The following is a 144,179-nucleotide window of genomic DNA, read 5'->3' as shown; positions in this document are numbered from 1 at the left end:
ATCAGTAGTAACAGGGGGTCCACGATTGCGGGTGAATACACACTTGTCTGCGTTAGTGTTAACTTTTACAAACTACATAAGTGACGCTTCATTATTATGAAGTCTTATGTAAATGCTAAGGATTGAAAAGGGATAATGGATACAGACTTGGAATTAAGGGACTGATTACATTTTGCTGTTTATTTCAACAGCGCCAGTTTTTTTTTTAACACATTCACACAATTATTTTTTTACCAATATCTTTTTTCATACAAATGGAAACCATTTTTCGTTAAGTCATTCTCATTTCATTGTTGACTCTTAAAACCTACCGTTAAATAATTGCCAAGTTTGTGGTTAATTTAGATCTAAAATATTTCTTTACACACACACACAAAGAAAAGTATACATATATTAAATTCTTACCTTTCGAGGAGAATCTTTCGATTGATGTCTGGCACTCGCTAAAAAGTCAGAAATACAGCGATGTGGTGGCCGTCACAGCTCGGAATGAAACTCTCACAAGCGGGCTGCACTAGATTATGTTTAGATTTCACAAGAGCAGAATTTGGTCCCAAGAATTTGGCCGAGAAAGTTGAGATGAAATCACCTTGATTATCACGCTCCGCCAAGACAGGTAAATAAGAAGTTGATTAGGTATGGGTCGGTATTGTACAGCAGATGCCAGGATGTTGCGATGTAAGTCAAAAGTGGCTAAGGAAGAGAGAATGGTCAAAGCGACGCTAGATCACATCTACCTTAGGCTGCATGTGGTAGGAACCGCGCACACGCCAACACTGACGTATGAGAGTAACCAATGAAAACAAGACGCCAACCTAAGCATGCGCTCCAAATTCAATTATAGCCCACACGGTAATACCTAGCCTGCGCATCGGAAGTCTATGAAAAGGTCCTTATATGTGACTGTGGAGTTCAAATAAGTTTGTCTCTGGTAAATTAATGGCAATTTCTTTCCTCCCCCTTGGTGATGGGGCTCCGTGACGAGCACTCGTCCAAGAAACGATGACTTTTGTCTTGCTGAATAATTGAACTTCTTGATGCTACGTGATAAATGAGCAATATGCGGAGTAAGCGGGAGTCGAGAAGGCTCAGTGAGTCCTTGAACGGATCGGTTGTAAGTGGGAGGAATGACTACCGGTCATGCGTGACCTATCCATCAGGATAATGATGCAAGCATTGTTCCGCGAAGGACTGGAATTAAGCCCAAATTTATATCTTGAAAATAATTGCGCGAAAACCAAAAAAAATACGTAAGGTCATTTTATCTACACGTTTGTCTATGCATATGGAAGGAAAATAAAAGGTATTGGTGAAGAGAGGAGTGAGGATAAGGAAAAGCGATGATCGGTATGGGTCGGTTCAGACAAACATGGAATCTATAGAATTGTGAGGAAAAAGTGAAGCAGAAACAGATTGGTGGTTTGATCGTAAACATAGGGGTCAGCACAGAACGGAAGAAATTAAAAGGTCCGTGAAATATACATGTATATACAGGGAGAAGAGATCATTTAGTCAACTATGGTACCGTGAAAAAAGTGCTCTCGATTTCGTGAAAAAAAGTACTACTGATGCAGGGAAATATCTCATTTTGTTTATATCATGGATGTTTGCTGGAGTGTACGATTTGTCCAGATGTTTAGCAGCGCTTACTTTTGTTTGTTTTGTTTGATACATTTCTGGAGTTCGAATAAGGGATCCTGAAACGGAGAGAATCAAGAGTTACGGTGCCTCGTTTTTTTTCGCGGGAAACGGTCAGATTTTGGCGTAGTAGGCCAATTCTTCTTCTTCTTCAAGACCCTATTCCATCAATTCTGATGGAATAGGGTCTCGTGTGGCGTATGCTAAGTACCATACCAGTGCGCGTTGGCAATGTCTGCCGAGTAGCCTATATGGCGCCATCTACAGTCCAGTTCCTTCCATCTACAGTTCCTTAGATAGGGTGCGTTCGTTTAGCTCACCCGGGTCGACTCGGGTAAAGGCAGACGGGTTAGCCACGACAGTCCGGCTATAATCGAACGCTAAACCGCCGGCCATCACGATCCTCACGTGACGCCCGTAGCAACGGCCATCATGGCCGTAGCCACAGACAAAAACGCCCGTTTCGGATTGGGCCTTAGTTTGAGAGTTACTGCTTTTTCAGTCGGCTGGAATTATAGCCTCAAAAGTCGCAATGAACTCAATAAACTGATTACGTTTAGACTTGAAATAAAGCTATTTTGTTAAGTCCACTTGACATTTCCGCCGTCTGGCCGCCATATTTATTTTGTCCGTGTCATGGAATGAACAACGCATGCGTGTGACGTATTTCCACCACTCTGCTCCGACCAGGGTCTGTGGTGGCTGACCCGAGTGTGCCACGAGAATGACGTCAGAGCTTATCGAACGGCACGGAGCTGACCCATGTCGACCCGGGTGAGCTAAACGAACGCACCCAGTTATGACGTTAGTACTTTTAGTTTTGGTTAAATGCAATTTTTGAGTTTCATGCCGAAAAAGTTGATTCCTTTTCTAAATTGATATTTTTTTGAATGAGTACTTAACAAATTCGAAATATTGGCTGTTTGATAATAATTCTGTGTTCACAGGGAGAGGTCTTTTGGTGGAATCAAAGACAAACGTTTAAAATGTTTAGTAGGGCAAACAAAATCGATTTTGTTGAGCACGGGGATGAACGTAACTGTAACTGATTTTCATTTTGATTTTCACAGCACGCCTCTCGTATAAGACATTCCTCCTCATATGCATAAACTTAAAACAATCATGTAGCAAGAATGAGAGAGGATTAAGTCTGTAAAAGATTCCAAGTAAACCAGTTCAGACCAATGCCATTTTATTGTGCACAACTTTTACAACCATTAGTTGTTTCATTCAATTCAATTTACTAAATGTTTATTTCAATACTTGTAACTTGTGGTCAACAAAATTATATAGCAATATTGCATTATACGTTACGTAATGCAAAGAGACCAAAAACCTTGCTAGGGAAAGCCTGAACAATTATTGTATACAGTACATTCACAATATTTGTAACAGAAAAGTATTAAAAATATAACATACAAATATTTTATCATTTTCAAGTGCACCCCCGAAGGACACGACAGACAGCCATATAACCGCCCAAACGGCAGACATCTGATAAATAAGATCTACTTGGCATATGATCGTTTCTGGTACATATCTTTGTCATTTTTGTTCATAAATTCAAACTACCCCACCTCCATCTATTGTCGATTTTATGTTCGTCACTCCCAAAGGGCGTGGGTTTTGATATCATGCATTGTATAGTGGAAAAGCAATATCGAAGTTGACTGCTTTTGTCGATGAGGGCGCTACGTATAGGCCTATTCAAGAACCAGCCCAATTAGCGCGCTCCCACAGGATATTTTTATATCATCGCGCTGTCAATGTAAATTTGTTGATGAAAATGGCTTGTCCATTAAAAAAATCCTTAACAGTTGTCAAGGTGATGTTGACGTCACTGCATCATGAGTTCATCACTGCCGTGCCTGTTGTCGTTTCAGTGCAATTCGAGGCACCGAATTCGACTCGTGATTCCAGCGTTTCTGACCAATCAACTAGCCTTTGATCTGAGACCGATTGACTTCATTTTGTCTATTTAATTAACTAATTCATGGCCAAATGGTAGAGGGTGAAGAAAGAAATAAAATGTCCCTATTATTCCTCAATATCGACAGTATTTTTCCAGGCGAATATCTTTTTTTTCTTCTTATTAGACGTACGTACTATTAGTACTTACTGAGGTTGATGTAGATACAGTAACAGAGTGTGCACATGAGGGCGCAATTCATACAGCATTGACAGAGCCAAGGCCGGCCAGGGCAGCATGTTTCGACAGCAATTTATACTTGATACTTGGGACGATTAGGGCCTGAGATGATGCATAATTTCCTTAAGATATTATTTAAATGATCTGTTTGAAGAATTTTTGTACCAAATTTCTTTACGTATCAGGGATGGCTTGATAAATACGGTCGCATCATATATAAATAAAGACAAACTGGATGCTTACACTGTACAGCACTTCATTTGATCAAGAGTATGTGACATGGACCTTTATCAATCATAATAGCGCCCTCTATCATCAATTTTGACTCCGTCGGAGTGTTGAAATGACGGAATGTTATAATTGGTATCATTAATGGGTGATGGGGTTGAAACCATTTCTCACAACAATTGCTTATAAACGTGTTTTTTTTTTGGGGGGGGGGTGGCAATAAAAAGTTACTTCGCGAAGTTTCAGAACGATGGCGTCATTATACTGCAGGGGCGGCGGAACCGGGTGGTGGGGAGGGGGGCACTTCCCCCTCCCCCCAGATTTTCCCAGGCCAACAAAAGTGCCCCTCTCGCGGTTATATTGTGCCCCCTCGAGATGAAAACAAAACTGCCCCCAAATGTTCACGTTTAGATCGCACTACATATATAATTGTCTCCTCTCTTGTAATGCAAAACTGCCCCTCAAAAAACACAAGTACCCCTCTCGCATTAACAAGATTGTGCACTTCTCGAGATGGAAAACTACCCCTCTTAAGCACAAATACCCCTCTCTAAATAGTAAAATTGTGCCTCTCTCGAGATGGAAAATTGGCCCCTAACAAATAGTAGCGCTCTTCACGCGAATAAAATTGTCACTGAACTGGCCATCCAAAGCAGCAGTACAGTGCCCCTCTCGCGATACATAACTAGGTTATAGCAAAATGAACGGCGATACATAACTAGGTTATAGCGAAATGAACGGGACCATATTCTTTCCCCCCACTTTCACACCCACGGAAGGTGCCCTTTTTTCTGAGCAAGTGCCCCTTTTTGGTGTACCCCCCCCCCCCCCCCCCCCCCCAGTTTGAAAGGCGCTCCGCCGCCCCTGTCATACCGGAAGTTATTGTTGGGAGAATGTGGGGGGAAAATGATAAGTTTCTGCGTTTTTTAAAATTAAAACACTATACCATTTTGGATCATTGTTGCCACAATAATGATGTCAGCAACATTATCGAAGATGGGCATCCTTATTCTGTGACGTCATCAAACCCGAAGGTAGTTGTAATCAATGCTTACACATATGCTTTCGTGCTATTTATTATTTTTCAAGAATTAATTCTTTTCACTTACCTTGCATAATGTAACCTGTCTAAACTAAATCAGTATTCTTTTGCACTTTTTTTAACTGATGACGTCATAAAATCAGAAGTATTTTGTAAATAAAATGAATAATGAAATGTATCTATCCCAAAGGATGCATTTGCTCGAATTAATAAATAGACTGAACAAGATCAGATTTTATACATTCCCTGTTTTGCATTATTGCAATTGGACAATTCGCGTCCCATCACCCTGCGTTTGTCTCCCCCCCCCAAAAAAAAATCTAGTTAGAATTAAAACTGAACATGTTGCTATCCAAATGCTTTTTAATCGTTTTCTTTATAGAAGAATTTAGGTAAGTTCTTTTAAGCCGTACAATGCTTTACATTTATGTAATGATTTGACTTATAAAGTTATCTGAGGTAATCCTTATTTACGATGTTTTCTCTTTTTTATTTTTAGTATACATTAATTAGCGCTTTACAGTTTTCATGATGAAATGTAAAAAATGAATGGGTTGTGGTTTTTTTCCTATATTGGATCTATTTTGTCGTGTTCGCCACGTTATGCACGCACCAGAAACGCGAATTCGATGAATGTCACAGTTAGAGCGCCATCTTGTTTACAAAATCTCATTGAGAGTCTCCACAACACCCAAGGGCAAAACGGCACTTCAAAATACAAAATTATTAAATTGTTACATCAAAGCATTGGAAGGTCATGGCATTCTCCTTGTATCAGTAAGATAGCTGGAGTAAAAATCTGATGCTGTGGCTTTTTTTCTTTCATCAGATCTTCAAGTCCCGTAGGGTAGTTTCTTCTAGTCTTGACAGCACACAAGGGGCATGCACACATTAGCAAATAATGCCTTAAGGAACGACATCTTTAAATCCAACCAGGCGTCGTTTCTGTAAAACGCAGCAAAGACTTTAAGCCGTCCGAGGTGGTCATGCTACGTTATTATAGGATCGTTGTGTCATCCTCTGCTAACACGAACACCGACTCGGAGACCGCCTCTAGGGACATCAGCCTCGACGGGGAAAGACGAGCTTCAGGACCCGCGGACTTATCTGCAGATTTCCGGTCAAGAAAAGCTCGCGTGTTTTGCCGGAGTCTGACTTGCAAGCACACGTCCAATTTACAAATACAACAAATGTTGTACGTCTTCAATTTGCAATTACATTTGGTAGACATTTTCTCACCGTCCGTCAGATCAGATCGCAGGTGGGTGAAGCGTACGTACCAGTGATTATGCAGTTCGATATTAGCCCTTCGCTTCAAAGAGCGGTGAAAAAAAAAACTTCATGAAACATTTAAACCAACAAGAGAGGGGTTATAGAATGATTTCGATGTGGATCAAGTACATTAATAGTGTCCTCTTGAATTTGATGATTTGATCGTGTTCAATACCTATGATTAGTCCGGGTAACTCAATGCTTGTTAATTGGTGTATCAAAATTAAAACATTAATTTCAACATCCTGAATTTCGCTTGAATTCTGCATTATTTTATGTAGAAACTGTATAATATGAAATTATTTTGGGTGTGAAGGAGCCGTTAAACGCATTTCTCTCATTTTAACCCAAGTCGATTAAATTCAAGTCAGTGAAACTGTTTGTACTAGGATTGATAAGCCCTCGATTCCTTAAGCAATATGCTAGCAATTCGTAAGATGGATTTTTTTGCGTCGGGCTGATGTAAATCAAATTAGGTTTTGCCCTTCAATTTTTAATTTGATTAACATCGACGCAAACTTCCATCTTACGAATAGTTAATGCTGTACCCGCTGCTATGTACATCAGATTCGAACCAGCCAACTGATACCGTTAGCTCGGTGGTCGAGTGGTAAGACATCTGAGTGATTTTTTTTCCAACTTTCACTCGGGAGGTAACACACTGAGTATACAGTGTTCATACGTCGGTGAAGGGTAAAACCTAATTTGAATATGCTAGCAATTTCCAGTGAAAGGTTTGGCCAGGTTGTAACAGGGATATTAGATAGGGTTAACAATATCGACACTTGAGAACAATTAAGCGTTCATAAAACAGATTATTTTCCTACGTCATTCTGGTTTATTTCGTCAGATTTACAATGTCGGAAAACAAGTTGTTCAATAGCCGCAGCATTGCTCTCAATGACTTATGCTTTACATTTAATAATAAATGAGACAAAGATGTTTCATGTCCCTTCGTTTATTTTGTAATATATCACCACCGTCGCTGCTATTGCTTCCAAATCGGCATATTTATAAAGCGTACACTGAAAAATTATTCTCCCTTTCTTTATCACTATGCATTGAGAATTGTTACTAATTATGCAGATGTCAAACACTTACTTGTGCTTGATTTATTAAAATTTTCGTCACTTTTTTGTAATTTCAGATAAAGAAATATCGTCCCAAGGGCTTACTTTATTTTCAACCACGTATCCTATAGTAAAGAGCGTACTGCAAGACCCTAGGACTGAGGTTGATTTAAAATTTAATACGTGTTCGGAAGCCAGCGGCAATAGAAATGCAGGAGCGGTCACTACTTAACTCTAATTAAAAATCAGTCAAGTTAGACTTTCAGACGTGAGAAGTCACGGACAGTCTTTGACAACATCAACTGTCCGTTTAATTATACGGTAAAATGATGCATCACTCCGGGGGTAGTGTGTAATTTCATTAGGGATTTCACTAATTTTATTAAGATAGTTCATTGCCATACACCGGGTCGCTAAACAGTGCAAAAAGATATGTCATCTCCAAGCTTAATCACTGATGGCGTAACTCTTACAGTATCGTCTTGACGTCTGGCTAGTGCTACATTCAGTATGGGGAATTGAGCAGCCAGATGACATGTAATAAATATTCCAATCAATATTGGTGGACTAACATTATCATTCAAAAGACGTTCAAATTAAAGGTTATCCCACAATGAGGCTGTACGGATAACCACAAGACTGTCTTTTACCACAGACATTTTTTTTAACTTTAAGATCGTCTTCAGAAGCCGAAAGACTGAGATGGGCGAGTTGATAAAAAAATGGGGTAACTTTTAATACAAATACTCGGCGGAGGGGTTCTGACGTAGCTTGTAGTTACTGATAGACTGGAAGTATACTAAGAGGAAAATCTATACAAAAAAGCAATCTTTTAAAATTGATTTAACGTGTAGAAAGTGTGACCTGGTTACTCAAGAAAGAGGCAAGAATTCCTTTCAAAGCGTGAGATCTGATATTGAATTAGACGTACACAGGATACCTGTCATTTAGGCCAACATCATGACAAAAAGTTTTAAACAGACATTAAACTTGAACAAATGGTACATAGTACATGTACATCCATAATTAGGCTGCCACTGCTACGCCTATTGACAAACATGTAGTACGGCGTATACAGTATAATGGCATCAACAATGATGGTCAATTGAATACAAATATATGTCTTTTATATAAAATGACCTAGCTCTGTTGCCTAGCATTACATTGTGTAAGTGAGATGTCAACCAATGTACATCACTGCACAGAATTTGCTTCAGTAAGTTCAGAAGCAAATCTTCGGTCATTTTGTTTTTTTGGTAGGAATGTTCGATGTTTTAAATAAATATGTTAACAACCGCGTATCTTCTAACCGCGGCAACAAAATATACAGGAGCTTTGAACTGTATGTCCATGTGACTTATTCTAACAACGAATTAAAAAAAAATCATCTCATTGAATGATTACATTTTGAATAATTCTTCAGCCAACCATGCAGTCAATTATGAAGTCGGTCTATGCGGCAAGGCTTGTCAAAGGAATGGTGTCAACTGTCTTGTAGGAATTACGTATCTGTCTTGAAGATGTATAGGCCTCATCTTTACTCGTCTTCGAATGCGTAGTAGCCCGGATCTTGGACCACATATTCGCCATTACCAAGCATCCTTTTACGGAAGAGGGTGCCGCCGAAATGGTAGTCGTGTTGCTCGGGTCTCCTGTTGAGCGAGCTCAGTGGGCGCCTTTTCCGCTGCGTTTCCGGATCGATCTCCCTGTCAAGGTTGTACTGTTGTCTGAGACCGTCTAGTCTTGATGCGTGGACTTGTTGACTGACTAGACACCAACAACACAACATGAGCAGCACGAGCATGGCCTTGGCTTCCATTATACTCTGAAACAAATGTTATTATACAAGATATCATGTCAAAGTTACGATAATACAATGTAGAGCGTGTATCTACAAAATGGTGAGCCAAAATACGAAGGTGATGAAATTTAACAATAGGGAGGTTTCGCAAGCGAACGGATACGCTTACACTTACGTTTAGCTATCCGTATCCGTTTTTTACTTACGTGTAGCGAGCGAGATATGCGTGTCGTCTGCACGTATGACGTCATACGCCACTCACTATCCGCTAAACGTGCAGACGACACGCATATCTCGCTCGCTACACGTAATTAAAAAACGGATACGTATAGCTAAAAGTGTAAGCGTATCCGTTCTCTTGCGAAACCTCCCTAATGTCAAAGTGGCTCCATCTGAAAGAATAATTGATTAGCATGGGCGCTGAAAGAATAATTGATTAGCATGGGCGTCGCCAGGATGGGCCGGGGCGCTTGCCCCCCCCCCCCCCCCCCGGAAAAGCCACAAAAAAGCAGAAAAAAAAGAAGAAGTCGAAAAAAAGAACTCATATTGCTGTTAATTTAAAACCCTAACTCCCTAGCACGATTTAGGAACCATATCTATCCTGGCAAATTCCAACACCATATATGAAACTGCACACACATATTCCTGACTTTGATTCTGGAAGTGTGCCAACCCAATGTAAAAGACTGTCAGTTTAGGGGTACTGTACCCATCCTGACAGATTCCAACAAAACATGCCGTTGGGGTTTGATGGGTTGAGTTCTGTTAGCAACTTTTAATTAATTGAGATTTGTAGGTTTGCATGGTGAACATGAACAAAGAATGGAAGGTTGTCGGTAAAACCGTGTAAACAATATTTCTATGTGCTCTGTTCGTCATCAGGAGACTGGTTAATTACATCATACCTAATGCTAATCCCTTTTTCAGTTACAAAAAAAATTAGTAATCGAATTTAAATGAATCATATTATTAAGATTTGTTTTCTCTTAAATAAATCACTTCCGAATATTACAACTGCAACAGACATACAGATATTGCACAGGGCTAAACTGTCATACAATACAAAAAGAGACAAAAATCTTCGCTGATGTAAAAACAAAATAAATTGAATTACGACTCTTTCAATTCTGAATAAACACCGAGTTATCTTTTTGCAGCATATAAAACACTGTAAACAATTTATCTTATCCCAAATAAAGTGTAGAATCTAGAGTAATTTGTTTTGGTGATTCTACACACTGATGTTGCGTGAGATGTAAATATTTGTAAAAGATTGTTTAGCTGGTCCAGGAAAAGTCCAATCAAAAACAAATAAATCGGAATTGCACAGATAGGGAACGCATGCACCAGTTAATAATCATGAATATCAGTAAATCTTACATTTCGTGGAAATGTCACCCCGCAGTACAGTCCTGTGGTCCCTTTATGAAGTTACAGCTCTCCTGTCAGTACAATAAACGATAACAACTAACAAAAGTGAATTATTTGTAACCAAGACGAAGATGCAAACTAACTTACGAAGGTACTGGCTCATTTCCAGAGAGTGAAAATTTACACTCTGGACAAGAACATTTAAAGTTACTTTCGCTACAGCGACTAGATTGAGATTTTACTCGAACCTTAACTGAAGTGATTCTTTTGAAAGTTTATTTCAATCTTTGTTTCACTCTTTAGAAAATAAGAGAACACTTTTTGCACCCCTAGCGGTTGCCATCGTTACTTTTCAGTTCATCGGATAGGTTGAGGTGTGTGTGGGGGGGGGGGGGGGCGGAGGTTAACCTCTATGAAGCTACAGAGGTGGGTTGGGAGGGGGTCGAACAACCAACCCAATTTTGATATGGAGCGATTTCAATATTTAATCATTTTGGTTTTTAAAGTTTGGAGTGTTCCATCGAAAATGGATTATTTCTTTCACCTGCTATTTTCCAAGCAATTTGAAAGTTATTCACTCTTAGTGATTGAGACATCGAAAAAATAACATCTACCGACATTTGGTTGTTGAATTATTTCTTTAAACAATTTGAGCTATTTGCAGCCCGATAATAATTCGGCTCTTGTAAATAGGCGGTCCTTTTCAGAGGGTTTCAGACGCCCAAAATCGAAAAAAAAAAAAATATACAAATCAAAATTTCGTAAGAAGAACAAAATCCATAATTGAAGAGTATTCAACTTTAAATAAGTGTAAAAGAATTTCTTCCATGATTTGATATCGTTTGTCCTAATAGAACTTGTACCTCACATTTCCAAATTTCTTAGATTTGTTCCATTTTGTTAGTAAAAAAAAACGCACACCGCACACTATAGACGTTATATCCAAACTTATGGACGTTGCTGAGTACCACCGTAGAAGAAGTAGAAATAGGCTGGCTACGAACCCGGACCATAGAAATTATCACCATCTTTTTCTTAAACCGTATGCTGCCGTTAATTATTAAACATTTCCTTCCCCAGCTAGTACTTGTACATTTTTGATCTCATCCATTTGGGAAAATGTGACAAAATAAAGCTATATAGATGCTTTCCATTTCAAATATTAATTTGTCAACACTCTGCAACATGAGCTGCTCAACTATAGCAAACAAACATTACTGTTGATTATTAGTTAACATTATTGCAATGATGATGAATCACAGGTATCCGGCTGTTATACGTTGGTCAAAGAATTCCACACATTATACACAGCAATCATCATGATTGAGTAGGGAAATGTTTCATTAGTGCCGTAGTCATCAATAGGATAGCATTCCTAGAAGTTTCTTTCGGAGGCTTATATACGTCTATTGATGATGGATTGGTCGAATTAAGCTGAATAAATAATGAGCTGTTTCTTTCAACAAATTTGCGTTTAATAATTGAACATCTTAACGTAAACCAACGAGTCACACATCCCTGACTGCATAATTGCGGAAGTGCAGCACAATTAAGTAGAGTAAAAGGTTTGGGGTGATTTAAGGGAGGCTTATACCAAATTTGTGACTGTATTATGCTTCCGACCTCAAACAGCAGTTCGTCATGATGACGGAGTGGGGTTTACTAAAGCGTTGTTAAAGCAACTGAAATGGTCAGGCTTGATTAGCACAAGGCTGTAATTATAGTAATCGTTCATTGCCACAAGGTTTGTATGCTTCTGGATGCTGGTATATATTTGCCGCTGACAAATTATCAGAAAGACTAGCGTCTAATCGGAACTTTGATAACTAAACTTACTTCAATCAGTTTTTGATGGTTACTGAGGCTCCTCCAAAACGAAATCCGGAAAAAAATAATTCTGAAATGAGAAAATATTAAAACACTGGTGAATGAAAGAAAGAAAGAAAGAAAGAACTATTGATCATATTTTAAGACATCATAAACTCTCGAACTGATGTGATAAATCATGCTTAAAAATGCTTCACGGAGTTGACGTACCGCCATTATTTTTTATGACATTTTAAAGCTTGGAATCTTATCTGTATCCCTGGTAAGTATATTGGTTTGATTTTCAAAAGTGTTTTGAAATAATTTATGTTCAAATAAAGGCATGTCAAGAACAAACTCAACCAATTTTAAGACAAATCAATCATGCTCATTTTTTCTAATGTTGAAATGGTTCATCATGTTCATGATGTGACGATATCGTTGCCTTTTACTTCATGTTTTCCTATTCGTTTCGATCCACGTAGACTACATCTTAAACGGATTCACAATATTGTTCTTATTTTCAAGTTCAATTTTGTATCCACGTGCAAGTATGTACCTATTGAAAAAGCGCGCTCAAAGTGTGACTCGTGTTTGCATCGGATGTACCGCATTATCGAGTTTCCTTGAAATCGGTTGAGTTTGTTTTCGACATGCCTTTATTTGAACACGAATAATTTAATACTCTTTTAAATATCAAACCAATACTTGCCATGTAGGGATAAAGTTAAGATTCCAAGCTTTATAACAATAAAGGCGGTATGTGTTTCCGTGCGAGTCTACTATAGACAGTCTACAGTCTACTATAGGGTTTCCTGAACTATCTGCTTCTTGATTTATTACAAGTTCCTCCACCCCATGAATCCTTAATTGGGAAGTAACGAAAGATCTTGTATTATGACATTTTCTACGCGTGTATAGGCACGTGTGAGTGATATGGGTGATTTGAACCATTCTTCACGTTGCTGCTCATCTGCACAATAAATAAATGATTTTGCCCAAAAGCCAGATTAATATGGCGCCGGTGGAAAGCGGGCTTCCGATAGAATTCATTAAAACGATTGGGACTTTCCTTTGCATTTGGTTCAGGTGTTTACGTTAACTGGAAATTGCGGTTTGGTAAGGGAGGGCCTTGTGTAAACATGGCAAAGTCGGAGGAACAGACGAAGGACGAGAAAATATCTGGCACTTTTTTTTCAACTGTTTGAGATTTTAATCCCCAAATTATCATTAAACGAGACTGTACTATATCAAAGGAAATGCCGACTATATTGAGATTTCTTGCGTGACGACTTTAATACAAACATTATATTTTGCAGTTGAAGTCAAGAAATGTCCTCAAAGTTAACAGGTAGCCTATGCCACTTTATATTCTAGTCGTTCTAGTGTTTGAACAGCTGCAACAAAGAAATTTCGGCTTGCCCCAAAAGCTTCGACTTTTTAAAATATCATGCTTTCATCTTAATAGACCAACTTTTTGTTCTCATGATGCTTTTACTTTGCTTTTGATGGAACTATATGATATTGAAATTTAACAATTTTCAAAATGATGAAGTTTATGATAGTATTAATAAAATTAAGTGAAGTTTTGCGTGGCTCATTATGATCGCTATTTTTTTTATAAAAAAGAAAGATATAAACAAAATCAAACTCTACAATCACAAAAACTCATTTAAAATTTCGGAGAAAATGACATTTCTTTCAGTGAAACGCGGTTATCAGTCATGGAGGCCAGACAAGTTTTATAAAAGTTTCCAGAGAATCCAGTTGATTATTTATTACATCTTCATGTTTTTTTCTTACCACCTTTGGTACAGAAACCGCCAAAGCAACCGACATATTGCTTAAATCAGTCCGGTAACCCAGCCAGCACGCTTCGTCAAACCAACCAGGCAATTAGCGACGCGTATACCCTACCCCGTCCGCTCAAACGCTCATCGTTAAAAGGGGTTGCACTCCGGAAACTTTGAAGTGGTGATCCGATGACGTACTTGACCAAATCAGGTGAAATTCAGCGAATCCTATATAGCGAAGACCGCTGACAGTTCGCCATGTCATTTGATAGCCGTGATACATCCACTAGACATCGGGCCAGATTGGATCCCGTGTCCACGACTCAGGAAGTTTTCTCCTTGCCACAACTCCTGAATCAATTAAAAATGCGACTGGAAAGAGACTGACCCCTCTTGGCCTTCTTGAAGAGTAATTAACGTTCGTGGGGAGTCCGACGTAAATGGGGATGTTTGCCTCTCGCTTTGAATTCGCTAGTTACGATACTTCAGTTGTTTTGATCCATTTCTGTCCTTTCCACGCTTAAAATGTAACCATAGTAATGAAGAGAGCAAAAAACAGCCATTCGAAACCGATTTCATTCTGACGTAATATTGTTATATGTTTTGAACAGGTTGTAGTTAACGAATTTACGCTGGCATGTGAAATACACTGAAAAACAATCACAGCTGTATTGATGTTTTGCGTTCAGAGTTGACTAGAACTCAGTTCCCTTTCTCCACTATTGAATTACTGAAATTGTAGGTCAATTACCAAGGAACGTATCCCACAACGGGAGCTTCTTATCATATTGACTAATTCTGAAAAAGGACAGTCCCCCGTCAAATGTTGTAATCGACCTTTGATGTCTCCGTAATTGAATAGACCTTTTATCCTTGATTTCACCTTGTCAAACGCGTCGGGTATACCGGTCATCTTCCATCGCGTGTGTGAACTTTCTCCGTGGACAAGGTTGAATTTGGACGCAGCGTGTCAAAATGGAACGTGACGAGAATCAACATCTAACATTCATGTGTTGATAACATGGACCGTATTCTGAAAGCGGCTGCGTGTAGACGCACTTCTTCAAGTATTCCAATTCGGAATGTGCAATCAATTCTCACTCAGAACTGACTGAGACTAGAGTGTTTTATTGGGTTAGTTCTTTTGTTAACAGACCCATCCCCCCTTTTAATGATTGATACAGCGCCAGGCGAATTACATAGCTTGAATATTCCAAATTGAACTGCAAACCAGTATTTCGACCGTATGTGTTTGTACCTATTCCAAATCACGAGTGCCTTATAAACACTGATTTTTAAGCTCTGACAGAAGCTTCTATAAGTCACTTGGATGTCGATCGGTCGGTCGGTCCCCGAAAATTGACCAAAAATATTTTACCAAAATTGAGCAAATGCCATGCCGTCGTCAGTGCACTCTAAAAATTGTTTGTAACAATTCGTAAAGCTGTTGATCAATTTTTTTTGTAAACGGAGGCAAGATATGTGCAGTAAGGTTTTTATAGTCATGTGGTATTTTCTGTAGTGGATGGACGGTATCCAGAAATGAAATAAAAATTGACCAAAAATAAAGTGTTCCATATGTGCCATCGGCGTCGCATTTTTCGCCAGAGCTTAATGTGCACTCGCACTTGTTTTTTGTTTTCCCTACATTTCGACGTTTGGCAGGCCATCTGTGAGTGTTTCGTAAATGAATTTGTTTTATTGCGTTGTAGAAACCTACAGAGCATTGTGTGTCGAGAAATACTCGGCACACACTTCACCCTCGGTTTTGTGCACACACTGCACCCTCGATTTTGTGGAAAGTGAGTTTTTTTCAGGGTTGCTTCAGCTGTTTCTGCGAGCCTGCTGATCAAATTGAGTGTTATTAGATCACTTGGCCTTCCGACTGGTTGTCAGTAAAACAAGAGTACGGAGTACAAGTACCAATGTCAGGCACACCGATTGCCTGGGCCCAATTATCTTTGGGCCGTGGTCCAGACAAACATTTTAAACGTGAACATCATTGTCCTTCCTAGCAATTTCAACAAGTTATAAAAAAAAAATTAATCAGCGCGGAACTGCATCATCAACTGAGGGAACACTTCTGCGATATTCTACTTCTCTATGGGAAACATACATAATTCTTTTTTAACTGGATAATACTGTTAAGGAAATTTTTTTTAAACATTGAGGTAGTTCGTATAGCAAATCCTACAAGCTTTTAAGAGTACACACTATACGTGGTTTATTAGTAGGTTTGAAAATAAAATTGCAAAGACGGTTTTTGTGTAATTGGAGACTCCACAGAACCGTGGTAGTCACGCTAAATCTGTTAAATTAGAGCATCATCAATCAGTGCGACATATGGGTCGAGACAGGAGTTTGACAAATTTAGCTAATCGCAGTCCAGCATATTATATCCTTATCCGCGGAAAACAAGCGTAACTGTTTATTTTTACACGCGAAAAGGGTCAATATTAATTCTTCGTTTATAGTGTAGATTTATAGCCATGTCGAAGCTGTTTCATCTTTCGGCGTGTCCTTAAGTGTTCCCGTCAATCCTATGCCTCATATGCCAGTCGTCCGTTATGCATAATTACCTTCTCGTGTCACAAATGACGGGATATTTTTGTAAGATAACAGATCGAGAAGCAGACCACGTATGAACTAATTCATGATTTTTAACACATAGCCTGAGGTATAGCAGATGTTATCTGCACATTACCCTACGAGCAAAATCATATCGCGTATCAAATCATATCACTTCGCTACATTGCATTAGAAATCAAGACTTATTACCAAGCTTCGGCAAAACTGTAGTTAGTCACAGAAAAAGATGGCAAATTGTAGAATTTCATAGCAATATCCATTTCCTTTTCACAAATTGTATTGCGAAAACTAGTCGAGATTTTATAGTATTTAGATCCAGGCAGTTGCGTCTTCCAACGATAATAGGCCTAACGTTTACGTGAAACTGCCCTTTTTGTTGTATACAAACAAGAATGATATTTTCAAAATATGAAATGACTACGATCCTACGATTGCTAGTGGTTCCGTCCTATTTCAATATATTACAGTTATGCAAAAGTAGCACATTCAATCTAGCTAAGTGGTCAGCACAGTTTGTTCATGCCTAACCCTACAGCAGAAATAAAGCATGGACTATTGTACAACAGTGGGATGCTTTGCTTCATTCTCAGTGATTTAGTCGGACCATTGCTACATCCTCTCCGTTTAAATAGAAATAATAGGATCTGCTAATAAAATGTCCAAAGAAAATTTCACTTAGAGCGATCTTTTGATAACTCCATATTTTCTAAAATAGTCGAAACACTTTTGCAGGCCAAAAACATTCGTATTTTTGAATGAAAACTGTCTTTCAAGCTTCCTACTGTTTAAAACGCAAAGTATTAAACCTACTACAGTTAAATGATCGAAAGTCAATTTACCTTGAAAAAACGGCTGTCGTCTGGTTACCAAGCACTAATCTCCGTGTCGCGTTGATCACTACCTTGCTGTGTGCTGTTCAAATAAAGTAGACCCGCTATATCTACACCCTGCGACGCCTACTAGGGAAAGACCAGCAACCAATCACGTCCAACCACTCTCTTTCTTGGGTTTTTGTATTTCACCTTTCATCGGAAGTCTACTGACGTGATGTTCATCAATATCGAATGAGGGGCAGATTTTTTTGTTGTTGATTGCGTGGTGAGGGATGGGTGTTGTGAAGGGTGTTGTGGGCCGTGACGTGTCGAAGTCGTCGTTATGATGTCTACATAAATTATACAATAATAGATTCATTTCATTTCTACAGGTTATACCATGTCTCGGGTGCGTCTAGTGAACCAGTGGGTAGAGTGGTCACGTGGGGTATAGTAACACTGACGTCGACATAAAAGTTAATTACCTTTTAAAGTTAATTACTTTTTAAACATTTTTTCCCTATCATGGAACTCATGCGCGCCTGCGGCGCTATTATCGTTTTAAGTTAATCATTTTCGAAATGGAGACTAGTTGTGCGCCAAAACTTAATCACAATGAACCTTTTTTTAATTTGCACAAAAGGCTTGATTATTTAATATACATTTTGCACAATCTAAAAACCCAAATGAATAACAATGTTTATTTAATAATTGTGGGTGAACCGAGCAATCGAGCATTGCACTTGCATCGTTAAACGAGTTGCCCCAATTAAGCATCTCGAAAATGTGTGTATTCGATGTCAATTTGTCTTATAGGACTCTTTGGTTGATTGATAGTAATCGTCCGTTTGTGCGATTAATGTCGCCAGAGGTGCTTGGATGTCTGGCTATGCCAAGTGGTACTTAACTGAATATTTGCAACAACTCACAAATTATATAAGAATACATGTCCACTGATGACTTTGTTCTAAATCACATCGCTTATAGTCAGAGTGACTAGTATCAGTCAAAACTGTAGAAAATGATCGTACGTTAGTATTGCACATAAAAGACATAGCCATAGCCCTTCCGCTTTGACCAACTTGGTGGAACTAATCTCTTCGTAAAATCAGCAGTGATTGCTCCATATATTTGTTTTTAATAAAATCTGAAATGTCCTCAACATCCAGCGAGTTTCTTATTTCATTGCTTAGTAATGAATAATTCTTATTTCCAGTGACCTGCACAACAGATCGATAGATGGTAGAAAAATCACTTTGTTATCCGATCCAGTTCCTGCCTAAAGTAGTTCAGGGAAGATCAAAGACCGTGCATATAGCCGGGGTTATTCACCATAACAATTCCATTGGCACCATTGGTAATTGTCGTTATATAGGGTAGCATCCGCCCTCTGGCCGAATTTGTCCGGTCAACATGTCTTTGGCCATAGGGAATGGCTATCTGCAATACACCAAGCCTTCCGTAATCCATACTTGTCCTCTGCAATGTGCGACTCCCCATCTAGGCAAGCCATCCGGCAAAAGATATCAGATTATTGGAGTCATAAATACCGATTATACAAAATATTCCCTTTGTGGGTAACAGCAAATACACGTTGATATCTAAGCCAGTAAAGACACCTGATGCAATTTTGTTTTGAATTTCTCGACTAGGATCTAGTGTTCAATTTCTTGTCGACTTTCGTTTACCAATATCCAAGATGGTCTATACTGGAATCAGACACATTTTAATGCGTTGGTTGGTATCCACTGTACTGTCTCTAACTTGAACATCTGCAATCAATTAAAATTAAAAAACAATTAAGCCTCTACCACTTGGGTATTATTGTACAAACTGATACATTTGAACGCACTTTTGAGTGTTTCTTAAACCCTTTCGTAGGCTAAAGTCCCTCTTTTCATTGCAAAAGATGAAGACATTGCTTTCCATTGCTTCCTCTTGAAGCGTCGACTGTATTAAACTTTCCACTTTATTCAAATGCCTCACTTCACAGAATGCCTCCACTTTTCCCTCTCAGTCTTGAACGAGGCTAAGAGGCAGGTGTTCGATACTAGAGTCCATCGATCACAAACTGTCGAAGCATCGATTCCTGGCAGATGCTCCCTGCTAACGGTGCTGAAATCCACGCCTAATACGCCTCTAATAGACCCTCCCCACATGTTTGGAGACGTAAGATTGGATACCTCATAACACTGTCACTACAGGTCAATATCAACACCTTCTGGTCGTCACTGAAGACAAGAACTTATAATGACGGTCAAGAGCTTTATTTTATGGGTTAAAGGCCCTCTGGGCACAGGAGGGCTTTGATATGAATTTCGACTAAGCTCGAAAAATCCTCTCGGAGTGAGACAAAGCACGAACTTGGTCTTTGGGGAGTTCGATATTGCGGTATCCTCTCAAACCTTGAAGGATTCTACATTTTGAAAGCATGGTGTGATCATCTTTTACAAAAAAAATGCACGATACAATTACTTAATTGTTTATTTGAATGATGAAAATTCTGAGGAAATGACGGCCAAGAAAAGTGTGAAGGCTTAAGCTCGAAAATCAAATAGTGCTTACAAAACAGCCAAGTATAATACGAACAATTTGTCAAATTCCATTAAATATTTTGTTAACAGTCTGAGTTACTTACTTTGCGCCCTAAGAAAACGGAGTACAGATTTATCGTATAGTAAAAACACCGAAACGCAATCCTGCAAAACTCTAGCCGTATTACAATAAATTACCGTCGTCATAACGTATTCTTCAGACTGCTGTACGTGGGCAAAAAATAGAGAAATTCGTGACAGTGAATAAGAAGTGAATCTTAATTCAGCTGGGCCTATATAGAGACCGACGGAGCACAGCCATAAGTAACCGGATTTGTACTAAACGGCCCTCGATTTGCGAGTGCATGGACGACACGATTTGTCTGGAATCCCCAGTACGTTTCCTTGTATATCTCGCTCGTTTATTATCAGTAGTACGACTGTCTGCAGGCATGGGGATTTGCCTTTAGGAAAATCTTTGAAAGACCTCGAATTGATATCAGTTGGAAGTTCTAGTCTGGCGTTGTCTGGTGCCTTAGGCTATCTGGCCTAGCCTGATGCGTGCTTTGACGAAATGGTCAGCATGATGTATGACGTCATAAGGGTGTCAAACATCACGTCAACCCCTAAATTCCTGGAATGCGTGGTTCAATCAAAATCATATCAAATCAATTAATCCACAGTGACAATGCATTTACGTGCATGACCCGTTCCCCCTTAACTACTTTTAGATAAATAAACAATGTGTGGGGGAGTTTTTTGTGTATACCAAGGCAGTGGCGTTTCTTTTCACAACTGCCAATTTGTTCAACTATAAACGACAAAATACCCCGCTTGTAATTCATTTTGTGCATACACATCACGGCCACGTGGGTGATGGCGGGTTTCACATATTTTTCTTCACGAAGACTGAGTGAGATACAGTTTGTGAAATTGTAACTAGTGTGTTATTACACGCCCTGCAAAACTAGCTGTGTGGAACTAATATTATGCAATAACCATCGGTATACGGGAGTTGTAATTAAAGTGTTCGTTGGCATCACGTTTGTTTATTTTAAATATTCAATGAATTCTAAAACAGTATACATTCTATTAAATATATATGTTTTTCTGGATTAAAAATTCTGAAAAGCCAAGGACCTCTGCGGAAGTAAATAACGTGATTGGGTGTCCGCCTGACCTTTTGGAAGCCCGACTATCAAAATCCCCTCCTTATACCCAACCAAAATGTAGACCCACGAGAATAAAGAACAACGTATAGAATGAAGGATAATAGTTGACTGGTAATAATTCAATGAAGGCATTGACTATGCTCGGGCAGAGAGTTGGAGGAGAGACGCTTGAGATTGATTGAAACCCTTAGGTGTCACGTTTCCTCAGCTTTCAGGCCCCGAAATCACTCCATTCCTCGCCAATTCTCGCTTGATTGACAGACCAAGCCTACGTCATCGTAGCCTCACCAGACTGTGTTTGAGCTTGGAGTAGTCCGGACTAGTGTTATAAGGCCGAGACATTTTGCAATGAAGTGTCGGATTCTCAGGTTGAGAGAATGAAGAGTCTAAGGGAACGACGGAGCGATATGGGGTGGATTGGATGGTGCGGTTTGGGAGAGAGAGGTCGCGAGAGGGTTGGTTTAGACATGAAGACGTAGTATTGGGAGTTTGCGGATGGATGAGGCACTTGATTATTTTCCTGCTCTGTAATGTCAAGTTGGTTGTGGTGTTCGTCTTGCCTCCCCATATATCTCGAATTTCAAGGCACCTAAAAGGTTAAGGTCTTTATAAATGTGTTCTTAAAATCATGGATTTTCGCAAACATTATCCTCCCTGCGGATTGCCCTATACTAATGTGTTGATCCATAATCGAATGATTCATTTCTCGAGATGATTATGGATCATATAGACATAGATCTCCAATCTTCCATATTGTTTAAATCTGTTTGATTTAGTAAAACAGAAAATGATAGTCGCATCATTTGTTGATGTTAAAAGACAGGGCACATTGTACATCGTGACAGTGGCACTGACCAGTCTACAAATGTCGTCTCGTTAAGTCCTTCAAATGACATGAATTATTTTCACTTGCTTTGTAACAACAAGCTGAGGGGGAGTATATATTAAGACAAACTGACAATGAGAGATATATTAAAATAATCATCACAGCTACGTTGGTTTATGTTATGATCGTTTTAATTTTTATTCATTCACATGTTTTCCATTTTGTTTACTATTTCATTATTATTTTTCCGCTCTTGGGGAATAGAAACATTTATTTTTGAGCACATCTTCCTCCGATTTCACCCAAACGACACGGATGATCTCGCAACATCCGATGACAAATGAGCCATACGCCCGGATGGTATCTGTCTCGCTTTATTTAATTTCTGTGACAAATTTTACATTGGTTTTCATTCTCTCTTTTCTGCTCTTGTCCTTGAAACTGAATTTCAGAGGCAAAAGCCTAAAACGTCACCACGATGGTAAAACTAGGAGATCTCACAGCGAGGGGTAGATATACAACTACCAGAGACCAATTGGACCCCGTTCCCACTTGATCCACCAATTGGGGGCCATACGGAGAGGCAAAGGAAGGTAACTAACCAAGCAGACAGCGATGCGTACTGACGACTTCAAATCATTATTAAACTGCCCTTCTACAGGGTGAGTCGAAAAAAAAAAGCGAAACCCAAATTTCGGGACCATTGTTTTAGTAAATTTCTGCATGTAGCACTTTCAAAATCTAGGATATAAAAGCCCAATTCATAAGCTTTCTTTTAGTACAAGAATCAATCAAATCACTCATGTACTTTTCAAGTTACGGAATTTTAAATACAACCACCGTTTTAAACTTCTGTCCACGGATCGCAAGAAGGTAAGTGTTTTTTTCAGCAAAACTAAAACAGATAGGGATGTGTTTGAATTGTTTTGTTTTGCTGAAAAAAAACGCGCATCTTTTTTGTGGTCCGTGGACAGAACTTTAAAACGGTGGTTGTGTTTAAAATTTCGTAACTTGAAAAGTACATAAGTGATTTGAATGATTCTTGTACTAAAAGAAAGTTTATGAATTGGGCTTTCATATCCTAGATTTTGAAAGTGCTACATGCAGAACTTCACTAAAGCAATGGTCCCGACATTTGGGTTTCGTTTTTTTTTTACTCATCCTGTAGAACCCATGTAGGCCTACCATAATCAATTCGATTATATCCACAGAGTTTTCAATTTCGAAGGAATAATTTTGAAGACTGAAAACAACTTACGATTCCTGGTGTGAAATCCTCATTTTGTTCAAGGAATTGAATAGCTTGAGCATACTTTTTAACAGCAACAAACACAAAACAGTGTTAATATTAATCAATAGATGATGTATGTTCGCTGTTCGATCTTTCAAAAACATCAAAATCTATTTTATATTTGTTTACTGCTTCATCGTTAATGTTAAGCAAGGAGACAATTCCCCTATCCCGGAAATTCCAGATTTCTCCAAACAAGATCATGATATGCCAAGTGTTTAATCAACGTGATTCGTGATTAATCAACAGGTAATGAAGTTAATATCCAACCAACGGTCGTGCATTTTGAATTACATCTTTTGAATGAGTTTGTTGCTCATATCGAGTGAGTGCACTTTACACATAGACCAGTAGGTTAGGTGATCCCGCCGGCAGCGGTGTCTGAAGCACATTCGGTGTGGCATTGCTGAGAAGCTTGGCTTTCACTTGATCATGGGTCAAATCTTTCTGTGTCGACAGAAGAATAGCAGCAGCTCCTAAAATAAAAAGCAGGATAGAAAGACATGTAAAACAACATTAAATCAAACCTCATACACCTGTAGATGTTTGATAACTTATCTCAGGTACAAGGAATAGTGGGGTTTTCTTCACGCCGTTGCCGGCTGGATGGGATGGAGAGAACACTTACAAAAATATTTTCCGAACATTTTTTGGGAAACCACTGAAAAAAATGACATAAAATTTTCCACAAAGAACAACGCTGATTTTAAGTTTATTTCATGAGGAATTGCATGCTTCATAATCATCAATTTACATAATTGTTATATTCAACGAAAACTGAGTTACCTTGCGGTACTGAAACATAGTTTTGTTTGACATTAAGCAGTTTGAAGTGAATTATTTGAATATAGGGCGGGGCTTCATAACTAACAGTACACAAAGGGGCGGGGCTTATTAAAACAATACAAATTGTTACCTGCAACGATAGGCGTGGCTTCAGAGGTGCCACTCACTGTTTCTACCTTGTAATCGCTGCCAATATACGCCCCGGTGATATCCTTGCCAGGGGCAAAGATATCTACACAACTACCATGGTTGGAAGAGTACCAGCGAGTGTCAGTTTTTGTTGATGCGCCGACGGTTATGACCTGCAGGAAATAAAAACACATTCATTCATTCAAAATGTAACGTGAACTCGCGTGAATGGTGTTTTATTTAGGCCTACTATGCGAGGTTGATAAAGCCTTATATTATTAACTCATTTTTAAAAAAATCTCTCCCTCTAATTATATTCAAATGTCATCCAATTTTTTTATATGAAGCTAGTCCCACGTTGCTCCCCTTCCAGTCAAATCAAATCTTGCTCCTTTTCAAACTCTAGACACTTCACTCTGAAGTCACTTCATTCATGCGACCTTTACGGTAAAAATGTGAGCATTTTAAGGTTCGCGTTTTACGATCGGATTTTTTTACGCCAAATTTTACCCCAGGTGATTGACCAAGTGGACCAACTCTGCACCCATCGGTTTGTACATGATCTTTCCCACCATGAATCCCATCGGTGGATTTCAGTCACGTGATGGCAAGTTTCAGCCAATGAAACCCATGGAGTGATGCACCTTTTTACAAGTAGTTCATGCAAGCATAGGCCTACCCGTTTGAAGTTTGCAGGGTAAACCTGGCAGGCGTCGCTGTTCTCATTCCCGGCAGCCACTGCTACTGTGAATCCTTTATCCATGGTGCTTATGACGGCATCTTCAAGCACCTGGTTCGTGCCACCTTCACCCAATGAGATGGATGCTACAGCGGGCTTGACGGCCGTCTGTGTCATGATGTCAAGGGCTGCCATAATCACAATGATTATATCGATGTCATGATCTCATCCTTACATTATTAAAACAATAAGATCGCATTCAAAACGTTGTCAATAAAAACTCTTGTAGACTTAGGTAAGGTGCCTTTCTTCAGGCCATTTTTCACGATACTATAACCATCCCTCACCTGTATAACGACACATCCGGTAGTGTTGGATCATGGAAACAATCGCTAAGACGGCCTTGAAATATCAATTATCACTTCTTCTTTTTCTGTTTTAACTTAAAACGACCGTATTTCTTTAAACCACATGAAATGTCCTTAACCCCCTTTGTGAGACTGACAAGGCACCTTACTTGACTGATAATAATCCGTTTGATAACTCACCCTTCGTAGGAGCTGACTAGGTAGGCCTGTACACTTAACCCAATAGATTACTCATCCTTTAGGAGAGCTGACCAGGTGCCTATTAACCATTAGATAACTCGCTCTATGCAAGGGCGGATCAAGAACACAATTTTTTGGGGGCCCAAAAAATGGTTGGTTCCCCAAAAAGTGGGTCCAAAAAAATACGGCGTAGGGTAATTCGGGGCGCGGCCCGCTTAGGGGCCCCGAATTTTTTTTTTGATTCTAGATCCTCTGTGCCGAACTGAGGCAATTTCTGGCCACTTTGACAGCTTTATTTTGAGGAAAAGATGGTGGTGTACGCCGTGCCTGTTGGACAATTTACCATTCATTCATGAGAGTTGACCGGGTACCTATAAACCGTCATTACCCTTCAAGAGAGAGCTGGTCAGGTACCCAACCCATTTCAAACCTCACCCTTCATGAGAGCCGCCCAGGTACCAAGAGCACGATATTGCGAGATGACTTTGCCCACCACAATGTTAGCCTGATTGGCCGCTCCGTAGACATTGCCGGCAGCCACAGAAGTACACAACGTACCATGGCCCCATGGATCATCACCCTGAAAATGGCACAGAACAATCGAAATTCATATAAATACGTTATTTTAAAAAATCAATATAAAGGAGAACGTCATTTTAATAAATAGTTCTGTAGGTTAGGCCTACATTGTGACGCCCCAACTATATCATCGGTCTCAACTTAAAGGGTTCATAAAGTGAATTTGATTTTGTGGAACTTTCTACTCCTCTTTGTATAGAAACGATTTGACATCACTTTTTCGGTTAATTTGATTGAAAAGTGCACTTCTTTAAACATTTAAAAGCGTCCATGCTTTTCTGGACAACTGAGGGCGCTGTTGATGTGATGTCATTTGAAAACAATTGTGAGAAAAGTTTGCTTATTGGCGTACTGCATGAACTGACACAACAACGAATCGACAAAGACAGTTGGGACCGTCCCAACTCAAAGGGCCCATGCAATGTATCTTTTTTTAAATGTAATCCGTGCAAAGTGCACTTTTGTGTCCAATTAGCCTGGTTTTCAATTTTCGTGTTGCCATTTTCATGGTACCTTTTGGGGGGTTTTATGCTAAATGCAAATTTCCATATTCATGAGCAGAAGCGAGATTTCATTTCAGACAGAAGCACAAATGTCGGGATGGGGCCAAGTTCAGTTTGGGACGGTCCCAGCTTTAGCTAACTTAAGGGACCGTCCCAACTTAAGTTTTTCAGTTGGATCCACGTCGGTACGGTTTGCACCCCCAAAATGGCGGCAAAACAGCGTCCCCATTAGCTCAATTATGACCCATTGGTGTGGCATCATTAATACTAGCACCCTCCACACCTTCTCATGATTTTAATCCTGATCCAAACTTACGTTATTGCCATCAACATCGTAGGCGATTCTGACCGACCTTCCGCTGAATTCCTGGTGAGTGGCCCGGATGCCGGTATCGAAGACCCAAATTTCCACATTTTGACCATGGTCTTTCAAAACAAAACAAAACAGGCATATTATAATTATCAATGGTTTCACTTGCGAAACCAGAGAAATCAAGGGTGTAACTTTTCATGCGGTGGCGGTGTTTCCTTGTTATTGACCTTAGATCTATTCCTCAATTCGTGAGGAATTATGTCCCTCGCGACTTGGGGGTTGCACAAATTATGACAGCAGAACTGACGATTGTGATTTCTTGTGATTTCTGATTTCTACCCACTTTGCGGCTTTGTGGAGGCCGAGTGCCTGGGGAAAACTTCCCAGCTATACCTTCTAAACACGGAGTGGTTTGTTGGCAATTTTGTTGTCGAATACCCCTCCCCCTTTTAAATTGGTCTAGCGACGCCCGCGCGTCGGATACTTATCAATAAATTATCGTGTTCACCTTTGGACACCGTCTTATTGCACAAATTGTAGCGAAAGCTCAGAAACTGGCCATTCCTATCACAGTCAACATGCCACCATTTTCTCATTAACCTCTCTGGAGGTGAGATACTAGTATAAGGCAATAAATTTGACATAAAAATATAATGTTTGAGTTAATTATTAAGTTACAATCAGTATTGGGCATTACTTGGAGGATTGTACTGTCCATCAAGCGGAAGGTTTCTCTGGTCGATGCGGTCTAGCGCCCACTGACCCGTTGAGCCGCGCTGGTCCAATCGATGAACACGTTGTCCGCTACTGAACAGCTTAGGTAGTCGTATCACACCATTCTCAGAGACATACTCAACCTCTTCAAGAGTGCGTATCTATTGTGAGTTCAAAAACGTGTTTTACCAATAATGTTTTCCCTTCAATTTAAATTAAAAAAAAAACCACATAATAAACTGCCAGTCTCGTTAATTAGGTTTAGGCTTTAAAACAGTGTCAGGCGTTACTTTTATAACCCGACTGATTATGTCATCGCAAAGTGAACCATACGGGTTTGCTGGTTTCCATTTTTCCCCCAGAAAGCTTTGCAGTTTCAATATAAATCGAGCTTGACTGCCATGACGAAAAGGAAGCGTTGCCGTCAGATCCTTTTTTATACTATTACCTAATTAGTTCTTGTGGTGGCGGCAGTGGTAACTAATTCAACTTACGTAATGCAAGGCTTTCCCTGATAACTTGGCAGCGAAGCCGTTGAGTACATCGGTGAACGTTTCCTGAATGGTGACCTCATTCGGTTGAATGTCGAAGTCTCGCGTTAGTTCATCAATCACGTGGTTGATGCTGACGCCACCCTAAGACGTGAGAACAAAAGAAAACCAAAACAAGATGTTACCGGCGAGTCTGGCGTTGCTCGGCTAGCTAGACTGAAACAGTCCCCAACCCCTTTTAAAATCGTGCTTTGAAATAAAAAAAATACAATTGTCTTAGTGCTCCCTTGAAAAATTGATGTTTTTTGTTTTTAATGCAGTTATGGACCCGAGTCGAGTCGTACAGGACAGGTTGTACCCGAGATCATACGGCTGTCGACTTGACCAGCTGCAGCTAACAGAGAACGACTAGACAGACTGGTTTGTTTGGTTACGGCTAGGACAATGTCTTGCCTTAATGAGTTTATAGCTTTTGTGTAAGGCTGCTAGCTTGATAAAGGCTCAGACTTACCTTGAGTTTAATGATGTAGCTGTCAGGTATGGCTGTCTTTGCACGATGCAGTGGTACTTGCTCGGCAAAGCAAGATGCAACCAGCGAGACACAAAACACCAAGTACATAAACATGATGAATCTAAAAAATTAAAACGGACATCGATATTGAGAATTAAGATGTTTGAATGTCACCCGGGCTCACCGATCAACTGTAGCTACTCTTGTGAAGTGAATAATGTTTGGTTATGAAAAGAACTCGTTTCAGTTATAGTAGACTCTGACTGTCATCAGGAGAATCGATTCTTCTCCGAACTATTTCTGTGTTTCAGTACGTTACATGGTGTCAGTGGTCTAACTACCGGGGGGGGGGGAGAAGCACAGCGCCCCGGCGGATGTCTGTGCATCCCTTATTTGAAATCTTGACTTGAAACCAATATGTACCATACTGTTGAAATGATACGTCTCATTTTCCTGTAGTGCCCCTTGAAAATGGATGCGCCCCTATAGGTGCCCCTCCCCCACATTTAGAAGTTTGACTTGAGTTATGGCGCTGCATGGTGTAAGGAGAAGGCATATTGTTAAACTGAAAAAAAAATTGAAGAGAGGTTTGATGCTTCAATGAATCAAAACATATGAACTAAAAAAATATAAAATTTACTACATTAACAGGTATGAAATTGAAATAAATTAAATGCAGTTCAGGAAATATTTCAGTACCATTAACTTCCTATATTGAAATGTTATCAGAAAACAAACACATTAAGCGAAATTAATTGTATCCAACATCATTTTGTAAAACTAAAAAAGGGCGATGAAAACCATAATGTGCAAATTATACTTACATGAGAAAGTAAACGATTTGGTATCGCGACTATCCCGTGCGCTGACTCAGTTGACAGTGTTTTGAGATCTCATAATATTAACCAATGTAATTCTAATTATTATCTAATTAAAAATCATTCTTGCAAGTATCTAATCTCATGGCCTAGAATAATTATCATCACACAATAATAGGTCAGTGTGCGTTGCGTATTGTTTATAATTTTATTTGGATCAAACCATAGTGGTAGGATACCGTGAGCATGGTAGGATAGCCTAAATCATCAAATAAGTGAATTGCAACCGATAATACTTTTGGGAATCTTTGACAGATCTAGACTGGGGACGGAGAAGGCAAACAAAATATCGAGAATCGGAAGTGCTGAATCAAAATGGTGGCGTCCCACGCCCCATCCACCCCAAACCCCTTCTTCCCATTGGCAAATACCGCATTGATTCGCTCTCGTGTGTTTTCCTGCATAATTATACAATTTTCTTTTAATTTCAAATGTTAAAAACACTCATACTCTTTTATTTCCGTGGTTTACTGAACTTGAAGCAGTAGTAAGTCATTCACCGAAAAGGTGACAAGAGTTGTCGCTAAAGTGAAACTGCAACCTTGCTTGAATTTTGTAATAAAGGTTTTTATATTTATAATCTCATCAAGTTTAAATAAATTGTAAATAGTTTCAGATTACAGACTTTGAGAAAGAACCATCTGCACTGGCGGATAAAAAGAACTGAAAAGATATCGTGTGAGTATAATGTGATAATGAGCAGGTCATATTTTTAAAACATTTCTTCGTCGGAAGTAACATGATCTAGGCCTACTTTTCCCGCTCCGCTTTTGAAGTCGCCGAGAGAAGGCAGATAACAGACAAAATGGGGTTATTGGTAGAAGCAGAATTTTTGGTTTGGCAAATTAATGACTTAATTTTTCACGGTCTTTCAAAGAAGTTCCTGTACTTCACGTAACTGAGAGAATTGGCAGACCACAAACTTGCAGTCCACTGTCTGCCCCGTTCTCTTCCTCATCAACATATAGACTGGAGTTTTGAGGCCATACAAGGTTTGACGCAAGTGAGGAATTTTCATTTCTGAGAAAAAAAAATGGATGAAATGATCCCGAAAGTTGCTGTATTTATTTTTGCCACTGAGTTTATGAATCAGTAAAATTGCTGTGTGGACTTCGGGACTGCCGGTGTCATATGAAAATCGGACTCGTATGAAAATCGGACTCTTTTTCCCTTTTATTGGTTAAATCCTCTCACGTGACCGGTCCCTCTCCTAATTATCTATGCATGAGCATGCGCAATACCACCAAAGAGTCCGTATTTCATAAAACCTAAATTCATGCTACACCTGTGCATGCTTTTTAGGGATGGTCATCTTTAGGGGGGAAATCACCCAAAAGTCTTCGGTCAACCCTGCCAAAACTTGAACAGAAAGTAAAAAGAGGGTTATCAAGCTTTAATTTGATAAATGTGTCTTAAAAACCTTGTGAAATGGTTGTACTTTCCCCGCATTTTTAAAATTGGGGGTATTTATCATTGGTCCCTGGCAATTTTATTCTCTGCATATGCACCCACGACAGAGCCGCTGCCGTAATATAGTGTTAGCGCCCTCACGGATTGGTTATTAGTAGCTCTCCGGCACGTTCTATGTACATGGGAGAGGACGCAAATCGAGATTTTAAAATTTGCACAATCAAACGCTTTAGTTTATTTATTTTACCATATAAATCAACTTAATTAAATAAGTCTTAGTGTGTGTTAATTTTCTCTTGTATATTTTGGGTTACTTTGGATACTATTGGAGTATTGGTTTTACGAGTCACTTGATTTTTTTCGCAACCCCTACAACGATACAAATGGAATGCCCTTATGTGAATAACTGCATAAATTAGCATATGTAATATAGGTGCAGTCGATAGGGTGTTCAACCAACCATCACTTCCGGATGTAGACGTGAGCGCTATGACTATGTAGGTCAAGATAAGTCGTTCTGTGTATAAACATTTTTTATCTATTTTTAACCGGATTTTCTGGATGCTGTGTGGCCAGTCATCATGTCTACGACTGCAGCCTCTGATGGCACAATACAGACTCTTAAGATAGTCGTGGTCGGAGGTGGGGGTGTCGGCAAAAGTGCCATCACCATACAGTTCATTCAGGTATACTTGCACAAATTAACTGGGAGTGATTGTAATGCATTAAATATGGTGTGTTCATGTACAACTTAGTACTAGCCCCATAAATATGTCTCAAATATTGGGCTTCCTCTGTATTGTGAGCCACACACTGTGATCATATGCTATGTTGGGAACATTTGATTAGAGGAAATCGGAATCGAGACTGTTTTTTTTCACACTTTGTTTTTGTAGCTGTGAACCGGTCTCGCATTTTTTTCCGTTCTTAACCTACATGTAAGCCGGCAGATCGTATAGCACCGTCATGCATGTATGTTACATTACATGTTCCTTTTCTGTCCCAGCAAACCCGTGCCGTGGTCTGGTGCCGTGGATAGCCCACCACCTCGCAAGCAACACGGCTATAGTTCGAGTCCCAGAGTAACCGATGTTTTTGGAACTGTCCCAAGAAATAAGAATTGTCTTCATTTATTGTTTTAAATCGATATATTTAAGTGTGGAGTATTTCATCTTTTCTGGAGGAATTTTTTTTATAGTGAAAGAAAGTCTGAAATTGTAATATAGGTCTGATTCCCGTCTCTTTAACACAAAGTCACAACGACAGTGTTAGCCCGGAACCAGATTTAGATTTGTCAGGGTAAAAATGTCTAAGTCCCAAGCAACAGTCACTGTGCATGTTCAGTGCCATGCTGGTACAACGCTGAAAACAAACGGGGACTGCTTCACGCCTCAGGGCCAAAATCCACTGCCTTTTTCACTTGATATTCACCATGGAAGATACTTACCTGGTAGAGAAAATCAAGAGGTCAAGTGTACATGACATTTTTTCTTATAAATTTTTTTCCTTTTCCACTGCATTATTTACAATGTTATCCATACTCTCTGTATATATTTTGTTCATTTTCTCGTTTGGAATTGGAAATAAAGTTAAGTAAGACATGTGACCCAGAGAACATTACGGAAATCTGTTTTGGATAAAGTCACTGTACAGGATAACTAAACACCTACAGAAACAGAACTCCATTTTTCCTGGCTAGTATCTTCCATGACGAATATCAAATGAAAAAAACATAGCCCCCATTTTGATTTCCTCAAAATCAACTTTTCTCCACATATATATTCACTGTGTGGGTCACAAGTCCAGTATTTGAGCCACATTATGGGGCTAGTTACAAGAAGGCATGGTGGGCCTATAGGTTGAAAGAAACTGTGTACATTGTGTATGGCATCTTAAAAATGTAGGGCTCTATAGCTAACCAAGATTCTCTTGATGTGCCCACGGTAGTTTGTACGATTAAAAAGCTTTACCTTTCCTCTCCCACAGTCCTATTTTGTGGTAGAGTACGACCCCACCATAGAAGATTCCTACACCAAACAATGTGTCATCGATAGTGTAGTAGCTAAGCTGGACAGTAAGTATGCAAATCTTTGTGAAGCTTTGAATTTCGATTCCTAAATGTGTCTTGAGAAAGAACCATGAGAGTATTTCATCAATGTTTCGGATAGTATACTGATCTGTTTATCCTTGGGATAGTGCCAGACATCAGTATGGTGTCTGAAACGTTGAGAAAATACTCTCTATCATTCTGTCAGAACCAACGTTTCTCCTTAAGAGAGATTGAGTGCTAGAGTGCGACGTCACTACATGTACCGCCCAAAGTAAGGCTTACTTCCTAGACAAGTGTTCACATGTATGTTTAAAGGTAGAGTAGATCATTTGCAGCTATCCATAAAGTAACTGACAAAATTATTCTTCAAAACCTTACTTGGTTTAAAGATAGTAATTGTACTAAACTCCCTGTGAAATTATTCTTTCTGGCATGCTGTCATTTTCAAGAAAATGACAGCATGCCAGTTCCAAAGATATGTCGAGTGGCGCATTTTAAAAAATTTCCGTTAGTAGTTGGTTTGTAACTCGGCGAATCCGTGAATGGGTGCGCAAAAGCGTTGACACGATGCACACACGGGCGTGGGTGCTATTATTCGTCAGTTCAGTGCGTGACATCACGTAGCTGCAATTGGCTGAATGAGAACGTGTCCCGGATGCTGATTTCGGGCGCAATTCAAAACGTGACTCGGCAACTTTGAATTGAAATCGAGATCCTAGAACATTGTTTTCTCAGAATATACAGCATTTACAGAGCTACGTGTAAAACTTCATCAAATTAGGTAGTTGTTAAACACCCGTCTTTACATTTTGAGCACTTTTGATGCTTCAAACAAAAAATTCTGATTGTTTCCATTGATTTCCATCATGCAAAATTTTAACAACAAAAAATGTCTTTGGTGGTTTATGATACATTTTGTTAAGTTGCTTCACGCATGTTGATTCCGTGGGAAAATCCCTTCCTGAGTAATTCTTCATTCATGAGAAATCCCTTGCACACAGTACACACACTTCAATTATACATGTATCCTGTGGATTCAATGTATTCTGTCTCCTGTACTTGAATACTGTTAAGCAAACATTTGCTTTACAATTGTATCAACCTCATTGAATTGAAGAGATCAAGCAAACATGTTATTCATCAATTCCTTTCCCTTAATCCCATTACATGTATAAGGCTTTTCATCATTTCATCCACTTTCAAACATTAGCTTTGAATGTTCTATGAAAAAAAAAAAAAAACAGGATTCCTCTGGGTTTTGTTTCTGAGAATTAATCATTTCCCATCATAACACATGAACTGTTGTGATTAAAAAGTACACATATAGGATGGCATAGAGCCAAAATGCTGCATGTGTTTTTTTTCATATTTTATTTTTTATTTCATTTAAGGAGGTGACGTCTATGTGTTTAAACGTTTAAATGAAACAAATTCTAAATGCATTTACAAATATTCCAAAACTTTAAAGAAACCTGAATTATAAACAAGAAACCTACTGAACAATCACACGATCTTCCCTTGATAAACATACATAGCACAAATAATTCACAATGTTTTCGACCCTTTTTAGTTTACAAAACCTTAGAAGCACCACAGCACTTGCTCGATTATATTCGGGGTGCATGTAGTCATTTTGCAATGACTGCCAGCTGTTATAATGTCATTCATTGTTGATTTATCATGGCAATCGTGCCGGTCTGCAGACAAAACGGGCAGGTGTCAGCCTTTGTGAAATAGCCAAATGTTTGAACTTTTAATAAAAGAAAATAAACTAGAAGATAAGAGGTGCCCAGCCATGATGAACAGCGCCCTCATAGTTTAAACGGTATTTAAATATTTACTGTAAAATTAAACGCAGAGTAACATCCTTAATTTCATTGATGGCTAATGATTAGAATTTGAAAACATTATTTTCCCCAAGCCACACGGATAGGATGAGATTTTTTTTCCAGAGAGCCTTATTATAACGAAAACTTTGCTCCAGGCAAATATTAAAAAATAAAACATTGAAAACCATATTGTATTTGCATGGAATTCAATTTAATGAATCTGTTTGCAAGTGTTGAAAGAAAATACTGGTAAGCCTTGAATTGATCCAATTTCTCTTTTGAAATGTTATAATCCAGAAATAACTGTCAGCGTTTCAACAATTTGAAGAATGTGTCAGATGCATAATTGGCTTGCCCATAGGCAGTAAGAGAGGTCCAAGAGTGTGTGCGCTGTATCTGTGGCTTATTCCATGACTGTATCTGTAGATAGTGTACTGCAGAGATAATCCATGGCAAATGTGCTCTATTGCCATATGTACAGGGTGTCTCCCAAAAAATGTAGCAGTTAAACAACATTTTTTTCTGAGGAAACTAAATCGTTGTTTTTTTGTAAACAATTTACCATGAGATGATAGAGTGTTTCTTTACCCTTCACAGGATTTTTGTTCTGTGTGATTTGGACCTTTTAGTTTAAAAGTTACGGCAAAGCTTGTAAAGACTGTCAAAAATCTGTGTGGGCCACTTTCTTCACCTTGTTGGTATGTGAATGCCTTTCATTAGATACCAAGTGGCCCAACTTGGAATTCAAGTCCTTTCATTTAATTAGCTGTATCTCTGGACTGGGGTGTTCAAATGAGACGGGATAAAGACCATTGTGTAGAGTATTTACTACACCTTCAGACTCTATAGATGAGTTTTGCAAAGAGAGTGCCAGGATTTTTAATCTTTATGGATTGACTGAGTTTTTTGGAGACGCCCTGTATTTGCTTCAATACGTGCAATTTGCATACATAAGTCTAATTGTAACCAAAATTACTAATAACTGTTGTTGGATTTCTGAAATGTTCAAAATTCATTATTTATAAAAAAAATTTAAAATAATAAATATATGCATACTATGTAAGTATACCTATCAGTATATTGTAAATATATACTTAAATTAATGCATCTGATAAACTTTTCAGTTTACGGGTTAGTTCGTTTGTTCACTTTGTCTGCTGTACAACCCACATGCAAAATAGAATTACATGTAGGCCCCTATGTGCCATGCTTTTATATGCCTGTGAAAACTATGAAAACTGTGTTGACCATCCACCTGGCACCCGCAAAACAATTTTGCATATTGACCAACATATAACAGCACATACTTGTATAACTGTATGCCTTTTAATTAATTACAAGTGTCAAGAAATGTTATTTTTATGGCTTGGTTTGTTCACATTGTTGATTTTCTGTGAATGTTCCACATGAAGGAAGCATCGGTTAAAGGTCATGGATATCATTTTCAAACATTCAAAAATCAAACTGTCAAAAAATTGCTTTTTTTTACAATAACTGTCCCAAATGGAGTCAAAATGTATTAACCCTTAAATCCCTAGGCATTTTTGCTAGGATGCAATCTCATTCCTTCAAAATCCTTCTACTGCCTCCGTGTACAAATTAGATACAGCCTCAATCCTCCAAAATCCCCCATTATTTCTTGAATGTGGTCCTTGGAGGAACACCATGCACTGCCTCATCCTGCAAAATCCTCCAGCAATCACTGTCAATATGTTGAGGCAGGGGCAGGGACATCTTGGAGCAGTGCGGGGGATTTCAAGTGTAATAAGATAAAGATTTACCGTAGCACCGTGGGACAAATCTCTTTTGTGAGATGGAGAGGTTCTGAAAAGAACCGGGGAGAAAGTCACTTATTCTTACAAAAATTGTCACATTAAAGGGAAGATACAACATTTGCAAACATCACAAAATGAAATGACCAAATTGTCATGAAATATCTTACTGGACTGTTAGGGAATGACAGTCTTAAGCATACTGTAAAATCGTGGCTCCTAGTGTGATGTCATTTTCAAGAAAAACGGTATTTTTTCCAATGCCAGTCGGCCGACCAGCATTGGAGAAAACTGGCTTTTTCAAAAACTGCTCCTAATTTTTCATAATTAGTTATTCCGCGTTTTCTTTGCAATTGATCACACACCTGTGAAGGGGTACAAGCCTACCAGACTGATTCTCTGACCTTAACAATTCCCCAAAGTCTATAAAATACTCCGTTTCATCTTAAGTGGGGTCAGGGAACCAGACTTTAAGAACATGATCGGTTTGCTTTGCTATAACATACTAATCCTCCAAATCCATTTATTTCTGAAAGTTGCAGCAAAAGCACATGTTGTGCATTCCCTGTAACTCATTTTTCTCACTAACTCATCAGAGATATTTGTCACTCCAAGTCAGTTGGAGAGTGTTCAGTTATTCAGGCCATCTCCAAGTCTCTTGTTCCCAGAGCTGCCCCCCCCCCATGACAGATCCCTCCTGTTATAAACGATAGATTCCAGCACTCTTCTAGGTGTAAAAAATAGCATTGTGCGTGGGTATATGATGTGTTGTTCCATTGTCTGAGGCTGTAGGAAGTCTAGCCATATACAATGCCACTTGTTCTACATGGGAAACGTACATTGTAAATGAAGCAAGTCACCTGACATATAACCTGCACAGGAAATGTTCATATTGTTGTTTTGCACTGTCAAATCGGACGCCCCAAATCTATATGTGCTGATCATGTTGCCATCAACATGATATAGCTGCAACAGATTGTTGCCAAGGCATACATACGTGTGTGTTTCACATAAGGCCAAAACAAAATAGTTCTGCTTCCGATTACATGGGAATTGTTTGTTTTGGGCAATTTTGTGTGTGTGTACGATCACATGGAGGTGTCTGCGTGTAGTCAAGGATAAATTGTAGTAATTGATGGTTTTCGGGGTTTTTATTCCTCATTTTTTTCCCCCAAAACAAAATTATGGTAGGGGCTGTCAAAATAGGGTAGGTACCGTAGGGTAACGGGAGCAGACCTTTTGGGGGGGGGGGGGAGCCTACCGTAATTGCAAGTTCTTAGTGTTTTTTTTATGTAAGTCTTTACATGGGTTTGTTTGTCAAATGCCACACTTTTGTCAAAAGCCATCCAACAAGTGTACAGGCAAGGCATACTGTTCACACTGACAATGGTGTGTACCCTGGTGGCTGTAGATTTTGGAGTTTTTGTCTGGGTTGAGCCTCTCAACCTTGGTCCTGGCCAGGGTTGGGTTTTACCCTGGATGTAGAGTGCTGGACCCTCATAGAAGCCGTGTTGGATTCTTACTAGTTTGAAAGGGGTTCCTTAAACCTCTGTGTTGGACCCAGGTTAAAGTTATAGTCCATCATTTGTAATGTGTGCATTTTGTTCGTTTGAAGCAACAAAAGTGCTCAAAATCTAATGAAGGGTACTGAACAACTAACCTGTTAAAGTTTCAGCTCAGCTTCAGCTGTATATTCTGAGAAAAACGGCATTCTAGGATCTCAATTTCAAATCAAAAGTTGCTGAATCATGTTTTGAATTGCGCCTGAATTCAGCGTCCGAGACTCGTTCTCGCTGAGCCGAATGCAGCTACGCGATGTCGCGCACAGATCTGACGAATTATAGCAACCGGGGGTACGTGTGCGTCGTGCCAATGCTTGCGCGCGCTTCGCCGAATAACAAAACGAACTACTAATTTAAAGTTTCCTACGGTGCGTCTTAAGAAGCACCGTTGGAAAGGCCTTCTTTCGTTGATTACTTCAAAATGACAGCTTGCCAGAAAGAATAATTTCACAGGGAGTTTAGTCCCCTTACTATCTTTCAACCAAGTATGTTTTTCAACAATAAATACGCCAGCTACTATTCGGATAGCTGCAAATGATGGACTATAGCTTTAAACACACAGAGACTTTGGAAAGTGTGAAAGGGCTATGCATATATTATGTGTCGATTTGGTTGACAACCATATGCATAGTCATGCCAAAATATGTTGAACATTTGCACAGTAAATTCAACGTGTACCGGTGTACATGCATGTTACCCTGAAACACGTACATTATTCTTGTAGTTTCTGACAACAGATATTTAGCTTGCTTCATGCTAACATTGTTTATATAGTTTTCTTTTGGTTATGGAATCATATTAAGAAAAACAGAATTGCCTGTGTCGGTTACTTTTTTATGATCAGCTGATCAGTTGTTATTGTTAGCCCTGGTTTGTATTGACAGCATGGAAGCATTTCTATGTTAAAAGAGTTAATGAAAATTGATCTTAGAAGAACCGGGACTTCAGAGGATGGGCGGGGATGGGGGGGGGGAGGGGAGATTGGAGGGGAACGCTTAACAGTTCAACATCCAACTATCTATGTTAGCTTCTAATTTGCTGGTTGTTTTGTCGTCAGTTTTGGATACGGCAGGTCAGGATGAATTCAATGCGATGAGAGAACAGTACATGAGAACTGGGGATGGCTTTCTGCTCGTATTCAGCCTCACCAATAGAACGAGGTACGTATGCGTAAGACCGTTAACAATAGGTATAGTGGTTAGGGTTCGAATCCAGCTGCTAGCCATATGTTATATCCTCGGACAAGTCGCTTTACCCCGGCTTGCCTCTCTCCACCTAGGAGTATAAATGGGTACCGGCATTAGCTAGGGAGTAACCTGCGATGGACCAGCATCCCATCCAGGGGGAACAGAAATATTCTCAGTTGTTTTATGCTACAGAAAGCGGAAATAAACGCCTGCCTAATAGGCCATATTGGCTCGTAACAGCCTTCATGCCAATGGTCTTTAATTACCCTAAATATTGTCCGTTTTAGTGACATTCCTCGCAAATCACACTCCCCCCCCCCAATCTTCCCCACTGCTTCATGTTCATCAGTGTCCATGAACCCACAGCTAGCCACAGAGATACTCTGCGGCTTCATTCAGACTAGCTTGGAACACTCGGCTCTAAGGTTTATAACATAAAATGACGAATTTCCCATGTCATGAGCCTTAGAGCTAGGCTTAAACTGTATGCCATCTTAAAAGGGTAGTTACATTTAGCCCAGCCATTCTCCGCTTAATTTAGTTGAAAATCATTGGTCGCAATTAAATCCTTTCCATGAAGGAAATCAGCACTTCAACCACCACGAACCACAACATCCTCATGGTAGTAATTGAGTAATGATTCATATGGTTTTTTTTTCGGGGTTACTTTTCTGTTCTAGTTTTGAGGAAATCGTCAGATTTCATCGGCAGATTCTGCGAGTAAAGGATCGGGATGAGTATCCTATGATCCTGGTGGCTAACAAGGCAGATTTAATCAACCAACGAGTGGTAAGCAAATGTTTGTATTTGGCAATCCCGTCTGCATTTGAGAGTAGGTAAAAAATTGGATATTTAATTTCAATTTTGCTTTTTTTTGTTTAATCCTTGATCCAACAAAGCAGAAAAGATTGAAATTGCAAGCTTCAATTAAATTCTTGACGTTCATTTTTCAAACCAGGGTTAGTGACATCACTGTTGATGGTTGGGTCAAAGGTCAAGTAAGCAAGGATAAAGGTTATGGGTCATAGGCAAAGTCCATAAAGGCTATGGCCATGGCTTGCAATTACACATGTTCCCATATGTAAGGCTAAAGCCACTTTCCATAGACATGTACATGTACGTTACTGCTGGTCTTAGCCATGTACATGTAAGTCAGATGGGGCCTTTGTCACTCTTTCAATTTCATGGGAGCTAAGCAAATTTAGTCAAGCTTAATCAGTATAAGCAAATGTCACCAAGGCCAACTAAAAAAAAAAGTACAAGTTGACCGGCTGGGTTTGTTCCAAAATGAGGAGGGAGAGGTCCTTTTTATTTTTTATTTTTTAAATTTTTTTCTCCAAGATGGCCGCCAGTAGCTTTTACATTAAAAATGGCCGACAACTGTTCAGTTCAAAATGACTGCCAGCTTTTTATTACAGATTCTACCAGTAATCCAGACACGAAACAGGCGCGATGGAATAGATCATATAAAGTGATTGGTCAATTTTTGGCGAATGTGAATAGATCGGCCAATGAGAGTATTTGTTTGGGTCGCCTCAGACTGTGTGCTATTTGTGGGTTGAAGGTCAAATATCCATTACTTGCGGTCTGGCTCCCTGTCGCAAATTTAGTTAACATGCATACACGTGATGTAGTGGTGCCATACGACAACCGAGGCACCAGTTATTAACCCTCCTTGACCTTTGCACACATACCTTCTATTCCAAGTTATCCTTGCAGTCAAAATCAATCAAGTGACTGTTTTCGACCCTTAAGAATTCCCAGCCCACATAAAGCAGGATCAACTGCTTTGGACTGATTAAGTAACTTGATACAGCTATGCTTTGACTCCAGGAGAGTGATAAAACAGCTGTGACCACAACTTGCCTGCTTGTCTGTTGATCGGGTTTGACTAGACACAGTACTTGATTGACATATATGATCTGACTGTTGGTGGCTAGCCTTTGTTAAAAGTATAGCAGGGGAAGTGGAAGTGAATTTTCGCTGTCTGTGACTGCTTAAATAGCAGGAGGGTTAATTAATTTGTGCAGCGTAAGTGACACATCTTTGATTTATTATCGCATGGGTCAAGATTTTAAGCGAAAATATGCATTTTTGGGGAACAATTATTTTTTAAAGCATGTGGCTTCAAAAAAGGATGCGGGCAGGGATGATCAACTGGTGTTGTTTTACTTGGCCTAATACAAGCTATTTCACTTTCTCTACAGAATCTTGTAAAACCACAAGAGGGAGCCAAAATCAACTTTTGTTGGATTGCTTTCTGTTTTTCTTTTTTTCCCCAGGTATCCGGAGAAGAAGCTCAAGCACTTGGCAAGCAGCTTAAACTTGAAGTCATTGAAGCAAGTGCCAAGACAAGGATGAACGTGGACCAAGCATTTCATCAACTTGTTAGGACAATACGGTAAGAGTACTGGCTAATAAATGAGCATAACGTGCTTATATAGCGCTTTATACCAACGGTCTCAAAGCGCTTCTTCACAATTATTACCCTTGGTCATCAGGCCATGAGACCAGTTTTTGCAGCAGCTCGAAATCAGCGCATTCTGGTCTCTACGTTCACAGGTACCCATTTATACCCCTGGGTGGAGAGAGGCAATTGTAGTAAAGTGTCTTGCCCAAGAACACAAGCACCATGTTCCCTGTCAGGGTTCAAACCCACGTACCCCGGCACGTGAGTCGAACACCGTAACCATTTGAACACGGCACCCCACTAAACAGAAGAAGTATATGGAGTCCCCTAGCATGTCACATCTTGACTGGTCCCCTGACTTCCCTCATGCAGTGTTGCCAAATCTCTTTGTTGATGAGGTTCATATTCATTCAGTTAAACATTGGTTCCATGACCTAAATAAAACTTGCTACCAAAAGCTTTTGAATTTTAAGTATCATGACATTTAGTCCAAAAGAAAAAACAATAAATAGTGTCCTAAAATTGGGCAAAAATAGGGTGGGAGAGTTCCTGTCATTGGTACACTTGAAAAAATCCCCCAAAAATTGTTTTCTTCAATTTTACCAATTATGCATGATAAAGTATGAGCATGTCCTTTCACTTATGCAACTACGTGTTAGTCAGAAAACTTTGTTCTTATTTTTGGGTACATTTTAAATGTGGTCACTGCAAACATCAAACATTACAGAGATTTAGTTTCCTGAGACTTGTAATCTTTAGTTAAAAGGATGATTGCCTGACAACCTCATTTTGCTAACATTCCAACATGCTCTCATGATTTTCATATCATATTTTCTTGTAGAAAATTCCAAGCTGAAGAGAATCCTCCCATGCTGCAACCATCCGGTAAAAGCGAGAAGAAATCCTGCTGCACACTCTTGTAAAATTTGGTAAGATGCGAAGAAGTGGCAATATTCTCAAGATGTTTACTGGATTGCAGATAGGTTCTAGTGTATGTAGAAGGTACTCATGACTTTGCTGAGCATGGTTTGCGTGCTGTGATGATGAATGACCTGTTTCCGTGAAATAAGAGTAAAGTTCCACACCAGATTTTTATGTAATTTGAAATGTTATCATTATTGTTATACAGGGTGAGTCAGAAAAAGTGGAACCCAAACCCTAAAATAAATTTCATATTTAAAAAAACATGTAGCACCAAAAATAATAATGACTGGAAAGCCAATTTCAGAAACTACTATTAGATGCAAAAAAATACTGAAATTGCTCAATTCGTTCAAAGAATATCACCATTTAAACGCAATGACCCTAAAACCTGTTTCGTCCAAAAAAAGCAATTTATTGTGTGCTCTGACTGTTTGGAACAACAAAGAAAATGACACGGAATACTTGTTTCAACAACTGTCAACAACTGTAGTACACAATATTTTTGTTAACGACCCTGCTTAGGCAAACAATATGATTTATATAATCCACTTTTTTTCAAAAGACGGGCCTTCAAAAAGACTTTGTTGAATATGTTTAACTTTTAAACTGAGGTTTTAATCGCTGATGATGTTTGAAGATATCAATTGTGATGACGATTCTTGAAATCGCATTTTTGGACGACAGAGGTTTTCGAGTCATTGCGTTTAAATGGTGATATACTTTGAACGGATTGAGCAATTTAAGTAATTTTTTTTTCATCTAAAAGTAGTCTATGAAATTGGCTTTCCAGTCATTATTATTTTTGGTGCTACATATTTTGTTTGGATTTGCCCTGTACATGTGTCTTCGATCGCACTATGATGTGATGTATCGTGGATAGTTGCCACATCATGTAGTGACGTATCATGTTTACAAAAGTCTGTGTTCTGATCTGTCACTTGTATTACTTTGTTGTGCATCGGACTATATGTCTGTTTCAAAACTGAAGTGAGATCTGACGAGTATAAACCATCTTGAGGCAATTTGTGATGTCCTATACATTTTATCCAAGAAAGATAGACTCCGAATCTGGTATTTACTCCAATGTTTGTTTACATGAGCTCATGTTCTACCTCAGCATCAAAAACTCAGCGTCCAATTTTCGAACTTGACTCTTATTTCTAAGGAGCTGGTCATGAATTAGACCATCTTCTTGCCATATACAATGGGTGATTTTATAGGTGATAAATTTGCGACAATTGTTTGTGCATTCAGTGAATAATGAATGCAACATCTTATAAAGAATTGGATAACAAACTCTTTTGAAAAAAAACTTCTGGAAATTTGAACAATATTTTTTTTAGAATATCGTTGCTGTAATTGGTGTGCTAAAAAAACCTATTGTTGCAATAGACTTTCTGTTAAGCCCCGCCCTATGGTGTTTCAACCAATCACAGCCCTGATTGACCAAGCCAATGTCCAATAAAAGTGTGACAAACGTGCACATCCGCAGGAAACACAGCTGGAACGTTCCATGTGGTGTTTGGGGATGTTGCACTTGATGCACTCGTTGCCCCTATGCCAAGTGGGCAGGGCATGTGACCACACCTGGAGCGGTCCATTGTAAACTCACCTCTCGATACCCAGACTAAGGTCCAGTCATTTTACATATATACTTTTAAGTAGTTTTCTTGTGAAATAATAACGCAAAAGCTATGCAAAATCCTTCCCGCTGATTGTCTGTAACTGCCAAAACTTTGAGTACACACCAGTGTGCTTTGGATTCGCTTGAAGTACTAAACAATTGCTTGTATAAAAACTTTAGCCTAGTTTGGGACGGTGGGTAATATGTTCCCTTAGAACACTTTTAACAGATAATCAAAGCTTTTTTTCAATTCTTTGTACATGAACTGAAACTGTTTGGCCCATCTACACAGTACACATGGCCAGTAGGTGACCAATCAATCATAACCGTATGTACTTATCTATTTTAAATGAAGAACAATGATAACAGTGATATTTCTCATTTTAAAAAGAGGCAGTTCACAACGTTATCCCGTGTTATGCCCATTTGGCCATTCAGATGCTTCACAGGATACTTCCAATATTTGGAGTCCAGATCACCAATTGATAGTTTTACAGGCAACAGTTGTAACACATAAATGCAATTTGTAGCGTTGAGGCAAATAATATGAATAATGTGAGACTGTCTAATGAATGCATTAAAAATGGTCTTCCTGTATGTACCGGTATATAACCATTAAATTACTTTCTAATCGAAACTGTAGATTTTCATTAATTTACTCAAAATGTGGTCATTTTTCTGTGACTCGCATGCCAGGTTTTATTTGCGTGTGGGTTTTCCCCCAAAATATACAGAACTCCAGTTGTTTCTATCCAGTTTCATTTTTGGCCAAATATACACCAAATGTCAAGTCTTTTGAATAGGCTATACGCGCATGTGTTCTCAACCAACATGATATGGCTTACGGTGTACTATGTACATGACATTGTTCGGTCACAGTGTTGTTTTCATGGGAGAAATTTATTGGCAGAAATCATTCAAAAGGTAGAAATATCTTCTTACAATCATGACAATTGATAATGTTTTTATGGTTAAGGTGTATGATTTTCAAATGGCATTAAAATATGCAGTTGTTTAAGAGGTGTAACGCTTTCTAGACAATAGTTATACATTTTTAATTGGTTTCAACTTAAAATTTTAGCATTAAATTGTTCTAGTGAGACAAAACGATTGTTTGTAATTTTGGAAATTAAAATGGAGAATTTAGCTGATGTTCACATTTACATACCTCTGTATGTGAAACGTAAATGCAAGAGATTTGTGTTTTGGTTGGATTCGGTTGTATTTTGAAAAGAAACAGGGCAGTAGCAAGGTACACAATGCAGTCTTCTCTAGTTGAGCATAGTTTTATTTTAAAGGTAATATACAACATTTGCTTTAGCTATAATTTTCATAAATGGATTGATTTGGGGCGTAGTATTTTATAGCAAATATTGTTACACTGACCTGTTTAAAGTTTTGTGTTCATGGATGCTGGGAAAAAAAAAATATGCATTTCTGTTAGTCTGGTTCCCTGACCATACTTCGGACGAAACAGAGCAATTTATAGACGTAGGGGAATAGTCAGGTCAGGGAACCAGACTAGCTGGCTTGCATCATCTGTTCATGGATTGTGTAACTGATTCCAAACTAAATATGGTAAAGTGGGGGCAGTATTTGAAATAAAGTCTTATTTTCCAAAGATGGTCAGCCGACCATCGTTGGAAATTGATAAAAAAATCCACTTTTCTTGAAAATGACAGCACCCCAGGTGCCATGATTTCACTGGATGCTTGAGGCTATTATTCACTTACAGTCAAGTAAGGTATTTCATGATAATTTGGTAGTTTTGTTTTTTGATGTTTGCTAATGTTGTATATTACCTTTAAGCTGACTTTTCAGTTTATCAGATACCAAGTTATTTGATGCCAGGTTGCCAGAACTCTTATTTAAAGTGTTCCTATATATGCAGCCATATGGAATTATATAATGCAACAATAAAATGTTAACATAATGTGCCTTTTTTTTAAAATACATCTTCTGTGAAGCTTCTTTGCTTGTATGGGTTGGGAGAGGGCAACATGCTACTTTTAAGTATATGAGATCTACTCCCCCAAAAAACGGACAAAGCTGATAAATTTTGTTTTCTAGATTTTGGCAGTTTTGAAATCTGGAGGTTCTCAGCTTTCAAATGATCCACCACCCCAAAACCTGACAACCCAAATGTGAGATGAACATGTGTATTGAAAAGCGAGAGGTATAAATTTCTATACTTTTTTTCCGCTAAAGTGACAAAAAAAAATCAAACTTCTTCTTGATGGACTATACTATTTTTGGAAACTGTAAATTTCAAGTTGCTGATTCGAAAAACCTCAGAAACCTCAATTTGACTTCATGTGCCCTTTGTGCAAAAAAAAAACCAACTTCCACAACTTTGTCCGGGTTTCGTGGGAGCAACAACAGCAACTGCTAGGACTCATAATGACATCAGCTCCACCTAATTCTCTACACATGTACTAAAATAATGTTCTTTCTGCAAGCAGCTTCCAAAGCAAAGCATCTTCTGAAACTGGACCAGAAGTTTAGAAAAGGGATACCTTGCAAGTCTGTGGTAATTGAATCTCTCTTACCCATGTTAGAAAAATCCTGAGGTTGTTTTTGTATAAAGCATGTTTATTTTGTATCATTTAAGAGGATTTTCTTGTTCAACTATGCATGGTGCTGGCCTAGGATTTCTACTGTCATATTTTTTTTGCATGTAAGTTGTATAAATGTGACTCTCTACATTTAATAAATACTATATTTTTAAGAATCTGGTGCCAATTTACTGTGTAAGTGAAAGGGACTACTTTTTTTTTTAATGTTTAATAGTTATTTTTGGAGCTTAAACTTGTTAAAACTACGCAGTTCCAGCGTTATGTAATGTCCGCGAAAGAGCTTTTAAGAGCACAGTGAATAAACTTGAAAGTGTTTTTGAAATCTTATACATCCATCATCTAGTAATGGTCAAGGAGATTACAGACTAGGAGTTTTGGATCATTTCTCTGAATCATTCATTAGATATCATGGTTAATTGGCTCTGTCACGGACATTACACTTCCTTTCAAAACGCTGAATTTCCCACATGTAAATGCATTTTTCCGCAAGTTTGCTTTGATGTTGAAGTGGTGTGTATGGATAAAAATTAAAGTTTTAATTTCTTAGTTTTACAATTGATAAGAGACGTTTGCTTCCTTAAAGCGATAGTAAAATTTAATATATGGGTGTATTTTCTTTTGAAGTATGCATCAAATATAAACGTAATATTGAGACATTAAAAATAATAAACTTAAAAAACGGCCAACTTTTAACCAATGAAAATATCATTAGTTTTATCTTTTATACCGGTACGTATGATTGTCATATCAGTTATGACAACCTGTAGATGAATTATTGCCAAATAATGTAAATCAAGTATGTTTACTTCTTAATGTTAGAAATGTCAAAAGTATATGCATTGTGTACGAACAAATTTATAAACTTTTAAGTCATCGGAAAAATATGCTTCCAAATACACATGTAAATGTTATATCGAATTTGCCTTTGTATTTTTGCACTAATTCTAAATCTCTCTTTCTAATGAATTTCCTATGGGGCAAGCTATAAGTTCAGATAGGTGTAGACGAACAAGTATTTGAAGCAACAAATGTTGATAATTTCCGTTGTAAGAATACTTTCAGTCATGTCAGTTGTAGAAACATTTATTATATGAATGTCAGTGCAACTTACATTTGCTGAACCTAAAAAGTAGTGCTGATAGTTTGGCCAGGAATTTAGTTGAATGCCTTTAGGTTTGTTAAATTTTCTAGTTAGCTGCGATTTCTTGGGATAGGGTTTGATAGAAAATGCCATTTTATTTATAAATAAAATAAATAGGTAACAGTGTTGGATTACAAATTGAAATACTTCATATATTCAAGAAAAGTAAACACATCGTTTTTAACATGTAATGGTTGAAATCATGTCATTTATTTCAGGGTCATTTTGTTTTATTTCCTAACCCCTTGAGCAATTTTACAAGAAAGTATCCTGAATCCGCCCAAATCCACCAATTTTGTCATGCATAAAAGTGTTGGTGTCCTGATTCCATCAGAATCCACCAGTGAGTCCATCAGAATCCACCAGTACATATACCTTGTACACACCACGGACCATTTACCAAACATATAGCCAATGAGTTAAACTGTTGAGATCCTGAATCCATCAAAGTCCCACAACTGTCCAATATGGAGGTATCCTGAATACATCATGCAGTACCGCTAGGCTTGCTGTCCTGAATCCATCAAAAATCACCCAACTTTTTCAATATGGAGGTATTCTGAATCCACCGAAATCTTCCAAAACAAGGGTGTGGATTTTGATGGATTCAGGTACGTTTTAGGGTTAAAGGTAATAAACAACGTTTGCTTTTGCTGTAATTTTCAGAAATTGATGGATTTATGGGTTAGCATTTTGTAGCAAATATTGTTACAGTGATCTGTTTAAAGTTTTGTGTTCATAGATGCTGGAAAACCAAGAAAACAAAATGCTGTTCCCTGACCCTACATGTACTACAAACGAAACGGAGCAAATTAAAGACGTCGGGGAATTGTCAGGTCAAGGAACCAGAGTAGTTGACTTGAACCCGTTCATGGATGTGTACACAATTGCAAACAAAATGTGAACTAACTAAATTTGGCAAATTGTTGACAGTAAAATCAAAAAAGTCTTCGACCATCGTCGGAAATTGATACAAAAAGTCCACTTTTCTTGAAAATGACAGCACACCAGGTGTCATGATTTCACAGGATGCTTGAGCCCGTTATTCATTTACAGTCCAATAAGGTATTTCACAATACACTTTTTTTTTGGGGGGGGGGATTAACCCCAAAATAATTTTTTATGATCCAAGTTCGACTCGAGATAATCAGAAATTCCTTTAAATTTTTTTCCCCCCTAAAGTCAAGTTTAATCCCAACAGAAAAGAAGGCAAGGGGTTCCTTATGCCATTTTATTTATACATGTACATGGAGGTTTACTTGAACCGACAACGGGCTGGTAATTTTGGTGCACTTCAAACGAACAAAAAGAATGACACTTGAACGCTTGTAAATGTAACATTTACACATCTTTTTATTACCTTTTGTACATATATGTAGAGCGCTTATTTTTTTGTAAATTTCGCATGGCTAACGTTCATCCTTATGCGACTTTTAACACGTTTCCATTGGAAGAAAGAATCATTCAAAACTTTTTAAGAAAAAAAATAAAATAAATGTCATTTTATTCACCTTGGCAATAAACCAAACCAATAAAGTCAGATATGGATTACTTTTGTAGACCTTATGCATTGACCATAAACTTTAATACCAACTCCATCAAAATCCACCCCTCGTTTTGGGGGATTTTGGCAGATAAGCCATGCGTACCAATCGGAATCCATGAAAATCCACCAGCACCAGTGGTGGATTTCAACGGATTTACCCCTGAAGCATTATGTGAAGCAGAGTGATGGAATGTGATGGACATGGTCTTGTACTTTGCGCTGGGATAGGCACAAGTAAACCTTGGTGCATTCAGTAATAAATTAAAATTAAGAGTATTCTCTGAGATACCCGCAACTTATAAGGTCCGTTCTTTCATGTGCACAGGAAAACAAAGGCTTGCCTGTCCCGAGGGGTAAAATATTCTCGACACCAATTCCAAAATTGCATCACAGTAAGATATTACATACACATGGAACCTTGGTACAATTTGAGGGAAGTCACAGCATTTTGAAGCCACTCGTACCAATCCTCCCAATTAATCGTTTTCTAAAAAGTTTGTCGGCTAGTGCAAAGTGAAAAACGTTTCGGCAACATCAGAGGTGCATTTCACTCAAGCAAATTTTCTCCCAGAAAAACACATGTGCAAACACAGCACGATGTCATATTTTGAGTCTAAAAAACACCCGTTTGCTACGGACGCTGCACTGAACTAGTTATGAGAACTAAGGAGTGTGTTCACGTGAAACATCGACAGTTGCAGTTGTTCAGAACCTGGTCAATGAAAAACTGACATGTACAGCTCGCCTGTCTGGAATCCAATTCTATTTGGGAGGATGCAATTTATGTGAGGTAATTTCAAATACACTTGAACGCAAGTGTGAAACAGTTGTAAGATACACATTCCTGATCTCATATTCGCTCTCATAGTAATCGGTTATGTACAAGCTCATACACTAACACTATCAGCTCCTTATTAGAAGATGTCCAAATGCCCTAGTAGTCATGGGCGTCGCCAGGATTTTTTCTAGAGGGGGGCCAAACATATTTTTCTCAAAAAAATTCCTGTATTTCTCAACATATTCCGAATTTCTCAATTTAAGAGGGGGGCAGGGACATTTTGCCCCCCCCCCAAAAAAAAAACTCATTAAATTTACACCACTATGACTTCGCGTCTCTTTTTCTTTTATTGTTTTCTCTTTTTTTTCTTTCTTTTTGTTTCTTTTTGTTTTGGCTTTAACAGGGGGGGGGGGGGGGGGGCCCTTGCCCCCCCCCCTCGCGACGCCCATGCTAGTAGTGAGTCCAAGAATCTCAATTGAAATCTTACAATACGAAATTAACATTCTAAAGGAAGTATTGTTATTTTTAGTATATGCTTCTCTTATTGTTTATACATGCAAGTCTAGAAAAACAAATACAGGTCTGTATTGTTACACAATAAAACTTCCCATCACATCTCTGGTAGCAATTTTTTTTTCTATATCTAATGGAACAAAACAATTAGTAAATCTAAATCTCTCTAATCACACTTTTTACAAAAATTAGATCAACAAATCGCCCAAATGAAATTTTCATTTATTTTACACTCTTCGAACACTAACCAGCCACAATCGTCTGCATGATTTCGATGGATGCAGTACTGTACAACCAAACACCATCAATTCACTGTGGTGTCCACATTTGTTCAAATAGAATAAATCTGCCAAAGGAGTACCACAGAGTGGATTTGGAAAGGGTTTGAAAATGAACAATTCAGACAAAAGGAACATCAAGAATAGAATACAATGCCCTGAGAAGGAGAATCTGCTTCATCCATTTGAAAAGGAGGGTTAATGATTATGAGGATTATTTAATCAATCTTTGTTCATACAATTATTCATCTTCCCAATTAAGCCCGGTTCATATTCGGCGCGAAAGCAAAAGCGAATCTGTGACGTCATGGCAAGTATTCGTGTTGCGAATTCGCCAAAGTTGAACACATTTCAACTCGGGCGAATTTCGTAGCGAATGTTTCACGACGTCAAATTCGCTTCGCATTGGCATGAACTGGGCTTTATGATTACTCAGCATTTTTGTCACATATAAATATCCAATCAAAAATCCCAAGGTAAATTGCCTTCCAAAATGAAAACAAATGTAGTGATTTTTCAGAAACATATCTCTGACACACGAATGTTGAGTTGAGACTAACTTCATCTACATATACATGTACTTACAACAAAACCTATAAACCCTTTTGTGTACAAATTTAATTGCCTTCATTGGAAATAATAAAACAAAGCACTATGATGTTTGAACCGGTATGAAAACATATTAGGTCATGGTCTCTAATGGGGGCCATTACAAGTCGATGTATTAGCTCACCGTACAAAAAGAGTTCAAACTGGCATGTTAAAACTTTCAATCAAAAGTAAAATGTACAAGCATTTTATTCTCACAAATTACTCTTAATATAACGATGTTCAAAAGGTGATAGACTGTTTTTGGTGTGGCCTTTTTTTATCTACTGGGAAGAATTCATCAGAAATATGTCAGGAATAATTTACTAGGACAATGTATTATTAATAGGACCAGGAACCTGAAGTTACTAGTGTTCTGCTCAGCGTGTTCATCATCCTTAACTTCTGAAACATCTGTTACCTTTACAATGTTGCGTAACAAAGTCAAACACCTCAAAACTACAGATTGCCCCATAACAGTAAGTGAGAACTGCCTCTTGCAATTCAGCGCTTCCTCCCAGCTTTCCATCCGGGAAGAATTTTCATCAATTAGACCCGAACTGCTACTTTGTTAGAGTGTTTGGAGTAAAGGAAAGTGACGGTACCCATTTTTATTCACACCTTCAGTAACGGCGAGTCCCACACAGCTGAGCTGGTTCTCTTCATGTAGCGCGGTTTCTTCTTCGCAAAGATGATGGTAAGATCTGGCGGTAGGAGAGGCCCAAACAATGTCTCCAGGTTGGGTGGTGGATGGTAATATTGCTTGATCAAACCTGCCTTCAAACCAGCTCCTAACAAAACAAGAAACGATAGACTCAAGAGTGTTAGTGACAATCACAATAATGAAGTTTATTACAGCAATGTCAATTTCTCAAGATCCAATTCGTGAGTGACTTCATCAAACATGCGCCGCACTGCTAGTTACCAGCGCCCACTGGCTAAACATGCAACTTTGCACTACTTCAAGTTCCAATGCTACTTAATGTGCAGTGGGCGTGGTTTAAACTGCAGTGATGTCACACTTACGAACCGGATTTAGAAAGTTGGTCAAGTATTGACCTATCGCCGTTTGCGAGTTAGCCACGCCCCTTAGACAACCCTATGGAGTTTTTCTACACTAAGTTTTGTTTGTCTCAGATTTTGCGCGTTCCGCGTCCATTTGTATATCATGTAATTGGACAATATCTCACAAGCTGCGTTGACGCGATTCTTATGCGATTTTACCGCGATAGGTCAATTATGCAACCTAGCCTTTAGTCAAGGCACGCAGAACACCCTCAACACACATATACAAAATTTATTTAGTACTTTTCAGAAAGGCGGTATGTTGATATGTTTGGCCGCCCATACATCAACCATATACCATCTGAAAGAGTGTTTTTCTGATTGTTCTAATGGTGCAGTTTATTCAGTGTTACCATTACAAAAATTTAAGAAAAGTGCTTCAGAAGTATCCAAGCACAATTTGAGGTATGGAGTGCCATTTGGTCATGTGGTGAAATGGCTTGCAGTTCGATAAATGGGACCAGATGAACAAACAGGCATAACTTTCTTATATTTACACATATGGACTTCATTTTTACATCACATAAAAGAGTAAGGTTCAAGGAACAAACTTTACACACAACACCTATGATTTTAATCACTCCTTGGCAGCTAAAATCTGGGTTGAAAAAAGTGAGTTTTCGACTTGTGGTCATTTTGTTCACACTCTAGTGATTTCCGCATGACTGAGCAAACAATTTGGTCCTGGGGAGAGCCAAGTCAATAAACAATGTGGTAATGAAAGGGTTAAATATCAACAACTAATCTGCTTCAATAAACAGGATTTTTCTAGTGTTTGTAACCAGAAAGTTACAGTACGCTCATTCACTCAACAGCAATGCCTATTAATCACTGTGATTGGAGCACAATGAAAGTTGGTGATAGCTAGACTCACCTTGAGCCCAAGATGGTATCGTCTTCTTAGGATGGTCGTCTTCATCCGTGGAATCACCGCTATCCAAGTCATCAATGTTGTAGTTCTCAGATGTGGAAGGCAACGGTACTCTACCCAAAAAAAAAAGACTATCAAGTTTCACCTGTAAATACACTATAGCTTTACCTTACAAACCTACTGTGGACATTCCTTTGTATTCGAGGAGTTAAGAAAAATCGAAGGCAAACATCATTTTACTCGCACTGTGAACACTCTTCAACCCAATTCTTTTTATCATGATTTCCGTGAGTGTTCCTCTTCATTTTACGACAAATAAACCTAACCCGAAAATGCCTCTAAATCTGTTTTCCAGAGAGGGGGAACCTAGTGTGGACGTGTGCAAGTCCACAAAGCGTTCATGCTTCCTGCATCCTGTGGACCTCTTTTGTTCACAGGTCCACAGAGAGTATGTAAGGTTAGAGCATGTACACTCTTGATTATTGTTATTGTATTATAATCCGTTTCTATCAGCATCTTGATTCATGGCAACGTGCGTTGGGAGGTAGCAGTTCTCCGTTCTCTGGCTTTTAGTTTCATGCTCCATCTTCATGATTTTAGTTCCCCCGACTCAACAGACATCATTACAACATTGGTCCACTTTCTGCTATAGAGACACCACATTGTCTAACAAAAGGTTAGCGGTTGCAGTGTTGCCATGGGATTTCAACGTACACGTAGTAGTGTTCTTATGAGTATTGGGCTTTTAGGAAGGCAGAGACAAAGTCAGGATTTTGTAAACTCCCATAGGTCCTTGGTGAATCTGTAATCACAGTAGTATTGAAATATGAGCTGCATATATTCAGGCAGGTGTTATGGGAAACAGGGCGTGGTTGATGGGTGTAGTTGGAGGGTGTGGTTGATGGGTGGTTAGAGGGTGTGGTTGGAGGGTGTGGTTGATAGGTGTGGTTGATGGGTGTGGTTGGAGGGTGTGGTTGATAGGTGTGGTTGATGGGTGTGGTTGGAGGGTGTGGTTGATAGGTGTGGTTGATGGGTGTGGTTGGAGGGTGTGGTTGATAGGTGTGGTTGATGGGTGTGGTTAGAGGGTGTGGTTGATGGGTGTGGTTGGAGGGTGTGGTTGATAGGTGTGGTTGGTGGGTGTGGCAGCAGTTAGCAACAATCACAGGCAATGCACACCTCTGTGGGGTCATATCATAGCTCTTAGGTGAGCCATCTTTAGTGACGGTGGTATTTAGACATGAGCTGCTGGTATTCATGCAGGCGCTGGTGTTGTGTTTCAAGATGGATGCCTTCAATCTCTCATGTTCGGCTTGCTCCTGCTGTTTTTCTCTGAGGTCACGTTCCTTCTGCATGATATCTGCAAGGTGTTTCTGATCCTAACAAGCAGAGAAAAAATGTTGCTGTGAAACTTATATTAAACCTCTTTTAATATAACAGCTTAATTCAGAAAGAGGTTCAAGTTCTTTTTTGATGTTGATTTTTGAAGCACAATCAGCATGAAAAAAGTAGTAGCTTCACAAGTAGAAGACAAACGAAAGGAATCCAAAACTAAACAAGATATCCAAAACTAAACAAGATTTGCTTTCCGTAAACATGTCACAAATAAGCAATCTCATGGATTGGTATGTTACAAGTGCATCAACTATGTCAACGCAATTAAGCCACATACGAAAAGTTCATATTTGTGTATAAATGTAGCGATATCAGCCATTTCTTACCTGTTGTCTCTCTTTTTCTCGAGCTAACCTCTCGGCCTCGATACGTCTTTCTTTCTCCACGGCTTCCTCTCTTGCCCGTCTCTCTTGCTCTCGTTTACGTTCCAGTTCTTCCTTCTTTTCGCGCTCTCTGTATCGCAGAGAAAATGAAAACTGTTGGATTCTTTGTTGTTTCACAAGTTGTCTTGTTTTACAGTTGTCATGCTATAATGCATCTATATCAAATCTTTCTTTTGACTTTTTCTATTTACCCCATCAGTTGTATTCTCATTTTTCTTACGTGTAACGCAAGTTCGCAAAGATAATATTTCAATTTCTATTGGGCTACGTGAAAACAGTGGACACACTGCTTACAGCTGACCTAAACAGTAAGGTTGAATATAATATTGCACATGAGGCTGAAAAGGCAGCAGAGCAATTGTGATTAATTTAGTTTTCCATCTTAATTTTTTTTTTTATTATTGATGCTCCTTTTCATATTTCATATATTTGGCTTGCCTTTTTTAGTAGGAGTTTTCCTTACATTCTCCTTAGGCTACATAATTTATTTGAATGACCTTTCATCATAATTTTTTTCAGCAGATATGTTCAAATAATTTTCTTTTCGTTTAGTGAGTTTTCTCTAGTATTATTTTTTGGTATTTAAGATGTTTTCCTCTTTAGTAGTTCCTTTTTTAAAACTGTTTTCTTCGCATGACGATATTTTTATGTGAAGTATGTCTTAAACCGGCAGATTGTCATGACAACTTCTTCTTTTCAATGATAAACCAATTCAATTCAATTTAAAACCAATTCAATTCAATTTAAAACCAATTCAATTCAATTTAAAAAAAAAGGGGGTTCCTTGCTTTTAACTAAAGGTTGACTGAACATAATTATCAGTCAAATAGTTTTGCCAAGTAGGAACAAGTTATTGCCCAATTGGTTCTCCCCTCATTTCTGATCGGCAAGTAACTACCATTGGCAGAACGCGACCCCAAGTAACCATTAGCTTAAGGCCTTTTCAGACTGCCGTCTCGCCTACCCATGTTGATATCAACACAGGTCCGCCGTAAGCAGAACAGGGTCCCATGGCACAGGGGTATGCAATGCTTACCGTTCACACTTACACAGGTGTCTACTCGGATCAGGTGTAGATTTGAGATTTTCTACCCAGGTAGAGCCTCTCTACCCTGGTCCCTACCACAGTAGGATTTTATCCGTACAAACACTGGACTCGTGTTGAAGCCGTGTTGACTTCTTGCTAGTGTGAAAGGAGTTCCTGAAATCTCCGTGTTGGAACCGGGTCAAACACGGAGATTGTGGACAGTTTGAAAGGCCCTTTAGTTTCAATCCAACTCACCGTTCGTCCTTGAGTAGTTGCATCTCTCGTTCCTTGGCTAGTTCTGCCTCCCTTCGTCTCTGTAACTCCTCTTGTCTCTGTCTCTCCATCTCAGCTCGACGTTGCTCCTGCAGACGTCTTGTTTCATCAATACGACGCTGTCTCTCTTGCTCTTCATACTCCTTCTTACGCTGTATCATCTCCAGATGCTGTCTCTGTTCTTCCTCCTGCCAAACAACAAATACCATTATTACGTCAAAGTACTTCGCTAGTCGCTACGGCTTGCAATTACACATGCTCCAATGGAAGCAACTGGATCCACTTCCCACAGAGACAGGTATTATCGCTGACCAAAACTTATCAAACATTATCGCTTGCAATGTTTAATAGCGTAAACAAAAAGCATTTCTCTTTTTTGACTTCACATTTTGGGTCAAGCATGCCTCCTTGCTAAGTGCCGTAATGGAAGTTTTAGGAAGACATCAACCAAGCATCAAGTTCTATGTTAAAAAAAAAGTTAGAAAAAAAATTAAAAATTCATTATTTATTTCAATTCAACGCAACTCTCAAGCCTGACTATTTCTCAATCCACTCCTTTTTGCCCCATTTCATGTGGGTCTCTAGATCCTGAAATACAATCAATTAAATGAAAGGGTGTAAATTTTAGTTGGTGTGATGTCACAAACTTCAGTGCCTGTTCAATGCTCAACCCAGATTCAGCATGTCCAGGTGAGAGTGGCCCAAGTAAAATGCACACCCTTTCACTTAATAGATTGTATTTCTGGATCTAGGGACCCAAATGGAATGTGGTAAAAAGGAGTGGATTGAGAAATAGTCAGACTTTAATGAAATATATAGTTTCAGCGAAGAAAAAAAAATCATTAAACAGTTTCAATCATTTGTTTTCTGAATGTTGCACTTTTTTGGGGCACAGTCTGTACATGTGTATTTTGAACACTGTTAAACATGATAAAATAATCAGATGTCAATGCGGCATGACAAACGACGTAAGCCATCATACATATCCTACCTGTTCTTGCATCTTGATCATCCTAGCTTGTTCTTCTTGTCTTCGTCTTTCTTCAGCCTCTGCTTTCTTCTTGTTCTGCATCTGTTTCCTCATGATCTCCTCCTGCTTCTTATCCTCAATCTTCCTGGTCGTCTGCTTGCTCATCTGTTGTTGCTTCTGTTCCATCTCTAGTCGTTTCTGCTGCTGAATGGCTGCGCGGCGTTCGCGGGCCTCCGTCACCTTCTTGATTCTCTCCTCGCGTTTTCTAAAGGTGAATATTCATCAATGTTTTATACTGAATGTTCCAGTACCATGACCATGTACAGTACACAGTTCACATCATAACTGCTAACGGTGTACGCTTACATAGTGTGAATATATTGGAGAAAACGCTGACTATGCAAGACTTGTTTCAGAGATGTCAATCAAGCAATAAAAAAACCCACATAACACAAGGCAACTGCTGAAAGTGTCCAGGTCAACACATCAAGTTGAAAACACTCAAACAGTTTTCTTATCCCAAGCGACAAATTGGTGTGATTTTTTTTTCAAAGAAAAAAAAATTACTTCAACCTAGGCAAGTGCAGACGATAATAATAAACCATATTTGGCCTTCAATGAATAAAGTATGACCTACTTTTTCTGCAATTCTCTTTGCTTTTGCTTTTCAGCTTCCAGCTTCCGTCGGATCTCTTCGTCTCGTTTCTGCTTATTCAGAATATTCTTCTTGATTTCCTGCTGACGCTCCTGAGGCGAAAAAAAATTATTGATTGAAGGTTGTAAATTAACAATATTAAACGTTTTACAGAAACATGAATTTAAATTAACTAACTCAAATAGAGAAACTACAACAGACTTCTACAACTGATGACATAACTTTTATTTTAACTTTTTACTTAACACCCGACCTCTCAACAATCAAATTTTCGTTCAAGATCTTACGTACAGATGGCAAAAGAAGGCCAAGTTAAAAAATATAATAGTTTCTTGTCTGGGCTTTTTGTGAAAAAAAAATGAAGGAGGTGGGCGCTTTTTCCCCCCAAGATTTTTCAAGATGCTGGATGGATTCTTCCATTTTCTCGACTCTTTTACCGATACAAAATTGTGTCCAAAGGAGCCATTACCCGTTCAACATAGCTACAATTTTGTAAGAAACAAATAAAAAGACAAGATATCGACGATATACATACAAAAACAATTGTAATGTATGAAAAAAAACTGACGGACAAAATAAATGAACAAAATTAGTTTTCACTGAAAGCTGGAAAGTAGCCAAGAGGTAAAGGAAAGGGTTCTCACAGTTGCTGTTTGCTTCTGTGGTGTGTTTCTCTTGATGAATGAAGATACCATTCCATGGAGATTGCTGATGTATTTGGATTCCTTCTTACCAGACGATAGAAATGTTGCTCTGGGTCGCACAACCTGGCAAAAACAAGACATCTGATAAACCAAAGTTTTCCTACAAAACCTCACATAGTCGGGCACAAATGCTAGATTGCATATAACAGGCATGCAACTGGGAATTTAGAAAAGACGAGGAAATTCCTAACCACACAAGACTTTGTACAGTGTTTTTCAATTTGTAATGGCATTTATGAGAAGTAACAAACGAGGATATCAGCAGATCTGAGGAAAAGTTGCATGCCTGATATAACAAGCATTTCATCTGTTCCCATTCGGTTCAATAAATTACACAAATTACAGGAACCTTCCTCACTCTTGCAAAATCCAACACCATATGGTAAACTCTACACCCAAACTGTTGGACTCTGATTATGGTGGTATGCCTGACCCAATGTAAAGCATAATCAGTTTTTACTAATGCAGTACCCACTCCAACAGAATCAAACACAACATGCAGTTGGATTTTGAAGGGTTGGGGTGGTTTGGGTTAATGCATACGAACTATGAACCGCAAAACATACATTGTTATGGCACAAAGTTGTGAATTGAATTCTTTCAGGTTTTGTGTGTGGAATTGCTTTTACCTGGTTTGGCGGGCATTCCGGTGAAGGTGTCTTGCTAACAATATCTTCATCGGAAGAACTGCGGAGATGAATGGAACTATTGTTAAGAATCATGTATCAATATAGCAATGACATTATTGACATATATTACACACCAAGCTCAGGCAAGAATTTTTCAAGCTGTTTGTGCAAATTTTAATGTCCGACTCCATGTGCGATACTGACCAACAAGTTGGTTTGATGTATCAAAGAGAATGATTTGGAAACTAATTCAGATTCAGAAAGATATCCACAAGGAATAAAAAATTAACACTGATGTCTTAAAAGGATCCACGTCCTCTCAAAATTTCTTCAGACCCTACATACATGTTATCCCAAGTATTGCAGATGCTGTCATCAATGTCGAATCTGTAGATGGGCAATTCAAGTGATAAATGTAACGCCCATGACAGAGCTGTTTTTAAATCTAATACATCCGCCATCTAGTAATGATCAAGGAGATTACAGACTAGGAGTTTTGGGTATTTCCCTGAATCATTCACCCTAACCCTCCAGGGTATTCTGGCTAGAAACCCTGCTAAATGCAGCAACATGTAACGTTTGTCAAAATGACAAGCCTGCCAAGATTCATCAGATCAAAAACATCAAGGCCAAAATGCCTGAGAGCCTGCAGTCACCAACTGCTGCATGATACAATCGTGGCATTGTTCAATGGGACTAGCTCTCATTGTTTCGGAATTGGTATTTTATGCAATGGTGATAGCTCAATGCATTAAGGTCCCACAGACTTTCACACCTGATGCACTGTGTTACGGCAGGGTTAGGGTTAATTAGATATCATGGTGAATTGGCTCCATCATGGACATTACACTTCTTTTCATAAGCAAGAATAAACTTTGTGTTAAGTCTAGCAGTGTTGAGTTTTGGTTGCCAAAACAAAATGTTTAAGGTGTTAGAAGTAACTTCCAAGATATGAAATATGTCCTTGATTGATCAGACCTTACCACGAAGTATCATGAGCATTGTCGTCTGGTGTAGATTCCATTGACTTTGGAGTATCTGAGGATGTGTCTTGCTTCTCGGGAGATGATTCCTGTTGTTTCCCTGCAAGCCTTGAGGCAGCCCTAGTAATCCGCTGTGTTTCTTGGTTGATGGTTAGTGGATGTGTTGACACGCTGGTAGAATATCAACAATAGACAACATGATCAACAAAATAAGATAAGTCTAATTCAAAGGTTCCATTACTCACGTGTGGTCTATGACACCATGTCATATCTATGTGTATGTGTATCCAGAAAAGTATTTACTTGTATAAATTCTGTTACCCTGATTGTCAATTTACCACAAATTTAGGCAACATCAATACCCACAAAAGAAATAACCGAATTCTCAAATTACCTCTTTGGGGTTGTGGTTTTCTCTTCCTTGGGAGAATTTGTAGCATCTTCTTCATGAAGCACCTCCTCCATGACAACATCTTGGGCATCATCTTCACTGTTCTCTTGAAGGACCTGCTCCATGGTAGCTCGTCTCATACTGGCCCTGGTACTGGCTCGGGTACTACGCAGAGATTGGCGTACGGACTTCCTGATGGAGGTTCTATGCTGGTACACAGAAGATCGCTTCTTAGAGCGACTGACTGCGATTGACGAGCGTCGTGTAGACTGAGACAGATTCTTGCGGAGACTCTGACGAGTCATGCGCCCTCTTGATGTAGATTGGTTGAGACTATCGCAAGTGATGTCATTGTGATCCAGGCTATCTTCTGTTATATTATGTTGGTCAAGACTGTCGGTGGTCATATCGCCTTGACTTGGACTCACTTCTCTTGGCTGTTTGGTGTCGTTTTCAGGTGTTTTTATCTTGTTGAGACTGTCCTCTGCAATGCTAAATTGATCAAGGCTATCTTCAACTATGCTCAGTTGCTCTCCTTCCATCTTCACGTCATCTGCAACTTCAGGTACGGAATCTTGTGGCTGCTCAACATCTTGAGATTCACTGACATGTGGTTCCTTTGAGTCCGTTTTGTCTTCATCTTTGATAGGCGTCACTTCATTACTCTTCACAGTTTCAGGAATTGAATTCTGGATGGTAGGACTAGATTTGGGTGAAGGTTGCTTTTGTATCTTCTCTGGGCTTTCCTCTTTCTTTAATTCAGGAACTTTCTCATCAATCTGACTGACAAAAACTTCATCATCAGTTTTCTCTTCCGATGTACCCTCCTGTTTATTCTGAGACTTTCTTGCCACTTCTTCCTCCACCCTCTTCTTCTGCTGTATCTTCTTCACCGGAACCAGTTGCTTGGGCTTCTGGACTGTCTCTCTCAAAACTCGCTGATGTTTTGGAGACTGGAACTCATCATCGGAGCTGGATACCACGTCTGCTATTAGGTGCTCGTGATGGCTGATGAGACGTTTGACGTGGTCTTTGTACCTTGAAGCAGCATTGTTGCGCTTTGGCCGTCCCGTTTTTGTCGTTGTCGTTACAGCAGACTCAGGTCTGGTCACTGTTTCTTGAACTTGTTCTGCTTCCTTCTTGACAGGGGTTGATGAAGAAGCCGTCTCTGTGACTGACTGTGACTTGTTAACTGTTTCACACTCATCAGAGGAGGTGCTATCCGAAACAGTAGAGACCGCTTCGCCACTGTTCAGTCGCAATTTCTTTGATTCCTGTTTGGTTTTTGAGACAGCATTTCGTTTGATACTTGAAAGACTGGATCGATCTTTAGCTTTGATACTTTTGACGCCATCTACAAGATCTGCAGGTGCCACTTCATGGGTGCCTTCCTCAGTGTCCTTTGGTGTCTCCGCAGTCGTGATCACCCCTGAATCTGTGCTTCGTTTAGGCTCGTCTTTCACAGCAGCTTTCTCAGCAACATCGACATCCTCTGAGCAACTGCTTGTATCAGATGAACTGAAACCCTGCATTGCTTCAACATTGTTTTCGCACATCTGGACTTTCTTTGAGGTACGCGATCGAGATCGGCCATTTTGGGTCATGACTGTTGATCGGGCCGAGGCACGGGCACTTCTCCTGACCGGTGCGATTGACTGACGAGATTGACGTGTCTTACCAACAATAGATGCTCTGCTGCTTCTGTTGTAGGACAGAGAGATAAAAAATATGACAAATTAAAAAAAATACCCAAATACATTTTCTAATTACAAATGTTCGATGGCTTTAGCCAATTCAATTTAAAATTGGATTTTTTTTTTTTTTTTTACATATCTAATAACCCCAACCGCCCTGAATCCTTCAAAATCCTCTTTACCAAAGTGGAGAAATGTGGAAGATGGATGGCAAAAGTGCGTTACTGATTTCATAGGATGTACTTTGTCAAGGTCTTGGGCTGGACCTTGTGTTGTTTTTGCTAAGCCATGCATAAATATAGGCCTGGATTATGCTTGAAATCCTCCGTACTGCTCCAGGATGTCACTGGCCAAGCCTCAACATATTGACAGTCACTGCCGCAGGATTTTGCAGGATTTAGGCAGTAGTCACCCCTCCGTGGACCATATCGAAGAAATGAAGCAATTTGCAGGATTGAGGCTATTTTTCCATGAGGCCAATTGGAGGATTTTGCAGGATTGAGGCTACATCCTGGCAAAAGGCCTAGGGAGTTGTACTTCAAATCCTTCCGACATCCTATCCCCAGCTTTTAACTAGTTTGATGGAATCTGGACATGACACTGAGGTTCCACAATTTGTTTTCATTCTTCATATAAATCAATCTTGGGTTTTGCAAAAACAATTCTTAATGTAGCAAAAAATTTTCATTGGGTTTTGAGTACATGATGAACTCTAAGTAATTCTAAACCTAACCCTCCAACTTATCTTTATAAGAGAAAATATTCTACTATAGTCCATGGCTGACCTTTTTCTTCTAACTGGCGGTTGATTCTCAGTTTCTTCATCGTGTATGGCTGATACCCTTCGAATTCGCTGGCGTTTTCTCCTCATGGCCGGGGTCTTAGGAAAGATAGCCATTTCCTCTCTGTTTGCCAAATGTAAAGAAAAAAGAAAAAGTCAATCAGAAGGGCTTCACTTTTAATTTTAAGTTACAAAGACAACGTCCTTTACGACATCATCGCATGAAATGTGAGTTGTGTGATGTCACATTAAAGGTGCATTTTCTAAGGCCTATAGCTGTATCTACATGTATATCTTGGGTGTGCAAACTATCAATCTATAACATGACTTAAACATGTATTAACAAAATGCCGAACCAGCCATGTGTTTGTCCACAAACATATTCTTCTAGCTGTACTTGCACTTATACCTGTGGCATAATGACTTCTAGGCTGTTGTCATATCTTACCTTCCAAACTGTTTCTTTGCGTCTTCCAACACTTCTTGTAGCCATGTCATATTCTCCTCAAACGCTTCATCAAAGCTCTTGATCTTCGCGGTGGTGGCCAGATGAAGGGAGAATCCTGGCAGTTCCCCCATTGTCATTGTAGTTGGTGCTGACATTATCACATGGGAAATAAGGCTGAAAACAAAATCAGACAAAGTATGTTAGTGGCACTATGGACTGTGCAAGAACTGTACCGATGGCGTCTTCGTATGAGCTTCATGAGCCATCAGCAATAATGCGTTCAAGATTGCCTCCAGGTGGTCTTCTCAGTTCTTCAACCCTGAACTAGTTGAAGATGGATCCACAAGCAACTAGAACATATGTACATGTAGTTGGCCCACAGGCTTGTATGGTGATATGAGGTGTTGCATGTATTGGGGTGCTTTCCCGTTGATAAACTGACCTCAACACAGCCGACGTCATCATTTTTATTCATCTTTTTTTAGTCGTATTCTCAAAGCAAAGGATCGACGTAAAACCAAACAAAACTGACAAAAATATGGGGAAAAAGCCGTACACCAGCCAATTCGTACGCGGGACGAAATTAGCTAATTTAAATTGAACGCTATACCGTTGCCAGATTGGACGGAGTCGAGAATCATCGACCACATTACAATTTTATCAGCACTTTACTACTAGTTTTTCAGTTAAATAATTTTAGAATTGGGAAAATTTGTCAAGACATCAACCACCTGTAGGCCAACATGATCGCCAAAAATTTACCCCAAACTGAGTACGAGTTGTCCTGTGACGAGTTGGTAGCGTACGAGTTGGTTCACCACATGTTCGCGTGTGTTCCTTCCTCCATGGCTTATGCGACAAGTTGCCATAGTCGATAGAGGGTAGGATTTTGCACCGCGAGGTTACGGGTTCGCATCTCAGTTTTGCACTCATTTTTTTTTCCTTTTCTAACCTGAGGCTTTTGAGGATTTTTTTTAAAAGGGAAATAAAGTCCGAATTTCATAACGTTCAAATTCACTTTTTTCCTTCTAATTTTATATTTTCTTCTCATGTTTTTATAAAAGTTGCAGTACTACCGTAACGATAGAAAATGGGAAATGCGTTACGGCTGCCGTAACCATAGCCACTGCGTAAAAAAAAAAATGTAGGCTAATACTAGTGCTGCCTTTCTCAGATGTCTAATTTTCGTGAAATTTTATGTTTTTATGAAATTTTGATATGCAAACGTGTACAAACGAATCTGGAAATTTCACGAAAAATAAACATCTGAAAAAGGCAGCACTTTCTGATTTAAATATAGCGTAGTCCAGTAAATTGGCCACTTTTATGGGGCTACGTTGTGTAATGCATTGAAGACGTCGTCCAACCTGGGCTAGCAGTGCAGTTGCCCACCGCACTGTCATGACTGTTCTGCCGGTGCACCCTGCCGGCCGCCTGCGAGCTGCACGCAATGGCGTTGCCCCCCATTATCTCATAGTAGGCCTACTACTACTAGGCCTACACACATTTGGCCTCAACGACAACGAAAGCGGTCCAGAGATCACATCGCCATGGCCATTTTATCCAATTTCACGCCCAATAAATATGTAATTTTCTTTAAATAGGCACTTCTTTATACTAAATCCATGTATCTTTATCATAAATATTTTCAAAACCTTTAATTTGGCTAAAAACGTACCTGCAATTTTCGCGACGAAATGTAACACGGCGACCACAATATCTTACCATTCAAATTTAGTGGGTAGCCATTGACCAATCACAACGCGGTATGTCTATGACGTGCACGACTTTTTATAACGCACGTGCAGTTGGTGTTACGTATGGGCGCCACACAAAAAGAAAATTATGTTTCCGTTGAAATGCACGCAATGACCAAATTTTTTTTAGGGGGTGAAAGGTTGTTGTACAGTTCCGACTTAGTTCCTTCCTTCATGGATATACAACATAATTGTTTCAGCAATTCGTTCCTTTCATTGTTCCAAAAATCAAAAGCTGAATCTTGGAATATTCAGCTTAATAATGATGAGCTTTTGATGATGGCATTACACACGAATGTCACGGGTTACCAATCAGAATAGTCTTGGCTCAAGATTCTAGTGGGCCTGGTTGCGGATCAACCGTTTTGGTGGAGAATCCAGCTAGATGTAGATAGATTGTACAGCTCTGATATAGATGTAGAAGACGTCAGTGGTCTATAGCATTCTTCCTCCGTGTGTAGTCTATAGTGGTTGTTGTTATTGTTGGAGAGCTCACTCACTCTCGTTCGCCCACTAGGAGAGCGCCCTCGCACAACTTTTGTTTACTTTCTCTCACTAAGTTTTAGTGCTACGGCGCTATAGGATCTTTGGTAGGCAGGCTGGTCTACTAGTCTTGGTTCCTGTCCCCATTGTCCTTCGGACTATAAGGGTTGGGCCGGGAAACGGTCGTCTTACTATTGTGCCGTTAGAGGGCGCACTATGCACGATCCACTGTCGATCACTAACGTCTAGATGCAAGACTACCAGGGTAGATCACAAAAAAAAGGGGAACATTTTTTATTTTGCCCTGCCCCTATAGCGCAATGCATCGACAGTTTTTGTTTCATGCCCCAACCATGCCCCAACCAATCCCCAACTGCACTCTAAAAAGGAAAACTAATCGTATCAAACAGTGAACTAGGTTTTCAGTTACTACACAGAGGTGCTTTAAATAGTTTAATGAATCTTCGAATGCATTTTAACATTTTTAACCTACAATTTAGTTATAGGAACAAATTTAATTAATCTCCATAAAACATAATGATTACATATATGCTTTAAAATGGAAGGATGAGGTTAATAATATTTTTCAATCATGTTTATTCAAGTTTTACGAGATTCTTTTTGCTGTTTAGATTTATCACAAGTAGATTCAATTGTAAAAGCAAACCGTAGTGACCAACATCTCTTTTGACATGACGGAAAACCACTGAAAGTTGCCTGAATGTTATGCAAATAATACATAAACAAATGACAGAAAACAATTACTATTTATGTTAATTTGGAATTAACTAGATGACATTTTTTTAACATAGAAAAGTCTGGGAAAGAAACATCCTCTAACGGAATTCTCCAACAAAATCCAAATTCCACAACCAAAACTGTAATTTTAATAAAGAAGGCATAATAACGAACTTGGATATATCCTCCCCTCAAAAAAGGAAAATTTATTTCCATGAAAGCAAACACATGTAGATGATGATATCAAGATAAGATGTGGTCATATAACTTCACAAGTTACACCTGTGTGCGCTTTGGGCCAAACATGTCATCAACTATCTTCCGATCAATGTGTGGACAAATTTCTTTTATGATGAAGATTGAATGCAAAAAAAGCCTCTCAGTGTCCGAGTGTTAACCACCACTTCATATTGATAGATAGGCTCAGCAGCTTATTGGAAATGCATCCATGAGCTGTGCTGTGTATAGTCTACTCATACTCCCAATTATAACACCTCACCAACAGATTCTGTATCTTGATTGGCCGAGAGCGAGTCACATGGCATTTGCTATATTTGGTATCATGCTGTGCACGGCCAGAAGTACTATACCCGTAGCAACCAGAGTACTATGCATAAGAACAGTTATTGTGTGCAAATGCATATACGGGTATTCGCATTGCGAGGTGATCCATGGCGCATTCTATTTTCCCTCGGCTTCGCGTCGGGACAAATAGAATGCTTCATGGATCACCTCGGGAGGCTAGTTTTACTACACCACTCGAAGCAGTCAATATTTGCATACTAGTTGTCTTTCTATGAAATGAACATGATGGTGCTCAATCAATCACAGAAAGGCAAGATCTTAAACTTCAGTTCAATACATGAACCTAGTGATGACTTCAGAATGGAGAGCAACAGCTCTGTCAGTATTCAGTTTACTATAAAAGTAAAACAACTCTTATAGTTGGTTGTGCTCGACTATCTGATGATAACTCAATACAGCAATAGTAAGTAAACACGGATGCAAAATGACAGATGAGCATTTAAGCAGAGTTAAGTTGATAGGCAATCTCTTGTTGTCACATGCCTGTAAGTTATAATATATTGCTTTTGGGCTCAATCTCCTGATGTGCGCACAGCCTACTCCACAAGAACGAAGCCAGGGCAATGGCAATGCTTGGTATACATGAAAGCAACCACAGTCACCCGTGCCATTACCAAAACCTTATTTGACAAAGTACACATCACGTTCGTTTGCCAATGCCCATGTTGAATATAACAAGAGTTTTTTTAAACATTTATTTCATTTTATTTTCACCTCTGCTGCACATCTAGCCCCAAGTTAAACTACTTAGCAGGGAATAATCAGCGTAAATGACAACGTCTATAAGTTTATCCTCCAAAGTACACTTAATGACTTTTACTTTATAATCTTGTTTCGTCAATTATCCAGGAGTGTATTTTTCTCCACGCATATGGTCTACGATTTGGATCCAGCATCTTTCTTCTGACTCAGATTGATCTTATCCCCCAGACTGAGAGCCATGCCTTGGCTCTTGGCTCTGATGCGGATGTGACCAGTGACGGGTGTCTCTGGGGTAGCGCTGGCCGGTTTCTCAATGCTAACGTTAGCCAGGGCGTCTTCACCGAAGATGGACCGGGCATAGAGATTGGCCGCCATGAAGCCGCACTCTCCAGAGATAGCCTGTACGAGATATATCAGATTGATGATGTGTATCACACAATGAAATGATAGGTATGGGAATGTGGGATAAGGTAGTTACTCAGGATATGTAATCAGATGGTAACAGGCTCACAACCTAATCTGTAGTCATGAATTACAGATGGTTAAAGGTTCACATCCAGGTGGGTATTCATTACTTAAAGGTAATATACAACCACTATCATTATTATAAAATATCTTACTTGACCGTAAGTGAATAATAGTCTGAAGCATCCTGTGAAATCATGACACCTGGTGTGCTGTCATTCCAAGGAAAGTGGACTTTTTGTATCTATTTCCAACGACGGTCAGCCGACCATCGTTGGGAAAAAAACTGACTTTTCTCCCCAAATACTGCCCCCAATTTACCAAATTTAATTAGTCCACATTTTGTTTGCAATGGGTTACACATCCAGGAACGGGTGCAAGTCAGCTAGTCTGGTTCCCTGACCTGGCAATAAATTGCTCCGTTTTCTCTGAAATGGGGTCAGGGAACCACTTTACAAGAACAACATTTTTTCCTTGGTATTTCCAGCATCTATGAACACAAAACTTTAAACGGGCCAGTGTAACAATATTTGCTATAAAATACTAACCCCCAAATCCATCTATTTTGTAAAAATTACAGCAAAAAAGCACATGTTTTATATTACCTGTGAGTTCTGAGGGTGACAGGTTCAAACTCAAATGTGTATTCACAATCAAACCAATGAACATTAATAAACTGACTAGTACAGTTTCATAAGTAAATTTGGTCATTTTGTGTCTTGTAATAGGAGGGTAACACTGTCACCTTGACAGGTTCTTCACTGATAGCTCAATTGTTCAGAGTCGTGTCCTCGCCTTATTTTCCAAAACTTCAAACCAAAACCAGAATATGAAGGAATCAGTTGAATAGCAAAGGGTCCAGGGAACTAATCTTAGTCAAACAAATAAAAGGGAATCCATTTTTACCGTACTAACCAAACCAAAGCAAATTAGGAAAAAATATGTGTTCAACGAACGTTAGTCACAAAAACAATAAGGCCGAATAAAAAAAAAAACATGTTTCTTCTGGGTTTTCGAAAAATTTCCTGCAATTGTTGGTGTTTCCACTGTTCAAAGACACTTTTAAAATGAAAGATAAGTTGGACAAGAGAACTGAACATATTTACAGTGTCATTTTAGACTTGTTTTGGTCTACAATTTATTTCCCGATGAATTTGTGGACTTTTTTGGTGTTTTTTTACTGCATTTTTCAAAAATCAAAAAATCAAAAAAAAATCCAGGCGGCCTCCAAAAAGGAAGCGGGCGGGGACGAGAAACATGTTTGTTTTTTTACTTCGCCTAATTTTAATGTCTACCTTTTCTGGTGTGAGGCATCTCATGTTTGTTGATTTGAGGACATGTTTCAGGTACCCATGTAGATCTGTGATGTTGGTGTTGACTGTCACCTAAAAAAACACACAAAAATGCAAACGGGGTTAGGGTGTTCATCATCAAATCGTCAGTGAACAGATCAGCATCACCGACATGTTTTATCAACGCCAAAATACTTTTTCAAATTCAATTTAAGAAAAAGGAACTTTTTCACATGAGAATCGAATCTGATATTGGAATTAAATGATTTCAAAGTCAAGTAAAGAAACCATGAAGAAGCAAGAAGAAAACACAGTTATTTCAAACCCATACAAAAAAGGCCATTTTTATTAAATAGTTATGAGCATACCTTATTTTCCCATTCAAACTCGGCCCACATACTGCGGAATTCTTGATCAGTGCATGTTGCTGGGACGATATAATCCATGATGTCAATGTGAATATCATTCAGGACAACGACATTACGGTCATTTGCAGCACCAGACACATCATAGACTGCAAAAAAAAATATCAAGAAACATCGGCAGTTAAGAAAATTATGATTTCAGAATGTCAAAAACCACATCAATGAATGGGCCTGAATGTACGGTGTACAAGTAAGCCTGTCACTTGTATAGATGGAGCGTCCAAAATCGACATTTTGCACGGCATTCAGAGGAAGCCTGAGCGTCAGATGTCTTTATTTCTTTCTTGCTTACTGCAGTTCCACTCAATCTGAAGTAACACAGGCACGCAACTTGGAAGTAACAAAAAAAGGGAACTCCAATCTTTACAAAACTTTGTACAGTGTTTTTCAATGTTTAATGGCACAAGTGTAAATTGAAAAACAAAGAGATCAGCGAATCCGAGGGAAAAGTTGCACGCCTGGTAACAATTAAGATGCATTGATCATGACCAGGCGCGGATCCAGAGGGGGGGGGGGGGGGGGGGGGGGGGGGGGGGGGGGTGGTTTGGGGGTCGAAACACCACCCCCCCCCCCCCAGCTCTGAGTAAAATTTGGGGTTTTTTGTCACAGAAATACATGAACAATTATGTGACCCCCTGCAAAAATTCCTGGATCCGCTCCTGATAGCATCATTAAAATATATGATCAATATCATATAATAGAGGCCAGAATATAATCCATGCAGAAGTCGATCACTGCAATTCAATGAATAAGATTTGACAGTGTGTCTTTACTATTCCAGTCAAGCATAAGGAAACTAATCATGGAAGGTGCTTTAAAGCTCGCTTAAAACTTGCCGCCATCCCTCCGACTTCTCATCTTTATGAAGAAACATAAAGCTTACCGATGTTACCAAAGATGATTCCATTCTCTGTTGAGGCCACCTTGACGTTAGCTTTGATGTTACAGAAGTCATGAGGAGCCAGTGTGATTGGTTGAGGTTTCTCCACCAGCTTCAAGTCACCTAGAAAAGCAATACATATCAAAACAATTCAAATTCTGGGTTTGCTAAATGTTCCAATGTTCATTAACACTTATCCTCTTAACACTTTATGTGGTGGATTTCGAAGGATATGGGAAGGGTAAGTATGAATTTTGGGGTTAACCGAGTTGAAGGCGATAAGTATGTAAATTAATTTTGGAGCACTCAGCAGGAATGTCTTGTTTTGAGGAGAGACAAAAACATAAAACTCCTCGGATTTATCATATTTGAATGAAATCAAGTGACCTGAAAGCAAATTAATTTATAATTGATTCATTAACTTAATTGGTCTTAAATTTCCCCAGAGATTGAATTTTAACTGCTGGAAGAATTACTCCAGTCTTTTCATAGCCCTAAAAGTCCTGAATCCTCCAAATTCAATTCGATTTTGCACACCCCCTAGGGAGTTAGGGTTAAAGGAGCTGTTCTGTTTATTTTTACTTACCGAGTGTGGCAAGTTCCAAGGAGCATGCTTGCAGTGTATCCGCAGTCTGGTTGACAACCAAGACATCTAACACGATGTCATACTGATTGATGTTGATGTATGCCTCAGCATATACTGGGTCCGAGAAACCTGTCAGCTGGGTCACCTGAGGAATCAAGTCAATTTAAATCAAACCAAATCAATTTGTATCAAATCATGCCAGAGACTGACTGGATGTTGAAATATGCCATGTCATTCACAGGTTCAGAGAAACCTGTCAGCTGGGCCACCTTATAGAAATCCAATCAAAATTAAATCATGTCTGATCCAAATCAAATCTGATCCAAATCAAATCAGATCATGTCAGGTTAAATGTCACAATATTGATGTATGCCTCAAAATACATGGGATCAGAGAATCATGTCCGCTGGATCCTGACGAATCTAATGAAATCTAATTATTGTTTAATCGTGTAGTTGAAAATGTCTGACACTGTGGGTAACCTGATCAGCCAAATCAAATAAAATCAAATGATTTATACCTCAGCATACACAGGGCTCTGAGAATACCTGTGGCCAAGTAATTTGATGAATTCAACCAAATAAATCAAAATAAATTTACATGTCACTGGTTTAGGGATAGGTCTTGGCTGACCAGTTCCACACCAAAGTGCAAAACCAGTTAGCTGGATTCAGCTGGGTGTCTAGAGAGGGCCAGGGGGTCAAGCAGCTGCTTGTGTAGCGTACCTTGCTCAACTTGGATGCACTGATGTCATGTAAGTCTTTCTTGCCTGTGGTTCCCATGGTGGCGAGAGATAAACTCATCGTCAGTTGATCCTGATAACAGAAAAGAAAAAAACAGTGATAAATCCCTACTCACTCCATGCAATCTATGGACGCCATGGCACATTAAGTGGGTAAGTAGAACTCCAAGACACAACATCTACACTTCTGAAATCAGTCAATTTGGGAGGCCCTTTTTAATTTGCATATCTTAATAGCGAGCACAGAAAGACACTAATGCAGTCAAATTTTCACCAACAAACCCAAAGTAATGGCTTGATGGAATTAAGATCTTGGTCAACTTATGCCATTATTAATGTGAGTGTAAAGAACGGACAAATCTTGCCTGGAACTCACTAGGTTAATTCCAGATACATAACCTAATTTCTTTTAATGTCACAACAATGCTTACCTCTGTCCCACCGTTATCGGCCTTCGCCATCAGCTGGAGGAAGTTGATGGGATCATCAGCTTGAACGGAGACTAGCTTCTTGTCTAACCCCTACACGACACAATCATCCAAACAGAAATTCTCATAAAATAACAGGGCAAGGATTTGAACCCACAACCTCTAGAATGCATGTTGGAACTTTCATCAACTGAGTTATCCATTTAATATCTCATGCTGGTTATCGTGATCATTCCTTTCCTTTATTGCACATTTGAGTCTTTTACAATTCAATGACCTGTACTGGCGGCATCACCAAAATGTCAGTTTTTTAGTTTGTGGGGCTCTAGTCAGATGCTATCACGCGTACATGGCATGATTTTTTTTAGTTCAAACATTTATTTCAATGTTGCCATTGTGCATAGAGTGTTACTTTCTCATATAAACAAACATAATAGAAAAACTGGTGTGAGACAAGAGCATAAAACTCATGAATTATAACTAATTATGTGAATATAAATCGAGAAGATGAGCTTTCAGGTTTTTGCAAATATAAAGAAGGAGGGTTGATTTAATGATGATTTTAAGGAGTCATCTAAGCTGTTCCAGTTTAAAGTGTCACGCTGTATAACACTATTTTTGGACAACGTCGTTCTGTTAAATTGGACATAGAAATTGTCCCACTCATGCTACGGGTAGTAAACAAATGAATGCCACAGTTTAATGTAAAGGAGAGTTAAAACAAGGAGGTAATGTATTATTTACAGTACAGGTCATTAAATTGTAAAAGACTCAAATTTGCAATAAAGGAATGGAATGATCATGATAACCAGCATAAGATATTAATCGGACCGCTCGTTTCTGTATGAAATTCAGTAGTTTGTTGCATTTGGATGGTGAACCACCCCAAGTCAAAATTGAATATTTTAAATATGTTACAAGAGATAGCCAAAAAGCAATGATGCTGGCAACAAAACAATTGCTGCAACCAGGGATAACTCAGTGCTGGAGATACAAGTTTGCACGACAAAAATATTTGACAAACAGTAATTAAATGGCATCTTGAAATTCAACAACAACTGTTTGGACTCCCTTCTCTGAGCATGCCCCATTGTCTGATTGATCTCTTTCTTTTTTTTAATTCTCACCTTCTGTTGTTCTTTTTCCTCGGCCTGTTTAGTCAGAATCAGCGTCTGAAGTGAGTTTCGGCAATCGTGAGTGAAGATCTCAGACATGAGCGAATGTCGCTCAGCGAGTACCCTCAGACACATGGCGATACGATCTAGATCATCATCTGTGATGTTCTGAAACCAATTAAATTGACAAACATGAAGTTATCACTTCAATTATGCATGTAACGCACCAAAGTTCCACCAATAATCTGCACAATTGTGACTTATCGAAGTTATAAGCAATGTTTGTAAAGCAAGATACCTATAATTGCAAAAAACAAATGTTCTGAAGGAATGCTGAGAAATTTTGAATTTGGACAATTACATGGACAAGTCTGACAACAGTGTGTCAAACATTCTTCATTTTACTTACATTTTTGGCAAGTCCAGACTTTCCAAGATGAATGACCGTTGCCATGATTAGCATAGACTCTGCCAAGAAAGTCTGAAAATGAAATAAAAATAACAAAAGAGGAAACAATCAAAGCCCTTCTTAAGTTTTGTATTTTCAATTTTTGTTTTAATTATTGCATGCCAATTTTGCACAAGGTTCACATACACATTTTGTTCTAGGAAGGTTAATATCAATTAGTGCAACATCAAAGTATCAGCTCTATGCTCTGAATGCACAGGCAACAGAGTCTACTCAACAGTTACTGCTTGAAACCAAAACTTTCTACAACTACAACAAATAAATAATCACTGTTCAGGATAAATGTCATTATCTCCACATATGCATTGAAAAGCAGGGTATACGATCATGTTACAATTAACTTCATCAATGTGAACGTACATTTTGCCTCTTGACATTCGTGTTGAGACCAATGAAACGGAGAGCTAATTTAGTCAGCACAGTGGCCAGAGAGGCTCCAACGAAGAAATCTCCATCCATCAAGAAACCACGCAACGGAGGTCTGGAAAACAGAAATATTTACGATTATTATCCTAACAATGAAGTCACTCACACTAACAATACGTAACGCCATGTTTGCTTCAATTAGATGATAATCGCAAGGACTATCAACATAAATATTCTTGTGGGTATTCTCCTTGCAGATGCCCAACAGCAAAATAAACAGCACAGCCAAATCAATGAATATCTTAGAGGGTTAAACTTTTGTTATGTATGGGACACAGCGTACGCGAATTCTTGGACTTGACCAATATTATCCATACACACACTTAAAGACTTGACCTCATATATAACAGCAGGCAACGACTTCACAATGATTTCACTTACAGCTTTGTGATGTGACCACTCCTTCTCTGTGGTCTACTGGCCAACTGCTAGAGTATACATGCACACAGGGCCTGCACTGCCGCTTGCAAATATTTAAATTGACTCTTTGTTAGAGTTATTCAAGGAGAGATGCTGATCTGATACTCTAGCTATTCTCTGACTCGTTGCCCACCTTGTTTCTACTTCTTTCTTGGGAGCAGCTGAACTGAGCGCGCTCTGTGTGGCATAGGTTCCCATCTCTGTCAACTGACGCTTCTGACTGGAGATAACGATAGACTCCTCTGCAAGAAAAGAACATTAGGCAAACATGGAAATGAAGTGTTCCAGATTTGGCCACCCATCTTACCTACCCATCTTACCCACCCATCTTTGGTTTGCGTACGTTTGTTGCAGTGCTGGTGACCAAGTTTAAGCAACCTACCTTTGTTACCAGACCAGAAAAGTCATGATCTAATTTGATTGACATGCAGGAAGGTTTCATAAATACAGTGAAACGCCGCTATAACGAACATCGCGTGATCCACAGAAATTGTCCGTAATAGTGATCGTTCGGTATAGCGATTCTAAGCTGCCGGTGCTCCAGTACTCACTTTACAATAAACAGCGCCCTTCAGAACTTCAAGCTGCACGCCCTGGTATTCTGGTAGTTACTGAAAGATGACTCTGAACACGTGCTGACTATTGAATTATGTAATTACACAGTTTTTGAGCTTACTGCCAACAACAATGGGTGGCTTTTCCCTTCTATTTCTTGGGGAAATAATAACCACTCGTGCTTTTCTATTGACATTTTCAACAACAATGTTCAGCATGTTTTGTACACAAAAATCGAGGCCAAGGACGATGTTCGGTATAGCAGTGTTCGGTATAGCAACATTCCAAGAAGACCAACAAGCTTTTTGACTGTCTAACTTGACAGCGAGTAACAGACCAATTGTAGTCCATTTCCTTTGTTGAAATGTATCTTGAAATTGTAAATTTTATTTTTCCAAGAAAAAGAATGCTACCCTATTCCAAATGACTGCAAAGTGAAATTTCTCCACTCTCTTTTTACAACCCCAAAAGGTTAACATTCACATTTGAGTCAAACAAATTTCCAGCAATGGCAAGCCTAATATTACACCAAATAATGAAGATCCTTCCATCAATGATCACTCCCACTTACCCTCAGTGTCCTCTCCTGCTGCTTTCCTCATTTCATCATCAACGATAGGAATCTCACCCAGGGAGTTACGGATCTCGTTCATCAAGCTCTGTATCTCATCGCTGGTGGTGCAGTATTCACCGAGAATCCACAGTGCTGCACGGTGGATCCTACAGACAAAATGGAGATGGGATCCGTGAACGTAAATACAGGCATAAGTAGGGTTGGTCAAGAAGTAAACTGGCAAAAATGACAGCGATGAAGAGGACTAACCCTAACTCCCTAGGCCTTTTTGCTAGGATGTAGCCTCAATCCTGAAAAATCCTCCAATTGGCCTAAGGCAAAATAGCATATAGCCTCAATCCTGCAAATTCCTCCATTATTTCTTGAATATGGTCCGTAGAGGGGTGACCACTGCCTGAATCCTGCAAAATCCTGCGGCAGTGAATGTCAATATGTTGAGGCTTGGCCTGTGACATCCTGGAGCAGTACAGAGGATTTCAAGCATAATCCAGGCCTATCCGGTTCGTTAGTAAAAACGTCATACACGCACGCGCACCACTGATTACTAGCGCCCATTGGCTACAAACACTCGAGCTGCGTTAACTTCCGGTTCCAATCGTGCAGAAAGTGCTGGAGGTGACGTCACACTAACGAACCGGATGTTTATGCATATGCTGAACAAAAACTTCACAAGGTCCGGCCCAAGACCTTGACAAAGTGCATCCTACGAAATCAGTAAACGCATTTTTGCCATGTAACCTCAATCCTCCAAATTCCTCCACTTTGGCAAAGAGGATTTTGAAGGATTTAGGGCGGTTAGGGTTAGGCTAAAGGTGGATTTTAGGTGCATCAGGCAGACAAACTTCTTTCAAACTTATACAGTCGACTCTCGTTAATACAAGGTCCGTGGGACTTCTGACAATACCTCGTAATATCCGAAACCTCGTCTTAAGCGACGAGCATTTTTCGCGAACTCGCCGACATGCATCATGGATCGTTTATGTAGCTAATGCAAAGGCCACAGTCTTGTTGAAATCCATTTGCCTTCAAAAAGTTAAATCATGTTCTCCATGAAATTAAAATGAAGTCACGACAGTATGGTAACAGTAAAACTTGTATGGTAATTGAGAAGAATAACGAAAAAACAATAAACTGACTTTCAACCCAACAAAGGGGCAAGCGGAATTGTTCTTTTCTGAAATTGATTCCTCTAATTTTGGTAAGTGCATTTTTTTTTTGGGTGGGGGGGGGATTTTATTGTTTCCAGGATTTTATTTTCAATCACAATAAACATGGAAGGCCTACCGCGATGGTGCGTTTCGAGCGGGATTGAATGCGAATCCGCCGTAAACTTGAAGATTCCCCTTTGACAGCATGGAACAACCGCCCCTTGTTGGCCTTCCTCGTTCGGGCGGCACCATAAAGAAACCCCGTGATCACGCGGGAATCGCAAAGGCCTACTGTCTGCCTTGTTCGTTCGGCTTTTGCATACATGTAAACAAACCCTGATGACATTTCTTTGCATGATTACATACAGCCTGATTTCATGTCTTTCTTTACCTGACTGTCCGAATGGAAGCAAAGACCTCTAGGAGTTTGGTGACAATGAGAGGTTTGAGTTGATCAAAACGCTGGATGGCCTCACGGACGAAGACAAGAACGTCGGCAGCGGCCAACTCATTGGTGTCACTCAGGAATTCCATCAACTGTACAAAATAATCAATACACAAATGCATGAGTGGTAATGAGTTGCTGAAATACCAGAGAATTTTTACATTCTGTAACAGTGGTAAAAAAACAATGTTAATGTGGTATCTTATTTAAAAAATATTCATGTCTTTGGTTTAGTATAATCGCTTTTGCTAAATTTTCACGGGGAAAAAATATAGGCCTACAGAGTGCCTTTTTTAATGGAAGTCAACCATTACAAGTCTGAAAAACACCCACAAACAAAAGAAACAAAAAGAAAACACGATTCACCAATTCAGAAGAAAAGGCTATATATTCCTATTAACCCTCCTTTTGTTTGCTCAGTCACAGACAGTCAAAAATTCAATCCTGTTCCCCTGCCATGCCTTTTACACAGGCTAGTCACCAACAGTCAGATCATATTAGTCAAATTCCATCAACAGACAAAAACAGGTAGCTGAAAGTCACAGCTGGCTTATCAATCACCTACAGTCAAAGCATGACATATATCAGGTTTCATAACAATCACAGCCAGTCAATCCTGCTTTATGAAGGCAGGGAGCACTCAACTGTTAAAAACGGTCACTTGATTGATTTTGACGGCTGGGTTGGCTTTGTTGAAAATGCCAGATGAAAGAAAGCAAGCATGATTTTCACAAAGATGTCACGAACGGAAAAAAGCTACTTCCATAACTCAATTATATGTAACACAAAAAGTTAGCAATACATACCAATGGGATAACCTGAGCAGCAACGTCTGGGAACTTGACGCTACATGAATGCAGAGTTCTGACTAGAAGCTGTCGGTACTTCCCCGTGTCTTCATGCTCGCCCACATTGTGTGTCTTACTAACTTCCTTCTTCAGCACAAGAACCATCTAAAAATATCAACAAAGCCAAAAAGTTGCAACTCAGAAAAAACAAGTCAGGTGTGTTTACAAACACAAATGCCCCGCAATGGTGACAGTCCCATGACATAACACCACTCTAACATCAACTTACATGTACCTTGGTCACATGGAACATTCATTGACAGCATTAGTGTCTTCTGTAGGTTTTATATGAATTAATCCCTAATCCCTATAATCTCAGAATAAATACATGATTTCTATTGTTTTAGCCACTGTGAACTTGACCCTCGACCTTTTGGCCCCAAATTCGATAGGCTTCTTAGGATTACCAAGAACAATCCACAAACCAAATTTGAAGTTCATATGTTAAGTATTTCTCAAGTTATCGCGCTGACAAGATTTCTATTGTTTTAGCCACTGTGAACTTGACCCTTGACCTTTTGGCCCCAAATGCAAAAGGCTTCTTAGGATTGCCAAGAACAATCCACAAACCAAATTTGAAGTTCACATGTAAAGTATTTCTCAAGTTATCGCGCTGACAAGATTTCTATTGTTTTAGCCACTGTGAACTTGACCTTAGGCCTTTTGGCCCCAAATGCAAAAGGCTTCTTAGGATTACCAAAAACAATCCACAAACCAAATTTGAAGTTCACATGTAAAGTATTTCTCAAGTTATCGCGCTGACAAGATTTATATTGTTTTAGCCACTGTGAACTTGACCTTTGGCCTTTTGGCCCCAAATGCCAAAGGCTTCTTAGGATTACCAAGAACAATCCACAAACCAAATTTGAAGTTCATATGTTAATTATTTCTCAAGTTATCGCGCTGACAAGATTTCTATTGTTTTAGCCACTGTGAACTTGACCTTTGGCCTTTTGGCCCCAAATGCAAAAGGCTTCTTAGGATTACCAAGAACAATCCACAAACCAAATTTGAAGTTCATATGTTAAGTATTTCTCAAGTTATCGCGCTGACAAGATTTGTCCGGACACACACACACACCCACCCACCCACACACCCACCCACACACCCACCCACGGAAGGACAAGGCGGAAACAGTATGCCCCTTCGGCTTCGCCGTGGGGCATAAAAATCCTATGGCTTGTTCCTAAAAAGGAGGGCATCTGAAAGATATCTTTCCCTCTACATATGCAACTTGTTCAATCCAACGGAATCCAAGAACTGGAACAAAAAGTCTTTTTTACAAACTGGACAGATCAACAGCATCCAACAGATCTTGCCTGCTGTTAGGCTGGGTCTGAATTGTTTGGTTACGGCTGGGCAGTAGTACACGCATCTATGGGAAGTGACTTTAGCTGCTGTATTTGCAAGCCACAGACAAGAAACCACGACACAGCCTTACATCTTTTTGAATTAAATTGCATTGGGCTCAAGTCCAGTCAACAGTTTTTGTGCTCACATTCATCTAAAAATGTCCAGATAAATAGTGTTCACTAACCCAAACAACTCGAGTCAGCGATGAAAGCATACGATAAAACCATGTTACTGGATACAGGGCCATGTGCTATATCTTAAATGATACGGTCTCTGTCCCTTTTACAATCTTTCTTGGTATTTTTTAAGACTCTAGCAGTCACATCAAATAATTTACAGATTTTACAAGACACAAGGTCAACGCACCTCCTCAACATTCCTAGATGACACCAGATCCATGGCCAGATCTAGAGTTTTACGACGGACCTCCAGATCAGATGAGGACAGCACACGCAGGATATCCATGACAAGTTCCTGTGTTTGACGGAGAGAACTCACATTATCCACAATGATTCGTAACAAGTCAGATTCATGAAGTTGTACTTTTCTGACCTTCTTATGTTCAACGTTTGGATGCCAATCTAACTAGAATTAAACAGCTAAAGCCTGAAAACCAGATTTATTACAGCAAACCCCAACAGGATTCTCTGAATATTATCTGTTTTCGTAATGACATTTATTACAAACTCCATCAGTGCAAGGAAGCATCTCAAACCTCAGTATGCTTGAAATGTCTTGCTTTGTTGCAACATATCTGTTCACATTTGAAATACATTGCACATCCTTTCCTTAGTGACAGTAGTTTTGGAATGCTGTTTCTATGTGGGAATATTCGTCGCAAAGTGCTCAAAAATGAAAAGGAATAACACCTCTTTCAGATTGACATTTCAGAGTCAAGCTGAACTTTATAGTATTAGGAGCAACTGAGGTCTACCCAAATAGAATTTGGTTTCAAACAAGCCACCTTTATGCCTCAATCTTCCCTTGACAGGAATCTAGAATTATTATGAACAACTGCAACAGTTAATCTTTCAACAAAGTCACTCCCGACTGATTCAAAAATCAAATGTTTCATGTACTTAATTCAAATCTTTGGAATAATTTGGTTCAGTGCGATTCTCAAACACCAGTCTATACAAGTGCAAGCTCTTCAAACGTTGACCAATGACAACACACCACTAACCTGCAGGACTTTCTCATGCGCTGGGTCTTCCCGGAGTGAGACCAGTCGATCCAATACAATCAACTTGACATTGTTGTCGCTCTCTTTGATGATCAAATCAATGTAGCAAGACGCTGCGGCCTACAAATCAACAAATATTGGATATCAGTTGATCATAAACCATTTCACAACACTGAAAAGAGCAACACCAAATATTAAAATTTACATCTCACTGAAGTAAAACTACACGCCATCAAAACATCTGAACTATTAAACTTAATCAAGACCCAAATCGATGTTTCATCAAGACTCCTGTTCCTAAATCCTTGGCTGGTTCCTACATACCTTGATAGCAGTAGGAGCACTAGACAGTGTGACCAGGGTACCAGCTGCTTCGTAGCGTACCGCAGGGCTAGAAGACTGCAGCAGGTTGTAGATGCAACGGATGAAGCGAGCTCTCTCGGACGGATTGGCATGGCACACCTTTACAATGCAAACATTTCAAAAATCAATTAACCCTAGCCCTCCTCAATTCTCCAAACTCAACTGGCTGGTTTTTAGACAATTTTAGAGGGTTGAGGCTGAATGCAAGTTGAAGTTTTGGATGATTTTGGAGGATTATTAAAGGGCACATGGTAATTTAGTGTGGGCTGATTTTAGAGGATTGGGGCTGCATGTTTGTATGAACAAGAGGATTTTGGAGGATTGAGGCTGAATGCATTTTGAGAGGCAGGGCTGTTGGAGGACTTTGAAGGATTGAGACAGTGGGTAGTCTTAATTTGAACATAAGTGCATAAGAGCACGTCACTGCTCGGTCCAGCGTTTTTAATTTCCACACTTTGTACTGCATTATTTCTGATAATGTTGTATTGCTCAGGTTAAAGCCACTGATTTTCTCTTTCACAAATGTCACAAAATTGCCAAAAGCTGTACACTGTGCTTTCTGAAACTACATGTTTTGTATCTCTTTTTGTGCACATATTGTAGGGTTTACAAAAACCTGAATTCCTTGCTCAAAAGTATGTTCCGTTTACTGGAGAAGTGGAAAATCAGTGGACCTAGTATGGGGTTGACAACATGACAACTGATTTCAGTTTTGACAATACTTACCTTGTAAACCAGCTCCACAATCACAAGCTGTAAGATGTCCCCAAATGACGTAATCTGGTCAATGCAGGTACTCAGGTAGTCCAAGGCACGGTCCTGATCCACATGGATCAACATCATGAAGGCATTGCGCTTACAGGATGCATCTTGCTCCTGCTCAAGGAATGTGTGGATCAGCTCAGGAGCATCCGGGATCAGGAAGTCAAAGTTCCTTTGGGGAAAAATGATAAACAAGGAAAATAAGGAAATATAAAACGGGGGATTGCAATTTTTTCTGCTCTAGAAATGTGTGGATCAGCTCTGGAGCTTCCAGGATAAGGACGTCAAAGTTAGGAAGGAAAAAGCCCCAAAATAAGGAAAATAAGGAATTGTGAAAGGGGACTGCATCTTGCTCCTCCTCAAGGAATGTATGGATCAGCTCAGGAATACCCAGGATCAGGAAGCAAAAGTTCCTATGAGGAATGAAATGGTAAATCGGGAAAAGGGGATTGCATTTTGGTCCTGTTCAAGGAATGAATGGATCAGTTCAGGAGCATCTGGGATCAGGAAGTCAAAGTTCCTTGGAGAAAAAAAAAGTGGAAAATACGAAATTATTAAGAAGGAATGCATTTTTTATTTTCCTGAAGGAATGGTTTAGCTCCGAAGAAGGGGGTCATATTCCAAAGGAAACATCAAACTTCGGCTTGGATGCTGTTATTTGCATACGATGAGACCATTATCATGTTGCGGCCATCTTGATTTTTTTCCCTTTCAAATCAACGTAACCAAAGCGAGGCTGGAAGGAAAAATAGTCTGGTTCCTTTTTGCACAACAAACATTATCATTCAGTACTGTTATTGGATACAGGGAACATTACTGAAAGGACGGCAGCATGATAAAAGTCTATGGCTAATCAGTTTAGATACAATTTTGCTCCAAAAAATGTCTGAAAAATGCAGACATGTAATAAATCTTATATCAAAGTGAGTTAATTCAATGACAAAAATCATCTTACCGGTTTGTTTTATAGGTGAAAAGACAAAAAACTATTAAATCAAGTGGTTCTCTGGTTCAAAACTGTCAAAACAGTCCACTCATATTAGACACCATTTGGTTTGTAAACAAAGAGCACAATACAAATACTATGTTTCAACAAATTTTGCAGGACAAAAACAAAAGCCTCATTTATTTGGATCTTACTTGTAAATGGTGAAGATGGCCATGACTGCGTTACGTCGTACGTAACTATGACGATGCTCTAAGCAGAGACGGATGGCAGGCATGAGCGGCTCAAGGAGTTCCGGCTCCTTGAGCTTGCAGAGGAAGCGGAGAGTAGAGCCACGGATGAACTCATTGGGATGCTGCAGATCCTTCCTGTACGCATCGCAGACGAGGATCATCTCCTGAAGCAACTTGCCGTCTGGGTGGGTCTTGGGAACAATCTCCCAGAAGATTAGCAGAAGCTTCTTGATGGTGTGGTCCTAAACAGAGAGGTCCATATGAAGATGGTGTAATACCTTAGATGAATGAGTGAAGATGTCTGAGTGATCTTATGCCATGTACGTTGGCAGGGGAAAAAGCACTTTACCAAGGGGAACCCTAACCTTCCTCAATCCTCAAAAGTCCTCCGGGCAGTTTTGAAGGATTTTGGAGGATTGAGGCTGACTGCAACATACAATTTGGGAGGATTGTGGAGGATTGAGGGCACATGGACATTCAGTATCAGTTGATTTTGGAGGATTGAGGCTGAATGCATTTTGAGAGGCAGGGCTGTTGGAGGATTGTGAACGATTGAGGCAGTGGGTGTCTTTCATTTGAACATAAGCGCAACATTTTTTGAGAAGTTTGAAGGATTGAGGGTGGTTCCTAGCAAATAGGGCCAAGGGAGCTGGGGTTAAAAGATCTGGAGGGATGATTCGAAAGGACTTAAGGGTTAAGGCAATGAATAGACACCTTGTATTGATTGATAACAGGTCTCTGTTCCTCTGTGATACCCACGAGTAGACACTTTGTACTTTCATCATAACTACTTTTAATTCACTGTAAGGTCACTGTGGCCGCATAAGACACTTGACTGTTGCGTGTGGTAGGCAAGCGGTGGTTACTGTATGACCTTGCAGTCCGTTTTGACCTTTGACCGGGCTTATTACCGTCATGGGAAGCAGGAATCTGATGACCGACATCAGCAATCCCGGCATCTTCTCTCCATTCAGTATCATATATATCAGTTTCTTCAAGGATTCGGTCCTGGTTTTGGTGTCGCCATTTTCTGAGGAAAAACAATCAATTATACACCTGTCACAATCAGTCATACTAAAACATCAGCGCTGGTCTAGGGCATCATATGCACTTTCCCTTGACAAACACATCTATTTACTTAACCAAAACTGACTACAGTGTATTTACTTAGCCAAAAGTTACAATGCCAAAATTGTAACAATATACTTAATTCCTTCATGTTTTCCACTTCAGTGCACAGCACTTATTTGTACTTCATGTACATGTACATGTAAAGCCATTAACATTACTAAGGTCACATTGTGAGAATCGTGGACAAAGCATACATTGTATCTATTATAATTATGAAAAACAAACAATGGAATTGAAGAAGGATTTTTAGTATTGCTGTAGGCATGCTGAACAAGAATTAGAACACATAAAATGATGACAGGCCAGCTATTTTTCAACACTGGAAACAAATGTCGAATTTCAAAAACCCTTTAAGTGTCATCTTACCAATGTCATTCTTGAGTGTCATTTCATTTGGTGGTTCAACGTCCATGTTGAAATTGATCAATGTGTAGCAAGGCTGCTCTGAGGATGCCATCTTGATGATGAGTTTGTCTCAACAGCTTCTTGTCATAGGAGGAAAAAGATATTCTTGTCATAGGACTGGAAGAAAAAGACAGTGGAACAAAGGCCAAGTTACTCAGCTCAGACTTTCAATGTCATTCTATTAGGCCAAGGCCTAGTCTGAGTAACTTGGACCCCACTTATTGCCTTTTTTCGTGCATGGAATAAACCACACCACCGGCGGATTTGTTTATATCAATTTGAAAAGGAAGTGTTACACAACACAAATGACTGGGAAAGAGTGTTGCATCCTGATGCTTCTTTCGAAACAGAAAAAAAAGACATTTTTTTTTTGCTTACCTTGTACCTCAGAGAGTATAGGCCCTACTTTCATGTAAGAACTGTAAGGAATATGTTGGCAAAGTCTTTAAGAGAGATTTGTAGGTGAATGTGTGGCCAACTTAGTAAATGTTTGCATGTCACTGCATGTTGACGCCCTCAACCGAAGCGTGACATGTACAAATTGTTCATTTTTACAAAAACGGCTATATTTGGCTATTTTTTTAATTCTCTGCATTTTCGCCACCTGGATTGGTGACTAATTTAAAGTGCCCTGTGATTGGTCAGGTGACCAATCAAAGTGCCCTGTGATTGGTCTGTCTGGTGCTTGCCAGGAAACAGTGTAGCCAGAGTCATGCACAAGTCTACTTTTCCTGAATTCAAAATGGCAGCCTCAAACAAGGCGTTTGTGACAAGGATGTATCCCGAATTGAAGGTGAAATTTTTGTTTCTCTTTTCTTCCCACAGGTATGTAAACTTAACCACCACCATTTGTATTTTCACCTCCCACTGAAGACTACAGGGGCGCATAAGGCAGTTTGAAGACTGTTTTGGGGGTGAAATCTGACGATTTTGATTGGGGGTATGAGTGAAAATGGTCAAAAATAATTATTAGTAACCGCAATAGGGCCATCGATCTCGGACTCTACTATCGCCCGACCATGTCCAAATGTTAAAAAAGCGATCCATAGAGTCCTAGTTACTCGGACTAGGGAAGTAATTGCAGAATACCCTGCCACGTGGAAATTACCCCCTAAAAATAAATGGCTACGCAGTCCGGTCGGAAAATGTTGCAGAATTACAATACACGGGGAGGATTTGAGCGGTGGAGGGTCTAAAGAGGGCGCTATTTCCCCGTAATAAGAAATGCGGCCAGCAGGGACAACGTGAATTGGGTAATCCTTACCTTTAGGACCCCTTTCCTGTATAACTTTATAAGGTTAAAAGACTCACCAAAGCAGCTGACTAAATGACAATCAAAAGTGAAATTCTGATGTTTCTTGGCACATTTGAACATTTGGCAATGACACCTCTTGAATATCAGCAGGTTTAATTTTGTAGAGAGAGGGCAGGGCTTTAATTTATGAGGGGTTAAAGACGACGATGACAAACAAAATATATTAAAAAGGCAAGATGGCGAACTGCAAAAAAAGGTCGGAAAGTCACATTTTCTTTGAAAGTGCTTTCAAAATTATAACTAACATGAGTTTGTCTACTCCTAGAACTATGAGGCTCCACAAACATCGCTGGATTTTGTCGGTTTTTTGGCTAAAATGATGAAAAATATGCCCTTTCCGCACCGAGCCAACCTGACACTTGAAATGTGCACGCATATGATCGAGCGATGATTTTCGGTTCGCTCGGAGCCGAGTGGCCGCGGGGGGTACGGTACAAGCACTTGTACGCATGCGCATACTATCATTTCGCTTGTACTGTACCTTACCCCCTGCGGCGCACTCCGAGCGAACCGAAAATCATCGCTCGATCATATGCGTGCCAGGGTTCGACCTTAGCGGTGGTCCGCTGGCGGTGCACGTTTCAAGTGTCAGGTTGGCTCAGTGCGGAAAGGGCATATTTTTCATCATTTTAGCCAAAAAACGACAAAATCCAGCGACGTTTGTTCAGCGCATATTTTGTGAGTATGTCATGAGGTGTAGTACGGAGTTTCGGGGCAAACTGTGCAGCGGTTCTGTGGGAAATTTCTGCATTTTGATGGACGTTTTTGTACTTAATTAGTGTTTTGTGCTGACAACAATTTTGCGGGGTTCTTAATCTATGAGGCTCCACTACGTGGAGCCTCATAGTTCTAGGAGTAGAGTTTGTCTGAAGAAAAAAGACTTCTTTACTAGCCTGCAAAAGTCACTTTGGTACTGGACAGTCATCTGCAAAAGTCAGTTTTGAACAGAACTCGTACAAAATAGAGGTGTCCTAAAAGTAAGGATTACCGTGAATTGAATGGGGAGCAGGGGTTAAATAAATCTAAGTCCAAAGTAGGTGCCGGGAAGTGGATACGCAGATCTACGGGTGGACTTTAGCATGTTTAGTGGACGCGCACGCGTGTGGTTTCGGTTTAGCATTCTAAGCGTGACTCCGTATCCGCGTATCCGGATACGAGATGGGATAGGTGAGTGGCGGGGTATTCTACAACTGTGCCGGACTAGTAATGCACCCTAAATATATAGTCAGTATGCTAAACATGCTAAAGCAAAAATAAACTACAAACAAAGCCTTACTCCTAGAACTACTACTAAACGTATTTTAATAACAATGGGATTTTCATTTGTCAGTAATAGTAGTTCTTTGATACAAGTTTCATGTGGGTATCTGTCGTCATTAATTTGTTTTTAATTTAGAACGTGTACGCTTCAGCCGTCTCCACCTTGCGTGTGTTCAAAGCCCATACTGTCGTACGGCGCGGATCGGAGCACGTATTATTACACGAAACAGTGTTGATAAAGCGCGACTTGTTTTTCTTCGATCGAGCAACGACGGTGATGTCACGTCAGACGCCCTCATTCGGCAAACCGGTGCAAGGATTGAGCCTCACGGCGAACACATTGAGCTGTAAGTTTTCAGACTATTTTGCTGTTTTTCTTCAAAATTTTCGCTGTTTGGGAACAATGTAAGGGGTCTGATGGAATGTCATGAATGTGTAGATCAATCCAGGGTAACTGTCTCTCTCATTTGTCATGTTTGTATTCTCTTTACCGTTTTTTTTGGGGGTCTTTTTGTCCTCGCGTGGGTATGTGACTATGTAGCGCTGTCACGCCCCAACTATCGCATCGGTCCCAACTATAGTTGGGCCTGTCCCAACTGTAGTTCCACAGTTGGGCTGGCCCAACTATAGTTGGGCCTGTCCCAACTATAGTTGGGACGGTCCCAACTGTAAGTTCCACATTGGGCTGGCCCATCTATAGTTGGGCCACTCCGATCTTTTTATTTTGCGGTGTCCCAACTATAGTTTACATTGATGTACAACTGTAAAACGTTCCCTACAGCTCTGATACACGTCTGACTTTACTGGGGACCACTGAAATTAGTTATTGATGGGGCGAATCTATAGTTGGGCCACTCCAATCTTTTTATTTTGCGGTCCCAACTATAGTGTACATTGTTGTACGATTATAAAACATTCCCTACAACTCTAATACACATCTGACTTTACTTGGGACCAATGAAATTATCTATGGGTGGGGACCATCTGTAGTTGGGCCACCGCAATATTTTTATTTGGCGGTCCCAACTATAGTTTACATTGATGTACGACGACTATAAAACATTCCCAACAGCTCTGTTACATACTGTCCGACTTTACTTGGGACCTTTGACATTAGCTATGGGTGGGGCCCATCTATAGTTGGCCGGCCATGGCAATCTTTGAATTTTGCAAAATGTTGCTGGACAATCAACCCAGCAGCTGGACAACTCATCCAACTAGGCAGTACCACGTGACCGGCCAGCCTTGCGGCATGCATGCACGACGAATACACGGTGCCAGCGCCGCGGAACAGATCTATGAAGCATCCGGCGCAACTCCAGTCCTAACTATAGTTGGGCCGACCCAACTGCCGCACTATAGTTGGGACAGTCCCAACTATAGTTGGGACCGATGCGATAGTTGGGGCGTGACAGCCCCACTAGTGTGGCCGCGGTATGCTGCGCTGAACCTCTGGCCACACACCGTGGTACTGCGCACTACTGAGGGCGTTTTCATAAAAATTACAGGCAGTTTCTTCCATATGGTTGTATTCTATGATGTCCCATCTATCACTTCTGTCACCGTCGTTGCTCGATCGATCGCGAAGAAAAACAAGTCGCGCTTTATCAACGACTGTTTCGTGTAATGATACGTGCTCCGATCCGCGCCGTACGACAGTATGGGCTTTGAACACACCCAAGGTGGAGACGGCTGAAGCGTACACGTTCTAAACAAATTAATGACGTCTCCACCCTGGGTGTGTTCAAAGCCCATACTGTCGTACGGCGCGGATCGGAACACGTATCATTACACAAAACAGTCGTTGATAAAGCGCCACTTGTTTTTCTTCGCGATCGATCGAGCAACGACGGTGACGTCACGTCAGACGCCCTCAGCGACAAGCTAATTCAAGAACTGAACCTCCATGCAAACACATTGAACTGTAAGTTTTCAGACTATTTTCCTGTTTTTTTCCAAAATGTTCGCTGTTTGGGAACAATATAAGGGGTCTCATGGGATGTCAAGAATGTATAGATCAATCCAGGATAACTGTCTCTCTCATTTGTAATCTCTTTACCGGTTTTTTGGGGGTCTTTTTGTCCTCGTGTGGGTTTGTGACTATGCTACTGTGATGGTGCTACCAAAGTATGGTGAATCGGTGGAGCGCTAGTATGGAGGGGTACCCGTAATTCAGCGCTCCACTCAGTAGAGCTAACCGCGGCCACACTAGTGGGGCTAGTGACTATGTAGCCCCACTAGTGTGGCCGTCGGTATGCTGCGCTGAACCTCTAGCCACACACCGTGGTACCGCGCGCTACTGAGGACGAAGTTTCATAAAATCTGCAGTCCGTTTCTTACATTCTCAGTTTCTTACTTTCTTATGGTTGTATTCTATGATGTTTCACCTATCACTTCTGGGATGCTTAGGTCTAATGATGTTCCATTTTCCGAGATATTCTTCAATCTTTCTGGAGCCCATATGCACTCGTGAAATGTCTGGTGATGGCAGCCATTTTGAATGGGACAAGAGATGACCTCAAGCTGTGACGTCGCGTTTATGCAAATTGCTTGTCGAGCGCGCGAGGGCGCGAGTTGCAAATGCGACGGCTGTTTCCTGTACCATGCATTTATCGTCAGGGGGCCACCTGCACCGATCTCTATTCAGGATCTACGGCACATGAAACAGCCGTCGCATTTGCAACTCGCGCCCTCGCGCGCTCGACAAGTATTTTGCATAGACGCGACGTCACAGCTTGAGGTCATCTCTTGTCCCATTCAAAATGGCTGCCATCACCAGACATTTCACGAGTGCATATGGGCTCCAGAAAGATTGAAGAATATCTCGGAAAATGGAACATCATTAGACCTAAGCATCCCAGAAGTGATAGGTGAAACATCATAGAATACAACCATAAGAAAGTAAGAAACTGAGAATGTAAGAAACGGACCGCAGATTTTATGAAACTTCGTCCTCAGTAGCGCGCGGTACCACGGTGTGTGGCTAGAGGTTCAGCGCAGCATACCGACGGCCACACTAGTGGGGCTAGTGACTATGCTACTGTGACGCCGTCACCAAAGTATGCCAAATCGGTGGAGCGTTTGTATGGAGGGGTACCCGTAATTCAACGCTCCACTCAGAAGAGCTACCTCCAGCTCCGCCCATACATGTAGGCATATGCCTACTGTCGGAAATACCATACCTACTAGTACTAACCCAGTAACATTAACAATACACGCACTTCACTCTTCAGTATTCACGCAATATTATTGAATCATGCATTCATCAAATTCCTACCTATGCAAATAATTCTTAAAATATCTCTTTTTTAAGAAAGTAGTGTACCTTACAGCACTTAGTTTTGAAGTCAACAAATTGTACGGTTTTCCACTGCCGACTGTTCCCCGGTTTCGAGTCTCAGATTTGACACGTTGGCTTCCGGAACTAATTACTCCGCTAGTGTGTTTATAGAGGGCGCTGTTCCATTTTATGTTTCTGCTCCTCTCCTCGATCCGGCTTCGCTCGTCACAACGTCCTACGGTCAACAACGACAGTTTTATTTTTCGTCAGAGCGGAGCGGAGGGGGTGGGGGACTGACGACGACACGTGATTTTTGATGTCACCACCCTTTGCAACCTTAGGCTTATATATATTATACATTCCCGTCTTGGTAAAGTGCGAGCCGGTAGCCAAGTCGGTAGAGTGCCGTTCTCGGATCATCAATCTTGGGGTTGAGAAAAAATTCCTTGGTCACGGTGACAACCTCGTGGTGACATCCTGGGGCTCGAACCCCCAACCCCCAAATTGATCACGACACTCTACCGACTTTGCTACCCGCTGGCACTTACCAAGCAGGGAATTTATAATATAATTATGTAAACCCCCGGCTGCTATCGTAAATGTCACGTGTTGTCGTCAGTCCCTTTCCCACCCCAGAGCTCTGAGGAAAGAAAGAAATTTCGTTTTGTAACATCCTGTGGCCTCAAACCCCCCAACCCCAAAATTGATGATCTGAGAACGGCATTCTACCGAATGGGCTACACGCTCGCACTTGCCAAGCCGGGAATTTTTAATATAAACCTCCGGTTGCAAAGGGTGTGAAGTCCAAAGTCAAGTTGTCGTCAGTCCCCGGCCCCACCGATAACAGGTTTTTTTTTCAAATAAGTTAATTTAAGGAAATTTCGTTTTGAATAAAAATGCCTATGACAAACAAAATAAGATAATTTGATGGTAAAGAAACAAAAGCCCAAAACGGCAGACAACGTCTATGAAACGATATTGAATCATTTTGCGGTACATGAATTGCTCAACTTTGACTGTGACATTTCAAGTTTATTACCAATTATTAATGCAAGTGATGAATGGCCTTCTATACACATGACCTTTGTTTGTCTCTGGGATCTAATCTTCTGATTTTTTTACCCTTACAAATCTTGCCAAAAATTTAAGAAATTGCTCGGCAGATAACTTCCCCCTACCACCTAAATAATGTGAGAGCTAAAAAGACTATTTTTTTGGGCAAAGCACACATCAAACCTGCATTAAACCTTGCCTGCTGGTCATCAGTAGTGCAATCACGGGCGGCGGAACTTGCCCTCCCCCCTAAATTTACCCAAAAGTGTCCCTCTTGCGGACATACATTTGCGCCCCCTCGAGCATAAGTGTGCCCCCTCGAGATGAAAACAAAACTGGCCCTAACATTGCGGATAACTTGTTTTCAGTAACCATTTCCCAAAATGGTATATAGATGTAGTTCTGACATGAACGAGGAATATGAAAACCAAGCCCCCACAACCCTTACAATGCGCTCTCCCAAATGGGCACATAATGGGTACGTAGTTTGCATAATGGCCCCCTTATGAAGAGCGTCCCCTATTTTGGCAGATGATACCAAGTGTTGGATGATGGTAGGCCAAGTGTTTGGTGGAAAAAAAACGTGTCGACATTTCAGCACGGATGTGCCCCCCCCCCAAAAAAAAAATGCTGGATACGCTGCTTCACCGACGGAAGATGCCATTTTCAAGTGCCCCTTTTTGGTGATGCCCCCGTCGCAGTTTTTGAAAACCGTTCCACTGCCGCTGAGTGCAAGGGGCATGGGGCACGCCTCCATCGCCCACCACGCCCCCCTCTCTCCCCCTCCTTTACGCTACTGCTGCTGGTTGCACTGAGGAACGTGTTTGCAAACAAAATAACACCCTTAATAACTTCAATCGGAACGGTGCAATAATGTGATTGCCTTCTGGTTGTCATTATTCACATTAACGCATATACTGCAATCCAAGTAGGTCTATATGGTGCATATTTACTTCACACTCATTTTTTTTTGGAATTGAATGATATATTTCCGTGCTCTTTAAAACATTCTAACGAATTTTCAATCTGTATGATATAATGTACAAAGACCTTTTTTCATAACCCCCCTCCACCCCCACCACCAAATAAAGTTTGTGTATTATGGGTAGATGTGTCTTGGGAATTGTTGTCGGCCGCCAAAACACGTAATTCAAAATTAAATGTAGGCCTACTTGTAAGTAACGAACATTGGTCGGATTTCTTCGCAAGATTCCTCATTTTAAAATGAATAACTTTTGTATTGCTTCTTTAGAACAAAAAGTCAAATGATTACTGCATTATGAAATAAATATGGAGGCGGTAGAACTGGGGGGGGGGGGGCATACGAACGGTATTTAGCGTATAGATTTAATACGTGCGTGGGTGCATTCAGTTATTCCTTCTTTATAGACCTTTATCGTGCTGCCACCATTTCAGTCATGTTCCCTGAATCATAACGAAGGATAATGAATTTTGCGTGAAAAGGAACCAGACTATTTTCCTTCCAGCCTCGTTTTGGTTACGTTGATTCGAATGGGAAAAGCCAAGATGGCTGCAACATGATAATTGCCTACATGTATTAAACCGACACATCGTTCCTATTTTCTGTGCATCTTGGAAACGGACCAAATATAGCTGCCATTATTAATTCGTAGAAATAGGTTTCACTTTTCTCTTTGATCTTGTAATGGGCTGACAAACACAACTTTCTGTGTACTAACAGTAACGGGACAAGATTTTCTTCCCTCACCAGCAGCATATGTGTTCTCATCTGACTGTCCGTGTACATCAAGAGGCACATAAAGTGGCCTCCTTCTTGCTAGCGACTCAAAGGTTCCTATGCTACTATTATCAATCTGTAAGACTTTCACGGCCGGTCTGAGTTCATCGCCACGCTCGGAGTTTCGCTCTGATACGTCACTGATGGTATATGCCATCTGCAGACGATCTGGTGTCGACGGTTTTTCGTAGGTTCGTATGGACTGCAATGTTTCACGTGATTTTGTAAACTCTGTAGCGTCATCCCCGTCCCCACCCTGTAGCCAAGACACACGTCTTCCTTTACCGCTCATCCTCCTGTTCGTTGGAACCACAACATGTACGTATTCTTTATTCATCGTCTCCTCTTTGCCAAGAGTTTCCCCGAACGTATCAAGGAGTCTTTTGGGGTGTAACTCGGTACCGTAAGTGTTCGCGTGAGAGACAGCGTCCAAGGGATCTTCTGGTATAACACGGAGAGTTTTCGACGCGGAATTATCTTGATAGTTTTTATCACTTTCTTGCTTCTTGTCCGCATCTTGGTTTTCGGGTATCACGTTGGAAATCGACCTGGCGATCGGCTCTATTCCACCGTCCTGACTTTGTATCATACGGTACCGATCGTCCGCTGGCGTCGTCGGAGGCTGTCTGGGGAAACTCCGCGATGGACAGAAACTTTCTCTACTCTCCGTGCCACTGATGCGTCTCACGTAACTCTCCGGAGGTAAGTCTAGAATTTCACCTTCTCTAGATATCGACTGCCTCCCCTGAAGAGAGTACATTCTCCCCTCTCGGTTCCGCCCGTCTGTGCCTTTTCGTACCTTGAACTTTAACTTGAAATCATCTGGGCTGGCTGACGCGGGCACATCATTGGACGGAAAGAGAAGCGTGCGCATATCATTTGACAGGCTGGTCTTGTTCTGTCTCGGAGAATTTCCATGAGCTTTTCCTACTTTTGACTGAAGTGAGTTCATTCTAGCAATCATGTTATCCCTTTCCTGATCCACTCTTGAGCCATACATGGGATACAGGACTCGGAGTTCCTCTCGGTCCTGTGTGAGAAAATTGTCTGGTAATGAATCGCCTACATCAATCTTAAGGGTTCGTACTTTTAATAGTCCACCTCTAGCGTACAAGTTCTGCAATTCTGGCGGGAAAATTGCGTGGGGTTCTTTCGCGTAAATGCCGGTGTAGCTAGAGCTCGCGAGCGTGTTGGCCATAGTTGCTTCGCAGTTGGCACTATTTGGCTCATGAGTCCCCGATGATTGGTCACTTGTGTGTCTGGTATCCTGCCTCTTAGATCTGTCAGGAATGGCTTGCTCCATGCTCGACGTTCGTGCACGTTTATCTCGACCATTCTCCATTCTAAAACTTGGAGCGAGGCTTGAGACTCGTTTCAGGAACTCGGAGTATGGGATTTTACCGGTTCGTACCGCCGAGTTAAGTTGCAGCAGCAGTGACCTTCGCTCAGCCTCGTCATAAGAGGTTTGAACTGAGTCAACATTAAGGCGCGGTGATTGGTTTATCTGTACCAAAGTACAAGTTGGGGCGAGTTCTGGTAGATGATCCGTTGTTTCTTTAGTCCTCTCTTCACTACGCGTAAACGCTTCCAGCGATGGACTTGACATAGCGGTTTCGTGTAAACCTGCCTCAGAACCCTGAGCGTTGTAAACATCAAGATCTCTGGGTGAATTGGAACGTGTCACAGCATATATCGCATCATCAGTTGCTCTTCCTCCAAGACTTTGCTGTCCTTCACGCACAGCTCCAATCCTGGAATTAACTGACGGTGTCTTGGGAGGTGAGCGACAGTCCTGCATGTTAGCACTCTGCCCGTCGAAAAGCTTCGTATCATAACGTGCAGCTCTGGACTGACGTTGCTTGGAAACATCCTGTACAATCTTCCAGTTGTTTCCATTGACATCCATGACGTCTATGATGTTTGGAAGTTTCAACTCCTCTTTTTCCTTCTCCGTGACAAACGCCCCACCCAACGGTTTTGCTCCCGGCGTTCCCCGTTTCGCGAACGGTCCAAGTTTCTTTCCACTCTCTCGATCAAGGTAAACCTTCAAAGGGGAATTATTAGCAGCTAGGATGTCTTTGGCTGTGCTCTTGACAGCATCTTCGATCGGGGGAAGTGATAATATACCTTGGTCGGGTTTTCCTGTCGGCACGGTGGAAGGAGGAGCAAACATTGCAGGGTTGCTGATCGAGCGTAACTCGTCCGCTGTGTACGTCTTGCCGTTGCAGGTGCAGTTCTGCTTATGGAGTGCTCGGTTCACGCTGTTGGTTAACTGATGGAGAAAAATCCCCGTCTCCAATCGTGTCGATGTTTCCATAGGTAAAGGTGTGGGTTTAGTTTCTTCGAGACTGTCCAGCCATTGCTTTGAAATTGCCTCCTGGATGCTGCGAAAATAACATGAAAACGTAAGAAACATTAATGATGAAAGTTTAATATACAGGGTGAGTAAAAAAAAAGCGGAACCCAAACCCCAACAATTATATTTCGTATTTAAAAATATATGTAGCACCAAAAATAATGACTGGAAAGCCAATTTCATAAGGTACTTTTAAATGAAGAAGTGACTGAAATTGGTCAATCCGTTCAGAGAATATCACCATTTACACACAATGACCCTAAAACCTGTCTCGTCCAAAAAAATGCGATTTTAAGAATCGTCGTCGCAATTGTCTTCAAACATCACCAGCGATAAAATCTCAGTTTAAACGTTGAAAATATTCAACAGAATCTCTTTGACTGAGGTATGTCCTTTGAAAAAAGTAGATTTTATAAATCATATTGTTTGCCTAACCAGGGTTGTTAATAAAGATATTGTGTACTACATACAGTAGTATTCTGTGTCATTTTCTTTGTTGTTCCAAACAGTTAAAACACACAATGAATTCCCCTTTTTTTTTTTTAGACGAGACAGGTTTTAGGGTCATTGTGTTTAAATGGTGATCATCTTTAAACGGATTGAGCAATTTCAGTAAATTTTTTTCATTTAAAACTAGCTTATGAAATTGGCTTTCCGTCATTATTATTTTTGGTGCTACATATTGTTCTAAATATGAAATAGGCCTATATTTTATGGGGTTTGGGTTCCGCTTTTTTTGCTCACCCTGTATAATCAATTTAAGACAAGAAGATCATATTGAATGACGACAGGTAAAATGTTCTAGCCTCTTGTTGAAAACCTTTGTAGTGCCAACAGATTTGGTGACTATTAAAAGATGGAATTTTTGCGTCGGGGTGATATAAATCAAATTAGGTTTTGCCCTTCACCCTTCAGATTTGGTGACACTGTTCGTACACCACATGATTATGCACCCTTTATCACTTCAAGGAAAAGTGTCCGTGCTCCTGCAGTTACCCATGGAGAAGTCTGGAATGATAAATTGCTCAGATTGACGAGATATTTGTGGAAGGGGGGTTTTGCGAGAAGGAAAATGAAACTTGTAATCAGATTTGCACGATTTCCGAACCACCTTTTTTCAACATAATGTCTGGAGCTACAGGCTTGCGTAAATACTCACTCCATGATTTAAAAAACCTGTACCAAATTGTCGAATAAATCCGTTTTCTATTTCTGATCAAGTTTAGTCTTACCTGTCAGGGGGCAGGTCACGACTGGGAGACTCTGCCTCCATCACGTCTTCCTCATTACTGGATGATGCAGTCATCATGGATAAACCACAAACTGGCTTGCTATCAAAGTTTCGCTGTCAACTGTTGAAGCCAAAGTTGATTCGGAAGTGAAGTTTTCACTTGACACTAAGGTTCTCACAACATTTTACACTGCTGTAAACGTAGGCCTACACCGAACGTTCGATGTACAAAAACAAGTATGTGCGATTCTGGATGTTTGTTGGTCCGTTTCCCTTGCTTCGAGTGGTCGTTCCATGAAACGTGTCTGGGTATTAAGGCCCGGGCGACACCCAATCGATTGAAATAACACAAGTTTCTCGTGTCATCCGGTTTGTTTGCATTTCACTGGTGTCCCATAGAAAATGACGAGTCTTTGTTCAGTGTTGAATGTGTGTGAAGTGAACCAGTCAGACGTTGCACCCATACCCAGACAACGGGGGTGAGGCGATGGGTTGATAGAGGGTGCATAATCTATCGGTTGGGTGATCATTGGGTAAGCCAGTCAACTGAATCACATGTTGCACTTTTTTTCGCGAAAATGTAGCGTAAATTTGTTAATTGATTTATCTGATGTGAAATTAACTTTCAGTGTTTTAATAGTGAGCTGTCCAACCATATAATTGCCTTTTTATGGATAATCAAATTGAATCATTTGAAAGATCACTGACACTACCTCTAGGCTCTAATAGATAAAGTGATGTAGTAATGAGAGAAATCCAAATAAAATCTTTCTTGCGAATGCCAGATACAAGTTTGATGACCGGAGATATTTATTCCGAAGTACTTTATTACATTGGAGGGGGGGGGGGGCGGCACAGGGCAAGATAAGGTTATACGGATCAATATGTGAGCAACCGCTTATTAGGGTTGCCATCATGATTATTCTTTCATGACAGTTATATTCAACAGGTTTAATAATTGAAGGTTCTTCAGGCTCCTTCACTAAGGGTCGTTGTCTCTTTATGTTGGCGTTGTAATCCTCCTACTACAGCGGATCAAAAGGAGTTTTGTCATCAAAGAGAGCATATTGGAAGGTCCTTGCTGCATTATTCACGCACCACCAGGCCCGTCCGGAGTTAACAAATGATGCATTGATCGGTTTTGGATTGATGAATGGACTGGTTGCTTGTCAGGTCGTTAGCGCATGGCTTATTGATCTGATTGTCGATTCTCCTTGAAGGGGCAAAGGTCACTTTGAGTTTCCACAGAGTAGTATGTTGATTTATAAAAATTCGATATCTCCTAAATTAAATTCTCATCATCCTGTTCAGTTATGGAAGTTAAACACACTGGCAAAGAACCAAGTTTAAATTTTCTCCTAATAATGACATTCATGAGAGTACATTTGGTCGCACCATTCAAACTACATGTATTAACTCTCATTGCTCATGTCATCCTGCAAACTACAAATCTCATCTTACCGACATCTAAACGAAAGAGTGGTTTGACTTTATTCTTGACAAACACAAAATAACATCAGATACAAATGTATTAAAATTAAAATGGAAATTCAATTTTTATTCATGATTTCTTTTTACAATATATATGTCACAGTTTGACACTGTTTTTAAGCCTGATAAAGTTATAAAGAATATATGGTCCAAATAAACATATAATTGCTGAATTCATGAAGTCTTTAAATGTGGTATGTTTGTCATTTAATCACACAATTCACTTCACCCATTCGAAGACATTCCTTTTAAAACTTTTGAGACGTTGGTGGCAAAAAACACACCGGTCCTTTCTCCATTGATTGCGTCATATTGAGCATGCGCGCTTTAGCTTAAACATGACGTAAAACAATTGAAAAAGACCGGTGTGTTTGCTGCCACCAACGTTTCAAAAGTCTCCCATTCAATATATAAGCCTAATAAAAGCCGTAACAACAATCCTTTAATTTTGATAAAATTTATATGAAACTACATTAACCACCATTACAAGCTTTTGAATGAAACAAACATTATCATTGGTAGAGAAAAACAAATATACTGAAACTTAAAACAAAAAACATCAAAACATATTTCTTCAAACTGTATTTACAAAATTCGTACCAATTTTGATTTTAAAAACCACATAAACTCTCAAGTATTCACTAGTTGTGAAATTGGTTCTTTGCATTCGACATCAACTTTAAAAGAATACATTTATCTTTCAAAATTGTGAAGAGGTTTATATCATTCACATACTGTGTATCAAACAGACTTCCACGATCCTTCCTGAGCAGAAACTGCAGTAACTTTAACTCTTTTTCTTTTTCTTTTTTTTATTCAGATTGAAGGCACCACATGCAGTTTTCAATGTGCACTGATATTCAGCTTTGAATAGGGGAGAAATATCACCACATTTTACTTGGCACTCCTGTAATTTTAGCTTTCAAATGTGTAAGGCATCCTGGCAATATGAGACGGAATTGGGCACAGGCGGTAGTGGAGACAAATGCAAAAAAATGGGGGTAATTTTTTTCCAACTGTCAGATGTACTGATATTTGTAATCTTTGATAAATCTACTACACATATTTAAAAAAAAAATAGTATAAAACTTGAATAAAATAGTTTTAAAGGGGGGGGGGGGAGGCATTTTACTTGCACGACTACAAAACTTGAAACTTCAAAGTCCTTTTTCTCAGTATTTTACGTTTTTGACACTTTAAACAACCATAACTAAGTCAAAGAAATGTCCGAATAAGGGGAACTTTATTCTCTTTCCTAATACCCACCAACCCTCATTTTGACATCTGCCCAGTTCTGTCTCATTTTTCCAGAATGCCTAACATATTTCATATACATCTTTCGAAGATGCCAGTTCTGCAGATGATTCAAAGTTAACTTTGGAACATTCAGCATACATCGCTTGCGAATGGTCCATAAATATTTAAGACTCATTTCAGAAACCAAACTTTGTACTGAAGGCTGCAAACCAAAGATGGAAGTACCTCTAGGCCATAGCAAATTCATATGCCGCTGCATATCTACCAGTTACTCCATGGAAGACTTGTCTCTCAATGTCACCCAACAATGAGCTGGCACCTAGACGGAAAAGGTCAGGGGTCAACCAATCATTCCCTAGCTCTTCCTTCATCAGAGCCAACCATGTGCAGGAATCCTTAGCTGTGCGTATGCCACCAGCTGGTTTGAAACCCACCTGGAATCAGAATGGCAAAAAAAGAAAGAATAGTACTAATGAATATGTATAATCCTACCGCACTGTTGCATAGCTGCCAACTTTTCAAAATCTCAATTAGTAATCAACCCGCGCGGTCATTTTCAACTGCTCGTTTTATCAAAAGCTTTACCAACATCGAGTACAGGTACATGGTTTACATGTACACATGCATGTGCATACCCTTCTTGTTGTGAATAATAATGTACTGTAGGCCAAAAGATTATCGCGACATTTCGCCAGAAGTTTTTGGTCAAAAACGATACTTTACAAGTATTTTTTTTTCGTTAGGTAGAAAATGGGAAATTCGTAATGTTTTAGTGGCAAATCGTATTTTTGTAATTTAACAAACAATTCGTAATAATTTCGAAAAATTTGTAATAGTTGGCAGCTATGCTGTTGTCGATCCGGTTCGTTAGTGACTTCATCATACACACACGCACCACTGATTACAAGCGCCCATTGGCTGAACATCCAAGTTGCGTTAACTTCCGGTTCCATTCTTGCTATGCTACACTGTGTGAAGTGCGCGTGGCTAAGTTGAGATGACGTCACACTAACCGGATTCATTTATTTATTAGGGTGGAGCATAAAATCATTTCTAGTATGCAAGAACCTTGAGCATTCTTTTTCTTGCGAGCTCTAGGACAGACCTGAGTAAACACTGCTTACAGAAATTATGTCAGAAAAAGCAAAGTGTAATTTTAAAATTTCAAAAACTTTTAGTGATCTCACCTTGTATCCTGTCTTCTTGTAGTAATCTCGGATAGCTCTAACCATAACCAAACCAACAGGCAGTATGGCATTCACTCCCTCTTTGCCGGTTGATGTTTTGATGAAATCGGAGCCTTTAAGCAAAAAAAATTATCAAGGTATTTCAATGAGACTTCAAGGGTTTTGCATGGTGGACATGATCAATGAATGGGAGGTTTGCGGTACCACCATGTGAATGATATCTCTTAGTGAGTTGTGTGGTTCGGAGAAGAACCAGTTGGTTTATAACTGGCTTGTTTGCTGTGGTAAAGCCAGTAAAACCAACAGGTTCTTCTCAGAAACACACAACTCACAAAGAGATATCATTCATATGGTGTTACTGCAAACCTCCGATTCATTAAATTAATTCAACATGAAGCAGGTCAGGGTTTTTGAAAACATCTTAGCCTCTCACCAAGCATGTGCCATGCAAGAACTGAAAACTGCGACTGTTGCAAATGCAAGCCAAATGGACTAACTAACAGAAGATTTTATTCATATTTTCAGCTGTAATTGTTATTGCACAACTCTGAACACTAGTTTGAAATGGTGTCACACACATATGATTTAAAGAAGTCACACTCCAATTATTTAGAAAAGGGCATGTTTTAGCGTGAACGAGGGCACTCTAATCACGCCATTTGCTGGGTACAAACGCAAGAGAAATCCGTTTAACGAAGCAGTTGAATCACTTCCGTTTACACTCCCCAAAATATGGCTTGATCAGAGATTTGTCACACTGTTATCCTTAGCCGAGTCCTCTTCGCTTTACCTGCCATCATAGCCACTAGGCTTGCCTTGTACACATTCACCAATGAGCCTAGTTCACCAGTGGCTAAGATAGTCTTCATATGAGCTGGTCCGCAAGCATCACGGAAGGCTCTGACTTCCTCATACACACCTGAGAAGGGAAAACGACACAAAAGATTTTGAACTCACTAACTTGCCATTACTACAACCTTCTTTTGAACATCAAAAGTACATCTTATCTTAATCTAAAAACAACAATGTGAATTCAAGAAAAGGTTAGATTTCAGCTAAATAAAGTAAGGTTTTGTTGCTACTAAGGTTGCAACCACCATTGACAACAGTCTCTACGATCATGGCTATGAGCTCCGTGCATGACCAAGAGAGGGCGCATTTTGCCTAGCAACAGTACCTTCTTTGGTGGGACATGCACTTCACTGGTTCACGCAGAGTCTTCCATATTTATTTAATGTACCTAATACCCAGGAATACGTGTAGACTGGCGGAAACCAGTCTTTAGGGGCGAGATACTTTGCATACACACTCCCATTGCATGCAGAGTGTGTGGACTGCAGTACGGTTGTGGTGTCACGAGCAAGATGGCGCCCGATTAAAACAAATTTAACGTCTTCCCACCGGCCGCTCTCTTTTCAACCCGTGAGGGGGTACTTCTGCACAAGGCAGAAAGTGACAATAACACTAAGATACTAAAGCAGGAGCTGTAATCATATAATTTTAAAGAGGCCATGCAATGTAATTTTTCCATTCAATCCTTGGAAATGCACATTCATGTCCCATTTAATATTATTTTCAATTTTCATTATTTTTGCCATTTTTAATGGGAATTTTGGTGCTTTTTCAGTTTTTATGCTTATGCAAATTTGCATGTTCTTGAGCAAAAGTGTGATGTCATTTCAGGCAGAAAGTTTAATGTTACAGCTATTTCAGCATCAAAACTTGCAACAATTTTGTGTATTTTTTTGCTATCGTAAATTTTCTTTTCTTTGGTGTTTCGTTGTTTCATTACACTATATTAGGCCATTGAGCATAGTTTTCACAGACACTGAACAGTGTCTTCCTGAAATGACATCACAGCAATAGCGCCCTCATTTGTCAAGAAAAGCATGGACAATTTGAAATGTTTAAAAAGTGCTCTTTTGACTAAAATGAACCAAAAAAGGGATATCAAATAGTTTTCATACATTTACGAGTAGAAAGTTGCACAAAATATGAGCCCAAGTAAACTTTAAGTTATCACGAGTCATTTTAATAATCTCAAGCCAGGCCAAGCAATACAAATGCGTTTTGAAAACGGATCTCCTGTGTTATTGATCACCCATTGGTGCTTGCGTTCTGATTTGAGATTGCACTCAGATATCAGTCATGTGAGACAGACGTATTCTGTGAATCCTCCGCAAAAATCGTCACCACTCGGACCAGAAAAACCTTCTCTGGCCCTCTGATTGATATGTCAACCAGGAATCCACACTCTTCCTACTACCAAGAACATTAGCAGCCGTGAATCTGCGAATTTCGGCAAGAAAATGCCGAGGAAAGACAAAAAATATCAGCTGCTGTCGAAGAATCGGATGATTCAGGCATCGCGCCATTGAAATCATGTGACCTGGTCAACCAACCATCAGATCCAACATCCGGATCCGGCGACACCAATGCCATCGCAGCACTTCGACGGGAAATCAGAGGGCTGGCAGCCGATTTAAATTCCAAGATGGACAAAGCAATCCTCAACCAAGAGACACGTCTGAATAGAATCACAGGTGTTGAGAACAAACAAAAGGAAATGGAAGAGTCACTGGGCTTATCTTCCAAATCAATGGAAGAAATGCAAGCAAAGCACGAGTCCATGTCAGAGAGGATCTCCCGGCTGACCATCGAAATGCAGACCGCGAAGATGAACATAACAAACCTGAAAGAAGCTACCTTCAAGCTTGTGCGGCATTCTCGCAGCTACAATCTTCGCTTCAGTGGAATCCCAGAATCACGTTCTGAGAATGCTGCATTTCCCTACAACGAGGTGAAAAAGATTCTCACCGATAAATTTGGAATGCCAGAGGCCAGAGATACTGTTGTACAAACCTCCAAACCTAAATAAGGACTTGAAGTGTGTTTATGAGCATAAATGTAAAAAGAAAAAATGACTGTTCAATTGAATACCTTTCCAGTTTCCTGCCAAGGCATAGGCTCTGTTGATGACAATGTCGATTTCTCTCGCTCCATCCTCTACGGCCATTTTGATTTCCTCAACTCTTGTCTTGAAATGTGTCTGGCCGGCAGGAAAACCAGTAGCAACTAAGTACGTGAAACAAGGGACAAATACTGTCAGCAACAAACAAAATAAATCCATCATAAGGATGATTTTCAGACTCGGGAACTACAGGCTTGCACAATAGCCGTACCTTTACACGAGAACATCAACAACAAGTTTAATGAATGTTGCGGCTTGCCCTTGACTGATGTCATAAAATCAGCATTATGCAGCAGTCATGTCTGAGAGCTTGCAACCAAAATGCACAAATTGCTTTTAAATCTTTCAGTGCCCGTGAAATGTGAAAAGTTTAACCCTAAAGTGCCCAACTTCGAGTCTTTGTAATTGTTTAAAATTCTGTAAAAAAAATAGTAAATAAGTTTTACTCACTAAATTTGTTGTTGTTGCTCTCTGGTATATCCTTGGTATATTGGAAAGTCAATAGAAGTCACATACATGTACATAGTGATACACCCTGAAACACTGTCCTGCACACAGGGGAATTCCGCACTTTTTGCAGAATATACGAGTGTCAGTGCTGCGCCCTCTCGCAAGAACTCAAATGAAACAAATAAATACGGGTCGTACCTGAATGAAAATGATATTATTAGAAAGATATGTATGCTATCCAGTCATTATATAGAGATCAGTGGGTGTGAACCTGACATAACAGCCTGAATCGGGTGTCAGTTACCTGATGCTACAGGGATGTGAGATGCTCCCAGTCTTTTCAGCGTTTTGACTGCATCAGCGACTCTAGCCGGGTACACACAGATTGCTCCGACTGTCAGACCTATACAATTATCAAAATATAACAATACGAAACTTGAATTGTTTGTTATACATGTGTTTCATGCAATTAACCTTTTTTTTGTTTTGAGAATGACACTCAACTTCTACCTTGAAAAGATTGTATCATTTCACAAATATGATTTCAAACATTATCACAAATTATTTCAATTCATTCTTCTCACTAAAATTGTGTTTGTCTGTGAATAGCAGACAAATAAATGCTGCATCTTGAATTTTAAAAAGTTTCTAAAAATCATTTAGAAACAATAGTCCATTAAACAAAGTTTTTATATCTTTCCAGCCAATAAACACTAACCTCTGTCTTGCATGCCAACAGCTTCAAGAAGGTCAGTCCTGATTGGTTGCTTTGCCTTGAAACAAAGTCTCTCCACATTGGTCTCTGTGTCGTCACCTGACAAGGTTGTCAGGTCAATGCAGGTCATCGCCTTTAGCAACCATGCAATCTGCAGGGAAAAGGTTATTAATGTGCAATCATTAACTCTTAATACAGGGTGGTCCAATTTGTTCTGACACTTCTCAGAGGCAGATTTCACAAAATTGAAGAGACATGTAGAAATTGTTTTAAGATATTACTAAACTGCAAGTTCTTGGTTGTATTTGGTGCAACAGGCATTGAAAATAAAGTGCAAAGTGAGAAAAAACGGCAATTCACAGAAAAACAGTAATAAAATAGTTTGTCTACATCTATGTCAGTCATGTCGACCTAATCAGGTGTACAATTACTGCAGTTATTTGTGTGTGCAGTGCTATTGTGTTGAACACACTAGACTTGCATGTGGACAAAACTGCTTTTTGACCATCTTTCTTTAAACCAATGCCACTTCTTAATTTAGGCTTTATTTTCACTGTTGTTTTCACCATATACATGTACCACAAAGAAACAATTTTAACGTGTCTCCCCAATGCCAAAAAATCTGCGTCTTGATATTTACCTCCCAATCAGGCAAGATTTTTCATGTTTTATTGGGTATGATTATGAAATTCATACCCAATAAAGCATGTGCTTTGAGGCTGGGCCAATACAATAGCATTCAAACATATAATAATTAAAAAACTGCCGTAATTAAATGAAAATTGTATTAGCTCTGCTCTGCATACAAGACGTTTCATTTTCTTAGCATTATAACTTAAAGTTTAATTATCTGTTTGTAGCTTTAACCCTTTAGTTACCTGAGTATTTTTCTTGACCCCTCTTCTCACTTTCAATTCCTCTGCTCTCCTGAAGCATGCTGGTTTATTCACTCGCACACTTTCAACCCATTCAAGATCTAAAATGAAAATTTGGACCAAATGTTTTTAAAAAAAATGCAAAATAAACAATTTCATGTAAAGCAACAGAAATATTTGGTGTGAGAGGAAAACAAACCCGCAAAGACGCATAGGAAAAAGCATGAAATAACAGAAAGTCATCACTTGGTGCAATTAGACTAAAAAGTTTAACTTTCTTTGAACTATTTTCAAGTTTTTAATGTTTTTTTGTGTTTTTTTAAATACTTCTGAACAAGGAGCGATTTTCATTTCATGTCAACTTTTCTTTAAATAACAACTTTTATAACTTTTTAGGCCGGTAGGCCTACTTATGCTAGCCAGGCCTACCTACAATATAGCCCCATAAATGTGGCCAATTTACTGGACTACCTCTGTAAATAAAGGCCACACTTGGAACATGTACCCGAACATGTAGAACTTTATCAAATTTTGATTTTCACATTTAGGCTTTGTTTGTAGATTTATTTTGCTTTAGAAGTATACTCACCCTCTTTATAGGATAGTAAAAAAAGTGCTACATTTTTCAGATGTCTATTTTGCGTGTAATTTCATATTGAAATTTTGATACGCAATTATGTGCAAACGAATCTAGAAATTACATGAATAACAGACGTCTGAAAAATGCAGCACTTTTTTTTATCCTATATAGTGAGTGTCAGTATGCTTCTAAAGCAAAAAAACCCAAAAAAACCTACTAACAAAGCCTAAATGTGAAAATCAAAATTTGACAAAGTTCTACATGTTCGGGTACATGTTCCAAGTGTGGCCTTTGTTTACGGACCGGAGGTAGTCCAGTAAATTGGCCACATTTATGGGGCTACCTACAATACAACTTACAAAGTCAAGGCCAGCAAACATGATATAGCCTTAAATTTTAAATTGTTGTGTGAGAACGGAAAGTAAATAAAGAACAAACTACCATGCCATCCATGGAACTCTCTAATATTAAGTCCATGGACATTACGCCATGGATGATGATGGAGTCACCTTTTTTTATTATTTGGAAAGATTCCCATGTCTTGCCATCACTTCGTCACCGTTTTCACGAAGAGGCCAATTTAGTATTTCACTGTCTGAACAAACATTCGAGATAATCGCGTTTAAAGTTGGTCCTTTTTTCATTTGACAATTTGAAACTGAAAGATGCTTAAAATATGCAAGATTTAGGTATCTGAGGAAAGAGGAGCTTCTAATCTTCCTAAATGTAGCAAACTTTAAGAAAAATAGGTGATTAGTTTTGCAGAATTAACCAATTAAGAGAAGTGGCTGTTCGTGAAAACGAAATAAAAGACCAATTAGCAAATTCACCCCTTTGTAAAAACGCTAAAGTGACTACTCGCAGATTTCGCCCTTCTGCGGTCTGAGTCAATGCATTTTTTGTACAGCACGCGCAGATTCTGCCCCACTGCGCATGCGCCTTGAAATTCCCCCATTCATGAAAACGTTTTTATTGCACGCGCATGGAATTCGCCCTTTCGTGATATACGCGCTATTGTATTACAAATACAATGTATTTATTTACTGAAAATTTATTAATACCATAGAGTGCGGAAATTCGCCCCTTCGTGAAAATTCAAAACGGCACTTTTGGCAAATTCGCCCATTCGCTAATTAGGTTAATTACGATTTTAATTAATTTTTTGAAAGTAGGCCTATAGCCTCACCGGAAAAAATTCCATACTCGGACGTCACTTTTTCAATTAATTTTCTAGCGCCAAAAGTTACATCTTTTTATGGTTATTCCTCCACTTTCCCTCCTCTACTCTCACCCTCTCCTTTCCTTAATTTCTTTTTATTAATCAGTCAGTTGCTTCATCGGGATTCGAACCTCTGACGCTTGCTTGATACACGAGACTCTTAACCGCTAGGCCGCGCACGATCGCTGTTGCAATAATCAATCTTTGGACGTATTTGAAGTATCCATTGAAATAAACTAAATATTCATGAGAAAATAAATATTCATAATGACGTATTGCACTATCATTGGCAGGCTCATGCGACGTCATGGTTGTTGATGTCACGTGTATAACGAACAGCTGTCTTTCAGCCACTACAATCAGTTTTGACCGGCTGCTTCAAGTTAGTTCTGCACGACGTATGCATCCAAAATGTGATCTAAAAACACATTTTTAGTAATTTTTTTTCACCTTAACACAGCTTCCTGGATCCCTCTTGATTCAAAGAACAAGGTGAGGTGACAATTAATATGTTTGGCAGCAGATAAATTGACATCCGAGTATGGAACTTTTCCCGCCTCACCAGGTTGTAGATATTAATATCTTTATTCATTTTCACCAAAAAACAAATTTCGATATGGGAATCTTTCCTATTATTAACAACACACCACTTGGGGCGACTTTGTTTACGGATAGCGTTAACTGTGCAACGCAGGGGGGCGAATCAGGCCTACCGCGAGTAACGCCTTCCTACATGCGGAATACTAGGAACGCAGGAAAGTCAAACAATTTTATCCTCTGAAACAAAGAAATTTCACTCAATAAATGCAGAGTAACTTCATTCACATTGTATATGTACCCATGTGGCAAAATGTACCACATTTTATCTTACAGGTTGCTAATAAAATGGAAAAGTTTTACTAGAGTTTACCAAGTTCGGTTCCAGGATTGCGCGCCGCCATCTTGTTCAGTTGACGAGATTTGTGGAATTTCTCGAGAAAGGTAAGTGTCAAAGTTGTAATTTAGCGCCCTAATATGACACCAGTAATGGCTAATACATGGCGTACATTTTTGATATTTAGTCATAAATTAAATTAATTTCGAATTTTTTTCACATAGAGAAATTAAGTCTAAAGAAAGTATTTCCCAAATCTCGCGAGAGTTATGATCCACAACAACATACACAGCACCAGAGCGCAGTCCAATGCAGTCAGCAGACATGTCAGAAGAATGTTGCCGTTGTTGACAGACATAAGTGAAATGTGATGACCATAGCATAATTCTTGCTGGGAAGTTAAAGTTCTTGAAAACTAATTTAGTAATTATATTTGGAGGTGAGACATTAAGTGATTAACATACAGTCAGCTTAAATTTTGGGGAAAATGTTGCAACCTGACGCCACTTCAGCGGTTGTGTACAAAGTCTATGGAGAGTCAAGAAAATTTTCTAAGTTCTAACTTAAGTTATAAGTAAAGTATTTCCTAACGAAATTGGAAATGTTTCTCAGTCCCAGATTCATGTCTTATCATCATTTTTGCAGTGACTGACCGTCATTGAGATGATTATGAAGACAAAAGAGGCGTCAGGTTGCAACATTTTTTCCCACATTCCATATCATTTATGTTGGGCGTGTTCGGTCGATCTGCATGATTGGAAGATCGCGTTGTGCTTTGGTCGATCATGACGGTATCAGTCGATGTCGCTACCACAAGTCAAAGTCAAACACCTTTTCTTTCTAATTCATGGCTCTGGAAGATTTTTTTCTTTAAAAGTCATGAAAGTAGGTTAGAAAATCAGAGATATCCTAAGGAATCGACCGATCGCGTAATGTGATCGACTGATCACGCAAATTGACCGATCACGCAGATTGACCTATCTTGCCCAACATCAACATGGTCCGTGGTCTATGTACACATGACATGCCAGACACATCAAAATAAAAGCTTGCACACTGCAGTGTGCTTTGTTTGTTGTTTTAACTTAAAAATTAGAAAGAACACAAGCATGTAACCTTAATTCGGCAAAATCCTCCAACTGCCTCCATCATGTCCATGTAAAATAGCATACAGCCTCAATCCTGCAAAATCCTCAGTTATTTCTTGAATGTGGTCCTTGGAGGGGTGAGCACTGCCTCAGTCATGTCAGTCCTGCAAAATCCTTTGGCGATCATTGTCAACATGTTCGACAGAGCCAGTGACATCCTGGAGCAGTGCAGAGGATTTCAAGTATAATCTAAGCCTCAATTTATGCACTGCTGAGCATAAACATCACAAGGTCCGGCCCAAGACCTTGACACAGTGCATCCTCTAAAATCAGCAACACACTTTTGCCATATAGCCTCCATCCTTCAAAATCCTCAATTTTGCAAAGAGGAGTTTGGAGGATTTGGGAAGGTTAGGGTTAACATTACTACTACTAACTAGTCTTGAGTATTAACTTGGAACCCTCATTGTTAAAAAAAGCAAAAGATGAGCAACATGAGCAATGGGTCCATGTTTAAATAATACTCTGACTTAGTTGCATAACTAAGGGGGTGGGGGAGGTGCATTCAGAGGCATGCCACCCCCACCCCTCCTGCTAAAGGCCTGCGCTCCCCACCCACCCTGCTATAGGCCTGTGCTCCACCCACCCTGCTAAAGGCCTGTGCTCCCCACCCACCCTGATAAAAGCCTGTGCTCCACCCACCCTGCTAACGGCCTGTGCTCCCCACCCACCCTGCTAAAGGCATGCTCCCCACCCACCCTGCTAAAGGCCTGTGCTCCACCCACCCTGCTAACGGCCTGTGCTCCATCCACCCTGCTAAAGGCCTGTGCTCCACCCACCCTGCTAAAGGCCTGTGCTCCACCCACCCTGTTAACGGCCTGTGCTCCACCCACCCTGCTAAAGGCCTGTGCTCCACCCACCCTGCTAAAGGCCTGTGCTCCACCCACCCTGCTAAAGGCCTGTGCTCCACCCACCCTGCTAAAGGCCTGTGCTCCACCCACCCTGCTAAAGGCCTGTGCTCCATCCACCCTGCTAAAGGCCTGTGCTCCCCACCCACCCTGATAACGGCCTGTGCTCCACCCACCCTGCTAAAGGCCTGTGCTCCCCACCCACTCTGCTAAAGGCCTGTGCTCCACCCATTCTGCTAAAGGCCTGTGCTCCACCCACCCTGCTAACGGCCTGTGCTCCATCCACCCTGCTACAGGCCTGTGCTCCACCCACCCTGCTAACGGCCTGTGCTCCACCCACCCTGCTAAAAGCCTGTGCTCCACCCACCCTGCTAACGGCCTGTGCTCCCCACCCACCCTGCTAAAGGCATGCTCCCCACCCACCCTGCTAAAGGCCTGTGCTCCACCCACCCTGCTAACGGCCTGTGCTCCATCCACCCTGCTACAGGCCTGTGCTCCATCCACACTGCTAAAGGCCTGTGCTCCACTCACCCTGCTAACGGCCTGTGCTCCATCCACCCTGCTAAAGGCCTGTGCTCCACCCACCCTGCTAAAGGCCTGTGCTCCACCCACCCTGCTAACGGCCTGTGCTCTATCCACCCTGCTAAAGGCCTGTGCTCCACCCACCCTGCTAAAGGCCTGTGCTCCACCCACCCTGCTAAAGGCCTGTGCTCCATCCACCCTGCTAAAGGCCTGTGCTCCACCCACCCTGCTAACGGCCTGTGCTCCATCCACCCTGCTAAAGGCCTGTGCTCCACCCACCCTGCTAAAGGCCTGTGCTCCATCCACCCTGCTAAAGGCCTGTGCTCCACCCACCCTGCTAAAGGCATGCTCCCCACCCACCCTGCTAAAGGCCTGTGCTCCACCCACCCTGCTAAAGGCCTGTGCTCCATCCACCCTGCTAAAGGCCTGTGCTCCACCCACCCTGCTAAAGGCATGCTCCCCACCCACCCTGCTAAAGGCCTGTGCTCCACCCACCCTGCTAAAGGCCTGTGCTCCACCCACCCTGCTAAAGGCCTGTGCTCCATCCACCCTGCTAAAGGCCTGTGCTCCACCCACCCTGCTAACAGCCTGTGCTCCACCCACCCTGCTAAAGGCCTGTGCTCCCCACCCACTCTGTAAATGATCTGAATGGTAAAGGGAAATAATGTGGCACTTCATTGGTTGTGTATAAAGTATATAAAGAGTTGAGTGCATTTTCAAAGTATTTTCTGACAACATTTGGAAACGTTTCTCAGTCCCAGATTCATGTTTTTTGTTCAACATTTTTGCAATGACTGACATTCATTGAGATAATATCTGATGATTTCAGGATATCATCGGATGCAACATTCTTTCCTGGTAAAGAAATGTAAGCTTGTCTTACTGACTTTCATGTAAATCTTGATTTTCTTTGTTGAACAGGAGAATTTCATCCAAACAACAAATATGAGAGAGAGTCAGTATCGGTGGGTCTTGTACCTCCAATACTTCCTCATATTTGTTGATTTATTCGTCAATTCTTTTGTGGATCTCCTTCGGCTTGACAATGTCACCCAACTTGTTTTATTTATGTAAGTATCACCACAAAGCTGTTTGCACTTGTTATCAGGAAGATTTAAAAGTTCGTAAAATATGAATTATAATTGAGATTATCTTAACTATAATTGTTACTGCGATAGTTGAGAATGTCCAACTTCCAAACTATAGTTCAGGCAGTTTTGCTGTAGTTGGGGATTAACAGCGTTGAAATGAATTTAAATCTTAGCCACTGAAATGATATGTAAACCATTTTATTGAAGAATATATATCTTTGCCTCTTCTTGTGCAGAATCCAAGACATTTGCCTCATCTTTGCGACGATCGTTGTATTCTTGATGTTCTTCAACACCTATGTATTTCAAGCTGGGCTAGTGGGATACCTTGTGCATAAGTTCAAGTTCACCATTGCCATACTTTTTCTGTATTTCATTCTCTGTCTGGGCCTGCATATTTGGACAATGGTAAGTAAAATTAGTCTGAAAATTTTTCTTATTTTCATATCCACTTCAAATTTATTCTTTGATAATTTTTTTTTTTTAAATTTATGACATATTTAAATTGTGGTCATGCTTGCCAATTTGTGCCAGGAATCAATGCATGGTAAGGCCAAAAAAAAAAAACCCCAATAGTTCCACGTCCGGTTACCCTACCTCCCATTTTGGCAGCCCCTACCCTAATTTGTTTTTGTAAAAAATGAGGAAAAACAAAAATCATCAATTACTACCTTTTACCCTTGAGTACACGCAGACATCTCAAAATGATCGAACACAGAAAAAATTGCCGTCCCCCCCAAAAAAAATTCCCTACCTACCTACCCTATTTCAAATGCCATTTTTTTGGGCTGGGGTGCCTAATTTGTAAAAGCTTAAGTATTAAATAAATAGAGTGAAATAAAATTCAAGAATTGATTATAAAACACTTCTTTAACTTATTTTAATAAAACGATTAATCAATGAATTTCAACGACATAGTTTACTTGGTATTGTCTTAAATTAAGCCAACTTTTGTAATTAAAAGCCATAACATAATAATAATAAACTTGAAATGAAAGTTTGATCTGTTGCAATGCTTTCTTTGCAGACATTAAGATGGGGAAACATTGATGCTTATATCTGGAACGAGGGCTTCCAAGCTCTGTATGTCTTCCAGAGAGTAGGTAGGTAGCATCCATTGTGTGTGGGAGGAATGGAAGGTCTCGTGGTCTTAGAATTTCTAAAGAAAAAAACAACAAATCCTGGAAAAAGGATTACCAGAATTACCAGAATGCCAATTGACTACTTTCAATTTCTTGCCACCTGGCCCAAATTGTATTTATTTGTACAAAGGTACATTGCCCCGTGGTATTACTGGATAAAATAATTGTGTTCATAAACGTGACTTTTTATCGCAAGAAGTCAGGATTATTAAAATTCACTAGACACCCATGCCTGTAGATATCTCTCAAATGACGTCACTACCTACTGGTTGCCACGTGCATCAGCATTGTGGAAGTCAAATTTTTGTGACACGCATCGGCTAGGTGCTGTATTTAAAAAAAAAAATTGAGAACTCTTTGCACACTGCGCGCACGTGTACCTGATGGCGTTGAATATGAAGTTGTAATTTCCTACAAAGATCGTTGTCTACGAACCAGGGATAACATATACGTCCCTCCCACAGAGGTCTCACAAAGTGCCGTCTACCAAACTTGCTGAGTTTGTTATGTAATGATGGTAGTACTTTTCGCTTTTTGTAACGTTGTCCCTCTCATTATTTATATGTAGGTGCTGTATTCTACTATTACTACTACAAACGGACAGCTCTTCGATTAGGTGACCCAAGATTCTACAGGGACTCGGCCTGGTTAAGGAGACAGTTTGGAAAAGTTTGGTAGAGTCGGGCTTGCTCACCGTATTTCTTTCATCTCCTGAAATTGTGAATATGCAAATAGTACATTTTGTGAGTTTTTTAATTTATTTATTGTTTTAGAACTAACTACCTGAGATTACTGATTTTATTCAATGTTGTATTCATGAGTGTTACCAAAGAAGAAATCAAACATGTCGGGTTTTGCCTCTGTTGATCCAGATATTCAGTTTATAGATTAAGCCATGTCTGAATCGCATGGCTACCGGCCAAAATAACATGCACACCTATGGAAGCCACTATCTAGCGGCTGGAGTCACTTCCCATAGACTCGTGTAATATTGCTGGCTATAGCCATGTGATTATGGCACGGCCTTACTGTTGGTTCTTTGTATATATAGCGTCCTCAATAAGTGCTGACATTGGCTCTGCTTGCAAGTAGACCAAAAAGCGCCCTCAGTGAATCATGCATATAGCCAATGAAGAATTGACAGCCAAAAGATTGATATATACAGAGTGAGGAATGAACAAAGGCTACTCGATATGGCTCTGTATATGTATATTACTTCAAGGGTTTTGTTGTAGAGTCCATTACAAGTCCATCACAAATCATTCAGTAAATATGACTCGAAGCTTTGCATGGCGGATGAGATAAAGTAGAAAGATTGCGGGTAACACCATCATGTTGTCGAGACCATCACAAGACAGACACAAGAGCAGCACAAGACCATTCAGAAGACCAGCCACAAATAACAGGGCACGAACAATGACAAAGGAATGCCTGTGTTGCAGTTCATTGGAATAGCTTGTGACTTGAATTGAGACTGGAGGTCTTGTGATGGTCTTGTGATGGTCTTGTGATGGTCTTGTGATGGTCTTGCAGGGTCTCGACTACAACACCGACACCATGTGGAAAGTGATCTCTTCCTGGAAGAAGTGTGGTTCTGAAAAGAACCGGTTGGTTGAGTGTAGAACTCGAGGTTTTGGACAGTGTGCTCTGTCCGTCCTCAGGAGGGTGAGTGGTGGGATGTGGATGATGCTGGAGGTTTTACGGCTGTGCGTGTGCAGTGGGGTGTGACTGGATGCTTGAACTGTGATAATGACACTACAGTTGTCATTGTTCATCCACTTGTGACAGGAAATGTGAAAGGACACGTAATTTACCTATGCTGGACTTGTGATAGACTCAGCTTCAACGATGGTTGCTTTATTGTTCATTATACAAATATTGAGTGGCTCAGAGTGAAATGGGAGGAATATTATCACTCGGTAAAAGCTGGACTTTTCCATTTCACGAGGCAAAGCCAGTGAACTGGAAAAGTCCAGATTTTACCAAGCGATAATATTTCTCCCATTTCACAATTTAAAGCCACTCAATATTTGTTTTATGTAACTGACATATAGATCCTTGCCATTTGATATATTTGAACTTTTATTTCAACATAAAATTGGTGGAAAATGTATTTCTCTCTTCCAAACCACCCCTTCATAAAAATGGTTGAACCCAACTCTGTAGTGCTGGCTCTTTGGAACAATACGCGCAACGCTGAATGTGCACACCAGCATGCATTTGCACACAAATACTGCGTCGTGGAACAAGAATGATCCGAACTGTTGAATAGTATTTCCCATTCCCCATGGGAGAATGGGACTTTTTGAGCCCCAGCATGAATGGGAGCAATAACGAATGTCACATGATTTGAGTTCCACCAATCAAATGACAAGGATCTGTATGTCAGTTATATAAGATCAAATAACACCTTAAAGGGTGCATGAATGGAATCTTTCTTTCTTCTGGACAACTGAGGGCGCTGTTGCTGTGACGTCATTTCAAAAATACACTTTTCAGCTTTAAACTCGGTTCAAATTGTGAGAAAGTTTCCTCATAAGTTTGCTGCCATTGACAAAACAATCAATCACCAAAGAAAATAAAATTTATGAGGGCTTTATATCCAAAATTCTGGCAACTTTGGTGTTGAAATAGCTGTAACATTGAGGCTTCTGCCTGAAACGACATCACACCTCGCTCATGAATATGGAAATTTGCATTAGTATGAAAAAACACAAAGGCAACAAAACACCCTTGAAAATGGCAAAACGAAAATTGAAAACAGGGATAAATGGGACAAGGAAGCATTTCCAAGGATTGCATTTCAAACAAGTACCAAGTGGTACAACCCAGGGCGGTCGACCAACGTGTGAAGACGGCTTTAATTCGGTACCGTCCGTGCATCCGAATGGGGCGTCAACTAATACAATGTATACAAAAATATGCAATCAGACAAATGTGCATCAGTGTTTTCAAACAGGTCTTCGAATGCAAAGCTGTAATACTCCAGTTGCATGAATACAATACGACTGAGTAAACTGCCCACCAACCACCCATCCACTCACCAACCAGCCAGCCAGCCAGCCAACGGCGTGTTTCACACCCGCCGGGGGGTGTGGTTGGTTGTTCATCATGGACATGGTTGTTCATCATTGGACAATATGAAGTTGTCCCACTGTGCTTCAAGTATGTGAAGATTCACACTATGCATGTCAGTCGTCATACTACATGCACAAGAGTCTACATGCAGGTTGCATGTACATTGTGACCCTTGTTATCTCGCAGAGTTAAATGCAGAGAATATGAATGTAAAATATGAAACTAACATCTATCTTTGTCTTCAACACATATCTGTTCTATTCACCACCAAGTTTGCCATTTATAGGCTAATATAATTAAAACTGTCTAGTCATTAGTGTTGGCAATTTTTACGAAGCCTTGAGTCTACCCTGCTTTGTATGTATTCAGAGTTTTGTGTGCTGTTTTTACATTACATGTAGTACAGTGAAATGTTGACAAGTCAAACTCTGATAACTCAAAACAACTGTTAAGTCAAACAAAAAATCCATTACCTTCAGTAGTATAACAATAATATACAACCTGCTTAATTCAAAATTCGGCTTCAGTCAAATTTTGAACCTGTTCCCTTGAGGTTTGACTTATCATATTTTGTATCGTAAAGTATTGCATTTCAACAAAGTTTGTAAACTTGAAATTAAAAAGTTTGAGCAGGAACAATGCATCTGTTGTGTGCATGGAAAGTATGAAGTCTGTGTCACTGCACCTAATTTGTAAATTTTAGGTTTAATAATATTAATTACACTACATCCCGCCATATAGGCGCGTGTGTAAGTTTCAGTGTATAAAAAGTGATCAGAAATGGTACCCCTGGCATTGAATGAGACCGACCGATCGATCGATCGACCAACAAGTGATATGTAGACAAGGGCGAATCCAGAACACAATTTTTTGGGGGGCCAAAACAAGTTTTGGTCACCCCAAAAAGTGGGTCAAAAAAAATTAGGGCCCCGAAAAATTTTTGGATTCTAGATGCTCTGTGGTGCGATCTGAGGCAATTTCTGACCACTTTAACCAATGGTTTTTTTTAGGAAAAGATGGTGGTGTACTCATTGCCTGCCTTTATTGCGATGTCACATAAAAAAAGAAAATGGTTTTTTTTGGGGGGGGGGGGGGCATGGCCCCCTTTGGCCCCCCCTGGATCCGCCCTTGTATGTAGAAGCTCCTGCCAGAGCTTCAAAACGACTTTGCTTTTTCAATTCAACGCCGATAGCTACACGAGACGAATTTCACAAATTTAGGACGAATCGGTATGCTAAAATATGAATTATGCAGAGCCTTAAATGAAATCTAGTGGTGGATTTTCGAAATTCAAATTGAGAAATGCGCTTGGCGGGGGCAAAATTCAAGTATCGAAAAAGGGAATTTGTGTGATACAAGTACAATAATCAGGAAAAACTTATTAAGCGAGGGCGTTATATGCATTGGTAGGATGGGAGGTTGGGGGGGGGGGGTGTAATGCGCCTATCGGCTGCCTACCCACCACCACCCTGGGCTACCTCTCCTATGCCCAAAGCCAACTACATGTAGTTAGGGCCCCTACAATCCCGGCCAAAATGGTTGGGACACTTGGAAACAACCTTAGCCTCCAACGGTCACTAACTCCCCCGCTTCTCCGGTCAATGTTGTTCTCTTCAGGGGATTGAGCACACACCGCGCAATGAGAGACAACAGTGACCGGGGGGTTGGGGGCCCAGTGAGATTTGGCCAGGATTGTCTGAATTTTTTTTCATTTTTCAAAATATGCATGACATGCCGTTTGGGGAGCTGTTTTCTTGAGTTTTGTTTCCAAAATATGAAATGGCGTCCGAAGGATGAATGAAAGAACACAGATAAAAATTACTGATAGTAATACAAAAATGGAAATTTAATGTTCGAATTCTTTAGAATCACAACTTTATAGTTGCGTGCATCGTAACGGTTCACCATGACGGTTCACCATGCCATTTTGGCCGAAATGAGAGATTAAAACAAATTGAAGAAGATGATACGTTGCTTGTGAATCCTAATACGGCTTTCACGTCGAACACAATCGGTATTTTGTAAAAATATCGGCCAAAATGACATGGTGCGCAGTCATGGTGAATCGTGTGCATTGACCACCAGCGCGCGCGTGTGTGTATTATTATTTGAGCGCGTACTACGCGCAATATCCAATTCCAATATCAAGGCTATTGTACATTCAGACAATCCCGGCCAAAATGGTTGGGACACTTCCTGAGCCTGCCATGGTCACCAACTCCCCCACTCCCTTGGTCAATGTTGTTCTCTTCAGGGGATGGAGCACACACCGCGCAATGAGAGACAACATTGACCGGGGGCCGGGGGGTTGGGGGCCCAGTGAGATTTGGCCAGGATTGTAGTTCCATCACCCTCCCCTTCTTAGGCACCACTTCTCATCACATCCAATGCATCCTCCAAAAGCATGGAATTCGAGTCTTCCACGCAGCCCCTCTGAAGATGCAGAACCTGCTGACTTCACACAAGGATCGGTGTGACCCAGAATGCAGGCCAGGGGTGTACAAGATTCCATGTCAATGTGGCAAAGTGTATATCGGCGAGACTGGCAGGGACCGTCTCCCCACCAGACTCAATGAACTCAAAGCCCATGGCAGGAAGGGAGACTGTCATGCGCGAACCCTGTGCCTAGTTTGGCGCGACCGAATAATTTCACAACAGGCCGTTAACCAACCCTTAATATCGACCTCGGATACTATTTTTCTTTCATTTTTTTTCTTCAAAAAATTGACTTTGGAGATATTCTGCTTGTCCTGAATGTGGTTTTGTGTTAAAATTTAAAAGTTGCCTGCTATTATAGGGTGCACACCGGTAAATCGATCCGCCAAGCTCATGAATAAAAGTTATACCCTCAAAATATTCTATATTAGAGAGTTCTGAGCGCCGTAAAATTGGGGAATTGAAGAGATATGGTAATGAACCTCTGGCCCGGACTTGGGGCTTCCAATTCTGAGCATTTTGGATGCTATTGGGCTCGAAAGTGGCGCTATTTTGCCATGTTGTGGAGGGATCGTTTTTCAAAATGGCTACTTTTCCGCTTTGGGGAAAATAGGGGTCGTCTTCTTTGGGTGAAAATATCTCGAAAAGTCAATGGTCAACCCACCAAAATTGAAAAGAAAACGAAAGATGACATTTTGATTATCATTTTTCTGTGCAGCTTGAATACCTGTGTGAGTTTTGAGTATTTTTAAAAGAATTGTGAAGTATGGGCATTTAGCACTAGTGTCTATGGGAGTTTATTTGCAGGTATGCATCCGTATTACACGTACATGTGTGTGCATGTATTGCAGAGCATGTGCATACATGTGGTGCAAAAGTTAGCTAGCGGGTTGCTGCATCACTTGAAAATAATATGTACATGTACGTTTTTAACATGATGGTCCGGATTCGACGCATGAGGGCGCGCGTTATTTACTGTAACTACGTATGCGTCTATGAGATATGCGCTGTGAGTGGGGGGGGGGGGGGGGGGGGGGGGGGTGATTGGGGGGTTGCTAGTGTAGCTGCAACTCAATTAACTCCCGTTGGGGGCGCCCTACAGCAGGGCAGCTGCAAACAGCATGAACAAAGGGCTTGTTTTCAGACCATGCCAGACATCGAACCCAGAGGTTTTTTTCCCCATATCTTAATGAAATAATATTTGATTAAAAAAAGAGTTATCCATCCTTCCACATGTCGTACAACTGGTTTGGGGGATTTTACACATCTTTGCTTCTTTAAAGGTTGCAGACCAGTAAAGCCAGTAATTGCATGCGCTGACCAAATCACGACTTACATGCCCTCAAATTCTTTAGTATTTGAGCATATTGTGGGCCATGAACTTAAGGGTTTGTAAAAAAAAAGGTAAGGGTGGAAGCCGTGCACAGGACCCTGAGCTTGTATTTCTGTGAAATTTGAATGAAATTGGGGCCGTAAAAGCGCTCTATTTTGCAATGGAGTGTAGGCATCGTTTTTCAACATGGCGATAGGCTTTAGGACTATTTTCAGGGGTGATTATCTTCGGATGGAAATTTCTCCTAAAAGTCATAAATTAACCCCCAAAAATTGAAAAGAAAATGAAAGATGATGAAATAAGCTTTAAATTGATGTGTGTCTCGAACACCTTGGAGAGTTGTGAGTATTTTCCCGAATTTCTAAAGTGTGAGCATTTACCATTGGGGTCTATGGAAGTTTATTTACTGGTCTGCAACCTTCTGCTTGTCGCGGCAGAACGACTGCGTACACGTTCGTGACGTGTAGCTAATTGTAGTCGTGCACACCCGTGCTCAATCGAAACCTCGCAAAAAAACAAAAAAAAACTAAATAAAAAAAAACAGAAATGAAATGTCTTTGTGTTTACTGTTTGATCATACACGAAGTAAACACCATGTACAACCACTATCCATACCCCACAACTGGCATGATGGTCACACACACTATCTGGGGTGTTTCTCAGCTTATTATGCCCCCTGTTGTACATGTAAACACATCCCTTTTCGATTTGTAAGCGAGTATCTGTTTCCTATAGCTCCGCGGATAACAAAGCATTAATTACATCGTCTGTCTACTATTACTGAATTTACAATTCACAATGCATACGTACTAATTGATATATCTTGATGCAAATGGAAAACTGTATGATTAAAATAGAGTTTTGCTTGTTCCGGAGGGCCAGCCTCTAGTGTCCTCTTAGTTTGTACTTATCTAACTACATGTAACTAAATGACTGACTGACTGACTGATAATGCACATCATCAGGAACAGCCGACTATTGCAAAGTTTGACTTATAGAATGTAAGATTGGATGCACTTTCATATTGGTTATCGCATAAATGTGTGTTTTTGTAACTTTTTTGAGGGGGGAGTGCACTTAGGTATTAACCCATTAGCATTGAACCTATACCTTGACTCCTCTGATCTGATCTGAAGAAAAGCTGATGAAATATTACTTACTGGGCATCGTGACTCTAACTCAATCAAATGATAATGGCTTTTCCAGTGGAATCTTTAAAACCAGGATGTTATACAATCACAATAAAGAAATTTCAGTCAACACCTAAAGACTTGATTCTCCGGAGGAAATGTGATAACATCTGTTCGATTAGTATCCCAGGTGAGATAAATTCAACACATTATAACGAAGAGGTTTTTTTCTCCAAGAAATAATCCCGAGAGAGCCTTCAATAAAAAAAAAATGAAAATGCCGATGAATATAATGTCTTTAGTCATTCTATACCTTCATGTTCAAACAGGTTCAAACAGTCAATGAACTTCACATAAATCACTTGACAATTCCATCTTGAACTGTCATGTGGGTTTGTGTAAAAGTTCAGCGAATGTTTGGGGCCGTTTCTTAAGTCCGACGCCTCATAGGTCCGACGCCTCACAAGTCCGACAACGGAAAAACGAGGCGTTTAATTTGTCGGACTTATAAGGCGTCGGAGCTATGAGGCGTCGGAGCTATGAGGCGTTGGACTTATGGACCATTATTTGGTTAGGGGATGCGATTTTGTCGGACTTATGAGGCGTCGGACCTATATGAGGCGTCTGACTTATGAGCGGACCCAGAATGTTTGATTTTGTCTGAACATGAACGTATAGACCCAGCTAGCAAAACAATTGGGACCCAGTAAGGTTTTTTTGACTGGGGAATTGGGCCCCAATATTGTCACAAATGGGTCCCAAGTGGGCACTATCTGGGAAATCTGGGCAAAAATGTTGCGACTTGCACCCATTTGGGCACAAGATGTGCACAGTTGGGCAACTCAGCTTACATCTTCCCAACTGAGTCCCAAGTGGAACCCAGTTTGATTGAAAATTATGGTCATGTGACCTTTATTTATATATTTCACACTTCTATCCATTGCATTTTATGGTCAAAATAACATGTTTTTATAATTTGGCCTGTGTCTCAAAATATATTATTGATAGTAATATTTGACTATACAATGCATAAAAACATATTTATCGGCATTTTCAATATTTTTTTCTATCAAATTTAATAATCTGCGCGCGTTTTATGAGCTAATTACCTGAAACACTGCGCTGTGATTGGCTTCTTCCCAAAAAGGATAGAAGACAATCACAGCGAAATTGATCTCCATAGACTGTGTAAAAACATGGAACAAACGAGCGCGTACGCTTGGCAGAGTGACCAAGTCTGGGTTTGTAACATTGAAAAAAGAAAGAAAGACATGTACATGTACGTTTTAACATAATGGTCTAGATTTGACTAAGAATACCAGAACCTGGATTCAGCAGGACGGTGTTTAACTAATTCAAAAGTTATTTAATTTTCAATTTTCCAAGACCTCACTCTCAAATTAGTTCAACAGTACTTAGATAATCATAAACTAGGTGCTGTTTTAGGATTTGGTGGCTATCAAGATTAACAGTAAACTGAAATCGCTAAATATTATAATTTTTTGAATATTTTTTTGACTCTAGCGCACCCTGTAGTTAGTTTTCATGACAACCAAAGATACTTTTCAAATAAGATTATCTATACGAAGATTAGCTATACCAAGTTTGATTAAGATCGGTCAAGGTCTGCTCAGGTTATGGTGTTTTGTTTCTTCCCCTTCCAACCCTAGTGCCACGGCAATGTATGTGAGCTCAATCATAAACGGTTCCAATAAGTGGCCTCCTGAGCTTGTGCATTCCTAAACTTTCACTGTTAACATCTTTTTGCCTATTTGGGACATGTCAACGATTACAAAAAATACCAGTGGCGGTGGGTGGGGGGGGGGGGGGGGGATGCACTGGGACACCCCCCCCCCCCCCCCCCCGTAGCCTACGGACTAGTACCTTGATCTGAAGAAAAACTGCACCTGATGAAATAATACTTACGGTTGCAGACCAGTAAATAAATTTCCATAGACCCCAATGATAAATGCCCCCACTTCATAAATTCAGGAAGAATACTCACAACTCTCCGAGGTGTTTAAGACATACATCAAATTAAAGCTTATTTCATCATCATTTATTTTCTGTTCAATTTTCTGGGGGTTAACTGATGACTTTTGGGAGAAAATTCCATCCAAAGATGATCACACCTAAAAACAAAAGCAGTCCTGAAGCCCATCGCTATTTTGAAAATGTACGCCTACGCTCCATTGCAAATTAGAGCCATTTTAGGGCCTAATCATTATCCACATTTCACAGAAATACGAGCTCGCAGTCCTCTGCACGGCTTCCAACCTTCTTCTTTTTTTTTTACAAATCATCAAGTTCACGGCCTTCAAAATGCTCTAATACTAAAGAATTTGAGGGCATGCAAATCGTGATTTGGCCGCCGTCGGCAATTTCGGACCTTTTTACTGGTCTGCACCCTTTACAGGGTCTCGTGACTCAAACCCTGTCAAGTGTTTATATTTTTTGGATTTTATAAATATTATGGGCGTAAACATCCTGAGTTTTAAAGATTTCACTGGAAAAGCCAAACCATTTGACCCAGTTTGAATCACGAGACCCTATATAATTATTATTTCATCAGGTGCAGAGTTTCTTCCGATCAGAGGAGTCAAGGGAGGCCAGGGGCAAATGGGTTAGTTTACCTCAGCCAAAAATAAAAGGAGTTATAAACACACACATTAAATGTTTGTTTTATCTTTCCTTATATATAAACTGTGTACTGCAGCTGCGGTAGTCGGATTTGACATCCCTCAGCCGCAATCAGTCCTTCACACTGGTCTTCGGCCACCTGGTCTTGTCGTAGGCGAGTTGCCGTAGGCAATGGAGTTGTCTTGCGGTGCGGAGGGGTCCGAGTCCAGCCCGTTTGAGGTCAGCACGTATTGTGCCCAGTAGATTTATGCAATGCTGTCCTCGTCTGGGTTTGTAGGCTTGAGAGCCAGTAACGGCAAAGTCTAAGGCCCTCTGAGCGGGTGTGTCAGGGTCCATACGTAGGACATGGCCTAATATTGACCATCTTTGCTTTGTGACCTTTAATGAGAGGGGTTCTTCATTGCACAGTTCGTATAGTGCCTGGTTGCTGATAAGGCTCTTTGGCCAGCAGTAGGGGTGGGTATTATTTCACTTTTTTCACTTTTTTAATGTTCTGCCCCCTTCAAAATATGTAGTGGCCTACTAGAAACAACAATCAAACACTAAAAGAGAAAATTGGAAAAATTTAACCCCCTGTATATGACACCAAAAAGTTTTGGGCGAAGGGCGCCCTCTATGGCTAGTTGAACTGACATGTTACCTGACTTACAATGTACTTAAGAAAGGCAAATTGTAAGGTACCAGGCTATAAATATTAAAAACCATTTGTAAGTCTCGTGGCGGTTTCGTGATGTAGGCCGTGCAAATAAAATTCGGGATTTGACCTCATCGTGTGCACTGCGTACTGACTGTTCAGCTGCAACGTGTACCGCTGGCTGGAAATGTTCTTGAAGAACTTGAACCGCATGCATGTAGTCATTCGTACCTGGTGGGGGGCTTTCTGTACTCTGGGGAAGGGTTGTGAAGACTCTCTGTGCCTCCACACCGAGACAGTGAAGTAGGATTGCTTTCTTTCTCTTCGGCGAAACTCATCACCACCTATCGCAAGTAGGTAATTTTCAAAATTTGAAACCCACTGTTTCCAAATTACCGCCAGTTCTCCCGCTTCGTGTAGGAATGGGGAGGGTTGAGTTAGGGAGCTCGCAGTCGCCATTCGCCAAATGTTGTATCGTAGTAGTAAATTAATGTATGAACGCAAAGAACGAAACAAAAACGCCGGGCGATAGGTGTTACAAAACTCAACAACTTTAATTCGCTCACGTGGCCCTTTTATATAGGGGCAGTCTGGTTCCCAGACCTGATAATTATTCCCGACGCTCACGTCTAAATTGTAGGTCACTGCAGGCAGCCTCCGTTGCCAAAAATAAACATGACGACGTTGATGGTCCTTTTCCAAAGCTCGGCTTCGTTTCCGATTGCCTTTTATCACTTTTAGCTTTTAATGTTCGGATCAAATTTTTAAATAAATCACTTGCTTCGTAATATCATCCAGTTATAATAATACAGTTTGATGTTTGACTAATGTCTTCAAAATTAGGCACCGAAATAGCAATGTTAGCAGGCGGAGCCGAATGAAGACCGAGTTTTGGAAAATCTCGGTAACGGTCGTCAAATTCAAAATTGTACATGACGCAGCAAAAAGTTCGCCCATACGATCCGAGTGTATTTGATGCAAAAAAAAAATCGTCGTTGAATTTCAAGTTTTCTAAATAAAAGCAATGAATATTAATTATCAACTCATTTAACAAAATTTTAATAATCAATTAGCAGTTAATTAAACCTATATTATACTCGGAAATACTCGGGCGCTATCCGATTGTCGACGAAACGAATTCGGCAAACTTCGGAAATTTTCGGAAAAAGGAGGAATTCCTCCTGTTTTGGTCACGTGACGTAAATGTAATACAATGTATTACCGGAGGCTACCGGACCTAAGATTCACCAGGAATAGTCAGAATCTTTAGGTCTGGGAACCAGACTATATATAGGGGCAAGCTAGATCCTGTGCGCAAGGATATTAAATAAACTAGTCCCACAATTTACATGTACATTGTAAATAGATATTATACTAGTATTATACAAATACAACATGGTTTGTGGGGAAATAGTGAAAACTAATTACCCCGAGGTGTTCGATGATTGGGACTATCTCCCGAGGCGAAGGCCCGATCATCCAACACCGAGGGGTTATTTGTTTTCACTATTTCCCCGCAAAAACATGCATGTTGTGCTTCTTTTACCATTCCTCATAAATATTCATCTAGCATCTGCGTAATTTCATTGGTCCATTCCACCATGTTTTTGATCGTGCTGTATAAGGGAATACAGTGAAACATTAGTTTAATTTAAGGAGACAAACAGAATAGATAGTTAATGTGTCATTTAATAACTTTAACATTCACACAAAACAGTGGATTTATTAATATTGTGTAAAATTTCACCCAGTTCCTCCACGGTTAAAATCGCAAAGCGAGCACCACCGGTCGCCATTTTGATGTTTTCCGCAATAAACAAGCAAAACCGTCCTCACTGGTGAATGATCTCCACGGTAAGCACGTAATGCGCATGTGCAATGAACAAATGAATGAACAAACGTGCAATGAAAAAATGAATGAACGAATTCGACCATTTTAAGATATTGATGTCTACAAACCCATTTGATATCATCTGTTTAAACGAAACAATTTTTGACTCCTCAACTGACGAGGAGCTTCACCTCCCCGAATACTCGATTGTCAGAAGAGATAGAAACCGTCACGGGGGGTGGCGTGGCAATGTGCATCCGAAATAATATAACTTTCATCCGCCGTGATGACCTAGAAACAGATGAATGTTTATGGGTTGAACTCAAATGTAAGCAAAGGCAGCCTGTGCTTATAAGTTCTATTTACAGGCCACCTTCAAGTTCTGTACAGTTTATAGATAAAATAAGTGGTATTATAGATAGAGCCTCATGTGAATGTTAAGAAATTATCGTAGCTGGCGATTGTGACATTTTCCAAAGACGATAACAGTACGTCCTCAAACCCTATAACTTCATGTTTTAGTTTGTTCCAAATGACGCAACTTATACATGAACCTACCCGCGTTATTGAATTTACTGAAACTACTATTGATCTAATTTTTAGCTCTCATCCCGAACAACCTTATTATTTTTGTTATTAAGTGGTTCATTATTATGTCTTTTTTTCGCCGCCAGCAGCGGAATTGTTAAGAACATTTACAATGTATTATCATAAAAAAACGTAAACTTTACTTTACAAGGGCAGCACAAGACTAAATCATATAAAAACATGACATGGAGAGGGTATGTGGAAGGTAAACTGGGAAGGGAGAGGATGAAAGGGGAAGGGTAAGAAAAGGAATATGAACAAACATAGAATTAAATCATTTTAAGACCAACGATTGGATAAACATGGAATTAAATAAAATCATTTAAGACCACACATACAAATATTTACATTTTATTACATACAAATGGATGAGTGAGAATGATAAAAGGTCTTTGGGTAAGAAGTTTCTAGGCTTAAAAAATGGATTTACACCAACAAAAAAGACAAAGGAATACATTACTATCTTAAAACATCAAACTCACAATAGGACAAAAATGCTACGTGGGAAGATAAGGGAGGAGAGGGTGGGCGGGAGGGATAACACATATTCCCATGATTAAAACGGATTTTATTCCAATAAACCATTAGACATGAATGTCAATAAAAAAAGTGATTAATTATGAGGAAGCACTTTAAAAATTGTTCACTTGTTTTTGGAGTTCCATAGCCTAACAATGTAGGGTACAGGGCTGTTTTGTACCGATTTGTTCTGCAGTTAGGGATAGAGAGGTGGCTACTGTATTGGCAATTATGTGATTTGCATCTGTGCACAGGTAACCAGCTACTAAACTCGTCATCTTTAAGTAGGTTACACACATAAACAGATGTCCTCTCTTCTCTTAGGAAGAGTGCAGAGACTGAGATCTTTTAATGATTGTTCATATCCCTTGTACTGGGAACCAACGATGACTCTGCAAGCTCTTCTCTGGATTTGTTCCAGGGTGTCACTCTGTTGCTGGGTCAGTCCAGGTGACCATACCGGGACTGCGTATTCCAGTATTGGTCTGATGTACCCCATGTAGATGGTGAGCAGGTCTTTTGAAGGCAATGCAAAAAAAAATTAAAAGTCGGAGCATGTACATTCGCCGGATAGCTTTTGAAGTAATGTCCGTCACCCATTCATTCAATTTGAAATCTGACTGGATGATTAGGCCCAGTATTTTAAGTGAGTGGTATTCTTGGAGTGGTTGATCACATAGTTTGAGTTCTTAGATAAGTGTCATATCATCGACATACTTCCAATGGTGGGTAGATATGTCTGATGCTGCATCATTGATCATCGCTAGGAATGCAATTGGTCCCAGGCGGGTACCCTGTGGAACACCAGCGATGGTTGTGTGCCAATCAGATATAGACCTTTCTGCGCTTGGTTGGCAAACTGCATTTTTGCCAACCACGGCCTGCAAAACTATGGAAGGTCCAACACTGCAAAATGAAGAAGAATTATTACAGATCACCAAAATATCATTTGATACTTGAAAATACAATATTTTCAACAAAGCTTCCAAATAATTCCTACACATGCCTTTTTACTATGTGTTGATGGCGTTATGAGGAATTTTTTGGAAAAATATGTTGCCAACCACGGCTTCAATTTATGCGCTTACGGCAGCCCATACAAAATGACGCCAATGTTTACAAACAAAAGAAAGGCCTATTGTGTCATCATAGCGAACGCATTGTTGGCGTTCACACAGGAAATCGCAGATCCACGGAATCAATGATGGGCGGGTGCCAAGGTTCAACAGCTTGGTGATAAGAATAGTATGATCTACTCTATGAAACGCTTTGCTGTAGTCAGTCGCCACAAGTGTAGATAGTGTGTTCGGGGTGTCAGCATTACGAGCTAAAGTGTCCATCACATTAGTCATCAGTGAGTAGTTGACACACCCTTTCTGTTGCCAAACTGTTGAGGGTCGAGCTGGGGATGGATGTCTTGTAGGATCCATTCAGTAACGAAGTTTTCTGCAACTTTGGCCAAGTAGTCAGTGAGTGAAATTGGCCGGAGTTTGTTGATGGTATGTTGATTGGTCTTGGGAATTTGGGATGACGACGGCTTTTTGAGTGGTCGGGCACAACCCAACCACTGATTGGAGTTGTTACGATTAATTGAGTGGTCGGGCGCAACCCGACCACTCGCTGTTTTTGTTCTGATAAATCTTTCTTTCTTTTTCCGGACAATACTTCTCCGCGGCTTTTCTCCTAAACGGTTCATGATATGAACTTGTAACTTTCAATCTAGTGGTGCATATTACTCTGACGTCATGATGACGTCATCGGGTGTCAAATTACAAGCGATTTCAGCTGAAAAAGTGATCAATTACTTTCACCTATATCTCTTGAACAAAATGATCAATGATGTTTGTATTCCGTAATCGGATAGACCATGAATTGATAAACATTTTTTGTCGTGTACGTGAACTCGCTTAGCCTTTACTTCCGGGTCTACCGGAAGGTCAAAGTTAGGTGAATTTAAAATGAAGACTTTAGCCTGAAATCAAAACAAAGCAGAATTTCTTCCAAACGGTTTACGGTATGACCAATAAACCTAATGTGAACTTGTACCATGCTACGAAGATATTATACATTTTGTTACGTTATCATGACGTCACCAGGGATCAAATAACAAGCGATTTCAGGGCAAATTTTGACAAAATAGTTTGCGCGATATCTTTTGGACTAAATAGAGTATCGTGTTCGTTTTTTCGTGAGGTTGTAGACTATGCCGTGAGAAACATTTCTTGTTCCCGGACACAAAACCGCTTGACCTTCACTTCCGGTATTACCGGAAGTGCAATGAAAACCGAATGTAATTCAAAAGCTGAAGCATTTTACTACACAAATATAAATTATGATAGTGTTTAGTGAGGAATGCCGGACAAAAAAAAGTGTGATAACGTCATCTTTCGAAAGGGCGCCCCCTAGCGGCAAATTACACAGTGTTTGCTCTTTCTAATTTGAAAACCATCGGTTCAAATTTTACCAAATCGCTCCTTGATACTCTTTGATTAACTAAAAATAACTTGGCAAAGTTTCAAATTCATGACGTCATCAGACCGGAAGTTACTTCTGTGAGAATTTGAGAACGACCATATTCTAAAATTCGATTCATGTCGTATATCTTCGTAGCCCAAGTTACGATATCCATTACAATGTTCACTTTTTGCTGCCAAATACTGTGACGTCATCAAACTGGAAGTTAGTTGTTATGAATAAATACACGTATATTTTCCATACTTTCATACGTCATTTAAACTTCACAATGAACATTTATCCACTCCGAACTACATCAGTATTCACTTCCCGTTTTTGAATAATGACGTCATCAAGCCAGAAATAACTTGTGTACATAGAATGTTTACTGAATTTTACCAGAAAAAATTGATTGTTCCTGACAAGATTTAATTTCTCGATCCTGTGTTCTTACATAAAAATATTCATAATGTCGCGAGGTGGCAACCCCAACGATGATAAGGGTGGTCAGGTTCACCCTCATGAAGATAGAATAAGGTGGAAAGCAAGTAGAATTGAACTGGAACACTCAGACAATTGTTTACACTGATTCACTTGATTAAGTTTTAATTAAATTCACTTTCTCCAATTATACAAAATAATCCAAATGAAGATCCGAATAAAGATTCCAATAAGACGACAATGTAGATCCAAATACGACACAGGGAAAGACCCAAATGAAGTCCCCTGAATGAAGAAGACGGCTAAGGAGACCATGAAAGAACACCCTGTTGACCATGAATAAAATGAATTGATCTTAAGCTTTTGTATTATAACAGAAAGGTGTTGTTTTTCTTCAACTGAAATTGTCGATGATTGAAAATGCAATGTATAGTCATTCCATACCTTCATGTTTAGACAGGTTGAAAGAGTCACTGAACTCAGTTTACATAAACCAACATGACAATTCCATCTGGTATAGAGTTGGTATGTATCTCTGATGGTATTTTTTAGACTTAGCGAGCTGAGCTAGACCAGCCAAGAAACTTTCAATTCAAATCCTTTCGTTTGAAACTTTTTTAACCAAAAACCGTACATTCTTGTCTTTCATGTTCTTCCTTTGGTAATTGAGTCCCTCGGATTGGCATTCGGGGTCTGAGATTCATTAGTGTTCTTTAACGATGTACATCAGTCAAAGTTGGGAGAAGGGTGTCAGCTTGTACCTGTTGGTTGTAACAGTATGTCCCTACGTGATCAGGTACAAAGTGCAATCAGATAATAGTGGATTTGTGTAAAAGAGGATGTGCTCTGTAAAATCATACAATTACTCGTCTAAGATCATCCTCTACTGTGATTGTGTACTACAGTCATTCGCTGCATTACCTCAACATGAAGAAGTTCATTCCGCCATGGTCTGTTTTAGGCAACTTGTAGTCTGGTACAAAAACCAACCTCCAATTTTCATAAGAACAGAACAATGTCTATACTCAGGTGGCTGAGATCCAATTTTGATACGATCGTGACCGATTGGTCCAAAGCACAAAACTTGGCAGACATATTCTTATAGCCCTAAAGAATTTTTTTAAAAGGAGTGACACCTAACATTCTTTTAGGAAGGGTGTCTAATTTGCATAAATCGTAAATACGTCCCGTTAAATAAATTTGTTTCCATATTTGGGTATATTTTGAATTCTTGTTTTTCTTTTAAAAGTATATTTTGGGGATCCTCCTTACATATTCTTACTTAAATAACATTTTTTTGATATTATTATGAGGACATAGTAAAGATAAAAATGGCTATTTCTACAGTTGCACGCATTTACCTTATCTTCAGATAGCATCAGGTAGTCTTGCCAAACCTCAGCACTGATGCGCTTATAATTCACCTTTGGAGTTGCTTACTGGTACAGTTACCGTAATAAACGTTTAGAGAAAATAATGTGAACGATACGTAGCCGAAAACAATTGGGGTATAAAGTAGGCAAAGGATTCCCTAATGTGGGGGACTTGAACAAGTTCAATGAAATGCCCAAAGTAATCGGTGAGAAAACGTGTTGACGTACGCATAACTATAGTTTTTTCTCGGCTAGTTTAAAACGTTATCATTCGAATTCGCCGTTTCTTATGCTCAAATTCGTCCATCAACATCGATTAAGTGCACTTCCAATGTTTAATATCGTCTTTTGTCCGAAAATTTCAAATTCAGTTCAAGCAAATTCAAACAATGAGCACACATTTTTGTCCGGTTGTATTCGATTTTGTCTTGCCTACGCCAAACCTTGTTATTCAGAAATCAAATTCGTCTGATTGATTTCTATGAGACGGATTTGCCTCTCGTCGCCGGGTACTCTTGGTGCTCTATCATGCAGGGATTGTGAGTTGGAATACCACCCGAGAAGAATGCATCTGGCTCATTCTCCGCATGATTCGGGAAGCAAAAAGTATACAGTGCTTAAATATCACACATACAAAAAATATGTTTTAGGATAAAATGCTAAATATATACATGTATTTATTTCCATGTTTCGTTACTATTACTATTTGCCCTAAATATATGTTCTTTTGTTCAACCTTCGGCCGACATTGCATTTTTTTTGACAGCAAACAAAAGCAAACAGCCCCCTAATGAACTATGATTAAATTCAGACAATCCCGGCCAAAATGGTTAGGACACGTCCACACAATGAGCATACCCTCCCCCAGTTCCCCGCTCCCCCGGTCAATGTTGTCATCTCGCGCTTGAGCACAGACCGCGCAATGGAAGACAACATTGGCCGGGCGCCGGGGTGGGGGCCTGACGAGTTTTGGCCAGGATTGTTGCGGAGCTGGCTAAGTTCAAAGAAAACGTAATGCGCCTATCAATTGTTTCCCCACCCGTCCCCCCCCCCCGAAGACGTTGGGATCGTCACTTTTGAAGTGACAAAATCCCCACCCCTTGGGCAAAATTTAAGAGAAAGTCCCCGACCATGCCCCGACAAACATAATTATGTGGGGCACCCTAGTGATTGACTTTCCATGTAGTACGCCGAAAACAATGTAATTTGAGTGACCAAAATCCCCACCCTGGGGCATGAAAAACGAGACCAAATCCGGACATGGGACCCGGGGCAGCGCGGGGAGGGGGGGGGGGGAGATAGGGGGATAAAATGCGCATAAGAGGTACATGCCAAATCCATATCAGACGGAATTGTCATGTGAGTTTTTGTAAACGTTTGGTGCATGTTTGAATATGAAGGCATGTAATGACTTTACATTGCATAAAAAAAAGTTCATCGACTTTTTACTTTTTTTTTATTGAAAGCTCAAGGTTTATTTCTTGAAGACAAACATTTCCGTCATAATGTGTTTAATTTATCAGCTGCAATACAGATTTAATGACATTTTCCCAAGAAAATCATATCTTTATGTGTTTACTAAAAATTGTGATTGTATAACATACTGAGTTTCCACTGGAAAAGCCATTGCCATTTGATTAAGTTAGAGTCACGAGACCCTCTAAGTAATATTTCATCAGGTGCAGGGTTTCGTCAGATCAGAGAAGTCAAGGTAAAGGTAAAGTAATAATTGGTTAATACATACATCAGCCCCCCCCCCCAAAAAAAGAGTCACAAACACACCCAAAGTGCATCAAATCTTACACCCTATGATGTATTAGTCAAACTTTGCAATAATCGGTTTTTCTTAATGCTGTGCAAATTATCACTGACTGTCACCATTGACAGTCAGTGAATCATTCAGTCAGTCATTTAGTTACATGTAGTTAGATAAGTACAAACTAAGAGGACACTAGAGGCTGGCCCTCTGGAACCAGAAACACTCTATTTTAATCATACAGTTTTCCTTTTGCATCAAGGTATATCAATTAGTACGTATGCATTGTGAATTGTAAATTCAGTAATAGTAGACAGATGACGTAATTAATTCTTTGTTATGCCGCGGAGCTATAGGAAACAGCTACTCGCTTACAAATCGAAAAGGGATTTGTTTACATGTACAGTAGGGGTCAGCTGAGTAACATCCCCAGATTCGTTTGTTATATGACTATCAGGCCAGTTGTGGGTCATGGGTGGTGTTTATACACGGAGTTGCTGGTCTGTGTGTGATACTGTCCGATCTTTTTTCCTTCGGGTATGTATGATCAAAAAAAAAGCGCAGAGTTTTCGTTTGTCGTTTTGTTTTTACCTTCGACTATAATACGAATACAAAAATGCTATCGACTTTGGGTGGGGTCGGGTCGGTTAAGTCATTTTGAAAAGCCCGAAATAAACCGAAAAAATGGGCTGGACACCACATTATACTAGGGGGCGCTCTTCAGGATAAGATGAATATCAATATGCATACTCGCGCTTACATCAAAATGGCGCATTTTTAGAGCTTTTGTGCTTTGTTTCTCCACTTTTCAGTACTAATGAATACATTTTACTTGTTGGGATGTTAAAAAAATACCCAAAAAAATTGTACACATTTTTTTCTCATCTAAAAAAAAAAAAGAGTTTGGGGATGATTAAATAGCCCAGCCCCCAACCCCCGGTCAAAAAGTGGGGGGATATATACCCCCATTCCCGGGATTTACGCCCCTGTTTGCATGGCCCCTTAAATTAAGTGTTCAGACAGACATACGCATGAATGAACCTAAGGGAGTGGAATTGGGATCGTCTGATGGAAGTGGCCCAAAAAAAAACATTGAAGAAATTACCCAAAGAGAACTGTTTCCGATGGTACTACCATTGCCGAAAATACATGCCCCGATGTCTTGCACGTCAAGAAATCGTCAACGTAAAGATGCCCCATGCTCAAACGTTTAAACAAGTAGAAAAGATCAACAGTGAAAAAGAAATTTCCTTAGCCCTTTTCATTTCATTGTTTTGTTACATCTTGTATCCCTCATATCAGTTAATTTGTTACATTATAACTTTTACAGTCATTAAGATTTTTGGATGGGAAAATAACCTCAGAGGAAAATATATCAATCAAAAAGTCTTAAAAAGTTGAACAAAGAAACTGACTGGAGCGGGACTTGAACCTGCGACCTCCGGACAACCGATCAAGTGCTCTAACCGAAACGGTTATCCGGAGGTCGCAGGTTCAATGAAAATGATTTTAAAAAATTGGAAAAATGGCCGCGAAAACCTACTTACAGGGTCTCTGACATTAACTCGATCAAATGACAATGGCTTTTGCAGTGGAATCCTTCAAATTTAGAATGTTATACAATCACAACTTGTTTTCGTGTCAATATCTATTTATATAACACTTAATTCTCTGGGGGAAATGTGATGAAATAAGTTCGATTAGTATCGCCAGTGAGATAAATTTAACCTGTCATAACAGAAAGGTGTTGTTTTTGTTCAATTGAAATTGTCGATGAATATAATGTTTTTATGCAATGTATAGTCATTCCCTACTTTCATGTTCAGACAGGTTGCAAGAGTCACTGAACTTTTACATAAACTAACATGACAAATCCATCTGGTTCTTTAGACTTAGCGAGCTAGGCTACACCAGCCAAGAAACTTTCAATTCAAATCCTTTCGTTTGAAAGTTTTTAACCAAAAACCGTACATTCTTGTCTTTCATGTTCTTCCTTTGGTAATTGAGTCCCTCGGATTGGCATTCGGGGTCTGAGATTCATTAGTGTTCTTTAACGATGTACATCAGTCAAAGTTGGGAGAAGGGTGTCAGCTTGTACCTGTTGGTTGTAACAGTATGTCCCTACGTGATCAGGTACAAAGTGCAATCAGATAATAGTGGATTTGTGTAAAAGAGGATGTGCTCTGTAAAATCATACAATTACTCGTCTAAGATCATCCTCTACTGTGATTGTGTACTACAGTCATTCGCTGCATTACCTCAACATGAAGAAGTTCATTCCGCCATGGTCTGTTTTAGGCAACTTGTAGTCTGGTACAAAAACCAACCTCCAATTTTCATAAGAACAGAACAATGTCTATACTCAGGTGGCTGAGATCCAATTTTTGATACGATCGTGACCGATTGGTCCAAAGCACTAAACTTGGCAGACATATTCTTATAGCCCTAAAGAATTTTTTTAAAAGGAGTGACACCTAACATTCTTTTAGGAAGGGTGTCTAATTTGCATAAATCGTAAATACGTCCCGTTAAATAAATTTGTTTCCATATTTGGGTATATTTTGAATTCTTGTTTTTCTTTTAAAAGTATATTTTGGGGATCCTCCTTACATATTCTTACTTAAATAACATTTTTTTGATATTATTATGAGGACATAGTAAAGATAAAAATGGCTATTTCTACAGTTGCACGCATTTACCTTATCTTCAGATAGCATCAGGTAGTCTTGCCAAACCTCAGCACTGATGCGCTTATAATTCACCTTTGGAGTTGCTTACTGGTACAGTTACCGTAATAAACGTTTAGAGAAAATAATGTGAACGATACGTAGCCGAAAACAATTGGGGTATAAAGTAGGCAAAGGATTCCCTAATGTGGGGGACTTGAACAAGTTCAATGAAATGCCCAAAGTAATCGGTGAGAAAACGTGTTGACGTACGCATAACTATAGTTTTTTCTCGGCTAGTTTAAAACGTTATCATTCGAATTCGCCGTTTCTTATGCTCAAATTCGTCCATCAACATCGATTAAGTGCACTTCCAATGTTTAATATCGTCTTTTGTCAGAAAATTTCAAATTCAGTTCAAGCAAATTCAAACAATGAGCACACATTTTTGTCCGGTTGTATTCGATTTTGTCTTGCCTACGCCAAACCTTGTTATTCAGAAATCAAATTCGTCTGATTGATTTCTATGAGACGGATTTGCCTCTCGTCGCCGGGTACTCTTGGTGCTCTATCATGCAGGGATTGTGAGTTGGAATACCACCCGAGAAGAATGCATCTGGCTCATTCTCCGCATGATTCGGGAAGCAAAAAGTATACAGTGCTTAAATATCACACATACAAAAAATATGTTTTAGGATAAAATGCTAAATATATACATGTATTTATTTCCATGTTTCGTTACTATTACTATTTGCCCTAAATATATGTTCTTTTGTTCAACCTTCGGCCGACATTGCATTTTTTTTGACAGCAAACAAAAGCAAACAGCCCCCTAATGAACTATGATTAAATTCAGACAATCCCGGCCAAAATGGTTAGGACACGTCCACACAATGAGCATACCCTCCCCCAGTTCCCCGCTCCCCCGGTCAATGTTGTCATCTCGCGCTTGAGCACAGACCGCGCAATGGAAGACAACATTGGCCGGGCGCCGGGGTGGGGGCCTGACGAGTTTTGGCCAGGATTGTTGCGGAGCTGGCTAAGTTCAAAGAAAACGTAATGCGCCTATCAATTGTTTCCCCACCCGTCCCCCCCCCCCCCCGAAGACGTTGGGATCGTCACTTTTGAAGTGACAAAATCCCCACCCCTTGGGCAAAATTTAAGAGAAAGTCCCCGACCATGCCCCGACAAACATAATTATGTGGGGCACCCTAGTGATTGACTTTCCATGTAGTACGCCGAAAACAATGTAATTTGAGTGACCAAAATCCCCACCCTGGGGCATGAAAAACGAGACCAAATCCGGACATGGGACCCGGGGCAGCGCGGGGGGTGGGGGGGGGGGGGAGATAGGGGGATAAAATGCGCATAAGAGGTACATGCCAAATCCATATCAGACGGAATTGTCATGTGAGTTTTTGTAAACGTTTGGTGCATGTTTGAATATGAAGGCATGTAATGACTTTACATTGCATAAAAAAAAGTTCATCGACTTTTTAATCGACTTTTTTATTGAAAGCTCAAGGTTTATTTCTTGAAGACAAACATTTCCGTCATAATGTGTTTAATTTATCAGCTGCAATACAGATTTAATGACATTTTCCCAAGAAAATCATATCTTTATGTGTTTACTAAAAATTGTGATTGTATAACATACTGAGTTTCCACTGGAAAAGCCATTGCCATTTGATTAAGTTAGAGTCACGAGACCCTCTAAGTAATATTTCATCAGGTGCAGGGTTTCGTCAGATCAGAGAAGTCAAGGTAAAGGTAAAGTAATAATTGGTTAATACATACATCAGCCCCCCCCCCAAAAAAAAACACACCCAAAGTGCATCAAATCTTACACCCTATGATGTATTAGTCAAACTTTGCAATAATCGGTTTTTCTTAATGCTGTGCAAATTATCACTGACTGTCACCATTGACAGTCAGTGAATCATTCAGTCAGTCATTTAGTTACATGTAGTTAGATAAGTACAAACTAAGAGGACACTAGAGGCTGGCCCTCCGGAACAAGCAAAACTCTATTTTAATCATACAGTTTTCCTTTTGCATCAAGATGTATCAATTAGTACGTATGCATTGTGAATTGTAAATTCAGTAATAGTAGACAGATGATGTAATTAATTCTTTGTTATGCCGCAGAGCTATGGAAAGCAGCTACTCGCTTACAAATTGAAAAGGGATTTGTCTACATGTACAGTAGGGGTCAGCTGAGTAACATCCCCAGATTCGTTTGTTATATGACTATCAGGCCAGTTGTGGGTCATGGGTGGTGTTTATACACGGAGTTGCTGGGCTGTGTGTGATACTGTCCGATCTTTTTTCCTTCGGGTATGTATGATCAAAAAAAAAAGCGCAGAGTTTTCGTTTGTCGTTTTGTTTTTACCTTCGACTATAATACGAATACAAAAATGCTATCGACTTTGGGTGGGGTCGGGTCGGTTTAGTCATTATGAAAAGCCAGAAAAAAAACGAAAAAAAATGGGCTGGACACCACATTATACTAGGGGGCGCTCTTCAGGATAAGATGAATATCAATATGCATACTCGCGCTTACATCAAAACGGCGCATTTTTAGAGCTTTTGTACTTTGTTTCTCCACCTTTTAGTGCTAATGAATACATTTCAGTTGTTGGGATGTTAAAAAAATACACCAAAAACTTTTCCCCTTTTTTTTCTCATCTAAAAAAAAAAGAGTTGGGGGATGATTAAATAGCCCAGCCCCCAACCCCCGGTCAAAAAGTGGGGGGGGGGGGGGGGGGGGGGGGGATATATACCCCCATTCCCGGATTTACGCCCCTGTTTGCATGGCCCCTTAAATTAAGTGTTCAGACAGACATACGCATGAATGAACCTAAGGGAGTGGAATTGGGATCGTCTGATGGAAGTGGCCCAAGAAAACATTGCAGTAATTACCCAAAGAGAACTGTTTCCGATGGTACTACCATTGCCGAAAATACATGCCCCGATGTCTTGCACGTCAAGAAATCGTCAACGTAAAGATGCCCCATGCTCAAACGTTTAAACAAGTAGAAAAGATCAACAGTGAAAAAGACATTTCCTTAGCCCTTTCATTTCATTGTTTTGTTACATCTTGTATCCCTCATATCAGTTGATTTGTTACATTATAACTTTTACAGTCATTAAGATTTTTGGATGGGAAAATAACCTCAGAGGAAAATTTATCAATCAAAAAGTCTTAAAAAGTTGAACAAAGAAACTGACTGGAGCGGGACTTGAACCTGCGACCTCCGGACAACCGATCAAGTGCTCTAACCGAAACGGTTATCCGGAGGTCGCAGGTTCAATGAAAATGATTTTAAAAAATTGGAAAAATGGCCGCGAAAACCTACTTACAGGGTCTCTGACATTAACTCGATCAAATGACAATGGCTTTTGCAGTGGAATCCTTCAAATTTAGAATGTTATACAATAACAACTTGTTTTCGTGTCAATATCTATTTATATAACACTTAATTCTCTGGGGGAAATGTGATGAAATAAGTTCGATTAGTATCGCCAGTGAGATAAATTTAACCTGTCATAACAGAAAGGTGTTGTTTTTGTTCAATTGAAATTGTCGATGAATATAATGTTTTTATGCAATGTATAGTCATTCCCTACTTTCATGTTCAGACAGGTTGAAAGAGTCACTGAACTTTTACATAAACTAACATGACAAATCTATCTGGTTCTTTAGACTTAGCGAGCTAGGCTACACCAGCCAAGAAACTTTCAATTCAAATCCTTTCGTTTGAAAGTTTTTAACCAAAAACCGTACATTCTTGTCTTTCATGTTCTTCCTTTGGTAATTGAGTCCCTCGGATTGGCATTCGGGGTCTGAGATTCATTAGTGTTCTTTAACGATGTACATCAGTCAAAGTTGGGAGAAGGGTGTCAGCTTGTACCTGTTGGTTGTAACAGTATGTCCCTACGTGATCAGGTACAAAGTGCAATGAGATTATAGTGGATTTGTGTAAAAGAGGATGTGCTCTTTAAAATCATACAATTACTCGTCTAAGATCATCCTCTACTGTGATTGTGTACTACAGTCATTCGCTGCATTACCTCAACATGAAGAAGTTCATTCCGCCATGGTCTGTTTTAGGCAACTTGTAGTCTGGTACAAAAACCAGCCTCCAATTTTCATAAGAACAGAGCAATGTCTATACTCAGGTGGCTAAGATCCAATTTTGGATATCGTGACCGATTGGTCCAAAGCACAAAACTTGGCAGACATATTCTTATAGCCCTAAAGAATATTTTAAAAAGGAGTGACACCTAAAATTCTTTTAGGAAGGGTGCCTAATTTGCATAAATCGTAAATACGTCCCGTTAAATAAATTTGTTTCCATATTTGGGTATATTTTGAATTCTTGTTTTTCTTTTAAAAGTATATTTTGGGGATCCTACTTACATATCTTTAATTAAATATTTTTTTTAAATATTATTATGAGGACATAGTTGCACGCATTGATCTTCAGATAGCATCAGGAAGTCTTGCCAAACCTCAATACTGATGCGCTTATAAATCACCTTTGGAGTTGCTTACTGGCACAGTTACCCTAATAAACGTTTAGAGAAAATAATGTGAACGGTACGTAGCCGAAAACAATTGGGGTATAAAGTAGGCAAAGGATTGCCTAATGTGGGGGACTGGAACAAGTTCAATGAGATCCCCAAAGTAATCGGTGAGAAAACGTTTTGACGTACGCATGACTAAAGTTTTTTCTCGGTTAGTTTAAAACGTTTATCATTCAAATTCACCGTTTCTTATATTCAAATTCGTCCATCAACATTGATTAAGTGCACTTCCAATGTTTAATATCGTCTTTTGTCAGACAATTTCAAATTCAGTTCAAGCAAATTCAAACAATGAGCACACGTTTTTGTCCCGTTGTATTCGATTTCGTCTCGCCTCCGCCAAACCTTGTTATTCAGAATCAAATTCGTCTTATTGATTTCTATAAGACGAATTTGATCACTGTGACTATAGATGAATAAAAATTGCTCCACGTTCATGACGTTATACATACGATCTTACCGTGAATCTGCCTTTTCTTGTGGGGGTTTCCGCAGCGACAATCGGTATGGTTTAATCGTGTTCACGCGGTGCGCGCAGAGTTCGTATGGTAGTCGTACTTTATTCGTATCGTCTTGTGAATACCAAACTCAAGAGACAAAAACAACTTTCTCCGAAGAGTGAAGACCACACTTTACTGCAAACGCGGTAAGAAGTTATTGTCATGAATCAGGCCTAGGCCTAGTTACTTCCTTTAGGCCTAACTCTAACTATAGGTTTTTTTCGGCTATTTTTAAACGTTTATCATTCGAATTCACCATTTTTATATTCAAATTCGTTCATCAACATCGATTAAGCGCACTTCCAATGTTTAATTTCGTCTTTTGTCGGAAAATTTCAAACTCAGTTCAAGCAAATTCAAACCATGAGCAACGTTTTCGTCCCGGAGTGTCCGATTTCGTCTCGTCTAGCTAGACCTTGTTATTTAGAAATCAAATTCGTCTTATTGATTTATGTAAGACGAATTTGATCTCTGAATGCTGCCATTCGGCAACACCTTAAGCCCGGTTCATACTTTATGTGAAAGCGAATGCGAAGCGAATTTGACGTCATAGGGTTAGGCTGTGAAATTCGCCCGAGTTGAAATATGTTCAACTTTTACGAATTCGCAGCGCGAATACTTGCCACGACGTCACAAATTCGCTTTTGCTTTCGCGCAGAGTATGAACCGGGCTTTAGACGAATTTATTCTGTACTGACGAATATTCTCGACCCGGTGACTAAAGAGGGTGACCAAACTTTAAAATTGAATGGTGAATGACTTACTAGGTTTTGGTAAAAGCCATTGCAATTTTTCGTGGACGAACTTGAATGTTAGAGTTGGTGAATTTGAATGAAAAATGTTTCAAAATAGCTGGGAAAACCTAAATTAAAGTTTGTCAAATCTGCGATGCGATTGTGTACTTTAGGACACCTTTTTCTTTTTTTTAGTTTTTATCATTCCAAATTTACTCCTGCTATCTCAAGTAATCTTCATGAAATTCCTTTTAGCGTAGTTTTCATAGTATATCAACAATAATTCTCACTAAGACTGGGTGGGACTAGATAGACTCCTGCTGTTTAATTGTTCTTGTTTGTTATTTGTTATTTTGGTTTTTGCTTAGTTAGAACTCTACCTGTAATGTTTGTCTTTATCATAATTCTGAACCAATGGCTTCACCACCAAAAGGGGAACCCTTGTGTAATCATTCCTTTTGTTCATCGTGCCTGCAGTGGTTTTGCTTTTGTGTATATCAATAGGGTAAGGATAGGCATGACAGAAGAACCCCTGGCCAATTTTTTTCACGGTGATGTATTCAGCAATCGTTTCAATGTGTGTTCTTAGTACTGCACACAAGGTTTTTTTTTTACATTCTTTTATCACAATGGGTTAACCACCCATAAGGAAAACCCTGGCCATTTTTTCATCCTTGGTGATGTACATGTACACAAAATGTACAGTTATTTTACTTCTTTTTTTAACCATGGTTAAAAAAAAGAAGTAAGATAACCAATGGTGTCCACCGGGGGTCAAAATACAAATGGAGCCGCAAATGTGGTCACACGTTTGGCACATTTTGCAGCCTTTGTTATTTTTTATCAAGAACGTTATGTTACGTTTTGAATATTGTCATAGGGCCAATGTAATATTTAATTATTCAAAGTCTGAAAGAAACACATTTTCCTGCAGTTTTTAAGGGGGGGGGGGCACATCCGTGCTGAAATTTCAAAGGACAAAGTGATCATAATAACAAAGATGTGTGTTGCCTAGCAACAAGCTTCATTCTTAGCAACAACCCGATTAACTTTTTGGCACTCCCCCCCCCCCCAACCCAGATTTAACCAAGTGGCACTCTTGCGGACAAAAAGGTGCCTCTCGAGCATAATATGCCCCCTCGCAATGAAAACAAAACTTGCCATAAAATGTCGGATAATTTGTTCTCAGTAATCATTTCCCAAAATGGTATAGAGAGTTCTGATATGAACGAGGAAAATGAAAAGTACAATGCGCCCTAAAATGGGCACATAATGCGTAGTTTGCAAAATGGCCGGTTTTGAAGAGCGCCTCCTATTTTAGAAGATGGAACCCCCCCCCCCCAACTTGATTTTACAAAGGCCTGGTGTCCAGTGATTAAACGTGTCGACATTTCAGCACGGATGTGCCCCCCCC

The 144,179-nt window shown here is 39.9% G+C and overlaps 8 protein-coding genes and 1 long non-coding RNA gene across 19 annotated transcripts; 3 read left to right on the top strand and 6 right to left on the bottom strand.

Moving 5' to 3' along the window:
• Positions 1-7,165: 7,165 nt before the first annotated feature.
• On the bottom strand, positions 7,166-12,470 carry LOC119741871. The gene is made up of 3 exons (XR_005272783.1): positions 12,408-12,470; positions 10,581-10,642; positions 7,166-9,224 (listed from the first exon to the last, which is right to left on the bottom strand). It is a non-coding gene; the product is annotated as an uncharacterized LOC119741871 (long non-coding RNA).
• An 11,260-nt stretch (positions 12,471-23,730) lies between these two features.
• LOC119740555 (extracellular serine proteinase-like) lies at positions 23,731-26,951 on the bottom strand. The gene is made up of 5 exons (XM_038215900.1): positions 26,943-26,951; positions 25,972-26,116; positions 24,989-25,176; positions 24,311-24,482; positions 23,731-23,870 (listed from the first exon to the last, which is right to left on the bottom strand). Exons 1-5 carry the CDS (start codon positions 26,949-26,951, stop codon positions 23,731-23,733), a joined length of 654 nt encoding a protein of 217 aa, XP_038071828.1.
• Positions 26,952-31,384: 4,433 nt separating this feature from the next.
• On the top strand, positions 31,385-42,931 carry LOC119741951 (ras-related protein R-Ras2-like). The gene is made up of 6 exons (XM_038217918.1): positions 31,385-31,621; positions 32,922-33,009; positions 39,206-39,308; positions 40,016-40,124; positions 41,618-41,736; positions 42,587-42,931. The coding sequence occupies exons 1-6, from the start codon at positions 31,517-31,519 to the stop codon at positions 42,666-42,668; spliced, it is 606 nt and encodes a 201-aa protein (XP_038073846.1). The 5' UTR covers positions 31,385-31,516; the 3' UTR covers positions 42,669-42,931.
• An 8,104-nt stretch (positions 42,932-51,035) lies between these two features.
• On the bottom strand, positions 51,036-66,070 carry LOC119740997 (inner centromere protein A-like). Of its 4 annotated transcripts, none has more exons than XM_038216551.1 (14): positions 66,046-66,070; positions 63,980-64,153; positions 63,536-63,655; positions 61,060-62,757; positions 60,666-60,836; positions 59,683-59,740; positions 58,994-59,116; positions 58,332-58,441; positions 57,716-57,959; positions 56,707-56,912; positions 55,368-55,494; positions 54,826-55,025; positions 53,653-53,762; positions 51,036-52,504 (listed from the first exon to the last, which is right to left on the bottom strand). In XM_038216551.1, exons 2-14 carry the CDS (start codon positions 64,132-64,134, stop codon positions 52,329-52,331), a joined length of 3,498 nt encoding a protein of 1,165 aa, XP_038072479.1. In that variant the 5' UTR covers positions 64,135-64,153; positions 66,046-66,070; the 3' UTR covers positions 51,036-52,328. The 4 variants fall into 4 exon arrangements, with proteins under 4 accessions (XP_038072479.1, XP_038072477.1, XP_038072478.1 ...); XM_038216549.1 differs by lacking the exon at positions 66,046-66,070 and adding an exon at positions 65,658-65,799; XM_038216550.1 differs by lacking the exon at positions 66,046-66,070 and adding an exon at positions 65,705-65,729.
• A 568-nt stretch (positions 66,071-66,638) lies between these two features.
• Positions 66,639-91,486, bottom strand: LOC119740995 (coatomer subunit beta-like). 7 transcript variants are annotated; one of them, XM_038216542.1, is made up of 22 exons: positions 91,339-91,486; positions 85,400-85,515; positions 84,814-84,932; positions 83,864-84,144; positions 82,688-82,895; positions 81,923-82,060; positions 81,599-81,718; positions 80,782-80,889; positions 79,021-79,167; positions 78,161-78,306; positions 76,619-76,767; positions 75,626-75,734; positions 75,007-75,127; positions 74,587-74,658; positions 74,190-74,345; positions 73,066-73,155; positions 72,618-72,707; positions 71,893-72,037; positions 71,310-71,429; positions 70,370-70,515; positions 70,005-70,094; positions 68,419-68,643 (listed from the first exon to the last, which is right to left on the bottom strand). In XM_038216542.1, the coding sequence occupies exons 2-22, from the start codon at positions 85,488-85,490 to the stop codon at positions 68,419-68,421; spliced, it is 2,871 nt and encodes a 956-aa protein (XP_038072470.1). In that variant the 5' UTR covers positions 85,491-85,515; positions 91,339-91,486. The 7 variants fall into 7 exon arrangements, with proteins under 7 accessions (XP_038072475.1, XP_038072470.1, XP_038072474.1 ...); XM_038216546.1 differs by having other exon boundaries at positions 85,400-85,555; positions 91,339-91,475; XM_038216543.1 differs by having other exon boundaries at positions 85,400-85,519; positions 91,339-91,475.
• A 1,918-nt stretch (positions 91,487-93,404) lies between these two features.
• Positions 93,405-98,090, bottom strand: LOC119740796. Its single transcript, XM_038216223.1, has 2 exons — positions 97,694-98,090; positions 93,405-96,489 (listed from the first exon to the last, which is right to left on the bottom strand). Exons 1-2 carry the CDS (start codon positions 97,768-97,770, stop codon positions 93,990-93,992), a joined length of 2,577 nt encoding a protein of 858 aa, XP_038072151.1. The 5' UTR covers positions 97,771-98,090; the 3' UTR covers positions 93,405-93,989.
• Positions 98,091-99,229: 1,139 nt separating this feature from the next.
• LOC119740794 (deoxyribose-phosphate aldolase-like) lies at positions 99,230-109,466 on the bottom strand. Its single transcript, XM_038216220.1, has 8 exons — positions 109,348-109,466; positions 106,642-106,739; positions 105,767-105,914; positions 105,353-105,451; positions 104,568-104,702; positions 102,418-102,546; positions 101,628-101,740; positions 99,230-100,874 (listed from the first exon to the last, which is right to left on the bottom strand). The coding sequence occupies exons 1-8, from the start codon at positions 109,376-109,378 to the stop codon at positions 100,668-100,670; spliced, it is 960 nt and encodes a 319-aa protein (XP_038072148.1). The 5' UTR covers positions 109,379-109,466; the 3' UTR covers positions 99,230-100,667.
• Positions 109,304-115,484, top strand: LOC119740795 (transmembrane protein 138-like). 2 transcript variants are annotated; one of them, XM_038216222.1, is made up of 5 exons: positions 109,304-109,418; positions 112,751-112,899; positions 113,157-113,328; positions 113,948-114,023; positions 114,631-115,484. In XM_038216222.1, the coding sequence occupies exons 2-5, from the start codon at positions 112,775-112,777 to the stop codon at positions 114,738-114,740; spliced, it is 483 nt and encodes a 160-aa protein (XP_038072150.1). In that variant the 5' UTR covers positions 109,304-109,418; positions 112,751-112,774; the 3' UTR covers positions 114,741-115,484. The 2 variants fall into 2 exon arrangements, with proteins under 2 accessions (XP_038072150.1, XP_038072149.1); XM_038216221.1 differs by lacking the exon at positions 109,304-109,418 and adding an exon at positions 109,583-109,750.
• LOC119740554 (paternally-expressed gene 3 protein-like) lies at positions 111,716-112,468 on the top strand. The gene has a single exon (XM_038215899.1). It carries the CDS (start codon positions 111,716-111,718, stop codon positions 112,466-112,468), a length of 753 nt encoding a protein of 250 aa, XP_038071827.1.
• Positions 115,485-144,179: the final 28,695 nt, after the last annotated feature.

This window comes from Patiria miniata, unplaced genomic scaffold, assembly GCF_015706575.1.
Source record: "Patiria miniata isolate m_02_andy unplaced genomic scaffold, ASM1570657v1 HiC_scaffold_5, whole genome shotgun sequence".
Lineage (NCBI taxonomy): Eukaryota > Metazoa > Echinodermata > Asteroidea > Valvatida > Asterinidae > Patiria > Patiria miniata.
This window is presented reverse-complemented; position numbering and strand designations above follow the sequence as displayed.

What these genes read in the sequence shown, in the direction of transcription:
- LOC119740995 (XM_038216542.1), bottom strand. Translation starts at nt 85,490, where the DNA reads ATGGCATCCTCAGAGCAGCCTTGCTACACATTGATCAATTTCAACATG. An exon ending in CATCTAGGAATGTTGAGGAG is followed by an intron (nt 79,168 to 80,781) that starts GTGCGTTGACCT and finishes TGATATTTTTAG; the next exon opens with ATGGTTCTTGTGCTGAAGAA. An exon ending in GATGCCTCACACCAGAAAAG is followed by an intron (nt 68,644 to 70,004) that starts GTAGACATTAAA and finishes TATCTCGTACAG; the next exon opens with GCTATCTCTGGAGAGTGCGG.
- LOC119740997 (XM_038216548.1), bottom strand. Translation starts at nt 64,848, where the DNA reads ATGGCAACTTGTCGCATAAGCCATGGAGGAAGGAACACACGCGAACAT. An exon ending in CAACTCGTACTCAGTTTGGG is followed by an intron (nt 64,154 to 64,741) that starts GTAAATTTTTGG and finishes TTTTGTTTTCAG; the next exon opens with CCTTATTTCCCATGTGATAA. An exon ending in TGATCAAGATGCAAGAACAG is followed by an intron (nt 56,913 to 57,715) that starts GTAGGATATGTA and finishes GTTGTTTGGCAG; the next exon opens with GAGGAAGAACAGAGACAGCA.
- LOC119740796 (XM_038216223.1), bottom strand. Translation starts at nt 97,770, where the DNA reads ATGATGACTGCATCATCCAGTAATGAGGAAGACGTGATGGAGGCAGAG. An exon ending in CGTGACCTGCCCCCTGACAG is followed by an intron (nt 96,490 to 97,693) that starts GTAAGACTAAAC and finishes TTATTTTCGCAG; the next exon opens with CATCCAGGAGGCAATTTCAA.
- LOC119741951 (XM_038217918.1), top strand. Translation starts at nt 31,517, where the DNA reads ATGTCTACGACTGCAGCCTCTGATGGCACAATACAGACTCTTAAGATA. An exon ending in AGCCTCACCAATAGAACGAG is followed by an intron (nt 39,309 to 40,015) that starts GTACGTATGCGT and finishes TTTCTGTTCTAG; the next exon opens with TTTTGAGGAAATCGTCAGAT. An exon ending in CAACTTGTTAGGACAATACG is followed by an intron (nt 41,737 to 42,586) that starts GTAAGAGTACTG and finishes ATTTTCTTGTAG; the next exon opens with AAAATTCCAAGCTGAAGAGA.
- LOC119740555 (XM_038215900.1), bottom strand. An exon ending in CTGGGCGGCTCTCATGAAGG is followed by an intron (nt 25,177 to 25,971) that starts GTGAGGTTTGAA and finishes TGATTATGGCAG; the next exon opens with CCCTTGACATCATGACACAG. An exon ending in ACCCTGCAAACTTCAAACGG is followed by an intron (nt 24,483 to 24,988) that starts GTAGGCCTATGC and finishes TATTTCCTGCAG; the next exon opens with GTCATAACCGTCGGCGCATC.
- LOC119740794 (XM_038216220.1), bottom strand. Translation starts at nt 109,378, where the DNA reads ATGGCGGCGCGCAATCCTGGAACCGAACTTG. An exon ending in TCACATCCCTGTAGCATCAG is followed by an intron (nt 104,703 to 105,352) that starts GTAACTGACACC and finishes TCACGTACTTAG; the next exon opens with TTGCTACTGGTTTTCCTGCC. An exon ending in CCTAGTGGCTATGATGGCAG is followed by an intron (nt 101,741 to 102,417) that starts GTAAAGCGAAGA and finishes TTTTGCTTAAAG; the next exon opens with GCTCCGATTTCATCAAAACA.
- LOC119740795 (XM_038216222.1), top strand. Translation starts at nt 112,775, where the DNA reads ATGAGAGAGAGTCAGTATCGGTGGGTCTTGTACCTCCAATACTTCCTC. An exon ending in GCCTGCATATTTGGACAATG is followed by an intron (nt 113,329 to 113,947) that starts GTAAGTAAAATT and finishes CTTTCTTTGCAG; the next exon opens with ACATTAAGATGGGGAAACAT. An exon ending in GTATGTCTTCCAGAGAGTAG is followed by an intron (nt 114,024 to 114,630) that starts GTAGGTAGCATC and finishes ATTTATATGTAG; the next exon opens with GTGCTGTATTCTACTATTAC.
- LOC119740554 (XM_038215899.1), top strand. Translation starts at nt 111,716, where the DNA reads ATGCTCCCCACCCACCCTGCTAAAGGCCTGTGCTCCACCCACCCTGCT.